The sequence below is a fragment of the Pocillopora verrucosa genome, chromosome 7 (genome assembly GCF_036669915.1).
Source record: "Pocillopora verrucosa isolate sample1 chromosome 7, ASM3666991v2, whole genome shotgun sequence".
Taxonomy (NCBI): domain Eukaryota; kingdom Metazoa; phylum Cnidaria; class Anthozoa; order Scleractinia; family Pocilloporidae; genus Pocillopora; species Pocillopora verrucosa.
Window position 1 is genome coordinate 15291641 of NC_089318.1, and position 142707 is coordinate 15434347.

At 37.9% G+C, this 142707-nt stretch overlaps 13 protein-coding genes, 2 long non-coding RNA genes and 4 pseudogenes across 15 annotated transcripts in view; 17 read left to right on the forward strand and 2 right to left on the reverse strand.

The window, feature by feature from the left end:
• Positions 1-4017: 4017 nt before the first annotated feature.
• LOC131774075 (uncharacterized skeletal organic matrix protein 5-like) lies at positions 4018-10348 on the forward strand. Its single transcript, XM_059090086.2, has 6 exons — positions 4018-4089; positions 6949-7205; positions 7527-7641; positions 8095-8122; positions 8797-8926; positions 9501-10348. Exons 2-6 carry the CDS (start codon positions 7188-7190, stop codon positions 10011-10013), a joined length of 804 nt encoding a protein of 267 aa, XP_058946069.2. The 5' UTR covers positions 4018-4089; positions 6949-7187; the 3' UTR covers positions 10014-10348.
• Positions 10349-12296: 1948 nt separating this feature from the next.
• On the forward strand, positions 12297-13506 carry LOC131774076 (melanocortin receptor 5-like). The gene has a single exon (XM_059090087.2). It carries the CDS (start codon positions 12330-12332, stop codon positions 13293-13295), a length of 966 nt encoding a protein of 321 aa, XP_058946070.1. The 5' UTR covers positions 12297-12329; the 3' UTR covers positions 13296-13506.
• A 3477-nt stretch (positions 13507-16983) lies between these two features.
• LOC131774072 (uncharacterized skeletal organic matrix protein 5-like) lies at positions 16984-18107 on the forward strand. Its single transcript, XM_066170211.1, has 2 exons — positions 16984-17010; positions 17619-18107. Exons 1-2 carry the CDS (start codon positions 16984-16986, stop codon positions 18105-18107), a joined length of 516 nt encoding a protein of 171 aa, XP_066026308.1.
• A 14438-nt stretch (positions 18108-32545) lies between these two features.
• LOC131778620 (uncharacterized skeletal organic matrix protein 5-like) lies at positions 32546-33786 on the forward strand. Its single transcript, XM_066169853.1, has 2 exons — positions 32546-32671; positions 33274-33786. Exons 1-2 carry the CDS (start codon positions 32606-32608, stop codon positions 33784-33786), a joined length of 579 nt encoding a protein of 192 aa, XP_066025950.1. The 5' UTR covers positions 32546-32605.
• A 7081-nt stretch (positions 33787-40867) lies between these two features.
• LOC131778619 (uncharacterized skeletal organic matrix protein 5-like) lies at positions 40868-42068 on the forward strand. The gene is made up of 2 exons (XM_059095039.2): positions 40868-40990; positions 41553-42068. Exons 1-2 carry the CDS (start codon positions 40925-40927, stop codon positions 42066-42068), a joined length of 582 nt encoding a protein of 193 aa, XP_058951022.2. The 5' UTR covers positions 40868-40924.
• Positions 42069-44237: 2169 nt separating this feature from the next.
• On the forward strand, positions 44238-45203 carry LOC131778621 (melanocortin receptor 5-like). The gene has a single exon (XM_066170212.1). It carries the CDS (start codon positions 44238-44240, stop codon positions 45201-45203), a length of 966 nt encoding a protein of 321 aa, XP_066026309.1.
• A 3432-nt stretch (positions 45204-48635) lies between these two features.
• LOC131778623 (uncharacterized) lies at positions 48636-53156 on the forward strand. Its single transcript, XM_059095041.2, has 6 exons — positions 48636-48712; positions 49631-49887; positions 50099-50217; positions 51159-51179; positions 51325-51454; positions 52062-53156. Exons 1-6 carry the CDS (start codon positions 48655-48657, stop codon positions 52572-52574), a joined length of 1098 nt encoding a protein of 365 aa, XP_058951024.2. The 5' UTR covers positions 48636-48654; the 3' UTR covers positions 52575-53156.
• Positions 53157-69042: 15886 nt separating this feature from the next.
• Positions 69043-72762, forward strand: LOC131774073 (protein lin-12-like). The gene is made up of 6 exons (XM_066170213.1): positions 69043-69070; positions 69796-70052; positions 70265-70389; positions 71108-71131; positions 71518-71647; positions 72250-72762. Exons 1-6 carry the CDS (start codon positions 69043-69045, stop codon positions 72760-72762), a joined length of 1077 nt encoding a protein of 358 aa, XP_066026310.1.
• Positions 72763-78319: 5557 nt separating this feature from the next.
• On the forward strand, positions 78320-93953 carry LOC131774070 (uncharacterized). Its single transcript, XM_059090081.2, has 7 exons — positions 78320-78577; positions 78864-78978; positions 80079-80201; positions 80355-80477; positions 81100-81142; positions 93126-93252; positions 93331-93953. Exons 1-7 carry the CDS (start codon positions 78347-78349, stop codon positions 93853-93855), a joined length of 1287 nt encoding a protein of 428 aa, XP_058946064.2. The 5' UTR covers positions 78320-78346; the 3' UTR covers positions 93856-93953.
• Positions 87301-88685, forward strand: LOC136282171 (uncharacterized skeletal organic matrix protein 5-like; annotated as a pseudogene).
• Positions 93954-99475: 5522 nt separating the features above from the next.
• LOC136282552 (uncharacterized) lies at positions 99476-102379 on the forward strand (annotated as a pseudogene).
• Positions 102380-102627: 248 nt separating this feature from the next.
• LOC136282333 (uncharacterized) lies at positions 102628-104724 on the reverse strand. The gene is made up of 3 exons (XR_010718214.1): positions 104453-104724; positions 104085-104245; positions 102628-103569 (listed from the first exon to the last, which is right to left on the reverse strand). It is a non-coding gene; the product is annotated as an uncharacterized lncRNA (long non-coding RNA).
• Positions 104725-104905: 181 nt separating this feature from the next.
• Positions 104906-106339, forward strand: LOC131788955 (uncharacterized skeletal organic matrix protein 5-like). The gene is made up of 4 exons (XM_059106046.2): positions 104906-105150; positions 105365-105398; positions 105554-105680; positions 105759-106339. The coding sequence occupies exons 1-4, from the start codon at positions 104922-104924 to the stop codon at positions 106281-106283; spliced, it is 915 nt and encodes a 304-aa protein (XP_058962029.2). The 5' UTR covers positions 104906-104921; the 3' UTR covers positions 106284-106339.
• Positions 106340-112657: 6318 nt separating this feature from the next.
• On the reverse strand, positions 112658-115419 carry LOC136282334 (uncharacterized). The gene is made up of 3 exons (XR_010718215.1): positions 115304-115419; positions 114328-114450; positions 112658-112748 (listed from the first exon to the last, which is right to left on the reverse strand). It is a non-coding gene; the product is annotated as an uncharacterized lncRNA (long non-coding RNA).
• Positions 113039-114014, forward strand: LOC131788956 (uncharacterized; annotated as a pseudogene).
• Positions 115420-117984: 2565 nt separating the features above from the next.
• On the forward strand, positions 117985-119214 carry LOC131788364 (uncharacterized skeletal organic matrix protein 5-like; annotated as a pseudogene).
• A 5105-nt stretch (positions 119215-124319) lies between these two features.
• LOC136282313 (uncharacterized skeletal organic matrix protein 5-like) lies at positions 124320-125846 on the forward strand. The gene is made up of 4 exons (XM_066169831.1): positions 124320-124584; positions 124809-124842; positions 124998-125124; positions 125203-125846. Exons 1-4 carry the CDS (start codon positions 124356-124358, stop codon positions 125725-125727), a joined length of 915 nt encoding a protein of 304 aa, XP_066025928.1. The 5' UTR covers positions 124320-124355; the 3' UTR covers positions 125728-125846.
• A 4695-nt stretch (positions 125847-130541) lies between these two features.
• Positions 130542-132095, forward strand: LOC136282314 (uncharacterized skeletal organic matrix protein 5-like). The gene is made up of 4 exons (XM_066169832.1): positions 130542-130806; positions 131029-131062; positions 131217-131343; positions 131422-132095. The coding sequence occupies exons 1-4, from the start codon at positions 130578-130580 to the stop codon at positions 131944-131946; spliced, it is 915 nt and encodes a 304-aa protein (XP_066025929.1). The 5' UTR covers positions 130542-130577; the 3' UTR covers positions 131947-132095.
• Positions 132096-138990: 6895 nt separating this feature from the next.
• Positions 138991-142707, forward strand: part of LOC131788362 (uncharacterized) — a 5900-nt gene continuing 2183 nt past the window's right edge. The window contains exons 1-6 of the mRNA XM_059105444.2: positions 138991-139238; positions 140544-140812; positions 140991-141105; positions 141387-141509; positions 141728-141853; positions 142188-142310. Of these exons, the coding sequence (XP_058961427.2) occupies positions 139166-139238; positions 140544-140812; positions 140991-141105; positions 141387-141509; positions 141728-141853; positions 142188-142310 (829 nt within the window). The 5' untranslated portion in view covers positions 138991-139165. The remainder of the gene's footprint in view (positions 139239-140543; positions 140813-140990; positions 141106-141386; positions 141510-141727; positions 141854-142187; positions 142311-142707) is intronic.

The window sequence follows — 142707 nt, forward strand, 5'->3', positions numbered from 1 at the left end:
TACCCCCTAAGGTATAACTTAAGAACGCAAAGAATAGCTTATGGCAATGAGTTACAATGAGTAATTAGCACTACTGCACTTCAAACAACAGCGTTCCTTCTGTTATAATTTCCATATTCGACGATTTTTGTACTTATTCATTTTATTTTTTGCGGTGTCTAGACAGTGAAACACTATCCAATACGAGTCGCACATCGATGAACTGTACAAAAACTACCTCATCACGTTTAGAATACTTTGAAAACGGTGATGTGAATCAAAAGCGTCAAAAATAAATTACCAAATGGAACATATCTCCCCACCCCACCCCCGCGATAAGTGGGTTTGTACTGATTGCGCTCGGCAACTTTTGAACAACTTGGGGTATTAGGAGCAACTTTTTGCTGCTCTAGCAACTTCGAGCAATTTTTGCTTATCAGAGCAGTCTTTTAACGAAATATTGGCTAAGAGCACAATCATATCAAGCGTAAAAAAGTCAACGATTTTATGAGAAACTATCACATAACCTGTCACTTGACATTGGCACGCCTATCGCGATCTTTATATCTAATATCATAACGGATAATTGGCTGAGATAACGTTTGGCAAGACTTCAAATAAACCATGTGTTTTTTTCCATCAGACTTGAGTATCCCTAAATTTCGCCCATATTTGCAAGTTACTGTTTAAAACTAAGTTCAAGCGATTTTTGTTTTCTTGACCGATATTGAAAATTATAGTCAAACGACGAAAAATAAAGCTTGTTTAACAAATAACCAACCAACAGCCAATTGTTACAATTTGGCATGTACACATTTCGAAATTTTGCGATATTTCATATTCTTCTAGACCGCATAACTAACTTTGTCCCTAATATCTCCAGAACCCACCAAATTCTCGCCAAAAGTAAAACGTCCATGATTGACATGCAAGGGAATGATTTTAAACAGCAACTAGAAATAACCGCTAAGCTCTTCTTTGTTCAAGTTGTTGAAATGGGCTAAAGGCACAATATTTCCTCTTCAGCTTGTCAATACTCACTCGGGGGCTAATTAACAATGCCAGAGCCGTATTGTAGAGACTTGGACCCTGTCGGTTGGGCGACATCTAAGTATTTTAATAAAACATTTCACGCGACAGGAACCATTTCTCTGTGTGACAGAGATTAGTTTTATCACGTTTAGTCTTTAAAAGTCTCAAAAAAAAACTAAGAGAATGAAATTCAGCTGTCTACTTCTGCGCTGCCTATTCTTTGTAGCCGTTCTCTTTTGGGGAGTGACTTTCACGCTCCAAGGTAAGAGACAAACTTGACTGCATTGTATTCGCTTGCATATTTTCAAACTTCTTCTTCCTATATTTTTATTCTATCTTTTATGTTTCGCTATTCACGAGATTCATCACAAAACGCCTCTTAGCTTATCAGGCGTTTAAATTTCCGTAGATATTACTTAAGTTTAATCCACGAGAACATCTAATAAATAGCGAATATATTTTGAACAACTTTCCACTGTCAAGATACACTTCTGATCTGACGAAAATATGTTTATGAGTAAGCTATTTTGGTCTTTGTTGAGATATGAAAAGTAAAATATAAGAAAGAAAATCATGAGAGTTGAAAGGACAGTTTACACTCTGGTAACTACTTTGTGAAAAGGTAAAGCCAAAAGATCCGCGCGCTTCTGTTCTTTCGAATGTGCGCTCCCCTGAACGTCGGTAAAATTTTCGTTTTCATATTACAATAAAACATAAAAACAGGAAGGAGAAACTTGTAGTTTTCGCTATTGTCAGATAGAGCCGACGATTTCCATATTTAGTAATGTTTCACAATCGTTTTTTTCAAATGTAAGAGGAGAGAGTTGTGTTATTTTCGTTCTTTTCCCTCTCTCTCTATCAGACACAAATTGCGATCTGTTCCCTAACCAACGTTTTTGGGCATTTTTGTCAATAAGGGAGGGGTCCCTCTCGAGCGAATTCAACTACTTACTTATTTTTCACGAGTCAAATATTGGCAAAATAATTTGCAAATTCTTATTTTTGGCGGCAGTCGCATTAAACTAGTATCCAGAACTTCATTGATTGACACATACGTCAATCAAAAACCCATCTCCCTTTATTAAAAGAAAAAGAAAAATTCTCGCTCTAACTGCTGGGCAAGAATGGATCCTCGTCGAATGATTATCTCTGCATTTTTCGGGTTTTTATGGAGTTTTGCATTTCTTTCTCAGCATTGTGCGCCTTTGTTCTTGTTATTATTTGGTAACGCAATACTATTTCTCGCAAATCCATGGAGCGGCAAAGGTCGTATTTTCATGGCAAAAAAAGGAGAAAAATTAATTTTCAACTTGAGCACAACTAAACCGCTAGTTTGGACAAGTATTGGTATCATGACAACGTTTTTGTCTGTAGAGCACAAACCAAAAACAAAATAGAAGAATTTTTAAGACGCGCAAACTGCATTACGATACAATCAAATCCACGCCTGAATACCAAATTCTGAATTCATATTCTTTGGACGGTTACCGGTCACCTCGCCACCAAGCAGACTCGCCACCAGCGAACTCGCCACTAAGGAACGATCTCGCATGAGAACACAAACTTGACTTGAAAGGACCCATTTTTAACGGACGCTCAATCATATGCGTGTATAAAAAATGATTCTTTGATATTTTCTTCTCACTGGAAGATGTAACAAGCACAGGAAATGATGCTGTCTCTCAGTAGCTTCTTATTTGAAAGTAAGGGCAAGGACCTCTAAAGAGTGTATTCCTTTTTTAAAATTTATTTGGTTAATTTATTAAGTCTGTTCCATCAGAAATCAATTTTATCGATCAACAGGAATACAATTACTTGGGGGGAGGGGGGGGGCAAAACAGCTCCAAAGCTGGGGTTTTGACAAGTATGTCTCCCTCACATGCAAACCCATACTGATGTGAACTTTCACCCCAAAGCATTTGCAAGAGTTGCCCATGTAAAAAATAATAATGGTCTATATTGTGCAAGGGGGGTAGGAATGGGGGCGTCCCTCGCCCTCTGTAACTTTCTGCTTCCCCTGTTGATAAAAAAAAATAATAATAAAAAAGTAGAAAGTTTGAATTTTACCTAATTGTACTCTGAATTCCAGCAGCTGAACCGCACCTACCTCTTTTAATGCACATTATATCACCTACTGCTTCATAGCTCACATTTTCTTCAATATCTTCGGGACATATCGAACAATTTCGTTCAAATTTTACGAGAATAATTTACTTAGGGCAATTAAACAGTTATTTTGAGTTCGTGATACTGAGTCAAAGTCCCCACAGAGAAATATGCTGAAGCAGAGCATAACATTCCCTCTCCTCGTACGTCATACGTCAGAAGGTTTGATGATAAAGCCAACTCATGCTGTGAAAGCATGGACGCCGTTGCTTATATACCCCCTGAGGAATAACTTAAGCACGCAAAGAATAGCTTATGGCAATGAGTTGCAATGAGTAATTAGCACTACTGCACTTCAAACAACACCGCTCCTTCTGTTATAATTTCCATATTCGACGATTTTTGTATTTATTCATTTTATTTTTTTGTGGTGTCTAGACAGTGAATCACTACCCAATACGAGTCGCACATCGATGAACTGTACAAAAACTACCTCATCAAGTTTTGCGATATTTCATATTCTGCTAGACCGCATAACTAACTTTGTCCCTAATATCTCCAGAACCCACCAAATTCTCGCCAAAAGTAAAACGTCCATGATTGACATGCAAGGGAATGATTTTAAACAGCAACTAGAAATAACCGCTAAGCTCTTCTTTGTTCAAGTTGTTGAAATGGGCTAAAGGCACAATATTTCCTCTTCAGCTTGTCAATACTCACTCGGGGGCTAATTAACAATGCCAGAGCCGTATTGTAGAGACTTGGACCCTGTCGGTTGGGCGACATCTAAGTATTTTAATAAAACATTTCACGCGACAGGAACCATTTCTCTGTGTGACAGAGATTAGTTTTATCACGTTTAGTCTTTAAAAGTCTCAAAAAAAACTAAGAGAATGAAATTCAGCTGTCTACTTCTGCGCTGCTTATTCTTTGTAGCCGTTCTCTTTTGGGGAGTGACTTTCACGCTCCAAGGTAAGAGACAAACTTGACTGCATTGTATTCGCTTGCATATTTTCAAACTTCTTCTTCCTATATTTTTATTCTATCTTTTATGTTTCGCTATTCACGAGATTCATCACAAAACGCCTCTTAGCTTATCAGGCGTTTAAATTTCCGTAGATATTGCTTAAGCTTAATCTATGAGAACATCTAATAAATAGCGAATATATTTTGAACAACTTTCCACTGTCAAGATACACTTCTGATCTGACGAAAATATGTTTATGAGTAAGCTATTTTGGTCTTTGTTGAGATACGAAAAATAAAATATAAGAAAGAAAATCATGAGAGTTGAAAGGACGGTTTACACCCTGGTAACTGCTTTGTGAAAAGGTAAAGCCAAAAGATCTGCGTGCTTCTGTTGTTTCGAATGTGCGCTCCCCTGAAAAACAGGAAGGAGAAACTTATTTTTTTTTCGCTATTGTCAGATAGAGCCAACGATTACCATATTTGGTAATGTTTCACAATCGTTTTTTTCAAATGTAAGAGGAGAGAGTTGTGTTATTTTCGTTCTTTTCCCTCTCTCTCTATCAGACACAAATTCCAATCTGTTCCCTTACTGACGTTTTTGGGCATTTTTGTCAATAAGGGAGGGGTCCCTCTAGAGCGAATTCAACTATTTACTTATTTTTCGCGAGCCAAATATTAGCAAAATGATTTGCAATTTCCTTTTTTTGGCGGCGTTCGCATTGAACTAGTATCCTCAAACCAAAACTTCATTGACACATACGTCAATCACAAACCCATCCCCCTCTATTTAAAGATAAAGAAAAATTCTTGCTCCAACTGCTGGGCAAGAATTGATCGTCGTCGAATGATTATCTCTGCATTTTTCGGGTTTTTGTGGAATTTTGCATTTCTTTCTCAGCAAAACAAGGAAGCGTTTTTTACATTGTTGGCACAATATCAGCAGGTTTTTAAGCGGCTAGTATCAGCTTTTAGACGTAGAAGACGAAGACGTCGCTTAAATAGAGCTCGCTTTCCAAACCTTCCCTGGTCGAGGTCTCCTCGTCCAGCATAGTCACGGTTTGAAATTGAGACCATATATCGTACTTCGCTTTCTTTTTTTCCTGCCGATCTTTTTGCACCAGCTGATTGTTCTACAAATTCCCGCCAATGACCGGGCCCAGGGTTCGCGTCGGGCATTCGTTCAAATTCCTCGTTCCGCTCAAACGAAAACTGAAGGTCAGATGGACAAGGAAAAAAATTGTATCCTTCCATCGCAGGCGGCAGATCACACTAGCGGACCACAGTGTATTTTTCCCGCTTAAATTTTACCTAGACATGTCTCGCGGACGATGACAGCTAAATGGTTTAAAAAAACAAGATTGTTTGGAGCTGATGTTCGTGGCAGGACATCAGCTCTTATGAATACTGGCGAAATCTTGGCGATCCGCAAATGTTTGACAAGTTTTTAAAATTGGAGGTCTCATTTATTTTACGCTACTTGGTTTTTTTTATTTTTTCTTTGCTGAAACAGACAAAACAAGCTCTGAGTGACCCAAGCCTAAGTACATAATTTGCAAAACTCCACATTATGTTAGTTCTTCTATATGTTTATATCCTGAGATTAGTTTTGAATTTTGAGACCATTTGTTTGCGAGGATCGAACTATTCTTGAACGAGAATCGATACCTCAGGTGCCATGCTGAACGGCCAGTATCCGGGTGAGTTTGGAACTATTTTATTTGGCGGGAATGATTTTCATTATCTTATGCGCATGGAAATAAAGCCTCTTGGACTCACAGTTGAAGAGCCACGTGTTCTTGTTATTATTTGGTAACACAATACTATTTCTCGCAAATCCATGGAGTGGCAAAGGTCGTAGCTTTTGCCACTATTTTCATGCCAAAAAAAAGGAAAAAATGAATTTTCAACTTGAGCACAACTAAACCGCTAGTTTGGACGATTATTGGCATTATGACAACGTTTTTGTCTGTAGAGCACAAACCAAAAACAAAAAAGGAGAAGAATTTTTAAGACGCGCAAACTGCATTACAATACAATAAAATCCACGCCTGAATACAAAATTCTGAATTCATATTCTTTGGACACAGAAGTGTACGGTAGCGAGAGGTTTAGCAGGGAGTCGACTTTTGATGTGCAAACGAATTACAAAGAGACAGGTATATTCCAATACTTGAATTTTCATTAGTTTCATTCACCAGGCGTAATGAGAAGCGCTACGCCCTATTACGCCTCCTAATAACAAATTTGTCACTCTCCACTTTGATAGAAACGTACAGAATTTTGAAATACGTCAATAAATAGCGTCTTTCCCCCTGAGAAGGACGATCACTTTTTGATGGCTTCATCATCGCGAACGTGCAATGAAGGCGAAAAAAAAAGCGGGAAACAGAGGCGCTAGACACTTGAATAAGCTAAATTAGCTTCTAAGAAGCCGCGTCTGTATCAATGTTGCAAAGACTGAGTTGAATTAAACAACAATTACAGTAGGCTTCTATTCGTTTCAGTAATACAGAAAATAATGAGAATGAACAACTCGCCCGCAATGTATTGTGGTTGAGCGTGGCCCGTTCAGTGAATATAAAAGAAAAGCAACTAGGCCTGAAATTTATTAGTTCAGAGATTCCTGGCAAGATTAAAATCCAAGATATTACAACAACTGACCTGATTTTTCAGCAAGGGGATATGGATTAAGTGTGAAAATTGGCAAGTAACCTGGGATACGCGAAAAAGCGAATGAGCTCGCCTCGTAAATAGCTGATAGTGTCAGTTTTAAAATTGGCGAGAATCACCTGAAGACAAACAAAGCAACGGCTGTTTAACCTGAGGGAAGGTAAAGATTACTTTTTACCTTTGTTTTCCCAGGTCAATGCCGAAGACTAAGGTTTGCCTCACCATTTCATAACAAAGCCCTTGTTGGTCATGTGATTAAGAACCTAACTTTAACCTTGGGACTGCGTAGTTCTTGTAGAGGGCAATGCACTCTGGAAGACAACTGTGTGTCTTATAACATTGGTCCTCCGATAAAAGACGAAGTTTCGTGTCAGCTGAGTGATTCTGATCACGTCCAGCATCCTGATGATCTTGTAACTCGAGAAGGGTTCATGTATCAGAGCAGTGAGGTGAGATACTTCAATCCATATTTGAGCAGTTCCCGCTGCACTTCCACTTAAAAAAAAAGAATTTCTTAGATCATTTATTGATTTTCACCATCCAGCACTTCCACAAAAATTTGTTTAAGAACTGGGAACTCTGATCTTTTACCAATTTTGTGGTTAGCTTGTTTTCTTCCTGTATTTGTTTCTAGTCTCGCATGGTTACCTTTTTTCAACTACCATAAGACCAACCCCTTTCAAACTTCACACTGAGCTGGTTGTTTAGCATATTTCAGTTTATTTTATAATTTTAATGGTATATTAGTAGCCTCTACGCTTACCCAACAGAACTTATGCTCAAGTAACCCTTGTCTTCACAATACGACTTGCTTAAACGGATATACGGAAAAAGGATACCTATGTCTGTGCCAGTTTGGTTATACTGGGAAGAAGTGTAAAATAGGTAAATATACCCGTAAACATGAACATGAATACTAAACCACTTGCTTTACCAACGGGAAATTCTGAAATCTGATTGGATTGCCGAATGGGTACGAGGGAATTATCAGTTGGTCAATTTTAAGTTACAATCTACTTATGCTTTCTGGATATTTGTCAACATAGACATCGGTAATGGCTTACATCCCAGACGTCAATTTAGGTGTTTTTTTTTTAGTTTCGTGAAATTATCAAATGGGTTTTTGTGGTCAGTCTAGAAATGCTTCACACAAGCACAGATATTTTTCACAATCCATGGGCAAGATGGCAAAATGCGGATGAGATGCTTAAACTGCTTGAAGAATTCTTAGGAAAAGTTTTCAATTCTTATCGGAATCGTAGGTGCTTAAAAAAATTCTTATTTGTGTAAGGCAATGTAGCATAGAATATTCTAAACAAGTTTTTCTCTTTTCCCCAGGAACTAGCTGTAGTGATCTGCTAGACTCGTAAGTCGCAAATCCGGCCGAGAGACTGAGTTTTCAAAAGAACCTATCCCAAAGCCTATCGCGGAGCTCAAGTTACATCTATTACCGATCTAGATATTCTCGCAATAACACTTCTTTTAGCAACTCGAACATTTCTTGAATATCTTTGTTTGGAGAAACTATTAAACGCCACAATAATCTATATCTCTTGACCCAATATTTACTGTATAGTGACCTAAGAAATAATTTCAAGAGACCATTTTTGAAATACGAGTTGTGCTTATACCATTCTCTTGAGATTATCTTCTCTTTTCTTGACCCTTAACCCTTTCTTGACCCTTGACCGAATGAAAGACATGCCTTATCAAGAGAACTTTTGGAATGGTCCAGCCAATATTGATGTGACGCGCTACGTCTTTGACAAATATTTGATGTTAATGGATGGTCCCCCTTAAGTAGTATCAAGGAAGTAGCTTCAACTGAACTCATGTACATTTAGCATATCTAATGAATTATCATACTGACAACCTGAAAATACAGCCCCCTCTGAAATTCCTGTCAATGACCAAATTGGGTCTTCACAATCCTGGTGTGAACAACGTTAGTCGCTTTTGCACAAAGAAGTTTCTCTTGGCAAGTTCTCTCAATTTGATCCAACCCACCACAATATCTAATATGCTGCTCTTGTTGTTCAGGTCCGAAGGTAACCGAGCCTATTCCTTGAAATTGGGACCAGCGTCACTTCCAGTGTATTGTCACATGAGCAGTCTTGGAGCATGCGGGGGTGGTGGATGGACGCTGGTTATGAAAATAGATGGCACCAAGGTACCGTAAATTGTCCAAAACGTTTTTAAAATGGCCGCCATACGGCGTATGTGTGGGTTTCGAGGAGTCCTTGTCGAAGGGAAGTTATATGTGAGATGTACTCTGTCTGATATAAAATTTTGTCAATGCCTTTCCAGTTTGCCTGACTTAACAATCTCAAACCCAGAGGTAACAACCACGAAGCAGAAACTGCTAAAACCATATTTTTCGCGAATATTTTAAGTAAAGAAACTTATTGGCTTAAAGTCCAAGGGATTTTTGTTGAAACATCTATAAGTCATGTAAAGGTTTTTTATCTGAAAGTTTGAAAAAAATCTTCTGTCTAGGTTACGCTTGACTTTGTGACATGCAACGAAAAAAGCAGTAAACACTTCCATTTTGCAGAGGAAAAGTGCGAAATTAATAGGTCAAATTCCTCTTCATGATAATTGAGAAAACTGGGGTCATTTAATTTGATATAAAAAAATGTTGAACTCAAAACATAGATATGTGGACTGTCATAAAGTCTCATCAAATTTAGAATGTTTTTATAGGAGAGGACTTGGTTTAAGTAACATTGAGGTTATCATTCCAGAGAACCTTCCATTATGATTCCGAGTATTGGAGCGACAAAAATTCCTTCAACTTACCAGGAGGAAAAACTGGGTTTGACTCGCAAGAGACCAAGTTACCGACATACTGGAATACACCTTTCTCCAAGATCTGTCTTGGTATGAAGGTTGACCACCAGCTCAACTTTATTGTCATTAACAGAGAGGCTGAATCTTTGTACTCACTGATTGCTGATGGAAACTACCGCAACACCTCATTGGCCCGTGACACCTGGAAGGCGCTGATTGGCTCCCAAGCTTCCTTGCAGTTTTGCTGTGACATAGAGGGCTTTAATTCTGACGGTGGTGATGCAAAAACAAGAATTGGTATCGTTTGTAATGAGTGTTGCAATGCAGACTGCGGCTTTCATGATTCAAGAATTGGGTTTGGAGCGGGTGGGATAGATGATTCCCACACGTGTGGAAACTTAGCTTATTGGACACCCGATAACGGTGACAAAAACATCACAGCCATGGGATACATTTTCATCCAGTAATCAAAAGCACGTTGATGGAAGGAAGCCCGCCTGAAAATAACCCATTTTTAGCACATATACTTCCTTTTCACTAGACCAGGCAACCAGGTAGAAAAAGGATGCCTTGATTTCATTCTCAGAGTAAATTTCCTACTAAAAAGTCAATAGAACTGGGTACGAATAGGATCTCTAAAGGTTTTATCCCCTTCCAACTTAGGTATTACAATTGCTTTGTTGTATTGCTTAGCCTATTTCATTTAAAAAAAAAACCGATTTTATCCGTCAACTGGAATATAATTGTTTGTGCAGTGAAACAGCACCCTTTTCAATCTAAAAATAAAGTACATAGGAACGACAAAGTTGGGGTTTTGACAAGGCTGTCGCTCTCGCACACAATTTCGTGCTGATTTAAACTTTCGCTTTGAAACTTATGCAAGAGTCACCATCGTGAATTTGTATCCGAGTTCTGGAGAAAAAGAAGGAAGGGAGGTGTCCCTCCACTTTCGCAATTTACAATAAAGCTTTGTATAGAGCGCTCTACCCGATGGCCTCGAGTATTTTATGACTTAGTTGCCAAACAAAGGACGACGATTTATTAACTAGACGCTTCTTTATACATCGAAATGACTGTTTTAGTAAACTAACTTCGCCGAATTCGTCCCTTTTTACTCTAATTGCGGTGGTTTTATTTTGATAAAAGAAGATCACCCACCACAGCATCTCATTTATACATGAAATGTCTAGCCATTATACGCGATGTAGTTTCCAACAAAGGACGATAATTCACCAACCTGACGCCTCTTCCATATATTCCCCCACCCACCCACCCCCCTCCTCCTCTTTTTCCCCTCTGGCCAAAGCATGTTTTAAGGCAGTTAGGAAACGCCTGATAACACGACAAAAATGTAATATTCTAGAAATACGAAACTATTAAGTAAAATATGCAAACATTGTATTCAGCATAATGATCTACATTGCATATCACTTTTTATGTTGTTTAAAACTTCAATTTAACTTGGCTTGTTAAAGTTCTGTAAGCTCTTGGAATTTTTACGTTTATTTGATCGGCAGGGCTGTTGTTGTTGACAGTTTACGGCAATTTGCGAAACCAAATGAAGCCAAACGGAATGACTCAACTCATCCTTCCGGCCGGCGATGTTTTCCGCACATAATTTCGTTTTGCAAATTGCACATTCCATTCTTAAAATTACAGATTTCCATTTTGCAAATTATAGATTTCCTTTTCGCAAATTGCAGATTTCTAATTTCGCAGGCCATAGACTTATAGATCTCCGTTCCGCAAATTACAGATTTTGAGTTCATTTGCTTAATTTGCTTGTTCATTTTGAGTTCATTTGCTTAATTACATCTAGTTCGCATACTACTGATTTCCATTTCGCACCTTACATATTTCCATTTCGAAAAACTACAGTTCTACAGATTTCCATGTTTTCCTTTTCCAAATTAAAGATTTTCACTTCATTTCACTAGTTACATGCAGTATTTTCATTTCGTTACGTGGACACCGTAGCTTGGGTTCCTGATGAGTTTTGATTTTGTTTTGCAGTCTGAGACATAAAGTGCTCACGATCGTAAAACATAACTTGTGTTCTTACATTACAGGAAATTATTTGCATTACAGATCTCCAAGGCAGTGTAGATGTTTTTTAATAAATCTTAATCCCCTTTGTACCTTTGATCTCTCTACCTAAATCATATATTTGCAGTCTAGAATAGGCCATCAAAAAATATATTTGGTAGAATGTGCAACAAACGAAGCCTTAAATGATAAGGTTAACATCTAACTATAACACAGGCATCTCGTGGTCCTTCCAAAGATTGCGAGGAAATAGACAATTATTATATGTTCTGAATGATTAAGCTCAGAAAATTTCTTAGCAAATCCCAAAAAAACCATCGGTGGAACTAAACTAACTGGCCGTAAATTTTAAAGACTGATTTCGCAATCTTGATTTTAACAATTTCTCTCTGATTTAAATCGAAGGGCGTTCTTAACTATGTTTTTAAGGCTTACTGCAATGGAGGTAAAAGGAAAGTTATTGAAATCGCAGGTGATCAAAATATAACTTTCACTGTAACACAACTCTTTCATTAAAAAACAAATAATTTTTCTGTGCAAAGAGTCTGTTAGATAATTGGAAACGAAATTTGACCTTTTTCTTGAGACGAAGAACAGCTGTTTAAACTGCAATATTGCATATCATCGAAAAAAAACCTTCGACGTGTAAATCTTGAAAACATACAAGCCAAGATCTCTGAAGATACTCACAACCTTTCTAGGAAGTTTATATAAACATACAAATTGTCTTAGAGTTCATGGTACGAACAAACCTAACTAAAGATGTCGGAGAAGATACCCAAACATTGGAAAACATAGTTTGTGTTGCCGGCTGGAAAGATGATATAAACAACCATTTGATGATCATCGGAACAACAAACATTTTTTTATCCTTTTTGGCTTTTCTCGGCAATACTCTGATTTTGGTCGCCCTTAGCAAGGAATCTTCTCTTCATCCGCCAGCCAAACTGTTGTATCGTTGTCTGGCAATAACTGATCTCTGCGTCGGTCTCATATCAGAGCCTTCGTCTGTTGTTTATTGGCTGTCCTTAGTTCGTGAGGATTGGAAACTTTGTCACCATGCTCTGAAGATGAGTTTTCTTAGCTACTATATTCTTTCTTTAGTTTCTCTCTTAACGATGACCGCAATAAGTGTGGACAGACTTCTCGCCTTGTTGCTGGGGCAGAGATTCGGGCACGCTGTAACTCTGAAACGAACTTGTGTAATTGTTGTCATCATTTGGGCTTTTTCGATAACCGCTGGGATATCGCACGTTATAAATTACCGCGTGGCCGGCTGGTGTAGCTATGGTGTTGTATCGCTTTGTATCATAACAGCAACGTTATCGTACATAAAAATTTTCTGTGCTCTCCGACAAAATCATGTACGAGGGCAAGTTTTTTTTCCACCACAGCCGGGCAAACCAGTTCCACTGAATATGATTCGATACAGAAAGGCTGTAAACAGTGCACTGTGGGTGCAGTTGGCACTGATCGTTTGCTATCTACCATATAGCATAGCGACAGGACTTTTTCAATCTCAAAATGAACTGTCCTCGTTGGAGTTTGTAGTCTTGGAAAGTACAGTAACTTTAGTTTACTTAAACTCATCGCTTAACCCGTTTCTTTATTGCTGGAAGATTGCTGAAGTAAGAAAAGCAGTGAAGGAGACAATCTCAAAAGCACTTTCCTCTTTGCTGGGTTATTCTATTCAGAACAATTAACAACTGATTAAAAAATCTCTCTAGCAAATTGGTTTTCGCATCAAATTCAATAGAATAGAATGAGAAAAAAGACTCAGTCCGCCGACGAGTTTTCCGGATCAAGATGGTGGACTAACGCAACTCGGAATAGGAGGAATAGTAGTAAAGGTCTACAGTATCTAATTGGTCCATGCTAGTAGCAAGATGAATAACTCTTCTCTTCAAAAGTAGTAGCTTGCTCCAACACACACAACCTTCATGTAATTTTACGAAACACGCAAAGGGAAGACTTTGATCGAAGAACTCTTTTGATGTATGCTTAGGTTACATGTATGCTAAAGATACGGAAAAAAATAATATTCTAATAAGGGTGTTTGCGCTCTCGCTAAGATTTCATTGGAAAGAAGGGGAAAAATTCAATCTTCTAGAGTCCAGCTTCACACATCTTTAACACGAATCCAAAACTGTATAATAAACATCCCCAATCTTTTGAGTCATCCTCTTAATTCTACATGAATCCCTAATATTTGATGTTATGTCTTACTATTATTAACTTTATTTCTAGCATCATTTCTTTATTTCTTAGATTTAATTTCTTTCAACAGTACCTAACTTAAACAAAAAATTCGTGACCAAAGTCACTCGGCGCTTATTGTTTATGTTAAAGTGAATTTACATTAACAATTCCAGTAAACAAGTTCTTCGGTTTGTTTCAGTTATAACTTTAACTATCCTTATAGAGCCTTTGGTGATGAGTACTTTTATTCATGAATATTGTTGAACTTTTGAATAATCAGGACATTATTATGAATGTTATTCAAACTTTTCTCAGCTGTTCCTTGCTTGACATGATTTCCAATTAGTTGAACTGAAAGATAAATATGACTTTCTTGACACTTGTGTCTTTTCCCATGCCTTAATGTGAAATTTTAGAACGCCGAATGTGTCTATCGTTGATTATTTCATAGTTACCCACAGCCAGTTAATTTTTTTGTTTTTTTTGTTTTTTTTGTTTTGTTTTGTTTTTTTCTGCCAAGAAGGAGAATTAAAACATTTGATATCTGAAGTGACCCCATAGGTTTTTTTTAAGGAGTCTCCATGGGGTTTTTTAAACGCGCGCCTGAAAAAGAGTTCAACCGAAAAGAAAACACCATGGGAAAGATTGCGAAAAGCGACAGATTCGAAAGTTTACACTTTCTCAGATATAGATCCTAGCAAAGTTCTGTTCTATTACGTAATGTCTTGTGATAAAGACAATAGGGATCTGTCGAGCAAGATTTAGTTTCTGTTGTGATGCGAATGGTAATTTCATTAAGACAGAACACCTTTACACTTAGTAACAAACCAACGGCCATGATTTTTTCCTTCCTTATTTGGTTTTTTTCTTTTCTTTCTAGCATTCTCGTGTAAATTTCAAGAAAAATTTTTTGAATTTCATCGAACAAATTAATCAGAGAAGCATTTGTACATCAACTGTTTGTTCCAAAGAAAGTCATCACCTATAGTCATTCGTCGCTTAAACCTTATTCCACCTGCAAACTGTTATTGCTGATACTGGCAGACATTGTCACTAACGATTGCCATTGTCATTAATGTTCGTTTTGGTTGGCTCATGTTGTAAAGGCCCGTAGGACTTCCGTGCGTGGGTTCTAGCCCCAGACTGGAAAAACACTTGGGGTCTATCATAATAATTGAGACAAATTTGCTTTGTAGTGACACTAAAATGCACCTGCATGGTATAGTTTTCACTACTAGTAGACACTGCTTATAACAATTGCTTTATATTCATTGACGTTACGTAATCGTTCTCTTATTTTTGAGAAACGAACTTAATTCTTTTATTACTTTTCTTTAAATTAATTTCATTGCGTAACATTTGTGAAAAAAGAAAATGCTGATTTTTGTATTTTTGCCTTCCTAGATCATTGCCGGCGGTTCTCGTTTGGCTCACCTTTTCATAACAAAGCACTTGTTAACCATGTGATCAAGAACATAACATTAGGATTTGGAATGCGAGGTTCCTGTAGAGGGCGATGCACTTTGGACGATAACTGTGTGTCATACAACGTAGGTCCTCCAATAAAAGACCAAGTTTTGTGTCAGCTGAGTGATTCTGATCACATCCAGCATCCTAAAGATCTTGAAACTCTAGAAGGGTTCGTGTATCAAAACAGTGAGGTGAGATATTTCGACTGCATACGATTCTATCTTAATATTTGGGTTTTCCTGATACTTCTTGTTTATCTATCCTTTCATGAAAATTTGTAATCTTTTCATCGGCTTTCAGACTAACCCCTTTGAACTTCAAACTGAAGCTTTAAGTTAGGATATATCACTTCTTCTTAGAGTTTTAATAATTTATGAATTGTGTCTGTGATTTATCGACAGAACTCATGCTTAAATAACCCATGTCCTCAGAATATGACCTGCTTAAATGGGTTTACGGAAAAGGGTTACCTCTGTGTATGTCAGTTTGGTTATACTGGGAAGAAATGCAAAATAGGTAAGTATACCTATAAAAATGAAGATGAATACTAAATTCTTAGCTCTACTGGTAACCACACTGAAGTGGAGCTCTAAATTCTGATTTGAATTCCCAAATATGCAGGAATTGCTCATAATTTGATCAACTTCCAGTCACAGTTAACTTGCACTTGTTGGAATTGTGTCAATTCTGATAAATTTGTTCAAAAATGAAAAGGGACCATTTTGATTATGTGAAACATGACAACTGGTCTCTAAAACAGTTTTTTTTCTAAATTCCCAGATATTTTATCAAACTACTCCATTCAGAACTAGATTTCTGAACAAGATGCAAATATACCAATTGCGTTACCAAGTTGCTGGAATGATTTTTAAGAAGTCCAAGTTCCCCTAAAAAATTTTTATGTGAGGAACTTTACATGGCATGGTTTATTCTCAACAATTTTTTATCAATCTCATCTTTTCCCTAGGAACTAGCTGCAGCGATCTGCTTGACTCACAAGTGACAATCCTCTAGTGAACTGATTTACCGCAACTGATAAATTAGGCTGATAGACTGAATTTAAAGACCAATTCCAAAGCTAATCGTTCAACTTACGTCATGTCAATTCAAATTTAAGTTTTTTCGAGAATTATTAGACAGGGTGGGTCTGACTGTTTAACACCACAATGATTAGTTTAGTATATGTCATGATCACGAACTGAACTCAAGAACCCAGCTTTGGAATACGAACTCTCCCTGATCCAGTCTTTCTTACTAATATCCTATCTAAAGCTTAAGTTGAGTTCCTGAGTTGAGTGCTAGATGTGCTATATTAAGAGGAATATCCACTGGTAAAACACATATTGATCTTACGTCAACAAGAATGATTCATGTTTAAAAAAGATTCGAATTTACTTATTTCAACTATTCTCTCATGTGATATCGAGCTCACTGACTTAATCATCCTATCTAAGTGAGTGTGAAGAACGATATGGGTAACATAGAGGAACGCAAACTTTTTCTTTGCTAGTTTGAAATGATTGCTATACAACCTGTGAGTATAGCCACATTGAAATTCCCATCAAGGCCCATATCGGTTTTTTTTGGATACTTTAAAATCAGCTGCTCCTGTTGTTCAGGTCCGAAGGCAACCGAGCCTATTCCTTGAATGTGGATTCATTGTCATTTCCTGTGTATTGTCACATAACTGGTCTTGGTGAGAGCGGAGGTGCCGGATGGACGATGGTTATGAAAATAGATGGGCGCAAGGTACATGAAAGTTTTCAAAACACTAATAACTTCCTATCTCTTTAGTTGAGTCTGTAAGTATATTTTTTCCTAGAGGGAACTCAGGCGAGTGTGGTGGAGTCATGTAGCAGATTTTTTTAAAAATTTTTAATAAATAAATATAGCTGGCTTTGAGCAACCATGCAGCATGAACTGAAAAACTGTTGATGATAAACCTTTTTCTAATTCTTATAATAAAACAACTTGTCGGCCTTAAGTCTGTTCAGAGGGTCGTGTAGACGACATTTACATGTCATATGAGGCCTCTTTTTCTAAAGTGTTTTTGATTTAAGGAAGTTTGAGACCCGTATAGTTTGAGTGACACTCCACGTTGAGACATGCAAAGTTTATAGGAGTAAACGCTGAGTGATTTTTCATTATCGGGGCTTGTTTTCATATCACGCGAAAACTAGAGTCAAATAGTTGAAAAATGAAATCAAAGAACTGATATCCAGGCTCTCATATTATGGGATCAGATTTAGAATGCTTTTGTGTGACTGATTAAGCATATTAAGAATGGCGAGAGAACGGAATTGAAGTAACCGAAATTGGTGTTAATGTTTCATAGAACTTTCCATTATGATTCCAAGTATTGGAGCGACAAAAATTCCTTCAACTTACCAAGAGGAAAAACTGGGTTTGACTCGCAAGAGACCAAGTTACCGACATACTGGAATACACCTTTCTCCAAGATATGTCTCGGTATGAAGGTTGACCAACAGCTCAACTTTATTGTCATTAACAGAGAGGCTGAATCTTTGTACTCACTGCTTGCTGATGGAAAATACCGCAACACCTCATTGGGTCGGGACACATGGAAGACGCCGATAGGCTCGCAGGCTTCCTTGCAGCTTCACTGCAACATGGAGGGCTTCAATTGTGATGGTGTAAAGACTAAAACAAAGATTGGGATCGTTTCTAACGAGTATTTGAATGCCTGCGATCAATGTGATTCAAGAATTGGTTTTGGTGGCGCAGGAGTATATGACGATAATAACTCATGTGGTAACGTTGCTGTTTGGAACCCTGACAATGGTGACAAATACATTAAAGCCATGGGATACATTTTTGTTCAGTAGAATAGCTTTTAAATTTTACCTGTGATATGTACAACAGACCTTTTAAGGAAGCGTCCACCCTGATGGCCTGATCCATTTGCCAGTCGTCAGCATCTAAAAAAATTTGTTTTTTTAAAAAGGCTACCTTTCCGTTAACGTTACATAAAACCATCGAGATTCTTGTAGAGGACTGTTGAAAATTGTAAAAGCCATCTCAAGGATTGTTAATGTGTCAAACCCAAAAATGGTCCCTTTGCTCCCCTCCAAAGCGGCTCTTCATTATATCATGGCCATTTTATTGCAGATGCTTTCCTTATAAACACGGTTGAGGTCTCAAATAAGGAAAAGACAAACATGTCATATTCCATCACGTTTCTGATCGCAGCGGAAGCACAGGGTTATATTTTCGTAAGAAATGCGGAAAATGGCGCAATTTCACAGAAGAGAGAAAATCGATGGCACTATGTTTATTTCTTTTCCTAATAGTTGAGTTGGTGCAGGTTGGATTTGTGTGGTTCAGACAATGGCAAGCCGAGTTATGGGTACTTTTGTTGCTATCAGTCGTCGCGAAGCTACATCGCGTCTTACACTTCGACACTTATTTAAGCGGATTAAACTCAGTGCAGTAACTTACTTGCTTTACTTTTACTGATATTTTTAGTTAATTATCCTTTATTTATGCATTCGGAATGCAAAGTTAAGACTGGAGGCCTTAAAGTGTCATCGATCCCCCTTCATAAAGCGATTTTTTGACTCCGGTAAATCGCAACCTTTTTATGTTCTCTTGGTACTGCTTACCTTTGAAATTTTCATTTTTGACCTAATACTGACAAAAATAAGCTGTCATGTAGGCTCTTTCAGTGGTTCTATGAAGTGTTTTGTGGTTTTCAAAATTGTTTCATCATAAATCACTATAATTTAGGGGCGTGATGTCGACTCGAACCCTACTTGCAATTCGCGGGAAAAAAAAGAACCTCTTTATCACGTTTCTCTTAAGGACAGACAAACTGTGAAGGGGGCCCTCCGCCATTCATATTTTAAAGCCATATTTTATCTTTTCACTTTAAGTGAATATTTGCCATGGTCATGCATTTTAACGTGTTTGTAGATTTGCTTGAGATATTTTCGTAAACTGATGTGATTTTAGATGAAGCCTCCAATGGTGACAGTTCACAGTCGTTTATATTTCAATCAAAAACGAATTTATGCACCACTGTGAGCAGTTGCTGCTGCACTAGCAGTTGAAAAACAAAGAAGCGTTTTTACATTGTTGGTACATTCTCAGCAGGCTTCTATGCGGCTAGTATCAGCTTTCCGACGTAGAAGACGAAGACTACGCTTACATAGAGCTCGCTTTCGAAACTGTCCTTGGTCGAGGTCCCCGCGTCCGGCGGAGTTATATATGGTTCGAGATTGGAACCATGTATTTTACTTCGCTTTCTTTTTATCCTGCCGATCTTTTGGTTGCAGCTTGCACCACTTGTGCTGGCTTCGATAATTCCAGTGGAAGGAGAGCTACTCGTTGAAGCCAATTGTTCTTCAAATTGCCGCCTGGGAGTGGGCTAGGGTACGAGTCAGACACTCGCTTAAATTCCTCGTTTCCCTCAAACGAAAACTGAGGGTCAGATGGACAAGGAAGAAAATTTGTGTCCTGCCATCGCGGGTGAAAGACTACACTAGCGGACAAAACTGTATTTTTTCCCTCTTAAATTTATCTAGACATGTCTTACGGACGATGACGGTTCAATGGTTTAAAAAACAAACTTGTTTGGTTTGCCAAAATTTGGAAGCCTCCGATGCAGGATATCGGCACCTTTGAAGATTGGCAAAATTTTGTTCACTCGAGCCTAAGTACGTAATTTACAAAACTCCACATTAGTTCTTCTATTTGTTGATATCCTGAGAATAGCTTTAAATGTTATGAACATTAGTTTGCGAGGATTGAACAATTATTGTACGAGAATCGACTTGGTGAATGGCCGGTATGCGGCTTAGTATAGAGCTATTGAATTATGACGGGCATGATCATCATTATTTTATGCGCATGTAACTAAGGCCTCTTGGACACACATTTAAGAACAAGTCTCTGTAAGAATCAAACATCTTGGGAAATGAAAATTTTCAACCATCCTTCAAATTTTGCATGCAGTTAGGCACTCAGGAGGTATACACAAAATTCCCTTTTTAAAGGTTGCAGCACTCTTGTGGCCATGGTTATAACGGCTGCTTGTTCGAGGCTGTTACCCTGTTGTCGGGTAAAACAGGGAAGACGTTTATCTGAATTTCTCCAAAAGTACACCGATTCTGGAACTACCCACCTAGCTGGTTATAATATTCTAGCTTTTAAATATGTAAAAATCTCTGCGGGCCTGCCACCAGCTAGGTGGGTAGTTTCACTCCCAGGGAAAATTGAATGTGTCAGTGTGAAGACGAATGATGTCACTATGTATGTTAGAAGTGCTAATTTGTAACGTTGTATTTAGCTTGAGATAGAGAAATAAACATTTCACTCTTTTTTTGCGACGTTTTTGTATGAAAGCAACCGTTGTTACCATGGCAACAAAAGTGCTGCAACCTCTAAGCTTTTACCTCTATTTTCTAAGCAAAAATAGAAAAAAAAAGGATTAACAACTGGAGCACAAATAAACCATTAGTTTGGAAGAGTATTGGTATTATGACAACGTTTTCTGTTTGTAGAGTACAAACCAAAAACAAAATAGAAGAATTTTTCAGACGTGCAAACCGCACCACGATACAACCAAATTCACGGCTGAAATACCAAACTCCGAATTCATATTCTTGGATACTAAAGTGTGCAATGGCGAGAGGTTTAACGAGGAGTCGACCTTTAATATGCAAACGAATTATAAAGTGACAGAAATATTCCAGTATCCAAAATTTCTTGACAGATCCCAATAAAACCATCGGTGGAACTAAACTAACTGACTGTAAATTTTAATGACTGATTTCGCAATCTTGATTTTAACAATTTCTTTCTGATTTAAATCGGAGGGCGTTCTTGACTATGTTTTTACGGCTTACTGCAATGGAGGTAAAAGGAAAGTGATTGAAAACAGCAGGTGATCAAAATACATTCCTTCATAAAAAGACAAACATTTTTTTTCTGTGTAAAGAGTCTGTTCGATAATTCGAAGCGAAATTTGACCGTCTTCTTGACACGAAGTAAAGCCGTTTAAACTGCAATATTGCATGTCATCGAAAAAAATCCTCGACATGTAAATCTTGAAAACATATAAGCCAAAATCTTTAAAGGTATTCACAACCTCTCTAGGAAGTTTATATAAATAGACAAATTGTCCTGGAATTTATGGTGCGAGCAAACCTATCTAAAGATGTCGGAGAAGATACCCAAACATTGGAAAACATAGTTTGTGTTGCCGGCTGGAAAGATGATATAAACAACCATTTGATGATCATCGCAAGAACTAACATTTTTTTTTCCTTTTGGGCTTTTTTGGCAATACTCTGATCTTAATCGCCCTTAGCAAGGAATCTTCTCTTCATCCGCCAGCCAAACTGTTGTATCGTTGTCTGGCAATAACTGATCTCTGCGTCGGTCTCATATCAGAGCCCTCGTCTGTTGTTTATTGGCTGTCCTTAGTTCGTGAGGATTGGAAACTTTGTCACCATGCTCTGAAGATGAGTTTTCTAAGCTACTATATTCTTTCTTTAGTTTCTCTCTTAACGATGAGCGCAATAAGTGTGGACAGACTTCTCGCCTTGTTGCTGAGGCAAAGATTCAGGCACGCTGTAACTCTGAAACAAAATTACGTAATTGTTGTCATCATTTGGGCTTTTTCGATAACCGCTGGGATATCGCATTTTCTAAATTACCGCGTATTAGGCTGGTGTAGCTATGACGTTGTACCGCGTTTTATCACATAAACTGCGGTGTTATACAGGGATTTCTGGCCCTTAGAGCCGTAACAACACACGAGAAAAAATATCTTATTCTTTTTTTAAGTGTGATGATATAGCCAATCAGCTGCTGACACATCACTCGCCTTTGGCGCCACTCGGTCAGGTTGGTGAATGAACGGCAAAGCCTTCACGATTCTAAATACAAGTTTTTTGTCGGAACTAAAACGCTAAAAATTTCGTATCGTTGACAGACAGTGAGGTTCAAACTTTCTTAGAAGGGGGAAGAAAACCATTATACTTAAAGAAAAACCGAAAGTTACGTATTCAGTGGCTTTGGTGTTAGCATTTCTTTCGGCTGAGAATGAAAATCGACTACTGGAAGATTTGCCACCAGCCGATTTTGGCCGAAAGACTTCTTCTGTCGGTAAGGACAAAGTCAATAAATGAGAATTTTGTGAATTGAAAATTTACGACAATTGTTGTTTTTATAATCATGATTCAACGCATCTTTCCATCTAAGAATTAGCGCCAACGCACTCCACGATTGTTATTCGGGGATTCTCGATTCATTTATTTTCATTCATTAACTTTACGGCATGACATCTCCTCCTCAATTTCATATCAATATTTAGTTTCTCCATTTATGAATGAGTTTCCTTAATTTATAATTTGTTCTTCTTCTTTCGATAAAACAGGTGATTAGTATCCGACAGTCTAATTCCTAAATCGGGGCGCCACTCAAAAATTGGTTCGTTGCAGTTACATTAAGTTGGCAAGGGCGATCTGGAACAAATGTTTTCAAAGAAAATCCGAGAATGAAATTCAGTTCTTCAACCATGAAATTATTGCTTTTTGTGCTCCCTCTCTTTTGGAGAACGACTTTTACGCTTAAAAGTAAGTAGAGTTCGTGAATGGTAATTTCATTTAGACAGAAGACCTTTACACTTAGTTACAAGCCAACGGCCATGAGATTTTCCTTCCTTTTTCGGTTTTTTTTCTTTCCTTTTTCGCATTCTCGTGTAAAATTCGAGTAAAAGTTTTTTGAATTTCATTGAACAAATTAACAACTGTTTGTTTGAAAGAAAGTCATCACTTAAAGTCAATCGTCGCCAAAAACCTTATTATACCTGCAAACTGTTATTGCTAATACTGGCAGACATTGTCGCTAACGATTGCCATTGTCATTAATGTTACTTAAGAGCAAGTCTCTGTAAGAATCAAACATCTTGGGAAATGAAAATCTTCAACCCCCCTTCAAATTTTGCATGCAGCTAAGGACTCAGGGGGGATGCACAGAAATGCTCATATTAAAAGTTACAGCACTCTTGTGGCCATGGTAACAACGGCTGCTTGTTCGAGGCCTGGGGCCTCGTATTCATTCAAAAACGTCACAAGAAAAGAGTGAAATGTTTATTTCTCTATCTCAAGCTAAATACAAAATTACAAATTGGCACTTCTACCATACATAGTGACATCATTCGCCTTCACTTTAATACATTTAATTTTCCCTGGGAGTGAATGTGAACACACCAATAGATTATTTATCTCGGTACAGTTTCGGTCATTTTTGTTGTCGGGTAAAACAGGGAAAACGTTTATCTGAATTTCTCCAAAAGTATACCGATTCTTGAACCGAAACTACCCACCTAGCTGGTTGAAATATTCTATTTTTTTAAATACGTAAAAATCTCTGCGAGCCTGCCTCTACTTTTGTATGTCATTTAAAACATGTTGAAGTCGGCTGATCTGCACAAAACTATCCTCACACCAGTCATTTGTCATAAACATGTAAGTTATCACGATGGCGTGACGCTGTCTTTCTCCTTGAAGTTTCCATCGGCCGCTCCAAAGAAGACGAGAAATGGATATTTTTCATACATGTCAGCACTTTTCCGCTTTCTGAAGTAAAAACAACCAAAAAAAAAGAGGAAAACCACGATCGAACGCTCGTAAACACTAAGAATCTGAGAGTATAAATCGTAACTTGTCAGTGGTAACTGCAACTGTATAGTATAGTTTTCGCTACTGGCAGACACTTCTTAATTCTTTTAACTTAGTACTTTTATTATTTTATTTTTTGAATTTACTATATTACGTAACCTTGGTACGAAAATCTGTCAATTAATACAGCAGTCTCACTAGCAGAAAAAAGATCTAAAGATCTTAAAGTGATGTAAACAACGGCCTACTTAATCCACCAACGATACCTTGTTTCCAATTAAATGTAATTCGTGTGAAGTGAGATATTAAGGCAAGATTGGAAAACACCGACAAGGGCCGAATAATCTTTAAGAACAAGTAATCTGTGCGAAAGAAGTGAAAAATAAAAACCGAAAGTTGCGTATTCAGTGGCCTTGGTGTTAGCATTTCTCTCGTCCGAGAATGAAAATCGACAATTGGAAGATTTGCCACTAGCCGAATTTGACCGTTTACCTGAAAGACTTCTACTGTCGGTAAGGACAAAGTCAATAAATGTGAATTTTGTGAATTGAAAATTACGACCATAGTTGTTTTTGTAATCACGATTCAACACATTTTGCCATCTTAAGAGTCAGCGCCAACACACTCTACGATTGTTATTCGAGGATTGTCGATTCATTTATTTTCATTCATTAATGAAGTCGGCTTTTTCTTCCCAGTAAAGCTACTGTTTTTATATGATAAACAAAATAATACATGGTTGCTTGTAGATATGGAATTTCTCTTCTCGTGTTCAACTAGACATCTCACTCCCTGCGCTCACTCGTGATTTATCGAGTAAAACGCTCGAAGAGAAATTCCATATCTACGCGCGCCCAAGTGTTATTCTTTATGTCTTTCAAACCTTCGTTTCATATATAACTATATATTGTGACGTTAGGTTTTCGTGCATTAAACTGGACTTCGCGAGAAACGTACAATAACGGGAGAAAATAACTCGGTAGAGACCACTCGGCTTGCGAGAACGGAAACTCGTCACGATTTCCTGGTACACGACGATCTACTTCAAATGAGCTTTTACAGAAGACAAGGATAGGACAGTAGACTTTATTCGTAGCGCACTCTAACATACATCATGTCAGACTTGTAGTCGGCTCCCAGTCGTCTATGTAATCGAGAAAGCTTTACAAAGTACTTGCTTCCATATGAACTGGTGTGAGGTTCCATTGTTCGCTAAATCTACCATATTTAAACAGTATAACAAAAGAAGCGGAAAAGGTCTCTTTGAAGGAAACGATTTCTACTTAAATATTCCATCTATAAGAATTAAGGAAGAGGATGCAATAAACTCTAGACCATTAAAAATAGGAAACTTAGGTGAGAATTCACAGCTGTGATATTGAAAATATACCTATCTTTGAGGGTGGAAGTTGAATGATGAATAACGAGGTTTAAGTTAAAAGTAAATAATGAATAATTGGGTTTCGAAACCTCGGGAATAGTGAAAAACGTAGTCAAGCCAATGGAATAATAAATACCACTTTCCTATTCGATTGCCTTGTTTATGTATTTTCTGATATATCTTCAGAAACTATTTTTTAAGTGAAATCAACAATGTGCAGAGTAAAACTACAAGAGACGCAAAAAGTCTCCCGGCGAAACTTCTAGCCGAAAGTGTTTCGAGTTGTAAGACAACTTCACAGCTTGGCAGCTTGACAGGTTTTCTGTCAAATGTCCTATTATGGCACCGTTTGACGTTTAATTCGCGAGTTTGTGTCTGGTCGGTTCTCGAAAGGGTAATAATGGGTAAAAGCAAGAAAGAGAAAAAAAGAAGTCGCGATCAATGGTAAGGCAATTTTATGTCTATATTGGTTTGTGCGCCGATTTCAAGTCTATTCGAATCTATCTTTTTAATGCTTTGGATATGATAAAAGTCTTCCCCTTGGCAAACGTTCATGCACCTGGTCACCTGAAAGGCGGTCAACTAGCAGGTCAGTACCAAACAGATTTTGCGATCGATTTGTGATACGATGATGACAACAATGAAAAGTGAATCAGAAACTTCGAATAAACTTCTTCATGACATCAGTACAAAACTTTTTTGACTATTCACCCTTTTTTCTTTCTCCCTATCCAGGTCGCAATCCCCAAAGAGACGCCGGAAGGATGAATCGAGGTACGGATTTCCATTCTGTGTGCGTATTTCGACGAAATAATCAGAGAATTCCAGTAAGAAATTTCCTCGCATCATGATCATAAAGTGGCGCGCATCGCCTTTGAGAAACGAGTACGTCCAGATCAAGTCAACAATTACAAACGCTGCGAAGCAATTCCCTTGTAGATCGATTATGATCGAGTAATAGTTAAAATAAATTTGGAGAAATTGATTTTGAAGAATGTAGTTTCCTAAATTAGCACCAAAAGTTTAGAGTAACTCATCTGGAGACAACTTTCCAAAATATCGTACATCCCCGCTGGGAATAGACAGCCAACCGACTTGACCTTTCGCCTGTGCTTTATTTTATCGATTCGATGTCCTGTTCTTAATGAAAATTAAATCTCCACTTGTTGAGTCAAAGTTTGGTACTGAGTTTCCAAGCTTCATGATTTCAACATGGTTTACAAAGATCGCTTTTTTTTCTCTGTCAATGTCGATCGCCGCCGGTGCGGCAGCATACATCATTTTTTCCAAATTTACCTCACGCTGTGGACGTCGCTTACTCTTTCTGTTTTCTCAGGATTGGTGTGTGAGCGAAAGGTGAGCCACCTGAAAGAGCGAAAAAAAGGCTCTTATGTTCGGTTCGTTGACGCTTTGGTAGAGCTGCGTGCGATAAAGATAGCATGCTCATTTTTACAAAAAATAATATCCGCGCAAAAATTGCAATCGTTATTTATTGCACTGAGATGATCAACCTCGGCAACGGTAATGAACCTGTCTTAAACTATGAACAGGCCAAATCAGCATGGAAAAACAAAGGCAAAATCAAGTTTTTGGATCTAAAGTAGGGTCCGCTTCAGTGAGGATTACGATAATATAACACAACTACTCCATTCTGAGAAACATTGTCTGTGTTCTTGTCTATAACGATTCTCGGCATCGATCAGGATAGCGATCTCCATTTTATGTCTCAGAAAAGGACTTGCTTTGATGATCAAGGTTTGAAATAATAAAAGGTACACAGCAGTTAAATATGTTCACCATGACTCCGGATCCACTCGTACGAGCATCTTGTGTTAGAGAACTTGAGTAGAAAATGTATCGAGATAATTTCCATTACTTCACCGGCCCTAAGATCTATTACCCGAACAAAGCCATGGATTCCTCTCCTCCTCTCAAGCCACCTGTAACTTTGATTGAAAAAGGAATAGCGAGAATGACCCTTAAGGAAACAAAAGACATGAGGGAATTTGCAACATCTCTAAGGAGAAGTGTCAGACAACATTCTGTCAGGGACAAGAGCGAAAAAAGACACTGCCCATCTTCCTTATGCCATATCGTTTTCGTTAAAAGAACGCGAGCCTTCTTCCAATGTTGAAACAACCGCTTTGATGGAGGGCCAAAATGACGCACAACAGCAAGACCGAGAGCTGCCGTTTTCATCCATTTCATCCATCCATTATTTCAAGTCAAAGCAAGTGATCGCTGTAAAGCTCAACTGCAGAAGAGAACATTGGCAGTTTTTCCTTGCCCTGCTTTTAAAGGATCTCCTCGTCAAGGAGAGAAAGGGAAAAGAACTATCGTTTATTGACAACGTAGTGTACATTTTGTGGCTCGACAACGTTTACATTGGTTACAAGCTCGTTTTCTCTGAGGCTTACCAAGACGATAGGAACTCACCGCACACCATTATAGACCGTGCGCGTATTGACGAGATCATTAATGATGCTTCCGGATTGAGATCTTACAAGGTAGCTCCCTCAAGAGAAAGCGGATAGAATGAACGACTGTTTAAAGGTGGCGATAACAGTGACATTGACTCAGAAGACTTGTCGAAAATGAAGGATCCGACGAAGGGTCCGAGGAGGATTCGTGTGTTTTTCAGCACTAGGTCGGGACGTTTAGCAACACGCTTACAGCTGTTTTGATTAATAACCAGACATGTTGAAGATACTTTTCCCTTGTTCAAAATGGGTAGACCGGATAAACGGGCTGGGCACGTATTTCTTATCAGTATTTATTAACTCTTAAAATGAAACTGGAAATATAGCAATCACATTGCCGAAATCACGAGAACTTAATGAACAAGGAGATTCTAAAGCTTTGTAATTTCCACGTTCGTACTAATTGATCTCAACGCGACCAACATTGGACTAGTGTTTGTTAAACTTATCTTCGACAACTTTTTGATTTTGTAACCTGCTCGTCATTGTTACATTACCTCGAATTGCGTGACTTAGCCCATCTTACCTGTCAAGATAGGTATCATAGTTATTTTTTTGTCGTCTTTTGACAAATTTTCCAATCTACGTGCTTGCAAGTTTGGGCTTGACCTCAAGTTTGCAAAAACAGCCACTGATATTACATTTGGAGCTATATAGTTCTATCAAAAATATCAGAAAGAATAAATTTATTTTATATCTTGTAATGAACAGTTTTCCTTTAACTTTAGCATCAGATTGAGGAAGTCGGAAAAGCTATAAACGAGTGAACACAAGTAACACAAGCACAAGCATTATGCTTGTTAATAGAGATAAGTCATTTTTACCTACAAAGTCCCACTTCATCACATAAAAGCTCCATACAGATGTTTTTCTCTTTTGCCTATTTTGTGGTTTTTCCAAACATCATTCAGGTTATGTTTGTAAAGATTTGTCATCAATAACTGGAGCAAGAAAGGCATGTGCGACGATGGAGTTGCTTGCGGAAGAGACTAGTTGCCGTTAAAGCGAAAATTACATTATAATAATGACCATAGCACCGAAAAATACAACATCAGCTCAATTTGACAAAAAGATCGCCGTGTGTAGCACGGTGTGGCAGTAGTGTGTAGTATGATGCGACAGTGCGATACCTATAATCAAATGTATAGTCATGAATTAAACCTGAAATCGAGTTTAACGAGGAAAAATCTGGCTCACGTTCAAGGGATAAAGAAGAATGAATACCAAACAAAATTTAAAAAAGAATTATGAATAATTCGAAAAAAAAAAAACGAAGAAGAATGAATAATCAAGGTCCCATTATTCAGCTTCCACCCCCGACTACCTTAATTAGAACAGAGCAGCTTAGGAAATAAAAGTGGAAAAGCAACTTCAAATTTCTGCTTATCTATGCAAGGTTGGTGTGGGAACCTATCGTATGAAAGGAAATTAAAATTATGAGCACAAACTCAGCTACCAACTATCATGAGAACCAATTTTTCCAGAAAGACCATTAACAATTATATTTATCTAAAACTTCACTAGTAATGGTGAACAAAGTACAGACATGCAGGTGTAAAATGAAAGCAAGAAACAAAGCAAAAAATCTTTTAGTTTACTATTCAAAAACTACTGTGGCTTTTTATAAATTTTTTTTGACTTACTAGAATGAAAGAACTTGACTGAAATCGAATGATTAAATATGGAAAGTTAATGAATACTTGTGTCTCAAACAAACACACGAAAGAATCAGTAAAATTTCCCATAACAATATTTTTAGTAATCTTTTCTTATTCGCATCTGATAATGATGACATGTCGTTGCCAAAAAGTCATGTCGTCGACTCGGCTAGAGAGACTGATTTGCATGAAAACAAAGGAATAGCCGTGTGACCCACCAGTAAAATACATTAAAGTTCACATGGCAATCAGGTGGATAATCAGACATGGTTTGGTGCTACTCTGGTTTAAAGATTTAATGAATGCAACCTATGAGGTTACAATTCACAGATCCAACCTTTCGACACTCCTGTCTAGTGCCTTCATCAGGTGGGGAGGAGCGTGGGCGGAGTCAATATGTTAGAGTTCCAAACAAAGGCGCTCGCCGATTACTGGTGATAGTTTTAGACTTATCCCACCCAATTGTATGGTTAGTCAAGCATGTGTGCTCCGATAAAACTGAATTTTCGTTTTTGCAAAACAAAATCGCGTTTTCAAACGTGTATTCGTTGTTACAGTCATTGCAAGGAATAGAATAAATGGTGTCGGTTTGCTGTTCTTTCGTAACAGGGTCCCTAGCTTTGGCAAAAATATGCCCTGAAGTCTGAAAAGGGGCCTTGAGCAATTTTAACGTTGTGGCTATTCAAAATTATCTTGATGGGTTCCGTAACAACCTGAATGTAAGGAATAACAGCAAAACCAGTCGCTGGTTCCTTTTCATCAGAAGTGCTATCAGTTGTAACTAGAGAATTTTGAATTGAATTTTAGAATAACCATACAATTGGGTGGGACAAGTTTAAAATTATTACTACAAATCGGCTTTACCACCAGCGCCTTTGTTTGGAGCCTGACATATTAACTCCGCCCACGCTCCTTTAAATCGTGATGATGGCGGCTTATCTCCTAACTCCTTTTTGCACCTCGTCAGAAAAAAAGCAGCAAGTTTGTGATCGTATTAAAGGACCTCTTGTTGCAGCGTTAAGATCACCCCTGATAAAGGCACTAGACAGGAGTGTCGAAACGTTCGGTCCATGAATTGTAACTTCTTCGGTTACATTCATTAAATCTTTAAACCAGAGTAGCATCAAACCATGTCTGAAGTCTACAGTAAATTTAAGTCGATGATATTAAAACAAAGTCAGGTAAAAAAAATACATATTTCTCAAGAGCCAATTGTGAAACAAGCAGATCACTGGAAACACGGGAAGACATGAAAGAGCACGACTTGTAAATACCTATTACCCTCATCGGTTTAAAAATTGGCTATAGTTTTCTGACCGAAAAAATGGCAACTGATAAAGCAAATAATATTTTTAGCCAAGAAAATGCTGACTTTTTATTTTTGTCTTCCCAGATCATTGCCGGCGGCTCTCGTTTGGCTCACCATTTCATAACAAAGCACTTGTTAAACATGTCATTAAGAACATAACCTTGGGATTGGGAATGCGTAGTTCCTGTAGAGGGCGATGCACTTTGAACGACAAATGTGTCATACAACATAGGTCCTCCAATAAAAGACCAAGTTTTGTGTCAGCTGAGTGATTCTGATCACATTCAGCACCCTGAAGATCTTGTAGCACGAGAAGGGTTTGTATATCAAAACAGTGAGGTGAGATATTTCGACTGCATACGGTTCTATGTTAATCTTTGGCTTTCCCTGTGTTACTTTTTGTTTATTTATCCTTTCATGAAAATTTGTAATCTTTTCGTCTGTTTCAGACTAACCCCTCTGAACTTCAAACTGAAGCTTAAGTTTACGATAACTTCAGTTCTTCTCAGAGTTTGAAAAAATTATGCGTTTTGTCTGTTATTTATCGACAGAACTCATGCTTAAGTAACCCATGTCCTCAGAATACGACCTGCTTAAATGGATTCACAGAAAAGGGTTACCTTTGTACACGTGTATGTCAGTTTGGTTATACTGGGAAGAAGTGCAAAATAGGTAAGTATACCTATAAAAATAAAGATGAATACTAAATCCCTAGCTCTACTGGTGAACACGCTCGAGTGGAGTTATAAATTCTGATTTGAATTCCCAAATGTGCAAATTGCTTATAATTTGGTCAACTTCCAGTCACAGTTAATTTACACTCGTTGGATTTGTGTCAATTCGGATAAATTCGTGCAAAAAATGATACAATATATTTTTTAAATTCCCAGATATTTTTTCAAACTACTCCATTCAGAACTAGATTTCTGAACAAGACTAAAATATGCTAATTGCGTTACTAAGTTGCTGGAGTGATTTTTATGAAGTCCAAGTTCCCCTAAAAAAATTTTTATGTCAGGAACTATATATGGCATGGTTTATTCTCGACAATTTTTTATCAATCTCATCTTTTCCTTAGGAACTAGCTGCAGCGATCTGCTTGACTCGTAAGTGACAATCTTCTGGTGAAATGATTTACAGCAACTGATGAATTAGGCTGAGGGACCGAATTTAAGGACCTCTTCCAAAGCTAATCGTTCAACTTACGTCATGTCAATTCAAGCTTAAGTTTTGTCGAGAATTATTAGATTGTGTCTGTTCCTCGAGCATTTCTTTAACAGACTTATGATAGGGTGGGTCGAACTATTAAACGCCACAATGATAAGTTGAGCATATGTCATGATCACGAACCAGGATTTCCAAATTAAATGTACTGACTTAAAAATTGAATTAAAAAAACCAGCTTTGGAATAAGAACTGTCCCTGATCCAGTCTTTCTAGCTAATATTCCATCTAAAGTTGAAGGTTCCTGAGTTGAGTGCTAAATATGCGTTATTGAGGGAAATTTCGACTGGTAAAACACATGTTGATCTTACGTTTAACAAGAATGATCAATGTTTAAAAAAGACTTGAATTTATTTATTTCAACTGTAGGGTTCCCTTATGTGATATCGAGCCCACTGACCTGATCATCCTATCTAGTGAGAGCGAAGAACGATATGGATAACATAGAGAAACGCAAACTTTCTCCTTGATAGTTCGAAACGATTGCTATACAACCTGTGAATATAGCTTCTCTAAAATTCCCATTAGGATCTATATCGGTTTTTTGGATAGTTTAAAATCAACTGCTCTTGTTGTTCAGGTCCGAAGCTAACCGCGCCTATTCCTTGAATGTGGATTCAGTTTCATTTCCAGTGTATTGTCATATGACTAGTCTTGGTACATGCGGAGGTGGTGGATGGACGCTGGTTATGAAAATAGATGGCCGCAAGGTACTTGAAAGTTTTCAAAACACTGATAACGTGTCATATCTTCAGTTGAGTTTGTAAGTACATTTTTCTCAAAGGGCACTCGGGCGAGTGTGGTGGAGTCATGCATTCGCAAGAGAAAAGTCATGTAGCAGATTTTTTGGATTTTCTAATAAATAAATATCGCTGGTTTTGAGCAACCATTCAGCATGAATTGAAAAACTGTTAATAATAAAACTTTTTCTTGTTCTTATAATAAAAGAACTTGTCGGCCTAAAGTATGTTAAGAGGGTCGTGTAGACGACATTTACATGTCATATACGTCCTTATTTTCAAAAGCGTTTTTGATTTATGGAAGTTTGAAACCCGTATAATTTGAGTGACGCTCCACATTGAGACATGCTATGTTTACAGGAGTAAACGGTGAGTGATTCTTCATCATCGGGGCTTATTTTCGTATCACGTAAAACTGGAGTCAAATAATTGAAAAGTGGTATCAAAGAACTGATATCCAGACTATCGTATTATGGGATCAGATTTAGAATGCTTTTGTGTGACAGACTAAGCATAATAAGAAAGGAAAGAGAACTGAATCGAAGTAACAAAAATCGGTGTTAATGTTTCAGAGGACCTTCCATTATAATTCCCAGTACTGGAGCGACAAAAACTCCTTCAACTTACCAGGAGGAAAAACTGGGTTTGACTTGCAAGAGACCAAGTTACCGACATACTGGAATACACCTTTCTCCAAGATCTGTCTCGGTATGAAGGTTGACCAACAGCTCAACTTTATTGTCATTAACAGAGAGGCTGAATCTTTGTACTCACTGCTTGCTGATGGAAAATACCGCAACACCTCATTGGGTCGGGACACGTGGAAGACACTGATAGGCTCGCAGGCTTCCTTGCAGCTGCACTGCAACATGGAGGGCTTCAATTGTGACGGTGTAGTGACTAAAACAAGGATTGGGATCGTTTCCAACGAATATTTGAATTTCTGCGATCTATGTGATTCAAGAATTGGTTTTGGTGGCGCAGGATCATATGACGATAATAACTCGTGCGGTAACGTTGCTATTATGTACCCTGACAATGGTGACAAATACATTAAAGCCATGGGATACATTTTCGTTCAGTAGAATAGCTTTAAAATTTTACCTGTGATATATACAATAGACCTCTTAAGGAAGCGTCCACCCCGATGGCCTGCTCCATTTGCCAGTCGTCAGCATCTAAAATTTTCTTTTTTTCAAAGAAGGCTACCTTCCTATAAAACGTGATATAAAAGTATCGAGATTCTTGAGGAGGAAGGTTGAAAATTTTAGAAGCCCTCTCAAGGATTGTAAAAGTGTGAACAAGACTTAAATCATCCCCCCTCCCCTCAGTGTTTCGCGGAAAAAAGGTTCCCTTTGCTCTCTGACTCCGCTGAAATTTTGTTGCTCCCCTCCAAAGCGGACAAAGAAAAGTCAAGACGCAGTGAAACATAGGCCATTCGCAATTATCTCACATTTTCTGTCATCTTGAGTGCTAAGTTGCGCTCTAAAAGTTTATTAGAGGAAATTTAAGAGCAATGAAGGTATTTTGCATGTAAGCTCTCTCCGCTGATATAAGCATTTTTCGCCAGAAGAAAATTTGTGAGTATAGTTTTGTTTGTTTTTTAAGAATCCCCTCTTCATGAAAAAGATATAGCCAGTAATCATAAATAAGTGTTGTACCTACGTGTTAAATATACAGATTAAAAAGAAAATTTAAGTATCATATTAAGCACATAGAGAATAGTACATAGGTGTGCGTAGATATGGAATTTCCCTTCGAGTGTTTACCTCGATAGCTCACGAGTGAGCGCAGCGAACGAGTGAGATGTCGAGATGTCGATTTTGTGACAGCTTGTATTGAGAATCGTAAAGGCTTCGCCGTTCATTCATCAACCTGATCGATTGGCGCCAAAGACGAGTGATGTGTAAGCAGCTGGTTGGCTATATCAATACACGTGAAAAAATACGATATTTTTTCACGTGTGTTGTTACGGCTTGTCTCAGGGCTGGAAAATCCTTATATAACACCGCAGTTTATGTGATAAAATTATATCCACTGTTTTTCACTCTCTATATTGTGTGTTATTGAAAAGATCAAATCAATAAAGCTTTTAATAGTTCTATACGCTTTTTATTATGCCATAGCCATTTGATTGCAGATGCTTTCGCTATAAACGCTTCGACGGATTCGAATAGAAAAAACGTCTTCGAGACGAAATCAGCTGAGGTCTCAAATAATAAAAGGACAAACATGTCATATTGTATCACGTTTTTGATCCATATTGCATGTTGGATTTTGTGTGGTTCAGACCATGACAAGCCGAGTTAAGGGTACTTTTGTTGCTACCAGTCGTCGCGAGGTTACATCGCGTCTTTTACTTCGACAGTTATTTTAGCGGATTAAACTCAATGTAGTAATTTACTTGCTTTACTTTTACTGAAATTTTTAGTTAATTATCCTTTATTTATGCATTCGGGATGCATACTTTAGACTAGAGGGCCTAAAGTGTCCGCCTTCATAAGGCAATTTTTTTAGTCTTTTGTAAACCCTAACTTTTTTATGTTTTCTTAGTATTGCTTACCTTTGAAATTTTAATTGGTGAACTAATACTGAAAAAATTAGCTGCCATGTAGGCTCTCTCGGTGGTTCTATGGAGTGTTTTGTGGTTTTCAAAATTGCTTCATCAAAATCACTATAATTTAGGGGCGTGATGTCGACTCGAACCCTCCATGCAATTCGTGGGAAAGAAAAATAACTTCTTCATCACGTTTCTCTTAAAGACAGACAAACTGTGAGAGGTACTTTCCGCCATTAATATTTTGAAGGTAGATTTTATCTTTTCACTTTCAGTGAATATTTGCTATGGTTATACATTTTAACGTGTTTGTAGAGCTCCTTGAGATATTTTCGTAGAATGGTGTGATTTTAGATGAAGCCTCCAATGTTGGCAGCGGTGATTAAAGTGAAGAGGAACAAAGTGACATTTTGCCATTTATAGGAAAATGTCATTAGAATAACTTTTATTTTGAGTCCGGATCATGGAACTCTTTAAACAGATAAAACTTCCCAGATTACCACATCGGTGTGCGTCTTTGCAATCAATTTCTAGTAGCTTCTTTTCTTTTTTCCACATTTTTAATGGGTTTCCTGAATGAAAGATCGGCATAAATTGTTTTGTCTTTGTTTCTCTTAAACAGGTGTCGAGCACCGGGTTGTTTGATAATAAAAAAAATAGATCGTAAATCGTTGAGCCCTTGAAAAATTTACCCGTCACGGCTACGACAATTTAACAACAGAAATCTGGATGGAGAGTTTTTAAAGAAACTCCTGGGATGAAATTCAGTTCTAGACCCCTACAATGGTTTTTGAACGTGTTAATTCTGTTTTGGAGAATCGGTTTTACCTTGCAGGATGAGAAAAGGCCAAAGTGCATAGCATTTTCTGACATCTTTTCAAGCCTTTTTTATTTTCAGTTCTCTATCTTTTCTTCCCTCACCATTCGGGCGTCTTGTCACAAACTCACTCAAGACAAGCTTATAATCTCCTGAAATTTGTTTTTTAAACGCCTTTATTTTTGGATTATGGTTATAGTGAGTTTTTTTTAAATTATTATGATTATTTACTTCAAAAGTTAGAAGAGATAAATTTGTTGTTTTTACTTCTCTCTATTGGATGGCAAATTGAGTGTGTTAACCGGGCAATGTTTTTGGGCCTATCCTTAGTCTTTAATTTGCAAAATACTCTACGCGTTCCTCCATTTACGGAGATATGGAAATGAATGTTGAGTACCAAGACAAATAGTTTGCGGGGATCGACGGATTCTTGGGCATGTGCGAGAATCGACAGGCCCTACTCACTTTCTGAGTAAGTATAGTGGCGGTTATGCTAATAAGCCATCTTTGCCCCGCATCTTAATGAAAGTTATATTGTTTCAAGCAGGTTATGAAGGCTTATTTTCATCAGCATGCTCAATATCGTTTCTGACTCGTTTAAGCATAAGAGCTGATTACACAAATATATCATACTAATCGCAATAATCAACATTTTCTATCCTTTGTGATGTTTTTATGGAATACTCTAAGCTTGATCGCCCTAAACAAGGGATCCTCTCTTCATCCGCCATCCAAAATCCTGCTTCGTTTCGTTGCAGCAACTGACCTGTGCGTCGATTTTGTATCAGAGACTTCGTGACGATCATTTGCCGACGAGCTGACCTTAATTGACAAAGATTGCCATCTTTGTCACTACACTCTTACCACGAGTTTTCTGTTAGGCGGACTATTTGAGCGCAATATTTCATCTTTTCATTTCTGTCTCATCGCAGGTACAACTAAATCTATGTTATTTCATAAAGATACAAATCATTAAATTGTATAAATCATAACACATAAAAAAACATCTTTGTTTCATTAGTTTAACGAACGTCAATGAGTTTAATCATAGAAGTGTGATCATAAATGATATAAGATATTCCACAGCAATTTGCAAGTCTCTCGGGAAGTCAGTCTCAGAATGCGTTCCCACACTGCGTCAGATTCGATTCCTATCTATCTTCTGTTACCGGTTTACCTTTTGATGTCTGATTCTGTCACGTCGCAAGGTCAGTTTCGTTCTTAATCATCTCTGACGTGAAGATACTGAGGGTAAATTAGTGTTTTTAAGTCCTGCTTGGGATTTAAGCCCTGTCGTTATTTTAAACCAGTAGTTTCACTCATCCTCATGATAAAAAGTTTCTGTATATTTCCTATCTAGTACATAATTTGTTATGTCAGTTATTTACCCGTGTTTCATGCCACTCAGTGAGTTGTTATAGAATCGATGAGTATGAGGCATCAGTTTAGGCAAATTAGCACTGAGCGGCGTTTATGTCAGTCATGTGCTTTGAAACGACTCCTTCATCATCGTATTCTTGCAGTAATGTACCCCGTTCTTTGAATTTTTTTTTTATATTTTTGGAATTTTATGATTGAAAAGTTGTTATTTATGAAAAGTGTCTTCTAAGGACGAGGGGGGGATTATCTGACGCAGACATGGAATTTCTCTTCGAGTGTTTAAATCGATAGCTCACGAGTGAGCGCAGTGAACGAGTGAGATGTCGAGTTGCACACAAGCAACCGTGTATTATTTTGTTTATCATATAAACACAATAGCTCTTTACTGACAAAAAAAGCCAATCTTATTAAGGAATGAAAATAAAGGAATCGACAATCCCCGAATAAAAATCGCACAGTGGGTTAGCGCCAAGGCTCGAGATGGTTAAATGCGTTGATCACTACAAAAACCAAATCGGCCTGTGGCAAATCTTCCAATGGTCAATTTTCGTTCTCAGCCACGAGAAATGCCATTAGCAAAGCCACTGAATACGTAACTTTCGGTTTTTCTTTTCGTATACTGGTTTTCTTTCCCTTCTAGGAAAGTTTGAACGTCTCTGTCTGTAAGTGATACGGATTCTTCAATGTTTTAGCCGCCATAACCTGAGAAAATTCCGACAAACGACCTTTGACTGAGAATGGTGAAGGCTTTGCTGTTCATTCATCATCCTGACCGAGTGGCACGTGAAAAATATCGTATTTTTTCACGTGCGTTGTTACGGCTTTTCTCGGGGCTGGAAATCCATGTGTAACACAGTAGTTTATGTAACAATTATTATTATCATTTTTATCAATTTTCTTATCATCATCGCTTTCATTTAGTTATTATTATCTATTCATTCTGACTGTCCAGACGCAGATCAATGCCGTACTTTAGAGTTCAGGCCTGGGATGGTATTTGCTGGCAAACGCCTTGTGAACCTTCAGGATCCGTACCATTGAAGTCATGGAAAAACGGTTTTGCAGTGCGTTGTGTTTCATGGAGCCCGACTGTGTCAGCATCAACCTTGATAAACGAGTTGATGGAAGTGGAAACTATAAATGCGAATTGAATAATGTTACTTACGAAGGACACGAACATGAGCTGAGGGAGGAAGAAAATTCGTTTTATCATGCAGCTAAGGTTGGTTTATTGTTACCTATACGAGAGAGAATATTTTCGCGAAAAAGGAACCAGGCTCATGATCAAGATCGTAAATGTTGAACTGATCGCTTCAATTTTTTTTTTTCGTCTTCCCGTCTTTTTGTTTTTTATATAATTCACCGGTTTTGCAAATGAGTTTTTATCGATTTTCTCTCGCTTTAAAATTAAAGGGATAAATTTCAGAATCGTTGATGATCCAAGCGACATCGTTTACATTTTAATGTATATGTTATGGTTGTAATTATAATCTCTCTTACGACCTCAGAGCGCTTGTGTTAAAAACTCTTGCAAGAACAACGCTACTTGTCAAAGCGGTTTTAACGACAAAGGATATCGCTGTTTGTGCACTACTGGATTCAAAGGTCGACACTGTGACCAAGGTTAAATCTAAAATGTGGTTTATAAATAATTACAAACCGGCGCGGCTCATGGAAGCTGATTTTATAGCCTACGCTAACTTATCATTTTGTTCAGAAAACTGCCGGCGGGCATATTTTTCTCCGAGCTTCAAATGTTACACAATATCCAAACAAACAATTACGCCATCATATTTTCAAGGAGCATGTGGGCTGTTGTCTTTGCTATTCTTCAAATATTCCTTACAAAAGCACGGAACAAAACTTTACAAATAACCTATCGCCAGAAACGGATGTCCACTCTACCATGTGTTTACAGAGTGACTTTGATATACGATCCAAACTGTTTCTTCTCATGCAACTTGACATTACACTTCAGACTTGAATTTCCTTCTAAAGGAGGACTGCATTGTTTATCATTGCAATGGACGCTGTTCAATGGTTCAATATATCAGTAGGATAAACGGCAGTACAGCTAAAGTTTTTGCGCATCTTTCAATGAGTTTTGAAAGTAGACATCCGGATTTGTTTTCTTTTTCCACTCGTTGTTGTGGTTTAAACAACTTGCTTCACTTTCTAGAACAAACACTTGCAAAATCCTATGACAAAAAGTTACTTATTATGCCTATATTCTTGTTCAGAGCTTGTTCTTAACTCACGATGCACGTCTCGGAGTGTTTTGAAAATAAATTTTGAGTACCGTCTTTCAAGTTGTGTGTGTTAAGCTCGTTACATTTTCTTCAAACGGGGAATGCATAATGCCGAATTGAAGAGGCTTTAAAGCAGAAAAATTTGAAACAAAAATAAACTAGTTCCTTTGAAAGAATTTGGCTCTTATCGAAGTCGTTTTACGTTCAAATTACATTGAAAATGGCTGAGGCAGGTCAAACCCGCTAAATACTTACCAAGGTGGCTAAACCTACAATTAACTATCTCACATCCCGCTATTCAGGTCGTTTAAGATTCGAACAATGCTGCAGTCCGTTAGGCATGAAATATAGATTATGTCAAGATCCACTGTTGTTTTCTGTTCTTTTTTTTTTTTTTTTTTTTTTTTTTCATAACAGAAAAATATTTAGCCTTTTTGATCGAATCGTGAGTAGGCATTGAACTAAAACAGGGGCAATTCTTTCCAGATGTCGATGAGTGTTCTAGCGGATTTCACAGCTGCAGTGCTGATGCCGTGTGCAACAATACCAAGGGATCATACTATTGTACATGTAAACCTGGGTATTCCGGAGATGGATGGTCTTGCAATGGTAAAATTAATTTGTCCACGATTGTTGTCTCTTAGTTTAAAGAAAGGAATTGAGCAAAAAAATCATTTTGTAATCCGTTGTATGATCAATTTGGTTAAAACAAAAGCAAGTATTTTGAAATACGAGTTGTGCTTATTCCAGTCTCTTGAGCTCATCTTCTCTTTTCTTGACCCTTGACCCTTTCTTGACCCTTGAACGAATGAAAGACATGCCTTATCAAGAGGACTTTTGGAATGGTGCAGCCAATATTGATCTGACGCGCTACATCTTTGACGAATATTTGATGTTAATGAATGGTCCCCCTTAAGTAGTATCAAGGAAGTAGCTTCAACTGAACTCATTTACATTTAGCATACCTAATGAATTATCATACTGACAACCTGCAAATACAGCCCTCTCTGAAACTCCTGTCGATGACCAAATTGGGTCTTCACGATCCTGGTGTGAACAACGTTAGTCGCTTTTGCAGAAAGAAGTTTCTCTTGGCAAGTTCTCCCAATTTGATCCAACCCACCACAATATCTAATATGCTGCTCTTGTTGTTCAGGTCCGAAGGTAACCGAGCCTATTCCTTGAAATTGGGACCAGCGTCACTTCCAGTGTATTGTCACATGAGCCGTCTTGGAGCATGCGGGGGTGGTGGATGGACGCTGGTTATGAAAATAGATGGCATCAAGGTACCGTAAATTGTTCAAAACCTTTTCAAAATGGCGTACATGTGGGTTTCAAGGAGTCCTTGTCGAAGGGAAGTTATATGTGAGATGTACTCTGTCTGATATAAAATTTTGTCAATGCCTTTCCAGTTTGCCTGACTTAACAATCTCAAACCCAGAGGTAACAACCACGAGGCAGAAACTGATAAAACCATATTTTTCGCGAATATTTTAAGTAAAGAAACTTGTTGGGTTAAAGTCCAAGGGATTTTTGTTGAAACATATGTAGGTCATATAAAGGTTTTTTATCTGAAAGTTTGAAAAAAATCTTCTGTCTAGGTTACGCTTGACTTTGTGACATGCAACGAAAAAAGCAGCAAACACTTCCATTTTACAGAGGAAAGGTGCGAAATTAATAGGTCAAATTCCTCTTCATGATAATTGAGAAAACTGGGGTCATTTAATTTGATATAAAAAATGTTGAACTCAAAACATAGATACGTGGACTGTCATAAAGTCTCATCAAATTTACAATGTTTTTATAGGAAAGGACTTGGTTTAAGTAACATTGTGGTTATCATTCCAGAGAACTTTCCATTATGATTCCAACTATTGGAACGACAAAAATTCCTTCAACTTACCAGGAAGAAAAACTGGGTTTGACTCGCAAGAGACCAAGTTACCGACATACTGGAATGCACCTTTCTCCAAGATCTGTCTTGGTATGAAGGTTGACCACCAGCTCAACTTTATTGTCATTAACAGAGAGGCTGAATCTTTGTACTCACTGACTGCTGATGGAAACTACCGCAACACCTCATTGGCCCGTGACACCTGGAAGGCGCTGATTGGCTCCCAAGCTTCCTTGCAGTTTTGCTGTGACATAGAGGGGTTTAATTTTGACGGTGGTGATGCGAAAACAAGAATTGGTATCGTTTGTAATGAGTGTTGCAATGCAGACTGCGGCTCTCGTGATTCAATAATTGGGTTTGGTGGAGCGGGCGGGATGGATGATCCCCACACGTGTGGAAACTTAGCTTATTGGACACCCGATAACGGTGACAAAAATATCAAAGCCATGGGATACATTTTCATCCAGTAATCAAAAGCACGTTGATGGAAGGAAGCCTGCCTGAAAATAACCCATTTTTAGCACATATACTTCCTTTTCACTAGACCAGGCAACCAGGTAGAAAAAGGATGCCTTGATTTCATTCTCAAAGTAAATTTGCTACTAAAAAGTCAATAGAACTGGGTACGGGTAGGATCTCTAAAGGTTTTATCCCGTTCTAACGTTAGTATTACAATTGCTTTGTTGTATTGCTTAGCCTATTTCATTAAAAAAAAAACCGAATTTATCCGTCAACTGGAATATAATTGTTTGTGCAGTGAAACAGCACCCTTTTCAATCTAAAAATTAAAGTACATAGGAACGACAAAGTTGGGGTTTTGACAAGGCTGTCGCTCTCGCACACAATTTCGTGCTGATTTAAACTTTCGCTTTGAAACTTATGCAAGAGTCACCAACGTGAATTTGTATCCGAGTTTTGGAGAAAAAGAAAGAAGGGGGGTGTTCCTCCACTTTGGCAATTTACAATAAAGCTTTGTATAGAGCGTTCTACCCGATGGCCTCGAGTATTTTATGACTTAGTTGCCAAACAAAGGACGACGATTTATTAACTAGACGCTTCTTTATACACCGAAATGACTGTTTTAGTAAACCAACTTCGCCGAATTCGTCCCTTTTTACTCTAATTGCGGTGGTTTTATTTTGATCAAAGTAGATCACCCACCATAGCATCTCTTTAATATGTGAAATGGCTGGCCATTATACGCGATGTAGTATCCAACAAAGGACGATAATTCACTAACCTGACGCTTCTTCCATATATTCCCCCACCCACCCACCCCCTTCCTCCTCTTTTTCCCCTCTGGCCAAAGCATGTTTTAAGGCAGTTAGGAAACGCCTGATAACGCGACAAAAATGTAATGTTCTAGAAATACGAAACCAAAAAGTAAAATATGCAAACATTGTATTCAGCATAATGATCTACACTGCACATCGCTTTTTATGTTGTTCAAAACTTCAATTTAACTTGGCCTGTTAAAGTTCTGTAAGCTCTTAGAATTTTTATGGTTATTTGATCGACAGGGCTGTTGTTGTTAACAGTTTACGGCAATTTGCGAAACCAAAGGAAACTAAACGGAATGACCACCTCATCCTTCTGGCCGGCGATGTTTTCCGCACATAATTTTGTTTTGCAAATTGTACATTTCCATTCTTGAAATTACAGATTTCCGTTTTGCAAATTATAGATTTCCTTTTCGCAAATTACAGATTTCTAATTTCGCAGGCCATAGACTTAAAGATTTCCGTTCCGCAAATTACAGATTTTGAGTTCATTTGCTTAATTAAATCTAGTTCGCATACTACTGATTTCCATTTAGCACCTTACATATTTCCATTTCGAAAAACTACAGTTCTACAAATTTCCATGTTTCCATTTTCCAAATTAAGGATTTTCATTTCATTTGGCTAGTTACATGCAGTATTTTCATTTCGTTACTTGAACACCGTAACTTGGGTTCCTAATGAGTTTTGATTTTGTTTTGCAGTCTGAGACTGAAAAGTGCTCACGATCGTAAAACATAACTTGTGTTCTTACATTACAGGAAATTATTTGCATTACAGAGCTCCAAGGCAGTGTAGATGTTTTTTTTTTAATAAATCTTAGTCCACTTTGTACCTTTGATCTCTCTACCTAAATCATATATTTGCAGTCTAGAATAGGCCATCAAAAAATATAATTGGTAGAATGAGCAACAAAGGAAGCCTTGTAAATGATAAGGTTAACATCTAACTATAACACAGAAATCTCGTGGTCCTTCGAAAGATTGCGAGGAAATAGACAATTATTATATGTTCTGAATGATTAAGCTCAGAAAATTTCTTGACAATTCCCAAAAAAACCATCGGTGGAACTAAACTAACTGACCGTAAATTTTAAAATCAAAATATAACTTTCACTGTAACACAACTCCTTCATAAAAAAACAAATATTTTTTTCTGTGCAAAAAGTCTGTTCGATAATTGGAAACGAAATTTGACCTTTTCCTTGACACGAAGAACAGCTGTTTAAACTGCAATATTGCATATCATCGGAAAAAACCCTCGACATGTAAATCTTGAAGAAATATAAGCCAAGATCTCTGAAGATACTCACAATCTTTCTAGGAAGTTTATATAAATATACAAATTGTCTTAGAGTTCATGGTACGAGCAAACCTATCTAAAGATGTCGGAGAAGATACCCAAACATTGGAAAACATAGTTTGTGTTACCGGCTGGAAAGATGATATAAACAACCATTTGATGATCATCGCAACAACGAACATTTTTTTATCCTTTTTGGCTTTTCTCGGCAATACTCTGATTTTGGTCGCCCTTAGCAAGGAATCTTCTCTTCATCCGCCAGCCAAACTTTTGTATCGTTGTCTGGCAATAACTGATCTCTGCGTCGGTCTCATATCAGAGCCCTCGTCTGTTGTTTATTGGCTGTCCTTAGTTCGTGAGGATTGGAAACTTTGTCACCATGCTCTGAAGATGAGTTTTCTAAGCTACTATATTCTTTCTTTAGTTTCTCTCTTAACGATGACCGCAATAAGTGTGGACAGACTTCTCGCCTTGTTGCTGGGGCAGAGATTCGGGCACGCTGTAACTCTGAAACGAACTTGTGTAATTGTTGTCATCATTTGGGCTTTTTCGATAACTGCTGGGATATCGCACTTTATAAATTACCGCGTAGCCGGCTGGTGTAGCTATGGTGTTGTATCGCTTTGTATCATAACAGCAACGTTATCGTACATAAAAATTTTCTGTGCTCTCCGACAAAATCATTTACGAGGGCAAGTTTTTTTTCTACCACAGCCGGGCAAACCAGTTCCACTGAATATGATTCGATACAGAAAGGCTGTAAACAGTGCACTGTGGGTGCAGTTGGCATTGATCGTTTGCTATCTACCATATAGCATAGCGACAGGACTTTTTCAATCTCAAAATGAACTGTCCTCGTTGGAGTTTGTAGTCTTGGAAAGTACAGTAACTTTAGTTTATTTAAACTCATCGCTTAACCCGTTTCTTTATTGCTGGAAGATTGCTGAAGTAAGAAAAGCAGTGAAGGAGACAATCTCAAAAGCACTTTCCTCTTTGCTGGGTTACTCTATTCAGAACAATTAACAACTGATTAAAAATCTCTCTAGCAAATTGGTTTTCGCATCAAATTCAATAGAATAGAATGAGAAAAAAGACTCAGTCCGCCGACGAGTTTTCCGGATCAAGATGGTGGACTAACGCAACTCGGAATAGGAGGAATAGTAGTGAAGGACTACAGTGTTTTCTTGGTCCATGCTAGTAGCAAGATGAATAACTCTTCTCTTCAAAAGTAATAGCTTGCTCCAACACATACAACCTTCACGTAAACACGCAGAGGGAAGACTTTGATCGAAGAGCTCTTTTGATGTATGCTTAGGTTACGTGTATGCTAAAGATACCGAAAAAAAAACATTCTAAGAAGGGTGTTTACGCTCTCGCTAAGATTTCATTGGAAAGAAGGGGGAAAAATTCAATCTCCTAGAGTCCAGCTTCACACATCTTTAACATGACTCCAAAACTGTATAATAAAGATCCCCAATCTTTTGAGTCATCCTCTTAATTCTACATGAATCCCTAATATTTGATGTTATGTCTTACTATTATTAGCATTATTTTTAGCATTATTTCTTTATTTCTTTGATTTAATTTCTTTTAACACTACCTAACCTAAGAAAAAAATTCGTGACCAAAGTCACTCGGCGCTAATTGTTTATGTTAAAGTGAATTTACATTAACAATTCCAGTAAACAAGTTCTTCTGTTTGTTTCAGTTATAACTTTTATTGTCCTTATAGAGCCTTTGGTGATGAGTACTTTTATTCATGAACATTGTTGAACTTTTGATTAAACAGGACATTATTATGAATGTTATTCAAACTTTTCTCAGCTGTTCCTTGCTTGATATGATTTCTAATTAGTTGAGCTGAAAGATAAATATGACTTTCTTGACACTTGGATCTTTTCCCATGCCCTAATGTAAAATTTTAGAACGCCGAACGTGTCTATCGTTGATTATTTCATAGTTACCCACAGCCAGTTAAGTTTTTTTTTTGTCTTTTGTTTTTTTTTTTTTATTCTGCCAAGAAGGAGAATTAAAAAATTTGATATCTGAAGTGACCCCATAAGTTTTTTTTTAAGGAGTCTCCATGGGGTTTTTTAAACTCGCGCCTGAAAAAGAGTTCAACCGAAAAGAAAACACCATGGGAAAGATTGCGAAAAGCGACAGATTCGAAAGTTTACACTTGCTCAGATATAGATCTTGGCAAAGTTCTGTTCTATTACGTAATGTCTTGTGATAAAGACAATAGGGATCTGTCGAGTAAGATTTATCGCGTTTCCTTCTGTGGAATTTCCTAAGATTTGCTGGAATGTTAAACATATTTGTGCCCTTCCTAGTGCCTGTTCATAAAAATAAAAAAAAAATGTTATAAGACCAAATTTGAGATAGACGAAGAAAGCACAAAATTCCTAATAGCGAGGAAATGCCTATGAAACCCCTATTTCTTTTTCGGCTTCGAAATGATCGGCAGGAAAAATTTCACAATTTGTGAAAATTTTGAGAGATTTCACCGAAGCAAATTGAAGAAAATCAGAGGTAAAGCCAAACTATCACTGGCGAGCGCCTCCCTTCGTGGAGCCTTAGCTCAATAACGAAAATAATTTTGATAATATTTTCTACAGAAAACGACAGTCCCAAACCTTGCTCATCGCCCTTTCGATGGCTTTTAGTGGCCTAAAAAAAGCGAAAACATAAAGATTTTCTAAAAAAAAAACAATACGCTGGCGCGTGCGCCAAGCTTTGGTAAAAACCCTATGGAGTCTCCGTAAGTCTATTTCACCAATGGGAAAAAATACATTACTTATGTTTAATTTTTCACTTCTCTTTTAACAACTCCAGGATTGGAGGACCATTTGGGGTTATAAATGAGATCTTCCCTATTTTTGTACACCAGAGAGTTTTTTAAAATAATGATGTAATTTTATGCTGTGGACACTAAGACGCCGTCGCTTACACGCCACCTGAATCTTTGCCAAAACGTTTTATTTAAAAATCATGCAAGAATAACGAGAATTAATTAAACATTGTGGCAATATTTACAAGGAATTATCGACACTACTGCTCTTCCGACCAAACCGTGAAACTCTGGAACGAACAAATGAGATGCAGGAGTCCTTTAACATAATTTTGAATCATTTTTCTTTCGCTCAATTATTTACAACATTCTATAAATTTTTTTTTTAGTTGAGTAAGCTAGCGTCTAGACAGTAAACACCTGCTTAATATCAGTCGCAGATCGATGAACTGTACAATAACTGCCTTATTACGTTGAAACTTGTTTGGAAACAGCTATAAAGTTAATTAAGAAAGAGATTCCATAAACTGGAATACAGTTTTGCGCTAGTAGATAGTTTGATGTTTCAAATCGCCATGCGAAAGTTAAATCTCACGATGAAATTCTGGATCGAATCTTTCAAAGGAAACTACAGTAATGAAATTCAGTTCTCCCCGCCTGCAAAGGTTGGTGCTTTCTTTTCCGCGACGAGATAAAAACATATTAAACTTCATTAGATTTCGCGGTTTATATTGGTTTTGCGCAATTTTCTCTTCTGTTCTGTCTTTTCGAGATATAAATATTGTTAAATACCTTAATATGCGAAGCACAGTGACAGGAATTTATTACTGTACCCTGCACATGATTGTTTATAGTCTCTTATACTTATGTAATTTTCATTATTTTCAGTATTTTGTAATTGTGCGTGCGCATCGTAAACTAGTATGCTGATTGCTCCTAGGCGTTGTGTGGATAAATAATCTATCTATCTATCTAATATTCACCCACTTTGTACGCCCTGACTATTTCAAAAGTGGGTGATGGCTGCCTTCAAACGAAAACCTAACGGCTGGTGTTTGCATTGTCAATTGCAGCCCTCCCGAAGCTAGCTCCTTTGGACGCTCAACCATCATTTGTTCTTCGCCCACTAATTAAAGAGAGCAGGGGAAAAAACCTGTCAGCCGGTCATACATAACAGTAAGTGGAAATATGATGATGATAAGCTCTTAAGATGACCTTGAGGGCATGATATCTCCTCCTCTTCTTATAAATACTCGCTCCAGGGTTCATTGACAAAGCCAGATTTATATTGTGCATCGTGGTTATGTAGACGCCGTTATTTGTGTTACACCTGAAAATCTGCATAAAATTCCACTCCTGCAGGACTTACGAATGAGGATGATCACTGAATTGTTTCCATGCGTTTAAAGAAAATGGTTCACAAGGCAGCTTTTTATCCAACGTAAGGTGTAAGAAATCAATTTCAAATCAATATTTAGTTTCTCCATTTTATAAATGGGTTTCCTTAATTTATAATTTGTTCTTCTTCTTTCCATAAAACAGGTGATTAGTATCTGACAGTCTAATTCCTACATCGAGGCGCCACTCAAAAATTGGTTCGTTGCTGTTGCATCAATTTGGCAAGGGCGATCTGGAACAAGTGTATTTAAAGAAAATCCGAGAATGAAATTCAGTTTTCCACCTATGAAATTCTTGCTTTTTGTGCCCATTCTCTTTTGGAGAACGACTTTTACGCTTAAAGGTAAGTAGAATTCAAGCTTTTCTTCCTTTATTGATTTCTGTTCCTTTACAATCTTTCCCTTTTTCTTTTTTTGCTGTTCACGAGTTACATCTAAAGCCTTTTGTTACATTTAAAGCCTTTTTATTTTTTTCGTCATAGACGCCATAAATCTTTAGTAAGGTTGATTTATAAGAACTATTTATGGATAGTGAATCTGTATTCAAGACTTTCTTCAATATTGAGGAATATAAGTTTGTGTTTTAATAGGAAATTTTGTTACCAAACTAGCTATTTTAGTTTCTGTTGTGATGCGAATGGTAATTTCATTTAGACAGAAGACCTTTACACTTAGTTACAAACCAACGGCCATGATTTTTTCCTTCCTTTTTCGGTTTTTTTTCTTTTCTTTCTCGCATTCTTGTGTAAAATTCGAGAAAACGTTTTTGAATTTCATCGAACAAATTAATCAGAGAAGCATTTGTACATCAACTGTTTGTTCCAAAGAAAGTCATCACTAATAGTCATTCGTCGCTTAAACCTTATTCCACCTGCAAACTGTTATTGCTGATACTGTCAGACATTGTCACTAACGATTGCCATTGTCATTAATGTTCGTTTCGGTTGGCTCATGTTGTAAAGGCCCGTAGGACTTCCGTGCGTGGGTTCTGGCCCCAGACTGGAAAAACACTTGGGGTCTATCATAATAATTGAGACAAATATGCTTTGTAGTGACACTAAACTGCACCTGCATAGTATAGTTTTCGCTACTGGCAGACACTGCTTATAACGATTGCCTTATATTCATTGACGTTACGTAATCGTTCTCTTAATTTTGAGAAACGAACTTAATTCTTTTATTATTATTTTTTTAAAATTAATTTCATTGCGTAACCTTAGTGAAAAAAGAAAATGCTGATTTTTGTATTTTTGCCTTCCTAGATCATTGCCGGCGGCTCTCGTTTGGCTCACCGTTTCATAACAAAGCACTTGTTAACCATGTGATCAAGAACATAACGTTAGGATTGGGAATGCGTAGTTCCTGTAGAGGGCGATGCATTTTGGACGACAACTGTGTGTCCTACAACATAGGTCCTCCAATAAAAGACCAAGTTTTGTGTCAGCTGAGTGATTCTGATCACATCCAGCATCCTAAAGATCTTGTTACTCAAGAAGGGTTCGTGTATCGAAACAGTGAGGTGAGATATTTCGACTTCATACGATTCTATCTTAATATTTGGGTTTTCCTGCTACTTCTTGTTTATCTATCCTTTCATGAAAATCTGTTATCTTTTCATCGACTTTCAGACTAACCCCTTTGAAATTCAAGCTGAAGCTTTAGGTTAGGATATATTCTCTTCTTCTCAGAGTTTCAATAATTTCTGAGTTGCGTCTGTGATTTATCGACAGAACTCATGCTTAAATAACCCATGTCCTCAGAATATGACCTGCTTAAATGGATTTACGGAAAAGGGTTACCTCTGTGTATGTCAGTTTGGTTATACTGGGAAGAAATGCAAAATAGGTAAGTATACCTATAAAAATGAAGATGAATACTAAATTCTTAGCTCTACGGGTGACCACACACAAGTGGAGTTCTAAATTCTGATTTGAATTCCCAAATATGCAGGAATTGCTCATAATTTGATCAACTTGTGTCAATTCTGATAAATTTGTTCAAAAATGAAAAGGGACCATTTTGATGATGTGAAGCATGACAACTGGTCTCTAAAATAGTTTTTTTTTTTAATTCCCAGATATTTTTTCAAACAACTCCATTCAGATCTAGATTTCTGAACAAGATGTAAATATGCTAATTGCATTACCAAGTCGCTAGAATGATTTTTAAGAAGTCCAAGTTCCCCTAAAATTTTTATGTGAGGAACTATACATGGCATGGTTTATTTTCAACAATTTTTTATCAATCTCATCTTTTCCCTAGGAACTAGCTGCAGCGATCTGCTTGACTCGTAAGTGACAATCCTCTAGTGAACTGATTTACCGCAACTGACGAATTAGGCTGATAGACTGAATTTAAAGACCAATTCCAAAGCTAATCGTTCAACTTACGTCATGTCAATTCAAATTTAAGTTTTGTCGAGAATTATTAAACTGTGTCTGTTCCTCGAGCATTTCTTTAACAGACTTATGACAGGGTGGGTCTGACTGTTTCACGCCACAATGATTAGTTTAGTATATGTCATGATCACGAACTGAATTCAAGAACCCAGCTTTGGAATACGAACTCTCCCTGATCCAGTCTTTCTTACTAATATCCTATCTAAAGCTTAAGTTGAGTTCCTGAGTTGAGTGCTAGATATGCTATATTAAGAGGAATTTCCACTGGTAAAACACAAATTGATCTTACGTCTAACAAGAATGATTCATGTTTAAAAAAGATTCGAATTTACCTATTTCAACTATTCTCTCATGTGATATCGAGCTCACTGACTTAATCATCTTATCTTAGTGAGTGTGAAGAACGATATGGGTAACATAGAGGAACGCAAACTTTTTCTTTGCTAGTTTGAAATGATTGCTATACAACCTGTGAGTATAGCCACATTGAAATTCCCATCAAGGCCCATATCGGTTTTTTTTTGGATACTTTAAAATCAGCTGCTCCTGTTGTTCAGGTCCGAAGGCAACCAAGCCTATTCCTTGAATGTGGATTCATTGTCATTTCCTGTGTATTGTCACATGACTGGTCTTGGTGCGTGCGGAGGTGCCGGATGGACGATGGTTATGAAAATAGATGGGCGCAAGGTACATGAAAGTTTTCAAAACACTAATAACTTCCTATCTCTTTAGTTGAGTCTGTAAGTATATTTTTTCCTAGAGGGAACTCAGGCGAGTGTGGTGGAGTCATGCATTTGCAGAAGAAGAGTCATGTAGCAGATTTTTTTTTTAATTTTTTATTAAATAAATATAGCTGGCTTTGAACAACCATGCAGGATGAACTGAAAAACTGTTGATGATAAACCTTTTTCTAATTCTTATAATAAAACAACTTGTCGGCCTTAAGTCTGTTCAGAGGGTCGTGTAGACGACATTTACATGTCATATGAGGCCTTTTTTCCCAAAGTGTTTTTGATTTAAGGAAATTTGAGACCCGTATAGTTTGAGTGACACTCCACATTGAGACATGCAAAGTTTACAGGAGTAAACGCCGAGTGATTTTTCATTATCGGGGCTTGTTTTCATATCACGCGAAAACTAGAGTCAAATAGTTGAAAAATGAAATCAAAGAACTGATGTCCAGGCTGTCATATTATGGGATCAGATTTAGAATGCTTTTGTGTGACTGATTAAGCATATTAAGAATGACGAGAGAACTAAATTGAAGTAACCGAAATTGGTGTTAATGTTTCAGAGAACTTTTCATTATGATTCCAAGTATTGGAGCGACAAAAATTCCTTCAACTTACCAGGAGGAAAAACTGGGTTTGACTCGCAAGAGACCAAGTTACCGACATACTGGAATACACCTTTCTCCAAGATCTGTCTTGGTATGAAGGTTGACCAACAGCTCAACTTTATTGTCATTAACAGAGAGGCTGAATCTTTGTACTCACTGCTTGCTGATGGAAAATACCGCAATACCTCATTGGGTCGGGACACATGGAAGACGCTGATAGGCTCGCAGGCTTCCTTGCAGCTTCACTGCAACATGGAGGGCTTCAATTGTGATGGTGTAAAGACTAAAACAAGGATTGGGATCGTTTCTAACGAGTATTTTAATGCCTGCGATCAATGTGATTCAAGAATTGGTTTTGGTGGCGCAGGATCATATGACGATAATAACTCGTGTGGTAACGTTGCTGTTTGGAACCCTGACAATGGTGACAAATACATTAAAGCCATGGGATACATTTTTGTTCAGTAGAATAGCTTTTAAATTTTACCTGTGATATGTACAACAGACCTTTTAAGGAAGCGTCCACCCTGATGGCCTGATCCATTTGCCAGTCGTCAGCATCTAAAAAAAATTTGCTTTTTTAAAAAGGCTACCTTTCCGTAAACGTTACATAAAACCATCGAGATTCTTGTAGAGGACTGTTGAAAATTGTAAAAGCCATCTTAAGGATTGTTAATGTGTCAACCCAAAAAATGATCCCTTTGCTCCCCTCCAAAGCGGCTCTTCATTATATCATGGCCATTTTATCGCAGATGCTTTCGTTATAAACACGGTTGAGGTCTCAAATAAGGAAAAGACAAACATGTCATATTCCATCACGTTTCTGATCGCAGCGGAAGCACAGGGTTACATTTTCGTAAGAAATGCGGAAAATAGCGCAATTTCACAGAAGAGAGAAAATCGATGGCACTACGTTTATTTCTTTTCCTAATCGTTGAGTTGGTGCAGGTTGATTTGTGTGGTTCAGACAATGGCAAGCCGAGTTATGGGTACTTTTGTTGCTATCAGTCGTCGCGAAGCTACATCGCGTCTTACACTTCGACACTTATTTTAGCGGATTAAACTCAGTGCAGTAATTTACTTGCTTTACTTTTACTGATATTTTTAGTTAATTATCCTTTATTTATGCATTCGGAATGCAAAGTTAAGACTAGAGGGCTTAAAGTGTCATCGATCCCCCTTCATAAAGCGATTTTTTGAGTCTGATAAATCGCAACCTTTTTATGTTCTCTTGGTACTGCTTACCTTTGAAATTTTCATTTGTGACCTAATGCTGACAAAAACAAGCTGTCATGTAGGCTCTCTCAGTGGTTCTATGAAGTGTTTTGTGGTTTTCAAAATTGTTTCATCATAAATAACTATAATTTAGGGACGTGATGTCGACTCGAACCCTACTTGCAATTCGCGGGTGAAAAAAAGAACCTCTTTATCACGTTTCTCTTAAGGACAGACAAACTGTGAAGGGGGCCCTCCGCCATTCATATTTTAAAGCCATATTTTATCTTTTCACTTTCATTGAATAATTGCCATGGTCATGCATTTTAACGTGTTTGTAGATTTGCTTGAGATATTTTCGTAAACTGATGTGATTTTAGATCAAGCCTCCAATGTTGGCTGCGGTGATTAAAGAAAGGGAGGACAGAGTGAAATTTTCCCGTTAATTGCAAAATGTCTCTAGAATAACTTTTATTTTGAGTCCAAATAATGGAACTCTTTAAACAGTTAAACCTTCCCAGATTGCCACATCAGCTATGATCGCCATGCGACCAAATTGCCGATCTACTGGAGTACATTATCATCAAGGTCTGTCACGGCATGTTGATTGACTAACAGCTCGGATTTACAATCATAATCAAGCCAGATGCCTCTTTGTACCCACACGGGCCACTTCACCGAGTCGTATTATTTGGATGACCATCCATAGTACACAATAATTCACAATGCCAGAGTTGTATTTTCGACACTTGGACGCCGTCTGCTGGGCAACACCTGAACGTTTACGTAAAACTCACTTTGAAACACAAATTTACAAAATTATGTACATGTGCAATAGGCAATTGTTCAAAAAAGTGCTCTCTATTTAAGGCAAAGCTTGAATATTATAAACGGACAACTGAGGATGCATGTCTTTGCAATCAATTTCGAGTAGCTTCTTTTTGTTTTTCTACATTTGTCAATGGGTTTCCTTAACTCTTTACGGTGGCCAATTTACGTTTCTAACCTAGTTGTTAACACTAAATCACCTGCTATACTCTCCCACCGACGCAGCACCACAGTTTCTTTAGAAACTTACCCCCTTTATTCCTGAAAGAAAGATTGGCATGAATTGTTTTGGCTTTGTTTCTTTCAAACAGGTGATGAGCACCGGGTTGTCTGATAATGAAATAATAATAGATCGTAAATCGTTGGGCCGTTGAAAAATTTACTCATCACGGCTAAGGCAATTTAACAACAAAAATCTGGATGGAAAGTTTTTAAAGAAACTCCTGGGATGAAATTTAGTTCTTGATCCCTACAATGGTTGGTGATCGTGTTAATTCCCCTTTGGAGAATCGGTTTTACCTTGCAGGATAAGGAAAGGCCAAAGTGCATAGCATTTTCTGACATGTTTTCAAGCCTTTTTTATTTTCCGCCCTCTATCTTTTCTCCCCTCACTATTCGGGCGTCTTGTCACAAACTCACTCTGAGGCTACAAACTGTAAATGAGTTGTAAATCTGTTGTCAAGGCTCTCGTTGAGAGGCGAAGGCAAGCTTGTGATCTCGTGAAATCTGTTTTTTAAACGCCCTTTTTTGGGTTAGAGGTTAGGGTTATAATGAGTTATTTTTTTTGTAATTTACTTCAAAAGTTAGAAGAGATAAATTTGTTGCTTTTGTTTCTCTCTATTGGATGGCCAATTGAATGTGTTAACCGGGCAATCTTTTTGGGTATATTCTTAGTCTGTAATTTACAAAATATTCAACAATTTCCTCCATTTACTGAGATCTGGGAATAAATGTTGAGTACCAAGACACTTAGTTTGCGAGGATCGAAGTATTCTAGTGCGGGAATCGGCACCTTAGGCGCCAGGCTCTACTCACTTTCTGAGTGAGTATGGTGCCACTTCATCATGGTGGGTATGCTAATAAGCCATCTTTGCGTCGCATCTTAGTGAATATTATATTGTTTTATTCAGATTATGAGGGCTTATTTTCACAAATATAGATGAATAGCAATTAAGCACGTCATTAATGAAAGAGGTTCCCAGTATAATTGAAATCGAAGGTATGACAACAGCTAATTGCATTTCCCTGAGAGCCGATAGGAACTACGAGTAAATAACACCAAGCTTCCTGAAAAGGGGAAACGGGAAGGAGAACGACTTTTGCCTCGCAATTGGTGTTATCAAGCTTAACTTGGCGAGAACCACATGAAAACTAGTAAAGCAACCGATGCCCAAGCGAAGAAAATGCTTCTTTGTACCTTCTCCCAAATCTTTACCGACTACTTAAGTTTGGCTCACCAGTTTATAACGTAGCCCATGTTGGTCATATGATTAAGAAAATTATTTTAAGATCGGAAATGCGTAGCTCTTGTAGAGGGCGATGTTCTTTGGACGACAACTGTGTGTCGTACAACGTAGGCCCTGCAATAAAAAACCAAGTTTCATTTCAACTGAGTGATTCTGATCACGTCCAGCATCCGGAGGATCTTGTTCCTAGAGAGTGGTTTATGTATCAGAGCAGTGGGATGAGAAAATTCACAGTCGTTTATATTTCAATCAAAAACGAATTCATGCACCGCTGTGAGCAGTTGCTGCTGCACAAGCAGTTGAAAAAAAAAGAAGCGTTTTTACATTGTTGGTACATTATCAGCAGGCTTCTATGCGGCTAGTATCAGCTTTCCGACGTAGAAGACGAAGACTACGCTTACATAGAGCTCGCTTTCGAAACTGTCCTTGATCGAGGTCCCCACGTCCGGCGGAGTTATGGTTCGGGATTGGAACCATGTATTTTACTTCGCTTTCTTTTTATCCTGCCGATCTTTTGGTTGCAGCTTGCACCACTTGTGCTGGCTTCGATAATTCCAGTGGAAGGAGAGCTACTCGTTGAAGCCAATTGTTCTTCAAATTGCCGCCAGTGAGTGGGCTAGGGTACGAGTCAGACACTCGCTTAAATTCCTCGTTTCCCTCAAACGAAAACTGAGGGTCAGATGGACAAGGAAGAAAATTTGTGTCCTGCCATCGCGGGTGAAAGACTACACTAGCGGACAAAACTGTATTTTTCCCTCTTGAATTTATCTAGACATGTTTTACGGACGATGACGGTTCAATGGTTTAAAAAACAAACTTGTTTGGTTTGCCAAAATTTGGAAGCCTCCGATGCAGGATATCGGCTCCTTTGAAGATTGGCAAAATTTTTTTCACTCGGGCCTAAGTACGTAATTTACAAAACTCCACATTAGTTCTTCTATTTGTTGATATTCTGACAATAGCTTTACATGTTATGAACATTAGTTTACGAGGTTCGAACATTTATTGTACGAGAATCGACACCTCAGGTGCCTTGGTGAATGGCCGGTATGCGGATTAGTATAGAGCTATTAAATTATGACGGGCATGATCATCATTATTTTATGCGCATGTAACCAAGGCCTCTAGGACACACATTTAAGAACAAGTCTCTGTAAGAGTCAAACATCTTGGGAAATGACAATTTTCAACCATCCTTCAAATTTTTCATGCAGTTAGGCACTCAGGGGGTATACACAAAAACGCCCTTTTTAAAGGCGATGTTTACATCTAATGTTCTCAACAACAAACGTTTCAGACAAATGAAACGTGCAAGGCTTTGAAAGAATGTTATCTTATGAGCAATATCCCGAAGAGAAATCTCGCCTCTGGTCGTCATCTTTTAAAAAAATTGATTAACCCTCATGGAGGACTACTCGACGTAACTACAAACATATACCTCAAATCGTGTGCATATCATCCAGATTCCGAGTGCTGCACCTTCTTTCACGAGAACTTGAGCGATCCGAAGTCCTCTGAAGATACACCGTTATACTTGCATGTCATTTAAAACATGTTGAATTCGGCTGATGTACACGAAACTATCCTCACACCGGTCATTTGTCATAAACATGTACGTTGTTACGATGGCGTGACGCTGTATTTCTCCGTGAAGTTTCCATCGGTTGCTCTCAAGAAGGCGAGAAATGGATATTTTTCATATATGTCAGAAGATTTCTGAAGCTAAATTTTTGGAGATTGACTTTCATGAAATCCCTGTTCCATTTGCTGTACTGCAGGGATACTAAGTTGTTCAAAGTCTCCACTTTATGATGATTTTCGCGCGAGTCGTACAAATTGCTATTGCGGCGACTGGGTTTACATGTAGTACTGCCGCTAACAAGTTACGATTTATACTCTCAGATTCTCAGTGTTTACGAGAGTCCAATCAAGGTTTCCTCTTTTTTTTTTTTTTTTTTGGTTGTTTTTACTTCAGAATGCGCGGAAATCTTCTGTCTGAAACGTTTGTTGTTGAGAACATTAGATGTAAACATCGCCAAATTATGCAATATCTGATTTTTGAGCTTCGTTCGCGAATTGCCCCTATGGAAAGTAGAGGTAGGCCCGCAGAGATTTTTACATATTTAAAAACTAGACTATTATAACCAGCTAGGTGGGTAGTTTCAGTTCCAGAATCGGTGTACTTTTGGAGAAATTCAGATAAACGTCTTCCCTGTTTTACCCGACAACAAAAATGACCAAAACTGTACCGAGATGAATAATCTATTGGTGTGTTCACATTCACTCCCAGGGAAAATTGAATGTGTCAGTGTGAAGACGAATGATGTCACTATGTATGTTAGAAGTGCCAATTTGTAATGTTGTATTTAGCCTGAGATAGAAAAATAAGCATTTCACTCTTTTTTTGCGACGTTTTTGTATGAAAATGAGGCCCCAGGCCTCGAACAAGCAACCGTTGTTACCATGGCTACAAAAGTGCTGCACCCTTTAAAAAGAGCATTTTTGTGTATACCCCCTGAGTGCCTAACTGCATGCAAAGTTTGAAGGGGGGTTGAAATTTTTCATCTCCCAAGATGTTTGACTCTTACAGAGACTTGTTCTTAAAGAGCTACGTTCAACCAGTGCGCTTTGCACTTTATTATCTGGTAATGCAATGCTGTTTCGCGAAAACCATGGAACGGCAGTGGCCGTAGCTTTTACCTCTATTTTCTTAACAAAAATAGAAAAAAAAAGTATTAACAACTGGAGCACAAATAAACCATTAGTTTGGAAGAGTATTGGTATTATGACAACGTTTTCTGTTTGTAGAGTACAAACCAAAAACAAAATAGAAGAATTTTTCAGACGTGCAAACCGCACCACGATACAACCAAATTCACGGCTGAAATACCAAACTCCGAATTCATATTCTTGGATACTAAAGTGTGCAATGGCGAGAGGTTTAACAAGGAGTCGACCTTTAATATGCAAACGAATTATAAAGTGACAGAGATATTCCAGTATCCAAATTTTCTTGACAAATCCCAAAAAAACCATCGGTGGAACTAAACTAACTGACTGTAAATTTTAATGACTGATTTCGCCATCTTGATTTTAACAATTTCTTTCTGATTTAAATCGGAGGGCGTTTTTGACTATGTTTTTACGGCTAACCGCAATGGAGGTAAAAGGAAAGTGATTGAAAATAGCAGGTGATCAAAATACATTCCCTCATAAAAAGACAAACATTTTTTTTCTGTGTAAAGAGTCTGTTCGATAATTCGAAGCGAAATTTGACCTTCTTCTTGACACGAAGTAAAGCCGTTTAAACTGCAATATTGCATGTCATCGAAAAAAAACCTCGACATGTAAATCTTGAAAACATACAAGCCAAAATCTTTAAAGATATTCACAACCTCTCTAGGAAGTTTATATAAATATACAAATTGTCTTTGAATTTATGGTGCGAGCAAACCTATCTAAAGATGTCGGAGAAGATACCCAAACATTGGAAAACATAGTTTGTGTTACCGGCTGGAAAGATGATATAAACAACCATTTGATGATCATCGCAAGAACTAACATTTTTTTTCCTTTTGGGCTTTTTTGGCAATACTCTGATCTTAATCGCCCTTAGCAAGGAATCTTCTCTTCATCCGCCTGCCAAACTGTTGTATCGTTGTCTGGCAATAACTGATCTCTGCGTCGGTCTCATATCAGAGCCCTCGTCTGTTGTTTATTGGCTGTCCTTAGTTCGTGAGGATTGGAAACTTTCTCACCATGCTCTGAAGATGAGTTTTTTAAGCTACTATATTCTTTCTTTAGTTTCTCTCTTAACGATGAGCGAAATAAGTGTGGACAGACTTCTCGCCTTGTTGCTGAGGCAAAGATTCAGGCACGCTGTAACTCTGAAACGAACTTGTGTAATTGTTGTCATCATTTGGGCTTTTTCGATAACCGCTGGGATATCGCATTTTCTAAATTACCGCGTAGCAGGCTGGTGTAGCTATGACGTTGTACCGCGTTTTATCACATAAACTGCGGTGTTATACAGGGATTTCTGGCCTTGAGAAAAGCCCGGTAACAACACACGAGAAAAAATATCTTATTTTTTTTTTAAGTGTGATGATATAGCCAATCAGCTGCTGACACATCACTCGCCTTTGGCGCCACTCGGTCAGGTTGGTGAATGAACGGCAAAGCCTTCACGATTCTAAATACAAGTTTTTTGTCGGAACTAAAACGCTAAAAATTCCGTATCGTTGACAGACAGTGAGGTTCAAACTTTCTTAGAAGGGGGAAGAAAACCATTATACTTAAAAAAAAACCGAAAGTTACGTATTCAGTGGCTTTGGTGTTAGCATTTCTTTCGGCTGAGGATGAAAATCGACTACTGGAAGATTTGCCACCAGCCGATTCTGGCCGTCTACCTGAAAGACTTTTTCTGTCGGTAAGGACAAAGTCAATAAATGAGAATTTTGTGAATTGAAAATTTACGACAATTGTTGTTTTTATAATCATGATTCATCGCATCTTTCCATCTAAGAATTAGCGCCAACGCCCTCCACGATTGTTATTCGGGGATTGTCGATTCATTTATTTTCATTCATTAACTTTACGGCATGACATCTCCTCCTCAATTTCATATCAATATTTAGTTTCTCCATTTATGAATGAGTTTCCTTAATTTATAATTTGTTCTTCTTCTTTCGATAAAACAGGTGATTAGTATCCGACAGTCTAATTCCTAAATCGGGGCGCCACTCAAAAATTGGTTCGTTGCAGTTACATTAAGTTGGCAAGGGCGATCTGGAACAAATGTTTTCAAAGAAAATCCGAGAATGAAATTCAGTTCGTCACCCATGAAATTCTTGCTTTTTGTGCCCGCTCTCTTTTGGAGAACGACTTTTACGCTTGAAGGTAGGTAGAGTTCAAGCTTTTCTTCCTTAATTGATTTCCGTTCTTTTACAATCTTCCCCTTTTTTTGCTGTTTTTTTTAGTGACAGACGCCATAAATCTTTAGTTAGGTTGATTTATAAGAACTGCTTATGGATAGTGAATCTGTATTCAAGACTTTCTTCAATTGGGGAATATATACTTGTGCTTTAATGGGAAAATTTTGACACCAAACGAGTCGTTTTAGTTTCTGTTGTGATGTGAATGGTAATTTCATTTAGACAGAAGACCTTTACATTTAGTTACACGCCAACGGCCATGAGTTTTTCCTTCCTTTTTTGGTTTTTTTCTTTTCTTTTTCGCATTCTCGTGTAAAATTCGAGTGAAAGTTTTCGAATTTCATTGAACAAATTAACAACTGTTTGTTTGAAAGAAAGTCATCACTTACAGTCATTCGTCGCCAAAAACCTTATTATACCTGCAAACTGTTATTGCCGATACTGGCAGACATTGTCGCTAACGATTGCCATTGTCATTAATGTTACTTAAGAGCAAGTCTCTGTAAGAATTAAACATCTCGGGAAATGAAAATTTCAACCCCCTTCAAATTTTGCATTCAGCTAGGCACTCAGGGGGGATGCACAGAAATGCCTATTTTAAGAGTTACAGCACTCTTTTGGCCATAGTAACAACGGCTGCTTGTTCGAGGCCTGAGGCCTCATTTTCATTCAAAAACGTCACAAGAAAAGAGTGAAATGTTTATTTCTCTATCTCAAGCTAAATACAAAATTACAAATTGGCACTTCTACCATACATAGTGACATCATTTGCCTTCACTTTAATACATTTAATTTTCCCTGGGAGTGAATGTGAACACACCAATAGATTATTTATCTCGGTACAGTTTCGGTCATTTTTGTTGTCGGGTAAAACAGGGAAAACGTTTATCTGAATTTCTCCAAAAGTATACCGATTCTTGAACTACCCACCTAGCTGGTTAAAATATTCTATTTTTTTAAATGTGTAAAAATCTCTGCGAGCCTGCCTCTACTTTTGTATGTCATTAAAAACATGTTGAAGTCGGCTGATCTGCACGAAACTATCCTCACACCGGTCATTTGTCATAAACATGTACGTTATCACGATGGCGTGACGCTGTATTTCTCCTTGAAGTTTCCATCGGCCGCTCCAAAGAAGACGAGAAATGGACATTTTTTATACATGTCAGCAGGTTTCCGCTTTCTGAAGTAAAAACAACCAAAAAAAAAAAAGAGGAAAACCACGATCAAACGCTCGTAAATACTGAGAATCTAAGAGTATAAATCGTAACTTGTCAGTGGTAACTGCAACTGTATAGTATAGTTTTCGCTACTGGCAGACATTGCTTAATTCTTTTAACTTAATACTTTTATTATTTTATTTTTTGAATTTACCACATTACGTAACCTTAGTACGAAAATCTGTCAATTAATACAGCAGTGTCACTAGCAGAAAAAAGATCTAAAGATCTTAAAGTGATGTAAACAAAGGCCTACTTAATCAACCAACGATACCTTGTTTCCAATTAAATGTAATTCGTGTGAAGCGAGATATTAAGGCAAGATTGGCAAACACCGACAAGGACCGAATAATCTTTAAGGACAAGTAATCTGTGCGAAAGAAGTGAAAAATAAAAACCGAAAGTTGCGTATTCAGTGGCCTTGGTGTTAGCATTTCTCTCGTCCGAGAATGAAAATCGACAACTGGAAGATTTTGGCCGTTTTATCTGAAAGACTTCTACTGTCGGTAAGGACAAAGTCAATAAATGTGAATTTTGTGAATTGAAAATTACGACCATAGTTGTTTTTGTAATCATGATTCAACACATTTTGCCATCTTAAGAGTCAGCGCCAACACACTCTACGATTGTTATTCGAGGATTGTCGATTCATTTATTTTCATTCATTAATGAAGTCGGCTTTTTCTTCCCAGTAAAGCTACTGTGTTTATATGATAAACAAAATAATACATGGTTGCTTGTAGATATGGAATTTCTCTTCTCGTGTTCAACTAGACATCTCACTCCCTGCGCTCACTCGTGATTTATCGAGTAAAACGCTCGAAGAGAAATTCCATATCTACGCGCGCCCAAGTGTTATTCTTTATGTCTTTCAAACCTTCGTTTCATATATAACTTATTGTTTTTTTAGAGGGCACGGTAACGAATCTTGCAATCTGATTGGTTCTTTACCCGGTCAGTATTTTCCTATCTCTGCCCACGGGCCACGGTAACGCATTCGTGAGTCGCCGAGTACATCCCAACTTTCGTTGTCATTTTTCATAAATATACCTCGTTTTCCGGCTGGGCAGTATTTTTAAGCAAACACGTCGGTCACTACCTCAAGCCGATAAATAACTTATGAATCCTCTCTTTCTCTCTATCAAATCACTTTGGTTGACAGAAAAATATTGGTTTCAGAATGAATTTGTATAAACAATAGTGTCATTACGTTGGTTGACAAGCGGCCTAAAAACCGTCTGCAATTAATTTTAATCGTTCACAAAAAGTACCCAGAAAGTTGAAACGTGAGGTATTTGGTTACAGTTAAACTGAACGATGGAACTTTCATTCATTTAATATCTGAATTTTCTCGAGCAATTTGTTCATAGTGAAAGAGCGAGCGAAGTTTTAATTTAAGTTCTACAACAAATATACGCTCCTGGTGAGTCTTTCCAATTCCGTTCAATTTGGACATTTGTACCTTAAATTGCACAACACAAATTGAAGGAATTTTTTGAGAAAAGGCCGCATTACATTCCCTTGTGTCTCGTTGGAGTGTGCCGTTCGAATTTAGTTTTTGTGAAGGAAAGATCAGAGTTAAACACGCCATTACAGCAAACAAACGAGCAAACTCTCACAACTTCAAAATAAAAAAAATGAATTTACTCACAATTACTTTCCTCGCTGTTTACTTAATGAACAGAGGTAAATCTTCGTACATGAATGAATCGTCGATGAGAGTGAATAATACTTTCCGTTAGATCATTAACTGATTTTGAAGAAAACATTGTCGTGACAGTCCCTGCCAAACTAGTTCTGTTTGTTTTCAAATGTTCCTACTCTTTTTCTTTTCTTGCGCGCTCTCTAATTGACAGGTGTCAGATTGTGACAGATACTTGTAAAAATAATGTTTCAAAGTTTGTTTGGAAGCCTTTTAAATCACCTTTATCGTTACGGAAATGAAAATGCTTCGCTGAGGCATCTCTCTTAAATTTGCATCACCTCTATTTTAACTACCATTTACCCACTCAAAAATTGTTCAGTTTATGGAAGATCTTGCCGTATTTACGTCCATAAATCATTCGGGTTCTTTCGGAAAGAATTTCGTCAAGTTTAAAAACAATAAATATGTTATTTACCGGCTAAGGGTCGGTCCGTATGGTGAAAACTGTGACCTCGGTCTTGAAAATGCTGCCCTCGGCCTACGGCCTCGGGCAGTATTTTCAAGACCTCGGTCACAGTTTTTCACCATACGGACCTCCCAGCCGGCAAATAACATATATATATATTGTGACGTTAGGTTTTCGTGCATTAAACTGGACTTCGCGAGAAACGTACAATAACGGGAGAAAAAAACTCGGTAGAGACCACTCGGCTTGCGAGAACGGAAACTCGTCACGATTTCCTGGTACACGACGATCTACTTCAAATGAGCTTTTACGGACGACAAGGATAGGACAGCGCTTTTGGTTCCACAGTAGACTTTTATTCGTAGCGCACTCTAACATACATCATGTCAGAGTCAGAAATAAACTTGTAGTCGGCACCCAGTCGTCTATGTAATCGAGAAAGCTTTACAAAGTACTTGCTTCAATATGAACTGGTGTGAGGTTCCATTGTTCGCTAAATCTACCATATTTGAACAGTATAACAAAAGAAGCGGAAAAGGTCTCTTTGAAGTAAACGATTTCTGCTTAAATATTCCATCTATAAGAATTAAGGAAGAGGATGAAATAAACTCTAGACCATTAAAAATAGGAAACTTAGGTGAGAATTCACAGCTGTGATATTGAAAATATACCTATCTTTGAGGGTGGAAGCTGAATAATGAATAACGAGGTTTAAGTTAAAAGTAAATAATGAATAATTGGGTTTGGAAACCTCGGGAATAATGAATAACGTAGTCAAGCCAATGGAATAATAAATACCACTTTCCTATTTGATTGCCTTGTTTATGTATTTTCTGATATATCTTCAGAAACTATTTTTTAAGTGAAATCAACAATGTGCAGAGTAAAACTACAAGCGACGCAAAAAGTCTCCCGGCGAAACTTCTAGCCGAAAGTGTTTCGAGTTGTAAGACGACTTCACAGCTTGGCAGCTTGACAGGTTTCCTGTCAAATGTGCTATTATGGCACCGTTTGACGTTTAATTCGCGAGTTTGTGTCTGGTCGGTTCTCGAAAGGGTAATAATGGGTAAAAGCAAGAAAGAGAAAAAAAGAAGTCGCGATCAATGGTAAGGCAATTTTATATCTATATTGGTTTGTGCGCCGATTTCAAGTCTATTCGAATCTATCTTTTTAATGCTTTGGATATGATAAAAGTCTTTCCCTCGGCAAACGTTCATGCACCTGGTCACCTGAAAGACGGCGCCGTCCAAGGCGGTCAACCAGCAGGTCAGTACCAAACAGATTTTGCGATCGATTTGTGATACGATGATGACAACAATGAAAAGTGAATCAGAAACTTCGAATAAACTTCTTCATGACATCAGTACAACACTTTTTTGACTATTCCCCCTTTTTTCTTTCTCCCTATCCAGGTTCCAATCCCCAAAGAGACGCCGGAAGGATGAATCGAGGTACGGATTTCCATTCTGCGTGCGTATTTCGACGAAATAATCAGAGAATTCCAGTAAGAAATTTCCTCGCATCATGATCATAAAGTGGCGCGCATCGCCTTTGAGAAACGACTACGTCCAGATCAAGTCAACAATTACAAATGCTGCGAAGCAATTCCCTTGTAGATCGATTATGATCGAGTAATAGTAAAATAAATTTGGAGAAATTGATTTTGAAGGATGTAGTTAGCACCAGAAGTTAGCACCAGAAGTTTAGAGTAACTCATCTGGAGACAACTTTCCAAAATATCGTACATCCCCGCTGGGAATAGACAGCCAACCGACTTGACCTTTCGCCTGTGCTTTATTTTATCGATTTGATGTCCTGTTCTTAATGAAAATTAAATCTCCACTTGTTGAGTCAAAGTTTGGTACTGAGTTTCCAAGCTTCATGATTTCAACATGGTTTACAAAGATTGTTTTTTTTTTCTCTGTCAATGGTAAGTCGATCGCCGCCGGTGCGGCAGCATACATCATTTTTTCCAAATTTACCTCACGCTGTGGACGTCACTTACTCTTTCTGTTTTCTCAGGATTGGTGTGCGAGCGAAAGGTGAGCCACCTGAAAGAGCGAAAAAAAGGCTCTTATGTTCGGTTCATTGACGCTTTGGCAGAGCTGCGTGCGATAAAGATAGCATGCTCATTTTTACAAAAAATAATGTCCGCGCAAAAATTGCAATCGTTATTTATTGCACTGAGATGATCAACCTCGGCAACGGTAATGAACATGTCTTAAACTATGAACAGGCCAAATCAGCATGGAAAAACAAAGGCAAAATCAAGTTTTTGGATCTAAAGTAGGGTCCGCTTCAGTGAGGATTACGATAATATAACACAACTACTCCATTCTGAGAACCACTGTCTGTGTTCTTGTCTATAACGATTCTCGGCATCGATCAGGATAGCGATCTCCATTTTATGTCTCAGAAAAGGGCTTGCTTTAATGATCAAGGTTTGAAATAATAAAAGGTACACAGCAGTTAAATATGTTCACGATGACTCTGGATCCACTCGTACGAGCATCTTGTGTTAGAGAACTTGAGTAGAAAATGTATCGAGGTCATTTCCATTACTTCACCGGCCCTAAGATCTATTACCCGAACAAAGCCATGGATTCCTCTCCTCCTCTCAAGCCACCTGTAACTTTGATTGAAAAAGGAATAGCGAGAATGACCCTTAAGGAAACAAAAGACATGAGGGAATTTGCAACATCTCTAAGGAGAAGTGTCAGACAACATTCTGTCAGGGACAAGAGCGAAAAAAGACACTGCCCATCTTCCTTATGCCATATCGTTTTCGTTAAAAGAACGCGAGCCTTCTTCCAATGTTGAAACAAACGCTTTGATGGAGGGCCAAAATGACGCACAACAGCAAGACCGAGAGCTGCCGTTTTCATCCATTTCATCCCTCTATTATTTCAAGTCAAAGCAAGTGATCGCTGTAAAGCTCAACCGCAGAAGAGAACATTGGCAGTTTTTCCTTGCCCTGCTTTTAAAGGATCTCCTCGTCAAGGAGAGAAAGGGAAAAGAACTATCGTTTATTGACAACTTCGTGTACATTTTGTGGCTCGACAACGTTTACATTGGTTACAAGCTCGTTTTTTCTGAGGCTTACCAAGACGATAGGAACTCACCGCACACCACTATAGACCGTGCGCGTATTGACGAGATCATTAATGATGCTTCCGGATTGAGATCTTACAAGGTAGCTCCCCAAGAGAAAGCGGATAGAATGAACGACTGTTTAAAGGTGGCGATAACAGTGACATTGACTCAGAAGACTCGTCGAAAATGAAGGATCCGACGAAGGGTCCGATGAGGATTCGTATGTTTTTCAGCACTAGGTCGGGACGTTCAGCAACACGCTTACAGCTGTTTTGATTGATAACCAGACATGTTGAAGATACTTTTTCCTTGTTCAAAATGGGTAGACCGGATAAACGGGCTGGGTCACGTATTTCTTATCAGTATTTATTAACTCTTAAAATGAAACTGGAAATGTAGCAATCACATTGCCGAAATCACGAGAACTTAATGAACAAGGAGATTCTAAAGCTTTGTAATTTTCACGTTCGTACTAATTGATCTCAACGTGACCAACATTGATCTAGTGTTTGTTAAGTTTATCTTCGACAACAGTCCGCTATGATCTCCTCCTGTTTTTAACACCTGTGTCTTTTTTCTTCGGTTTTTACTGACGTTCTTTTGACGTTTTGAGCTGTTGTTGAAATGTTTCAGTTGATTTTGAAACCTGCTAGTCATTGTTACATTACCTCGAATTGCGTGACTTAGCCCATCTTACCTGTCAAGATAGGTATCATAGTTATTTTTTTGTCGTCTTTTGACAGATTTTCCAATCTACGTGCTTGCAAGTTTGGGTTCGACCTCAAGTTTGCAAAAACAGCCACTGATATTACATTTGGAGCTATATAGTTCTATCAAGAATATCAGAAAGAATAAATTTATTTTATATCTTGTAATGAACAGTTTTTCTTTAACTTTAGTATCAGATTGAGGAAGTCGGAAAAGCTATAAACGAGTGAACACAAGTAACACAAGCACAAGCATTATGCTGGTTAATAGAGATAAGTCATTTTTACCTACAAAGTCCCACTTCATCACATAAAAGCTCCATACAGATGTTTTTTCTCTTTTGCTTATTTTGTGGTTTTTCCAAACATCATTCAGGTTATGTTTGTAAAGATTTGTCATCAATAACTGGAGCAAGAAAGGCATGTGCGACGATAGAGTTGCTTGCGGAAGAGACTAGTTGCCGTTAAAGCGAAAATTACATTGTGATAATAATGACCATAGCACCGAAAAATACAACATCAGCTTAGTTTGACAAAAAGATCGCCGTGTGTAGCACGGTGTGGCAGTAGTGTGCAGTATGATGCGACAGTGTGATACCTATGATCAAATGTATAATCATGAATAAAACCTGAAATCGAATTTAACGAGGAAAAATCTGGCTCACGTTCAAGGGGTAAAGAAGAATGAATACCAAACAAAATTTAAAAAAGAATAATGAATAATTCGAAAAAAAAACCAAGAAGAATGAATAATCAAGGTTCCATTATTCAGCTTCCACCCCCGACTACCGTAATTAGAACAGATCAGCTTAGGAAATAAAAGTGGAAAAGCAACTTCAAATTTCTGCTTATCTATGCAAGGTTGGTGTGGGAACCTATCGTATGAAAGGAAATTAAAATTATGAGCACAAACTCAGCTGCCAACTATCATGAGAACCAATTTTTCCAGAAAGACCATTAACAGTTATATTTATCTAAAACTTCACTGGTAATGGTGAACAAAGTACCGACATGCAGGTGTAAAATGAAAGCAAGAAACAAAGCAAAAAATCTTTTAGTTTACTATTCAAAAACTACTGTGGCTTTTTATACATTTTTTTGACTTACTAGAATGAAAGAACTTGACTGAAATCGAATGATTATATGTGGAAAGTTAATGAGTACTTGTGTCTCAAACAAACACACGGAAGAATCAGTAAATTTTCCTATAACAATATTTTTAGTAATCTTTTCTTATTATGATATCTGATAATGACATGTCGTTGCCAAAAAGTCATGTCGTCGACTCGGCTAGAGAGACTGATTTGCATGAAAACAAAGGAATAGCCATGTGACCCACCAGTAAAATACATTAAAGTTCACATGGCAATCGGGTGGATAATCAGACATGGTTTGGTGCTACTCTGGTTTAAAGATTTAATGAATGCAACCTACGAGGTTACAATTCACAGATCCAACCTTTCGACACTCACTGTCTAGTGCCTTCATCAGGTGGGGAGGAGCGTGGGCGGAGTCAATATGTTAGAGTTCCAAACAAAGGCGCTCGCCAATTACTGGTGATAGTTTTAGACTTATCCCACCCAATTGTATGGTTAGTCAGGCATGTGTGCTCCGATAAAACTGACTTTCCTTTTTTGCAAAACAAAATCGCGTTTTCAAACGTGTATTCGTTGTTACAGTCATTGCAAGGAATAGAATAAATTGTGTCAGTTTGTTGTTCTTTCGTAACAGGGTCCCTAGCTTTGGCAAAAATATGCCCTGAAGTCTGTAAAGGGTCTTGAGTAACTTTAACGATGTGGCTGTTCAAAATTATCTTGATGGGTTCCGTAACAACCTGAGTGTAAGGAATAAGAGCAAAACCAGTCGCTGGTTCCTTTTCATCAGAAGTGCTATTACTTGTAACTAGAGAATTTTAAATTGAATTTTAGAATAACCATACAATTGGGTGGGATAAGTTTAAAATTATCACTACAAATCGGCTTTACCACCAGCGCCTTTGTTTGGAAGCCTGACATATTAACTCCGCCCACGCTCCTTTAAATCGTGATGATGGCGGCTTATTTTATTTTTATTTTTAGCCAAGAAAATGCTGACTTTTTATTTTTGTCTTCCCAGATCATTGCCGGCGGCTCTCGTTTGGCTCACCATTTCATAACAAAGCACTTGTTAATCATGTCATTAAGAACATAACCTTGGGATTGGGAATGCGTAGTTCCTGTAGAGGGCGATGCACTTTGAACGACAAATGTGTGTCATACAACATAGGTCCTCCAATAAAAGACCAAGTTTTGTGTCAGCTGAGTGATTCTGATCACATTCAGCACCCTGAAGATCTTGTAACACGAGAAGGGTTTGTGTATCAAAACAGTGAGGTGAGATATTTCGACTGCATATGATTCTATGGTAATCTTTGGCTTTCCCTGTGTTACTTTTTGTTTATTTATCCTTTCATGAAAATTTGTAATCTTTTCGTCTGTTTCAGACTAACCCCTCTGAACTTCAAACTGAAGCTTAAGTTTACGATACCTTCAGTTCTTCTCAGAGTTTGAAAAAATTATGCGTTGTGTCTGTTATTTATCGACAGAACTCTTGCTTAAGTAACCCATGTCCTCAGAATACGACCTGCTTAAATGGATTCACGGAAAAGGGTTACCTTTGTACACGTGTATGTCAGTTTGGTTATACTGGGAAGAAGTGCAAAATAGGTAAGTATACCTATAAAAATGAAGATGAATACTAAATCCCTAGCTCTACTGGTGAACACGCTCGAGTGGAGTTATAAATTCTGATTTGAATTCCCAAATGTGCAAATTGCTTATAATTTGGTCAACTTCCAGTCACAGTTAACTTACACTCGTTGGATTTGTGTCAATTCGGATAAATTCGTGCAAAAATGATACAATATATTTTTTAAATTCCCAGATATTTTTTCAAACTACTCCATTCAGAACTAGATTTCTGAACAAGATTAAAATATGCTAATTGCGTTACTAAGTTGCTGGAGTGATTTTTATGAAGTCCAAGTTCCCCTAAAAAAATTTTTATGTCAGGAACTATATATGGCATGGTTTATTCTCGACAATTTTTTATCAATCTCATCTTTTCCTTAGGAACTAGCTGCAGCGATCTGCTTGACTCGTAAGTGACAATCTTCTGGTGAAATGATTTACTGCAACTGATGAATTAGGCTGAGGGACTGAATTTAAGGACCTCTTCCAAAGCTAATCGTTCAACTTACGTCATGTCAATTCAAGCTTAAGTTTTGTCGAGAATTATTAGATTGTGTCTGTTCCTCGAGCATTTCTTTAACAGACTTATGATAGGGTGGGTCGAACTATTGAAAGCCACAATGATAAGTTGAGCATATGTCATGATCACGAACCAGGATTTCCAAATTAAATGTACTGACTTAAAAATTGAATTCAAGAAACCAGCTTTGGAATACGGAACTGTCCCTGATCCAGTCTTTCTAACTAATATTCCATCTAAAGTTGAAGGTTCCTGAGTTGAGTGCTAAATATGCGTTATTGAGGGAAATTTCGACTGGTAAAACACATATTGATCTTACGTTTAACAAGAATGATTAATGTTTAAAAAAGACTTGAATTTATTTATTTCAACTGTAGGGTTCCCTTATATGATATCGAGCCCACTGACCTGATCATCCTATCTAGTGAGAGCGAAGAACGATATGGATAACATAGAGAAACGCAAACTTTCTCTTTGATAGTTCGAAACGATTGCTATACAACCTGTGAATATAGCTTCTCTAAAATTACCATTAGGATCTATATCGGTTTTTTGGATAGTTTAAAATCAACTGCTCTTGTTGTTCAGGTCCGAAGGTAACCGCGCCTATTCCTTGAATGTGGATTCAGTTTCATTTCCAGGGTATTGTCTTATGACTAGTCTTGGTACATGCGGAGGTGGTGGATGGACGCTGGTTATGAAAATAGATGGCCGCAAGGTACTTGAAAGTTTTCAAAACACTGATAACGTGTCATATCTTCAGTTGAGTTTGTAAGTACATTTTTCTCAAAGGGCACTCGGGCGAGTGTGGTGGAGTCATGCATTCGCAAGAGAAAAGTCATGTAGCAGATTTTTTGGATTTTCTAATAAATAAATATCGCTGGTTTTGAGCAACCATTCAGCATGAATTGAAAAACTTTTAATAATAAAACTTTTTCTTGTTCTTATAATAAAAGAACTTGTCGGCCTAAAGTATGTTAAGAGGGTCGTGTAGACGACATTTACATGTCATATACGTCCTTATTTTCAAAAGCGTTTTTGATTTATGGAAGTTTGAAACCTGTATAATTTGAGTGACGCTCCACATTGAGACATGCAATGTTTACAGGAGTAAACGGTGAGTGATTCTTCATCATCGGGGCTTATTTTCGTATCACGTAAAACTGGAGTCAAATAATTGAAAAATGGAATCAAAGAACTGATATCCAGACTGTCGTATTGTGGGATCAGATTTAGAATGCTTTTGTGTGACAGACTAAGCATAATAAGAAAGGAAAGAGAACTGAATCGAAGTAACAGAGATCGGTGTTAATGTTTCAGAGGACCTTCCATTATAATTCCCAGTACTGGAGCGACAAAAACTCCTTCAACTTACCAGGAGGAAAAACTGGGTTTGACATGCAAGAGACCAAGTTACCGACATACTGGAATACACCTTTCTCCAAGATCTGTCTCGGTATGAAGGTTGACCACCAGCTCAACTTTATTGTCATTAACAGAGAGGCTGAATCTTTGTACTCACTGCTTGCTGATGGAAAATACCGCAACACCTCATTGGGTCGGGACACGTGGAAGACACTGATAGGCTCGCAGGCTTCCTTGCAGCTGCACTGCAACATGGAGGGCTTCAATTGTGACGGTGTAGTGACTAAAACAAGGATTGGGATCGTTTCCAACGAGTATTTGAATTTCTGCGATCTATGTGATTCAAGAATTGGTTTTGGTGGCGCAGGATCATATGACGATAATAACTCGTGCGGTAACGTTGCTATTATGTACCCTGACAATGGTGACAAATACATTAAAGCCATGGGATACATTTTCGTTCAGTAGAATAGCTTTAAAATTTTACCTGTGATATATACAATAGACCTCTTAAGGAAGCGTCCACCCCGATGGCCTGCTCCATTGGCCAGTCGTCAGCATCTAAAATTTGCTTTTTTTCAAAGAAGGCTACCTTTCCGTAAAACGTGATATAAAAGTATCGAGATTCTTGAGGAGGAAGGTTGAAAAATTTAGAAGCCCCCTCAAGGATTGTAAATGTGTGAAACAAGACTTCAATCATCCCCCTTCCCCTCAGTGTTTCGCGAAAAAAAGGTTCCCTTTGCTCTGTGACTCCGCTCCCCTCCAAAGCGGACAAAGAAAAGTTAAGACGCAGTGAAACATAGGCCATTCGCAATTATCTCACATTTTCTGTCATCTTGAGTGCTAAGTTGCGCTCTAAAAGTTTATTAGAGGAAATTTAAGAGCAATGAAGGTATTTTGCATGTAAGCTCTCTCCGCTGATATAAGCATTTTTCGCCAGAAGAAAATTTGTGAGTATAGTTTTGTTTGTTTTTGAAGAATTCCCTCTTCATGAAAAAGATATAGCCAGTAATCATAAATAAGTGTTGTACCTAAGTGTTAAATATACAGATTAAAAAGAAAATTTAAGTATCATGTTTAGCACATAGAGAATAGTACATAGGTGTGCGTAGATATGGAATTTCCCTTCGAGTGTTTACCTCGATAGCTCACGAGTGAGCGCAGCGAACGAGTGAGATGTCGAGATGTCGATTTTGTGACAGCTTGTATTGAGAATCGTAAAGGCTTCGCCGTTCATTCATAAACCTGATCGGGTGGCGCCAAAGACGAGTGATGTGTAAGCAGCTGGTTGGCTATATCAATACACGTGAAAAAATACGATATTTTTTCACGTGTGTTGTTACGGCTTGTCTCAGGGCTGGAAAATCCTTATATAACACCGCAGTTTATGTGAAAATTATATCCACTGTTTTTCACTCTCTATATTGTGTGTTATTGTAAAGATCAAATCAATAAAGCTTTTAATAGTTCTATACGCTTTTCATTATGCCATAGCCATTTGATTGCAGATGCTTTCGTTATAAACGCTTCGACGGATTCGAATAGAAAAAACGTCTTTGAGACGAAATCAGCTGAGGTCTCAAATAATAAAAGGACAAACATGTCATATTGTATCACGTTTTTGATCCATATTGCATGTTGGATTTTGTGTGGTTCAGACCATGACAAGCCGAGTTAAGGGTACTTTTGTTGCTACCAGTCGTCGCGAGGTTACATCGCGTCTTTTATTTCGACAGTTATTTTAGCGGATTAAACTCAATGTAGTAATTTACTTGCTTTACTCTTACTGAAATTTTTAGTTAATTATCCTTTATTTATGCATTCGGGATGCATACTTTAGACTAGAGGGCTTAAAGTGTCCGCCTTCAGAAGGCGATTTTTTTAGTCTTTTGTAAACCCTAACTTTTTTATGTTCTCTTAGTATTGCTTACCTTTGAAATTTTAATTGGTGAACTAATACTGAAAAAATAAGCTGCCATGTAGGCTCTCTCGGTGGTTCTATGGAGTGTTTTGTGGTTTTCAAAATTGCTTCATCAAAATCACTATAATTTAGGGGCGTGATGTCGACTAATACCCTCCATGCAATTCGTGGGAAAGAAAAATAACTTCTTCATCACGTTTCTCCTAAAGACAGACAAACTGTGAGAGGTACTTTCCGCCATTAATATTTTGAAGCCAGGTTTTATCTTTTCACTTTCAGTGAATATTTGCTATGGTTATACATTTTAACGTGTTTGTAGAGCTCCTTGAGATATTTTCGTAGACTGGTGTGATTTTAGATGAAGCCTCCAATGTTGGCAGCGGTGATTAAAGTGAAGAGGAACAAAGTGACATTTTGCCATTAATAGGAAAATGTCATTAGAATAACTTTTATTTTGAGTCTGGATCATGGAACTCTTTAAACAGATAAAACTTCCCAGATTACCACATCGGTGTGCGTCTTTGCAATCAATTTCTAGTAGCTTCTTTTCGTTTTTCCACATTTTTAATGGGTTTCCTGAATGAAAGATCGGCATAAATTGTTTTGTCTTTGTTTCTCTTAAACAGGTGTCGAGCACCGGGTTGTTTGATAATAAAAAAAATAGATCGTAAATCGTTGAGCCCTTGAAAAATTTACCCGTCACGGCTACGACAATTTAACAACAGAAATCTGGATAGAGAGTTTTTAAAGAAACTCCTGGGATGAAATTCAGTTCTAGACCCCTACAATGGTTTTTGAACGTGTTAATTCTGTTTTGGAGAATCGGTTTTACCTTGCAGGATGAGAAAAGGCCAAAGTGCATAGCATTTTCTGACATCTTTTCAAGCCTTTTTTATTTTCAGTTCTCTATCTTTTCTTCCCTCACCATTCGGGCGTCTTGTCACAAACTCACTCAAGACAAGCTTGTAATCTCCTGAAATTTGTTTTTTAAACGCCTTTATTTTTGGATTATGGTTATAGTGAGTTTTTTTTTAATTATTATGATTATTTACTTCAAAAGTTAGAAGAGATAAATTTGTTGTTTTTACTTCTCTCTATTGGATGGCAAATTGAGTGTGTTAACCGGGCAATGTTTTTGGGCCTATCCTTAGTCTTTAATTTGCAAAATACTCTACGCGTTCCTCCATTTACGGAGATATGGAAATGAATGTTGAGTACCAAGACAAATAGTTTGCGGGGATCGACGGACTCTTGGGCATGTGCGAGAATCGACAGGCCCCACTCACTTTCTGAGTAAGTATAGTGGCGGTTATGCTAATAAGCCATCTTTGCCCCGCATCTTAATGAAAGTTATATTGTTTCAAGCAGGTTATGAAGGCTTATTTTCATCAACATGCTCAATATCGTTTCTGACTCGTTTAAGCATAAGAGCTGATTACACAAATATACCATACTAATCGCAATAATCAACATTTTCTATCCTTTGTGATATTTTTATGGAATACTCTAAGCTTGATCGCCCTAAACAAGGGATCCTCTCTTCATCCGCCATCCAAAATCCTGCTTCGTTTCGTTGCAACAACTGACCTGTGCGTCGATTTTGTATCAGAGACTTCGTGACGATCATTTGCCGACGAGCTGACCTTAATTGACAAAGATTGCCATCTTTGTCACTACACTCTTACCACGAGTTTTCTGTTAGGCGGACTATTTGAGCCCAATATTTCATCTCTTCATTTCTGTCTCATCGCAGGTACAACTAAATCTATGTTATTTCATAAAGATACAAATCATTAAACTGTATAAATCATAACACATAAAAGTTGGAGTGTACAGAACAAACCTGTACATAAGCGATAGTGATAAAGATCTTAATGAAAACAATTATAAAACCTAAAACGTACAAAATATTACTGATCTTGAAATGTGTGTTGATTGGAATAAAGCACATGGAAAAAGATGGAAAAAAATCACATGAAATTCTTCATTTTTTCTACAAATAAAAGCCAACTGCATCTACATAATATTATATTCCTGGTTAGTTTCACAGTAAATGGAGAGAAATCGATTTTGAGACTTTTACCGCTTCAAAGTACAAATAAGTAAAGTCCAAATAAAATAAACATTAGCAATTATTTACTAATTATCAACCACATTATTACAACTACACTATTATCATACACTACATAATCAATTATTAACTAACTTGACATGACGCCCAGTGAAATATTTGAATAAATTAGTAGTATCTATTGAATTATATGACAGTTGGCACAATGATGAAGGGGACCATGCTAAATGGAAATCAATGACATCTTTGTTTCATTAGTTTAACGAACGTCAATGAGTTTAATCATAGAAGTGTGATCATAAATAATAGAAGATATTCCACAGCAATTTGCAAGTCTCTCGGGAAGTCAGTCTCAGAATGCGTTCCCACACTGCGTCAGATTCGATTCCTATCTATCTTCTGTTACCGGTTTACCTTTTGATGTCTGATTCTGTCACGTCGCAAGGTCAGTTTCGTTCCTAATCATCCCTGACGTGAAGATACTGAGGGTAAATTAGTGTTTTTAAGTCCTGCTTGAGATTTAAGCCCTGTCATTATTTTAAACCAGTAGTTTCACTCATCCTCATGATAAAAAGTTTCTGTATATTTCCTATCTAGCGCATAATTTGTTATGTCAGTTATTTACCCGTGTTCCATGCCACTCAGTGAGTTGTTATAGAATCGATGAGTATGAGGCATCAGTTTAGGCAAATTAGCACTGAGCGGCGTTTATGTCAGTCATGTGCTTTTAAACGACTCCTTCATCATCGTATTCTTGCAGTGATGTACCCCGTTCTTTGAATTTTTTTTTATATTTTTGGAATTTTATGATTGAAAAGTTGTTATTTATGAAAAGTGTCTTCTAAGGACGAGGGGGGGATTATCTGTTTGCTGGGCAGCTCTTCTTGTTTGTGTTCACTGCATCGGTTTTCTTCGCTAACAGTGTCCGATATTCCCTCGGATGGAATAAACGTTTTCTCCGACATCCTGTTGATAAGCAACACGGCTGGAAACCACAAACAAATTGCCGACTTTTTTTGACACTTAAATCTTTTTAAAAGTGGGTAACACAAGTTTTCCCAACGACGGTAAATAATGGTGGTAATTTGGTATATTTTGACCTGAAAGTGAACTGAAATATGACGCGTGCTATCAGACAGTTAGCCACAATATCTGGTACAATTCAGTTATTTTCAAGCAAATACCAAATAGGAGCTTGGCCGACAAATAGATACAGGTATTCTTCCCTTTATCGTTATCGTTATCACTATCATTATCTTCATCTATTGAGACTTTTAATATTTCTAATATTACAAATAGAGAATAATACATAGGCGCGCGCAGACATGGAATTTCTCTTCGAGTGTTTAAATCGATACCTCACGAGTGAGCGCAGTGAACGAATGAGATGTCGAGTTGCACACAAGCAACCGTGTATTATTTTGTTTATCATATAAACACAATAGCTCTTTACTGACAAAAAAAGCCAACCTTATTAAGGAATGAAAATAAAGGAATCGACAGTCCCCGAATAAAAATCGCACAGTGGGTTGGCGCCAAGGCTCGAGATGGTTGAATGCGTTGATCACTACAAAAACCAAATCGGCCTGTGGCAAATCTTCCAATGGTCAATTTTCGTTCTCAGCCGCGAGAAATGCCATTAGCAAAGCCACTGAATACGTAACTTTCGGTTTTTCTTTTCGTATACTGGTTTTCTTTCCCTTCTAGGAAAGTTTGAACGTCTCTGTCTGTAAGTGATACGGATTCTTCAATGTTTTAGCCGCTATAACCCGAGAAAATTCCGACAAACGACCTTTGACTAAGAATGGTGAAGGCTTTGCTGTTCATTCATCATCCTGACCGAGTGGCACGTGAAAAATATCGTATTTGTTCACGTGTGTTGTTACGGCTTTTCTCGGGGCTAAAAATCCATGTGTAACACAGTAGTTTATGTAACAATTATTATTATTATCATTTTTATCAATTTTCTTATCATCATCGCTTTCATTTAGTTATTATTATCTATTCATTCTGACTGTCCAGACGCAGACCAATGCCGTACTTTAGAGTTCAGGCCTGGGATGGTATTTGCTGGCAAACGCCTTGTGAACCACAGGATCCGTATCATTGAAGTCATGGAAAAACGGTTTTGCAGAGCGCTGTGTTTCATGGAGCCCGACTGTGTCAGCATCAACCTTGATAAACGAGTTGATGGAAGTGGAAACTATAAATGCGAATTGAATAATGTTACTCACGAAGGACACGAACATGAGCTGAGGGAGGAAGAAAATTCGTTTTATCATGCAGCAAAGGTTGGTTTATCGTTACCTATACGAAAGAAAACATTTTCGCGAAAAAAGGAACCAGGCTCATGATCAAGATCGTAAATGTTGAACTGATCGCTTCAATTTTTTTTTTCGTCTTCCCGTCTTTTTGTTTTTTATATAATTCCCCGGTTTTGCAAATGAGTTTTTATCGATTCTCTCTCGCTTTAAAATTAAAGGGATAAATTTCAGAATCGTTGATGACCCAAGCGACATCGTTTACATTTTAATGTATATGTTATGGTTGTAATTATAATCTCTCTTACGACCTCAGAGCGCTTGTGTTAAAAACTTTTGCAAGAACAACGCTACTTGTCAAAGCGGTTTTAACGACAAAGGATATCGCTGTTTGTGCACTGCTGGATTCAAAGGTCGACACTGTGACCAAGGTAAAATCTAAAATGTGGTTTATAAATAGTTACAAACCGGCGCGGCTCATGGAAGCTGATTTTATAGCCTACGCTAACTTATCATTTTGTTCAGAAAACTGCCGGCGGGCATATTTTTCTCCGAGCTTCAAATGTTACACAATATCCAAACAAACAATTACGCCATCATATTTTCAAGGAGCATGTGGGCTGTTGTCTTTGCTATTCTTCAAATATTCCTTACAAAAGCACGGAACAAAACTTTACAAATAACCTATCGCCAGAAACGGATGTCCACTCTACCATGTGTTTACAGAGTGACTTTGATATACGATCCAAACTGTTTCTTCTTATGCAACCTGACATTACACTTCAGACTTGAATTTCCTTCTAAAGGAGGACTGCATTGTTTATCATTGCAATGGACGCTGTTCAATGGTTCAATATGTCAGTAGGATAAACGGCAGTACAGCTAAAGTTTTTGCGCATATTTCAATGAGTTTTGAAAGTAGACATCCGGATTTGTTTTCTTTTTCCACTCGTTGTTGTGGTTTAAACAACTTGCTTCACTTTCTAGAACAAACACTTGCAAAATCCTATGACAAAAAGTTACTTATTATGCCTATATTCTTGTTCAGAGCTTGTTCTTAACTCACGATGCACGTCTCGGAGTGTTTTGAAAATAAATTTTGAGTACCGTCTTTCAAGTTGTGTGTGTTAAACTCGTTACATTTTCTTCAAACGGGGAATGCATAATGCCGAATTGAAGTGGCTTTAAAGCAGAAAAATTTGAAACAAAAATAAACTAGTTCCTTTGAAAGAATTTGGCACTTATCGAAATCGTTTCACGTTCAAATTACATTGAAAATGGCTGAGGCAGGTCAAACCCGCTAAATACTTACCAAGGTGGCTAAACCTACAACTAACTATCTCGCATCCCGCTATTCAGGTGGTTTAAGATTCGAACAATGCTACAGTCCGTTAGGCATGAAATATAGATTATGTCAAGATCCACTGTTGTTTTCTGTTCTTTTTTTTTTTTTTCATAACAGAAAAATATTTAGCCTTTTTGATCCAATCGTGAGTAGGCATTGAACTAAAACAGGGGCAATTCTTTCCAGATGTCGATGAGTGTTCTAGCGGATTTCACAGCTGCAGTGCTGATGCCGTGTGCAACAATACCAAGGGATCATACTATTGTACATGTAAACCTGGGTATTCCGGAGATGGATGGTCTTGCAATGGTAAAATTAATTTGTCCACGATTATTTTCTCTTAGTTTAAAGAAAGGAATTGAGCAAAAAAATCATTTTGTAATCCGTTGTATGATCAATTTGGTTAAAACAGAAGCAAGTATTTGACTTTCCATGCGAAAACACCGGTTGCGAATCTTGCAGATATAAACGAGTGTATTGAGGGAATATCCAACTGCAGTATCGATGCTGTGTGCAACAATACCAAAGGATCCTACAACTGTACTTGTAGACCAGGATATTCTGGAAATGGACAAACGTGCAAAGGTAAAATTTTTGCTCCCTTCCGAAGCATCCAAATAAAAATTAACAGTAGATGGTTTAAAAGCGTTGAAAGGTCTTCCACACAAAAAATATACCATTCAACCGTAGGAGAGTCGCATTCTGTAAAAATCATTTTCAACTTTTGACAGTAAAGACGAGTTTAAGGAGTTTTATAAACATCTTTGTTCACACAATCATAAATGAGCCTGTGGTTCCGTTAAAAATTCGTTTGGCGTATCCTATTGTAAATTCGTAATTTTCCTTTTGTCGCATTTACATTCAATCCATTTTTTCTGTGCGCATTACTTTCAACAATACTCTGATGATTAGTGTACTGTGGGATACGGATGGCTACTTCAGCAATCAGCGAAACTTGAAAATGCCAATAAAGACAATGGAGACTTAGTACGCAGTTTAGCGCCGTTTTACTAATAACAGTGATTGATATACTACACATCAACATTCAAATTAGTTGTCAGCTTTCAACTACTCGCACATACTTAGTGCAGAATGTGTATAAAGTCATTTACGCCATCAGATTGGTGTTAATATCTTTACAGATTTACCTTAACAATACGCAAACAAGGTGTGTCATTAATTATTTTTACACTTGATCTTGATATAGGTCCATCCTTTTACACATGTAAAGAAATTTTCAAAAGTCAAAGGTAATATGTTGTTGATAGCTATTCTAACTAAGGATCAAGAGAGAGAAAAAAATTGTCGCTTTGCTTTCGTAGTCAACATTCAATACAAAAGAAAGTAGTCATCTCGACCGTCTTATAGACGGAAGACTGCGAAATTAAAGAAATTAATTTGTCCTCTTATCAGTTCAAATGAAAACAGAGCTTATACACTCCAAGTGGATAATGAAGAGGTTCATGTTTACTGTCATATGACTAATGACCTAATGGGCTGCGGGGGCGATGGATGGACACTGGTCATGAAAATGAACGGCACAAAGGTATCGTGTCTTCTGTCATACAAAGGTGAAAAATAAACTCTCATTAGTTCATTGAAAGGGTCTATCAGACTAAGATCTGAGGTGGATCATAAAAGGAATTTCAAAGCTTAAGCCCGCGTAAGGTAAGTAATCACTGCAAAGCGATTCACTTTATCTCTCTTAGTTTAAAGCTGGTTTCCACAGACGCCTTTTGTTTTTTCCACGCGCGTGAACGTGCACTGAAAAAATATTACGTTCTTTAAAATGAAAATTTACCTGCGTTCAAGCATCCGTTGACTAAAAGTCGTCATCTTTCTACATGCATTTTTTTTTCGGCTAGGGTCAGGGTTGTTTAGTTAGGTTAGGCAAGTTGCAATCGCGAGAGTGCAGAGAAAGTTAAACACGCTTCAACCTTAACGCACGGGCCTGCGTTAATCGCACGTAAAAAAATCGTGTGATAGCGTTTTTTACGCGGCGGTGGAAATTACTTTCGTAAGTTTTCTTTGCGCACCTTTTAGGTACGGAGCAACGTAAGCCACACTGGAAATCTACTTTGAACCTTAATTGGCTTAGATTTTCCCAATATTTGGCATATTAATTTTCTCTCTCCTTCTTAGCAAACCTTCCGCTTTGAATCTGACCTCTGGAGCGACAAAAACGCTTTTAACCGAGTTGGAGGCGTAACTGGGTTTGACCAGCAAGAAACCAAGTTACCGACCTACTGGAGCACTCCCTTTTCCAAGATCTGTCTCGGTATGAGGATTGGTAGTCAGATCAACTTCATTGTGATCAATCAGCGAGCAAACTCATTGCACTCACTGATTGCTGACGGGCAGTACCGCAGCACGTCAGCAGGTCGAAACAATTGGAAGTCGCTGATTGGTTCCCAGGCCTCCCTACAGCATAACTGCAACAAAGAAGGGTTCAATGCTGTATGTAGTGTCCAGGGTTTCTCAAAGGCAAGAATCGGTTTCATTGCCAATAATGAGAACAAGTGCTCTTCTTGTGATTCTAGAATTGGCTTTGGTACTGGAGGGAATCCTGACAACTCCAACACGTGTGGTAACCTAGCAAAATACTCACCTGATAACGGAGAACAACACATCAAGGGAATGGGGTACATCTTGGTGCAGTGACAAGGAAAACATGACAGTCACTGTCAAATATATGGCGCAAATGAACGCCAAAATAACGTCTTAGCATGAGGAGATACAAAGAAATAAGACGATCGTTCAAAATAGCTCGGTTTCTCAAACCATTTTTTCCCTCTTTTTTACTTAAAATCCCATCCAAATCAACGTCAAAAGCTCCCTGGTTAGTTCAATAGAAATGAGGATCGACGTTACCACCCTCCACTGCTTAGAATCGTTATTTCACTTATAAAACTCACAATCTGTAAGCTGTCTTCTGGCATCGCAGGTCAATGGAAAAGAAACGTTTGACGACATAACCTACTCATTATTGTAATGATTGTTTTAGTTAATATCATTATTACTATTCCACTCCATTGTTTGTTCATGTTTTTTCTCTCTTCTCAAAAATAATGTCCTAATTCAAAAGAACCAGCCGAGCTGACCATAAATGAATAAAATAGATAATAATAATTGATCCCCATAGATGATCCAGATGAGGGAACATATCGTCAGATCAACAGTGCCTCATTTTCCGTGTTGATCATCCGCTGTATAGACTTCGATTGATGATGGTGCGTCGAATGTGTCTCATTCTCCATCAGTAAATAACAGGGTTCAAAGAGGAATTCAAGAACATTGTTTGAGAACAAAATTAAAATAATTCAAATGGCGAGTCGTTAATATTCATATTAAATATTACCTTGCAAACATGAAAACAATATTTCGGCAGATAACAAACACAAAAGACAAAATACACATAAAATATGTTGAATACACTTTTTTAAAATCTTGAACCATCTTTTAATTCACCATCTTGCACTGTTTGTTGTACTTGTAAAGCATGAATTTGGTTTCTGTTGCGTCTTACAGCAAAGTAAAGCCGAAAACATGAAATTGTCATTCAAATAAAACAAACACTTCAAATGCTGACTAAAAGTTCCGCTGGAATCAAGCAAAGAAAGGAAACTGCTGGAAGAAAACAACTCAAAACCCAAAGTAAATTGACTGTTCTGACAACACGTCTCTGAGTCACAAGTTCCTGATATCTGAGACGAAGATAAATGGCCAAGAGTCTGTCCACATTCAAAGCTGACTCCAAAAAACGAAACGCGTGCAAGAGCAGTTTGAAAGACCAAAGAAATGAAGTACACAGATGTAAAACTTTGTCTTAAAATGCGTGCTATGAATAACGGCTGAGATACTAAACCAACAGAGAGATCAGACATTGCAAGACTCAAGAGCAATGTTTTCGTAGGCTTTGTTAGAGATGAAGTCCTTATCAAGGCATGGATTGCCAAGCTATTCAATACGATAGCTGTACAAGGCGAGAAAGCTTTCAAGGCAATATTGACGATTCCCGTATTCGTTATCGATGATGTTTCGTTGATTTCTGTCATTCTGTACCAAGCTGCGAGGGACACCATGCGTATTTAAGAGAGAACACGGTAAACTAACCTCTCGGCAGGAAATTTAATGGCTTAATTCGACGTTACTCAATATTTTGGACCCTTTACTAGAAGATTGCGTCAATTTCTGAAATAAAGGGGAGAAGAAAAAAACATAGTAGGAAGCACTAAAGTAAATAGCAGTTACTTTACTCAATAAAAATGTTATTTTTACTTATTTGCAGAGCGGTGAAAGGTAAATCAAACTCTGGTCATAAACAGGCTCTTGGTAGAATGAAAAAGAAGATGATCCATATAAACAACGACGGAAATTTAATTGAAGATTGTTTGGACTACTTTTTCTGATGAAGTGTGTCTGATGAAAAAGCACTCAAACATTGAAATTTGCTTTCGCAGTTGTCATAAAAACCAAAATGGAGCCTTCATTATAGACATTTCTGAATTTGTGAGGACTACTTTACTTGTTAGAAAATTTTCTTTCCAAAAACGCTCTTGTCATTTGCTGTTGAAAACAAATAGCAGAATCGATAACACTTTAACCAGCAGTTAATAACTCAAGGTTACCTGCGTAGCTGATTATCACACTCAAAACAAAACAAAAAGGAAATGTTGCGTTTAAATGATTATTCTCACGGGGGCATTTAAGCACAATGTTTTTGAGGTGTTGAGCCGACCAGAAGGAGAATTTGACTGGTTCTAGCCGTGCGTGCCTTGACATCTAACGATTAAGTAGGAAGCCTTTCAATCAGCGTTTAAAGTACACATGGCTACGAATTTAGGCCATGAAAAAAGGCGATGCAGGGAAAGTACAGTTAACATCTGACGGTCTTCGTTCGACTTGAAACGTCTGTCCTCAAGCAAATGACTTCTCAAGGGTTCCATATCCGGTGAATCGTTTGTAAAACATACTAGTGATGATCCAAATTAAAAGAAAACATTTTCCAGATGGACTGTAGACATATACTTCCCTAAGTCTAACAATTTTAAGTTTCGATGGGAGTAAGTAAACACGGAGATTCGTGCGTGTTTCAGAAAAATATCCTAACGGAACCCATAAAGACGGGCACTTATGTTTGCATAACCTGATCTTAAAATTGGAAAGGGTTGAAAAACACTTTTCGATTGATAATTTATAAAATCCATGAGAGTCCTTACAGTTTATAGCACAGATAATTCGAATGCTTCTGACCCCATCATCTTGAGCCAGAACAGAGAGAAAAGACTATGAAATTAAGACTATAAGAGTAATCAATTTATTCATATTTTTCAGAGTTCATTTATCTGTATTTCGGCGCCACGAAACGTTCATCATGCGTTTTTTTTCTCCACGTAGTTCATGAATTCCTTTACATTCACGCTCACTGTTTTTCTATAGGACCCTCTGCGAATTGGCAAGGCTTCGAAGTGACGATGAAAAAAAAATAAACATAAGCTTTCAGTCTGCATTAGAAATTAAATAGAGGTTTCCTTTGCGTGTTCAGCCTTTAAATGCTTTGATATCGATTTGATATAACGATCAAAACTGATATTGCAACTGGAATAAATTTTTTCAGGGGTAACGGGTTGTCAGTTCGCTCAACCTTGCACTGGCTTACTAGTACACTATTTAATTTATCCAGCCGGGGAATGGCCAAGCCACGCAAGCCACGTACTCATAACAGACAAAAGATTCACACTGTCCTCTTATTCTCATAATGCTACGACAACTCGTCAAAATGAGCGGGTTGTTCCAAGTTTGTATCACCGCTGTGTTCCTTTTGCTGACCATAAATGGAGGCAAATCCTCTTCCCCAGTTTTCGCCAAGCCCTACGACCAAATGATGGCGTGTAATCTTATCTGTGACATGATTTAAGACTCGGACGCCAACGATGCCATGAAAATGTTACAAACCAAACTCGAAGGTCTTATTGCAGCGATGAAGAATCATTCTCCTCCAAGATATGCCTCGGTATGAAGATCAACCAACAGTTCAAGTTCATTGTCATCAAGAAGCAGGTAAGCTCTCTCTCTCCTCTCTGATCACTTATGGAAAATACCGCGCAACCTCATTGGGTCGCAACGCGTGGAGGAATTTCATCGGTTCACAATCCTCCTTACAGGCCAATTGTAACAAGGAAGGCTTCAATGCTGCGGGCAGAACCACTAGTGCTGGGAAGTGCCAAAGGCTATTCTAGAGCAAGAATCGGTATTCTTGGAAATAATGAAAAAGACTGCGCAACCGCTGATTTCAGAGTCTTGGAACAAGAGGATATGTTGACGGCTCTAATACATGTGGTAATGATGCTATAGAAGGTGACTCATCGGACAATGGAGAGAAGCATATCAAAGCTATTCGATATATCTTGGTGCAGCAACATGGGAATCATTGAACTCTCCGTGACATGGCTTTCGAACAATGCCCAAATTAAACTCAAATATGTGGATGTAGCTCAAGGGATAAATGCCAATGAAAAACAAGTCGTTCAAAACTAATCACATTTATCTTGTTTGGACTTTCGTTAGTTTACCGTTGTTATCCAGTTTCTGATCAAAATTATTTCCTGACAATTTTCGACGGTCATGATTTATACAGCTACGTTACTGGAAGTTGGGATTTGGCATGAATAAAAAAATTGGCGCGGAAAAATATTCATTATAAATGACCTATGCACATTCGTGATATGATCTAGTGAACAATTCATGACAAAGCCTATTTTCAGCTTAAACTACGATTTGAGGTGATGTTTGGCGAGTATGTGTCAGAATGCATCGAGTCTTCTATTATTAATCTGTTGAAAAATTGTCACGAGAGCATCTCTAACAGAGCACAGTAATAGACGTTTATGATCGAAAAGTGATTATTCCTTCACTAAAATTGCGCGTAATAATACTGCGATTCATTAGCGATAAAATCTCAACAAGGAAGACGGTGCTAATCTAATGTCTAAATTCTAGTTCTCCTTCATGACTGTATTTTCATTCAGAGAGTTGCTCTTTTTAAGTTGCTATACAAAGACAGCATTTCTTGTTCCCATTGCCAGTCGGTCACTTTCGCGGTTGTTGTTCGATTCGGTATTATCATAAAAAAGTGTCCGCCTCGCCAACAACCTTCAAACCTCTACTCATCCAAATAAATGAACCGGTATCTTGTTCTCTGTATAGATCTGAATAAATGTATGTTATTCACCAGCTGAGAGGTCCATATTGGGAAAAACTGTGCCCGAGGTCTTGAGAACCGCCCGAGGCCGTAGTAAACATTTGCTGAGAAGCATACACATAAACGACGTTACAAGCTAGCTACTCATAACAGACAAAAGATTCACAGAGTCCTCTTATTCTCATCAAGCTACGACAAATCGTTAAAATGAGCGGGCTCCTCCAAGTTTGTATCACCCCTGTGTTCCTTTTGTTGACCGCAAATGGAGAAAAATCCTCTTTCCCAGCCTGCGCTAAGCCATACGACCAAATGATGGCGTGCAATCTTATCTGTAACATGATTCAAGACTCGGACGCCAACGATGCCATGAAAATGTTACAAACCAAACTCAAGGGTCTTATTGCAGCAATGAAGAATTGTTCTCCTTTACTTCCAGGTAGTCCAACCAGACTGAAGTATTTTACGTGTCTCGCGTAGCAACTCGCCATTGATTTGAGGGTTTAAACAACGCGCGCGATTGTTTCAAAAGCCACACAAACGGTGCTCGTTTTTGTTTTAAAACCCTTCTTTCTATTCTTCGTAAGTCGGATTAAGCGTTTTAGAATGATAAAAGCTAATTTTTAAAATAATAACCTGCACTGTTCTTTTCATTTCACCAGCCTCTTCTTGCAAGGAACACTACGAAAAATAAAAGTAAATGAATAGTGATACAATCATCACAAAATCAATGCAAATGTATCCTGTACTGTTACATTTAAGATAAGTAGACCTTTTTTAGACGCTTCCTCTTGGTTTTTACAAGGGCGGTAGTGACTTTCGTGGACACAAGTATTTCTGTTGTCCACAGGTCGGCAAGAGTCAAGTTTACTCCCTAATGTTTGGTTCACAAAATGTTCCTGTTTACTGTCACTTTGGAAACTTTGGTATGCGGAGATGGAGGATGGACTTTGGCCATGAGGATTGACGGCAAGAAGGTTTGCAGCTTTATTATCATGGAATACCTCTCTTGTGAACTAAGTACTACTATAACTCTTTCCTTTTCTCAACATTTCAGAAAACCTACAATTATGATTTCAAGCTTGGGAGCGACAAATATGTCTACAACCTTCCCGGAGAAAAAACTGACTTTGACTCAAAAGAGACCAAATTACCAACCTACTGGAACACACCCTTCTCTAAGATCTGCCTCGGTATAAAAATCAACCAACAGCTCAGGTTTATTATCATCAACAAGCAGGCAAGCTCTCTCCACAAGCTCTCTCCACTCAATGATCGCTGATGGAAAATACCGCAATACTGCACTGAGTCGCAACACGTGGAAGAAGTTGATCGGCTTACAGTCCTCCTCACAGACCAACTGTAACAAAGAAGGCCTCAACACTGCGGGCAGTTCCAAAGGCTATTCTAAAGCAAGAATTGGCATTCTCGGAAATAATCAAAAGGACTGCACAACCACTGATTCTTTAATCGGCTTTGGAATGGGAGGATATCAGGATGACGCCATCTCTTGTGGAAATTATGCAATAAAAGGATACACATCGGACAGTGGAGAGAAGCACATCAAAGTTATGGGATACAATAGAGAACAGTAAGAAAAGTTTATGATCGAAAACTGATTATCCCTTCACTAAAATTGCGCACAATAATACTCCTATTGATATTTCATTAGCGATAAAATCTCAACACGGAAGACATTGCTACTCTTAGGTCTAAATTCTAATTCTCCTTCATGACAACACTTTTATTCTGAGTGTCACTCGTTATAAGTTGGTACACAAAGACAGCGTTTTTGTACTCATCTCCAGTTGGTCACTTTCGCGGTTGTTGAACAATTTGCTACTACTAGGAATGATTCAAATCCTGAAAAAAATTTTCCAGATGTAGAGACATAGTTGTTAGTGTATTCAAGAGGAAGAACTGACCCTTTAGAGCCTCTTTTACCATTTATCGAAAGAGTGTAAGATGTTTCTCCAAACCTCCCTGTCGTTTCCCCTTATTAAGAAACCCCTGATTGAAGCAAATGCATTGCGATCTTTGATTACCAAGAAATTTTATCTTGACCAATTTTGCAACCATGAGGAGTGGTTCAACGAAATCCTGCAATGTTTGTGGATTGCAAGAGCGTGCGGAACGCTGTCATAAATTTTGTAGCCTGCTAACACAAACGTGACCGTCACGTTGATTTTTGTTTTGTTTTGTTTTGTTTTTTTGCCAATGAAATACCAGAAATATCCTAAAATCTTCTGCCTTTTAATCTTAATGCGAAAACCGAAATCTTACATGCGCTCTCATTGGTCAGTAGAATTGTTCAGATGAGAGTACATAAACACGGCTGTGACTTCGACGTTTTAGATTCGCGGGTGTCTTGAGAAATATCTTAACAGAAGCAATAAAGATGAGTTACGAGTTTTTCTTCGCTGACACTCAAAGTGCTAACAGAATTTTCAATAGAAACTCCTTTAAATCCATGGCTGCCCCTTTCTTTTTTTTATGTGGGGATGTTTCGCGTTCTCTCGACGCACTCGTCTTGAGAAATGGAAAGGAAATTGGAAGTGAATCAAAGGGCGTTTTATATTTGGAATTGTTCATTTGTTTGTATTTCGGCACCGTGAAAACATATCTTGTTTCTCTTACCGTATGGTTAATGAGTTTCTTTCAGCCTTGCTTACTCCTTTTCTGTTCTTTCTGTCTGTCTGTTCTGAAAAGGAATGAGAAAGTTTGTTGATCGGTAAATCAAATTTATTTCGCAATGCATGTCTTAGCGACTAGTCTTTCAACTTACTCATGGCTAGAATGCTCTAAAATGTTCCGTAGACGCCACTGACAACCGTGATAGAATGATGCATTTTATATTTACACAAGTAAGTTTACAAACTAATTAACAGCTTCGATAAGCAGATGTATTATTGGCCTGAAAAACTTTGTTTCAACCGAAAAAAAGACATTCCTCGCCTGATTTCGCACTTGCTGTATTCTGGTTTTCCCCGACACTGAGCCCATTTTAAAGCGTCATCGGCCAAGTGAGCAGTAAATTTGCAAATCAATTATTTAAGTTTACTTAAGTTGTAAATAGTAACGAACTATTTTACGAAAACCGCAAAATAAATGATTAATGTAATTATTTTATGGAAATAACACATAGACCAGAGAAAAGTTTCGACGAACTGGCTCTCTGCTTGACCATCTCGTATACGAGTCCTAGGCTTAAACTAAAGGACAAAATCGCCTCAGCTTAAAATAGACGGCAGAAATGCAATTATTGTATTTTTTTGTTGTTGCATTTTCAGTGTGCACAATGAGCTGAGAAAAAGGCTTCCTTAGCTTATTCAGTCGTTGAAAACTTTAAAATTGACAGGGATCAAGGAAAATTTGATTTTAGGATCAAAACTGAAAGAGGCGAACGAAATTGCTTTTGGCATTTTTTTTTTCGCAGGAGTAAGACGCTTTGTGTTTGCTCAACCCTAAGACTGGATCACCAATAAATTATTCTCTAATTGACACAACTAGGGATAAGCAACCGATGAAAATATATTCTTGGTCTTTGAAACTTAAAGAAAAATTGAGCGAAAGAAATAACCTCTTCAAACTTATAGAAGCTAAGATCTTACCAGCTCATTTACTGAGAGACAATACACAGGAACACGGTTATACGCTTGCTACTCATAAGAGGGCTAGACAGAACATTCACAAAGTCTTCCTTTTCGCATAACACTATGACAACTCGTCAAAATGAGTGTATTCCGTCAAGTTTGTATCACCGCTACATTCCTTTTGCTGACTGCTAATGGCGACAAATCCTCTTCCCCAGCTTTCACCAAACTATACGACCAAATGATGGCCTGTAATCCTATTTGTAACATGATTCAAGACTCGGACTTACAGGAGAATAAATTACCTAATGGAACGCATCCTTCCCCAAGATATGCCTCGGCATGAAGATCAGCCCAGAACAAGAGTTAGTATTCTCGGAAATAATGGAAAAGACTGCACAAGCACTGATTCTAGAATCTACTTTGGAGCGGGAGGATACCACGATGACAACAGATCATGGGAAGGTGTTGTTGAGTTCCAAATAGAGATGATTTTGTCGGTGGTTTTGATCTTAGACTACGCAAAATTTGGTTGTTAAACGTAACGGTCTAGCAGATTACAACTCAGAAATGAACAAACCTAGAACAAAGCTATTGATTGTTCTGATCATCGTTATGATATCTCTTCCTTCACCACGTTCTTGTCCCGACTCTTGTACTGTCCCTAATATTCATTTTAGAGCATTGACGGATTAATTAACCCTTTAACTCCCAAGAGAGAATTTCTCCTTACAATATCAGGCATAGAAGTGATGGGAATAAGGAAAAATATCAATTCGGGGTTATTGGTTAAACACGGCTGTGACGTTTAAGATTAGTGCGTGTCTCAGAAAAATATCTTAACAGAAGCAGTAAGCACAGGCATTTGTGTTTACATAACCTAATAAAAAACTAGAAAAGGTTTAAAAAACACTTTTCGATAGAAAATCCATAAAATCCATGACATTCCTTTCAGTTTGTAATACAGATGTTACGAATTCTCCCTACTCAATCATCTTGAGCCAGAAAGGAAAAAAGACTATAAATTTAAGACTATAAAAGTATTCAATTTATTCATATTTGTCAGAGTTCGTTTGTTTGTATTATGGCGCTGTAACACCTTCATCTTGTATTTTTTTGTCTCCACGTAGTTATTAAGTTTGATCATGACTATTCCAGAGTCCAATGCCAAAGATATTTTTCGATGACTTTCCTCCCTAACTAGTCATTTCGCATGCTAATAGGCATCCCTCAGAACTAAGTTTAGAAATAACGAAACACAATCGGCGAGGCTGAGAAGTGACGATGAAAATACAATAAACATTAGCTTTCAATCCGCATCAGGAATTAAAAAAGGCTTCCTTTGCGTGCTCAGCCCTTAAAAGCTCTGATATCGATTTGATACGAAAACTGATGTCAAAAACTGAACCGAGCATACGAAATTGCAACTGGAATTAACCTTTTTTAGGAGAAACGGGTTGTCTGATTTCTTTGCTCTGGCTTACTAGTACACTATTTAATTTACCCAGCCGAGGAAGAAGCAAGCCATGTAAATAAATTTTGGTACTTGATGAAATAAAATAGAAAAAAAACTAAAGCGAACGAAAGAAATAACTTCATCAAAGTTATGAAAACTAAATATTGACTATTGTGTTAAAACTCGGAACAGGGTCATTGGATTGCCGCCAACAGCAAGAATATTTTCGAGTCAGGTAAACATTTGCTGATACACATACATAAGGTTACAAGCTAGCTACTCATAACAGACAAAAGATTCACAGAGTCCTCTTATTCTCATAAAGCTACGACAACTCGTCAAAATGAGTGGGCTGTTCCAAGTTTGTATCACCGCTGTCTTCCTTTTGCTGACCGTAAATGGAGACAAATCCTCCTCTCCAGCTTGCGCCAAACCATACGATCAAATGATGGCCTGTAACCTTATCTGTAACATGATTCAAGACTCGGACGCCAATGATGCCATGAAAATGTTACAAACCAGACTCGAAAGTCTTACTGCAGCAATGAAGAATCGTTCTCCTCCACTTCCAGGTAGTCCAACCAGACTGGAGGAATTTAAGCGTCTTGCATAGCAACTCGCGCTATTGATTTGAGGGTTAAAAGAACATGTGCGATTGTTTCAAAAGCCACACAAACGGTGCTCGCTTTTGTTTTCAAACCCTGCTTTCCATTCTTCGTAATTAGTATTAAGCGTTTAAGAATGATAAAGGCTAATTTTTTAAATATTAACCTGCACTGTTCTTTTCATTTCACCAGCGTCGTCATGCAAGGAACACTACGAAAAATACAAGTAAATGAATAGTGATACAATCATAACAAAATTAATGCAAATATATCCTGTGCTGTTATATTTAAGATAAGTTGATCTTTTTTAGGCGCTTCCTTTTGGTTTTTTACAATGGCGATAATGAATTTTGTGAACACTAGTATTTCTGTTGTCCACAGGTCGACAAAGAGTCAAGTTTACCCCCTGATGTTTGGTTCACAAAACGTTCCTGTTTACTGTCACATGGGAAGCTTTGGATGCGGAGATGGAGGATGGACTTTGGCCATGAAGATTGACGGCAAGAAGGTATGCTACTTTACTATCAAGGAATACCACTGTTGTAAACTATACACCACCATAACTTTCCTTTTCTCAACATTTCAGAAAACCTTTCATTATGATTCCAAGTTTTGGAGCGACAAAAATGTCTTCAACCTTCCCGGAGGAAAGACTGGCTTTGACTCAGAGGAGACCAAATTACCGACCTACTGGAACACACCCTTCTCCAAGATATGCCTCGGTATGAAAATCAACCAACAGCTCAGGTTTATTGTCATCAACAAGCAGGCAAGCTCTCTCCACTCACTGATCGCTGATGGAAAATACCGCAACACTGCACTGGGTCGCAAAACGTGGAAGAAGTTGATCGGCTCGCAATCCTCCTTACAGGCCAACTGTAACAAGGAAGGCTTCAATGCTGCGGGCAGTTCCAAAGGCTCTTCCAAAGCAAGAATTGGTATTCTTGGAAATAATGAAAAACACTGCGCGACCACTGATTCCAGAATCGGCTTTGGAACAGGAGGATATCAGGATGACACCATCACTTGTGGAAATGATGCAATAAAAGGTCACACATCAGACAATGGAGAGAAACACATCAAAGCTATGGGATATATCTTGGTGCAGTGACAAGGGAATCGTTGAACCATCCGTGACATGTCTTTCGAGCAATTCCCAGAGTGAACTCAAATATATGTAGATGTAGATATAGGGGTTAAAGCTATTAAAAAAAAAAGTCGTTCAAAACTGATACCGTTTTACTGGTTTGGACTTTCGATAGTTTACCGTTGTAATCCAGCTTCTGATCAAATTCTTTTCCAACAATTTTTGACGGTCATGACTATATAGCTGTGTTACTGGAGGTTGGGATTTGACATGAATTTAAAAAATTGGCGCAAAAAGAATATTCCTTGTCAATGACGTAAACACCTTTGTGATACGATCCAGTGAATAATTCGCAACATAGCCTAATGTCATCCTAAACTACGATTTGAGATGATGTTGATGGAAGAGGAAGAACTGACCCTTTTAAGCCCCTTTTGCAATTTATCAAAAGAGTACAAGATGTTTCTCCAAAACTCCCCAACGTTTCCTTCTATTAAGAATCCCCTTGATTGAAGCAAATGCATTGTGATCTTTGATCACCAAAGAAACGTATCCGGACCAATTTTGCAACCATGAGGAGCGGTTCAACAAAATCCAGCAGTGTTTGTGGGTTCCAAGAGCGTATGGAACGCCGTCATAATTTTTATGGCCTGCTAACACAAACGTGTCCGTTTTGCTGATTTTTATTTGTTTTTTTGCCAGTTAATTAACAGAAATATCCTAAAATATTCTGCCTTTCAATCTTAATGCAATAACCGAAATCTTACACGGGCTATCATAAGTCAGTAAAAGTGTTCAGACGACAGTAAGCGGCTGTGACGTTTAAGATTCGCGGGTGTCTTGAGAAATATCCGAACAGAGCAGTAAAGATGAGTCATGAGTTATTCTGCGCTGACACTTACAGCGTTGACAAAATTTCCAATAGTAACTCCGTTAAATCCATGGCTGCCCCTATTTTTTCTGCAGCCATTTTTCGCGTTCTCCCGATGCACTTGCGTGTCTTGAGAAATGGAAAGGAAATTGTAAGTAAATCAAAGGGCATTTTATATTTGGAATTGTTCATTTGTTTGTATTTCGGCGCTATCAAAACATATCTTGTTTCTCTTAATGCATGGTTAATGAGTTTCTTTCAACCTTGCTTACTCCTCTTCTGTTTTTCTTTCTGCGAGACACCTTTGTGAATTTATTCGGTTATCGTAGAAAAGTCTGGTTTCAGGTCACTTGCTGCGTCCAACTGAAAGTGGAAAAATCTCCAGAATTTAGCGCATGAAAAGGAATGAGAAAGTTTCTTGATCAGTAAATCAAATTTGTTTCTAAATACATGTCTTAGTAACTAGTCTTTCAACTTACTCGTATTGTGTATATTTTAAATGCTCTAAAATGTGTCATAGGCGCCACTGACAACCGTGATAGAATGACACATTCCTATTTACATCAGTAAGTTTACAAACTGGTTCACGGCTGCGACAAACAGATGAGTTACTGGCCGATAAACTTTGTTTGGAAAAAAACATTCCTCGCCTGATGTTGCATATTAAAGACCATGAGGGCACTTGCTGTATGCTGGTTTTCCCCAACCTGAGTTCACCGAGAGATAATATGCATGCGCATCATAGCCGTTCGCTGTAGATTTTGTAAGGGAATTTGAAGTTTCATCGGCTAAGCGAGCAGTCAATTTGCAAATCAATGATTTAAGTTTACTTTAGTAGTAAATAGTAACGAACTATTTTACGAAAACTGCAAAATAAATCATACATGTATATATTTTTTAGAAATAATACATAGACCAGATAAAAGTTTCGACGAACTGGCTCTCTGCCTGATCATCTCGTATACGAGTAACCAATCGTAAGACCTAAGCTTAACTAAAAGGACAAAATCTCCTGAGCTAAAAGTAGACGGCAGAAATGCAATTATTATATTTTTTCGCTGTTGCATTTTCAGTGTGCACAAAGAGCAGATAACAGGCTTCCTTAGCTTATTCAGTCGTTGAAAACTTTAAAATCGACGGGGATTAAGAAAAATTTGATTTACGATCAAAACTGAGCGAGGCGAGCGAAACTGCTTTCGGCACATTTTTTTCCGCAGGAGTAAGACGTTGTGTGTTTGCTCAACCCTAAGACTGAATTACTAGTAAAGTATTCTCTAATTTACTCAGCCACGGATAAGCAACCGATAAAATATATTCTTGCTATATCAGAAACTTGAAGAAAAATTGAGCGAAAGAAATAACCTCTTCAAAATTATAGAAGCCAAGATCTCGCCAGCGGCTTAAATTTAGAACAAAGGTTATTGGATTGCTACCGACAGTAGGAATATTTTGGAGTCCGGTAAATATTTACTGAGACACAATACACAGGGACACGGTTACACGCTTGCTACCCATAAGAGGGCTGGACAGAACATTCACAAAGTCTTCCTATTTGCATAAAACTATGACAACTGTATTCCGTCAAGTTTGTATCACTGCTACATTCATTTTGCTGACCGTGAATAGCGACAAATCCCCTTCCCCTTGCTTTCACCAAACTATACGACCAAATGATGGCCTGTAATCCTATTTGTAACATGATTCAAGACTCGGACTACCTAATGGAACACACCCTTCCCCAACATATGCCTCGGCATGAAGATCAGCCTAGAGCAAGAGTTGGTATTCTCGGAAATAATGGAAAAGACTGCACAAGCACTGATTCTAGAATCGGCTTTGGAGCGAGAGGAAACCATGATGACAATAGAACATGCGAAGGTGTTGTTTAGTTCAAAGTAGAGATGGAAATCATTTTTGTCGGTGGTTTCGATCTTAGACTAGGCAAAATTTGATTATTAAACGTAGTGGTCTGGCAGATTACAACTCAGAAATGTTCAAAGCTATAAAACCGACACACAGAGCTGTTGATTGTCCTAATCATCATATCTTTTGCTTCACCACCTTCTTGTCCCGACTCTCGTACTGTCCCCAATATTCATTTTAGAGCATTGACGGATTAATTAACCCTTTAACTCCCAAGAGAGAATTTCTCCTTACAATATCAATACAATATCAAGCATAGAAGTGATGAGAATAAAGAAAAATATCAATTGGGGATTATTAGTTAAACACCGTTGTGACTTTTAAGATTCGTGCGTGTCTCAAAAAAATATCTTAACAGAAGCAGGAAATACGGGCATTTGTGAAACTGTTCTAATGAGTAAAATCTAAAATCCAAGCTTTCGCCGATCAACGGCATCATCAGGGATGTAATCATTAGAACAGTTTTTTTTTTAATATGCTGCTGAAGGACAACATGAACAGATTACGGGCATTTGTGTTTACATAACCTAATCTAAAAACTAGAGAAGGTTTAAAAAAAAAACACTTTTCGATAGAAAATCCATAAAATCCATGACAGTCCTTTCAGTTTATAATACAGATGTTTCGAATTCTCCCTACCGAACGGAAAAAAGACTATAAATTTAAGACTATAAAAGTATTCAATTTATTCATATTTGGCAGAGTTCATTTGTTTGTATTTTGGCGCTGTAACACCTTCATCTTGCGTTTTTAAGTTTTTTAATAAGTTTCTTTTATTCATGCTCACCACTTTTCTATTAGAATCTCTGCCAATTCCCGCCTGTGATTTTTTTTCGGTTACCGTAAAGAAGTCTGATCACAAGAATCTCGCTGCTTGCGTCTTACTGAAAGTGTTTTCATGATGAAACTGCAAACTTAGAACAAGAAAAACATGGAGAACTTGGCTGATAACCCAATCAGCAAGTACATGAAAGTTTTTTATTCAATGCATATTGTAGTGACTACTCTATAATGTTCTGAAATACTTTAAGACGCTACTAACAGCTGATAGCATTAATGTCACAGTTGTATGTACACAAATAAGTTTACAGACCAATTCACGTCGGCGACGAACAGATGTGTTATTTACTGTCCAAGTTTTGTTTGAATTAAGAAAAATGTGCCCTATGTTTGAAATATCACCTGATGTCGCATGCCCAAGACCATGAGGCTACTTTACCCTTATGCAGAGCCCAAGAACCCACATATGATATGTATGGATACGCTTCTTAGCCGTGTACTGTACATTTCATCGACTTGTCATCGACTCAGCGGGCGCTAAGTCGATGAATAAATTTGCAAATCAATGGATTAACTTTACTTAAATTGTAAATAGTAAGAACCTATTTTATGAATACCGTGCAAGAAATAGTCTTGACGATTCAAGGATAATGTTCCAGAGTCCAATGCCAAAGATATTTTTCGATGACTTTCCTCCCTAACTAGTCATTTCGCATGCTAATAGGCATCCCTCAGAACAAAGTTTAGAAATAACGAAACACAATCGGCGAGGCTGAGAAGTGACGATGAAAATACAATAAACATTTGCTTCCAATCTGCATCAGGGATTGAAAAATGCTTCCTTTGCGTACTCAGCCCTTAAAAGCTTTGATATCGATTTGATATGAAGATCATAACTGAACCGAGCATACGTAATTGCAACTGGAATTAACCTTTTTTGGGAGAAACGGGTTTTGTTTTGATGATATTAAGAGATCCTCGCAGCTAAGAACACTACTGAAACGAGTAGTTGATGATAGGACCTGAAAAAATTCAGGCCCGTACGGGATTTGAACCCATGACCTCTACGATACCAGTGCAGCGCTCTACCAACCGAGCTGACAAGCCAACTGGGAGCTGGTTAATGTGTTGGGTCCAAATAAACCATCCAAGTAATGAATGATGATTTTAGATATACGAAATTCATATATTTGCACTGCGGTGAAGAGATGATATTAAGAGATCCTCGCAGCTAAGAACACTACTTAAACGAGTAGTTGTTGGGTTTTGTTTTCTTTGCACCGGCTTACTCGTACACTATTTAATTTACCCAGCCGAGGAAGACGCAAGCCATGTAAATAAATTTTGGTACCTGATGAAATAAAATAGAAAAAAAGACTAAATCCGAACAAAAGAAACAACTTCATCAAAGTTATAAAAGCCAAACATTGACTATTGGCTTAAAACTCGGAACAGGGTCATTGGAATGCCGCCAACAGCAGCAGAGGGGCATTTTGCTGCGCAAGCGCCAGTAGAATTTATGTTTAGAGTAACCGCTGGCATGCGCCTGCGCCGCGCGTACGTATTTGTTTCCCGCCAGTTTTTTAATACATCCGGTAGTAGTGGAGCACGAAATACAATGGCTCGTCTATTTGTTTTTATTGTCATTCTTGTGATTTTTCTCAATGTTACTTAGCTGGAAGCGCGAAAAAGTAAAAAAATTGTTGCGTGGTATGCGGGAGAAAGTCCCAGCCGCGTTACTTTCAAAAGGCGAAAAGTTATGAAAAAGAATTCAAGTGTTGTTTTGGGATGGTAGGGAGAGCGATCGATGCGGAGGACGTTATTTGTGAAGGATGTAGGAGGATTGTAGAAGAACACAGGCGAACTGGAAATTCGTTTCAGCATGTTAGTGCTATCTCAAGCTATCACTGAACACTTGAAGTACCCACTTATGCAAAAATTAAAATTTAACCAAAGTTTTTTTTTGTTCAAAAGTTTGTTGGCATGAATCACAACCAAAGGGGACGAATACCTAAACACAAAAGATCAATTTTGAGTAAAGAAAAGTCAGATGGCAATAGTGCTAGATAGATGGTAGTTGTATCCAGGGAGAGGTTATTAGAAATGGAGGAAAAATTACGGATTTTATCAGCAAGTAAGTAACCTTTTTTCAATCATTTGTCTCGGAAATTTCAGATTTGGAAGCTGAAATTTGCAATAGTAGACACTTATAAATTTAAAATTGAATACTTTATTTGGACCAAACTACCCCTGAACCAAAACATATGGGAATTGCACCATTTGTGGAGGAACGGGTGCAAAGGCATTCTCAGCTTCTGAATGGAATGTCTGAAAGAATAAGAATATGCAAATTAAAACCAATCAAACTTTTGGGCTTCCTGTTGAAATGTAAATTACTGAATAAAGATTGCTGGCCAATTCCACCTCTAACCCCCACTGGTTAATGAATCAATACCTCCAAATAAAAACTTTATTGATGTGTATCAAAGACAGATATGTACTTGGCAACTTTACTCTTCGACTTTTTAAATAACAGGCATTTTGTAACAACCTGATGGTCTAACGAGACTCTTATTACAGGCAATAAAAACAAACTTATACAACTGATAGTATCATTGAGAATGAAAGTCAAACTTGTTTCCATAGCCTGCATCCCCAAGGAACAAGACTGAACAAAACTAGATGACTTAATCAAAACAATGATAAGAGTTTTCTTAACCTTGCTATGATAATTATCATACATTGTGGCAGAAGTAGTCATGAAACTTGTTTTTGAGAACTACCACAAGGCTTTTACATAATGAGCCTCTTATTATTTTGACTTGCAACAATATGAAATTGAGATTTCACTTGAATGCAAATTTTATTTCCCACCCAATGTAGGATGTGATATGACAGAAGAAATAGCATTGGTCAAGAAAAAGATTTATGATGACATAGTATTTAACAAGGCAGAAACAGTGTATGATCCAGACAGTTTTAGAGAGTTTTGCATATCAGCAGGTGCAACAAAGTTATTCAACACTATTCTGGATTCAGTCACTGGTTCTCAGCATTCAACAGACCGCATACATCTAAACAAAAAAGGGTTGTCTCATTCATTTACAATTTGTGCTACTGCCTCAGCCAAACATGCAATCCTCTTCAAATGGACCATGCTCTTTATCTCAAGAGTAATCTCATAAATCAAGAGGGCATTGAAACAGAACATATCATGGGCATACATGTTCCAGAAGAACTTTAAACAATGTTATGCACAAAATGTCAGTCTCATTTCAAATCTTTTGAAGATTTTATAACCACAGCTACAGATCACAAATGGCTAACAGTGCTAATAACTGATGATTTCACAGCCATTCACACCAAAAGAAGGCCACAAGAGGAAAAATTGTCAGAGGCAAAGACAATGTGTACCATAGTTGTTAAAGCTTTTAAAGATATTCCAGCTGTACCTGTAATGCATGCCCTTTGTACTCATGACCAAAATGGTATGGATATTGAAGCATGCATACAACTAATTACTGCTGCATTGTCCATGCACAACATCCGTGAGAGTTATGCTTCTGTGATGCCTGACTAACTCACAAGGGCATTTTTTAATCCTTAATTTGAGAGACATGGAATCAACATTCATCAATACTGTGCCAGTGACAATGTGCAAACAATGCGCAAAATGGATGATTTGCACCTATTAGATTTTGTAGAACTGAGACTGAAGTCAAAGGGGGACTTTAATACGGCATATGATATGGCAATGCACACTGGCTTGGCTGCCTATTTAAAGAAATTTATTGTTTTTCAGCCAGAGGATTGGCCATGCCAATTGTATTGTAGACAAATCATATATGAATCACTTGAGAAGTTTGTCAGCTCTCATCCAGGATTTTCAGACACTCCTCTGCAACAGGACAATATTTTACCTGATCATTCCTCATATTCTTTTTCAATGACATCTGGTACTACTGCAAATTTCTTGAACAACAGCTTGCCACAAGCAACATCATTCTGTCATTAGTGCCAACTATTGGGCCACTTCACATTTCCTTAAACAGCAGAGAACACTTTGTTCATTCCTATCATCCGTTTTTCAAAACAGTATATGAAACAATTTTCTCAAGAAGCAAATTGGCAGATAATCCCAAACCCTGGAGGATTAGCCTGATTCTTTAGATTGTGTATGGTGGTTGGACACTTATACGCCTCACTGTGATGGCAAAGTTCTCCCAGTTCAAAGATGCAGAGTATGGGACCCTATTCACTTTACTAGACAGCTATATACCCTTGGTATTGTGGATACATAGCATTTCTTTCAAACTTAACAATTTCTCTGAATATTTTAGAGCAATGATCAGGATTTGGATCATGTTTAGTTGCCTCCCACACCAGAACTATAACAAAGCACCACTTATTTAGATCAACATGTACTCCCACTGGGGAAAACATGCTCCACAACTGTATAATATACTAAGGAATTACATTGCCATTTTTGATGAATATCCCGTGGAAAACACTCATAGCATACTCCGTTCACAGACAAAAGGTTCTGATTCTGCTGATGAACTTAGAAAGAGAGCAAAGTCCATTTTCCAGTCAAAGGGTAAACAATCAGACAGGTCATTTTTCACCACACCTAGGCAGTTTTCTTTCTCACACAACCAACTTCGCTTACTAAAAGTGAGATGCGCTCAAGCACTGTCCTCCATGTTTATAAAAATCTCTCAGAGTCCAAGGCAGAGTCAATTCTCCTCAAACAACAGCTGCAACACAAGTGTTCCAACTCATGTCATACTGCCAACAATGTCCCCCAACAAAAATATGAAGATGACTGTTTTACCTTTAGGGTATCGCTGTGATATCAAGCCGGATCAAACAAAAAAATGTGATTTACCTCTGAGTAACACTTCCAGCCAAGATGAGAATTGGACTCTCCTGCATGGTTGTTTTCATTCATTCATTCCATGGTGTTTGTCTTGATGGATCAACTTTGTAACTTCACACTGTGTAAGGAGTTTCTAAAAAAAATGAAAGAGCTTGGTGAGACAGCTAATAAAGCAATTTTACATCTGGCATCTAACATGCATCAAACTGAATCCCAAACTAATCACAGTAATGAAACATCAGCAGTGCCAACATATTTATAAACTGAAATCCCTAGGGGAGAAGAAATTGAGAGAGAAGAGTTTGATAGGGTTGTCAAACAGTTAAACGATGAAATTTCCAACCTATATCCAGCAACTCAACCACCCACATCTTTCAACCTTAGCCAGAGTCACACTTACAACCAAACCACACCTTCAACCAACAAGGCACCTCCTCACTGTAGACAATGTCACCATCCTTTTCATGGACACAAGAGGCTTAACAATGCACAGGTCAAATGTTATTTCTGTGAAAATGGTACCTGCACAGTTAGTGATGACATCAGTAGCTCAAATTGCCCTTGTTCATGGCACACAGCAAACCAGCATAAGAGTTATCAGAGTACTTGCAACAACCAGTCAGCTTCATTACCAGCACCAGATTCTCAAACCACTCTTTGCAGAAATGTCACAATTGCACAACATCTTGACGTAACTGAGTGGCTACTGCCCTCATACATTTGCCAGTCCTCCATTGGTGGAAGACCTAGTGGTAGTAATACCTGCACTGTAATTGCAGTACTTGCTGCACTTGATTTTCTGGAAGGAACCCTTCAAATTCCTACACAGTTACAAGACCTCCACATTACTATACCTATGTATACTAATGTCATGATAAAAGGAAATCATTTATATGACTCTTTCAACCTGCCAGTTCAGCAACCAAATTTGGAAGTCAGACAAGTCCTTCAGCATGGAAAAAATGATAAACATTTGAAGAAACTTGAAATCACTTCAGACCTGGGTTTCTTTACTGTGAGAGACCTTGGAGACTACTTCATGTAACACCATCATATGCATCCATCATTTGCAGCTGTATTGATTGTGCCACCAGACAAGTCAATGGTACTTTGTTTTAATCAAACAAGTATTTGTCTTCTTCAAAGTCACACACATGGTCTCCAGGGGGGCATTATTGTGACCAGTTCCTCTGAAAATGTCAGCCACTATGTCAAATATCTAGAAAGGATGGTTATGCAAGACTGGAAGAATAGATTACATGGCTCAAACATAGCAGTTTGAAAGCTGAAATAAATTTTGAAAAAGGTTTAATTAGACATTAGAAACAGAACAAGCAGGATTGTAATAATTGAGTACTTGTCCATTTGTTGTAACACAGCAAGTTCGATTAAGTTAGTCTGTAAGCTTAGTCTAAAACTTTGAATTAAAACTAATTTTTGCAAGGCAGAAGCATTTTTGTGAAATAAGCATGACAGAATAAAGCTGACGTCATTCGTATCGTAAAACAAACATGGAGAAAGCGTCACCTGTTTAAACTCGTGAGGAAGAGTCCACGCATTTTTTTAGGGGTAATTGGACTAGTTTGACCGAAAGCCAAATAAATAAAAATTAACTGAAAGCGGTGAGGGCTTTGGGGCGAGTGAGAAAAATAAGTTCTATCGAAGTTTTTCCTCCATTTAGCCCCTGAAGCCCAAAAAGGCAATTGAAAAAATTCCCACTAAAACTCAGGAAAAAATAAGCTTAAGCCCGAGTTGATGAAAACCAAACTATAACCGGTGCTAAGACACATGCCTACCTACCATGTTCAACAGACTTGGAGAGCAAAAGGACCAAAGACAGTGGTGAGCCATGACTTGGAAAATCCACCTCAACCTCCCAAAATCGAATTCGCCGAAGGTTGTTGTAAGAGCAACTCAATCCTGAAGCTGGAACATTTTTTAGAGCCTTGTGTCTAATGTGACTACAAAGAGAAAGAAAAGATGATGTTATCTGAAGTGATTTGAAGCTTGGGGGCCACCTCAAACTTAACGCAATTTTATTTCAAAGTTGAAGTAAATTAAGATCACGTTCTTGATTAACTTCTTTCATCGAATCAAATATCTTACGATCGTCTTCACATACAACTTTGTGATTTTTACAAGTAAAACATCAACATCTTAAGACTAACCTTCAAGGTTTCCCGTCTCATCTGCACATCTTGATTTCCAGTAAATCAAATCTCAAACTTCAAGTTTTCGGGCTTTTTTCGTGTTTTGTTCGTACTTTGATCATTAAAATATCCTCATCAGAGGAGCCAGCAAACACCACGAGTATCCACAGAGTTAGAAATATTGGTATACTTGTCATTTTCTTTCATCCCTCTCCAAAAAGTACTTTTAAAAAGTGTCGATCGCCCAGTTGAAAGCCCGCAGAAGCGCGCTGAAAATTTCACAATGGCGCCGAACGCGCCGATCAAAATTCCCCTGGCGCATGCGCAGCAAAATGCCTCCTCTGCTGCCAACAGCACGAATATTTTCGAGTCAGGTAAGCATTTGCTGAGACACATACACATAAACAAGGTTACAAGCTAGCTACTCATAACAGACAAAAGGTCACAGAGTCCTCTTATTCTCATAAAGCTACGACAACTCGTCAAAATGAGTGGGCTGTTCCAAGTTTGTATCACCGCTGTCTTCCTTTTGTTGACCGTAAATGGAGACAAATCCTCCTCTCCAGCTTGCGCCAAACCATACGACCAAATGATGGCCTGTAACCTTATCTGTAACATGATTCAAGACTCGGACGCCAATGATGCCATGAAAGTGTTACAAACCAGACTCGAAAGTCTTACTGCAGCAATGAAGAATCGTTCTCCTCCACTTCCAGGTAGTCCACCCAGACTGGAGGAATTTAAGTGTCTCGCGTGGCAACTCGCGCTATTGATTTGAGGGTTAAAACAACATGTGCGATTTTTTCAAAGCCACACAAACGGCTCTCGTTTTTGTTTTCAAACCCTGCTTTCCATCATTATTAAGCGTTTAAGAATGATAAAACCTAATTTTTAAAATAATAACCTGCACTGTTCTTTTCATTTCACCAGCGTCGTCATGCAAGGAACACTACGAAAAATACAAGTAAATGAATAGTGATACAATCATAAAAAAATTAATGCAAATATATCCTGTGCTGTTATATTTAAGATAAGTTGATCTTTTTTAGGCGCTTCCTCTTGGTTTTTTACAATGGCGATAATGAATTTTGTGAACACTGGTATTTCTGTTGTCCACAGGTCGACAAAGAGTCAAGTTTACCCCCTAATATTTGGTTCACAAAACGTTCCTGTTTACTGTCACATGGGAAGCTTTGGATGCGGAGATGGAGGATGGACTTTGGCCATGAAGATTGACGGCAAGAAGGTATACTACTTTACTATCAAGGAATACCCCTGTTGTAAACTATACACCACTATAACTTTCCTTTTCTCAACATTTCAGAAAACCTTCCATTATGATTCCAAGTTTTGGATCGACAAAAATATCTACAACCTTCCCGGAGGAAAGACTGGCTTTGACTCAGAGGAGACCAAATTACCGACCTACTGGAACACACCCTTCTCCAAGATATGCCTCGGTATGAAAATCAACCAACAGCTCAGGTTTATTGTCATCAACAAGCAGGCAAGCTCTCTCCACTCACTGATCGCTGATGGAAAATACCGCAACACTGCACTGAGTCGCAACACGTGGAAGAAGTTGATCGGCTCACAATCCTCCTTACAGGCCAACTGTAACAAGGAAGGCTTCAATGCTGCGGGCAGTTCCAAAGGCTATTCTAAAGCAAGAATCGGTATTCTCGGAAATGATCAAAAAGACTGCGCGACCACTGATTCCAGAATCGGCTTTGGAACGGGAGGATATCAGGATGACACCATCACTTGTGGAAATTATGCAATAAAAGGATACACATCGGACAATGGAGAGAAGCACATCAAAGCTATGGGATATATCTTAGTGCAGTGACAAGGGAATCGTTCAACTCTCTGTGACATGGCCTTCGAGCAATGCTCAAATTAAACTCAAATATGTAGATGTAGCTCAAGGGTTAAAATCCAATAAAAAAACGTCGTTCAAAACTGATACCGTTTAACTAGTTTGGACCTTCGTTAGTTTACCGTAGATATCCAGTTCATGATCAAAATTATTTCCTAACAATTTTCGATGGTCATGACTGAATACAGCTATGTCACTGGAAGTTGGGATTTCACATGAATAAAAAAATTGGCGCAAAAAAAATATTCCTTGTCAATGACGTATGCATATTTGTGATATGATCCAGTGAATAATTCACAACAAAGCTTAGTTTCAACTTAAACTAAGATTTAAGAAGATGTTTAACGAGTATGTGTCAGAATGCATCGAGTCCTTCCATCATTAATCTGTTATAAAATGGTCACGAATAATTCCTTAATAGAGAACAGTGAGAAAAGTTTATGATTGAAAACTGATTATCCCTTCACTAAAATTGCGCACAATAATACTCCTATTGATATATTATTACCGATAAAATCTCAACACGGAAGACGTTCATACTCTAAGGTCTAAATTCTACTTCTCCTTCATGACAACACTTTTATTCTGAGTGTCACTCAGTTGGTACACAAAGACAGCATTTTTTGTACTCATCTCTAGTTGGTCACTTTCGCGGTTGTTGAACGATTCGCTACTACTAGGAATGATCCAAATCCGGATAAAAAAAATTTCCAGATGTAGAGACATAGTTGTCCAGCGAATTGAAGAGGAAGATCTTACCCTTTAAAGCCCCTTTTGCAATTTATCGATAGAGAGTAAGATGTTTCTCCGAGCCTCCCTGACGCTTCCCCTTATCAAGAACCCCCCCCCCCCCGACTGAAGCAAATGCATTGCGATCTTTGATCACCAAGAAATTTAATCTTGACCAATTTTGCAACCATGAGGAGTGGTTCAAAATCCTGCAACGTTTGTGGATTCCAGAGCGTGTGGAACGTTGTCATAAATTTTGTAGTCTGCTAACACAAACGTGACCGTCACGTTGATTTTTGTTTTGTTTTGTTTTGTTTTTTTGCCAATGAAATACCAGAAATATCCTAAAATCTTCTGCCTTTTAATCTTAATGCGAAAACCGAAATCTTACATGCACTCTCATTGGTCAGTAGAATTTTTAAGATGAGAGTACATAAACACGGCTGTGACTTCGACGTTTTAGATTCGCGGGTGTCTTGAGAAATATCTTAACAGAAGCAATAAAGATGAGTTACGAGTTTTTCTTCGCTGACACTTAAAGTGCTAACAGAATTTTCAATAGAAACTCCTTTAAATCCATGGCTGCCCCTTTCTTTTTTTTTATGTGGGGATGTTTCGCGTTCTCTCGATGCACTCGTCTTGAGAAATGGAAAGGAAATTGGAAGGGAATCAAAGGGCGTTTTATATTTGGAATTGTTCATTTGTTTGTATTTCGGCACCGTGAAAACATATCTTGTTTCTCTTACCGCATGGTTAATGAGTTTCTTTCAGCCTTGCTTACTCCTTTTCTGTTCTTTCTGTCTGTCTGTTCTGAAAAGAAATGAGAAAGTTTGTTGATTGGTAAATCAAATTTTTTTCGCAGTGCATGTCTTAGTGACTAGTCTTTCAACTTACTCGTGGCGTATGTCATTTAGAATGCTCTAAAATGTTCCGTAGACGCCACTGACAACCGTGATAGAATGATGCATTTTATATTTACACAAGTAAGTTTACAAACTAATTAACAGCTTCGATAAGCAGATGTGTTATTGGCCTGAAAAACTTTGTTTCAACCAAAAAAAAGACATTCCTCGCCTGATTTCGTACTTGCTGTATTCTGGTTTTCCCCGACACTGAGCCCATTTTGATGTGTCATCGGCCAAGTGAGCAGTAAATTTGCAAATCAATTATTTAAGTTTACTTAAGTTGTAAATAGTAACGAACTATTTTACGAAAACCGCAAAATAAATGATTAATGTAATTATTTTATGGAAATAACACATAGACCAGAGAAAAGTTTCGACGAACTGGCTCTCTGCTTGACCATCTCGTATACGAGTCCTAGGCTTAAACTAAAGGACAAAATCGCCTCAGCTTAAAATAGAAATGCAATTATTGTATTTTTTCAGTGTGCACAAAGAGCTGAGAAAAAGGCTTCCTTAGCTTATTCAGTCGTTGAAAACTTTAAAATCGACAGGGATCAAGGAAAATTTGATTTTAGGATCAAAACTAAACGAGGCGAGCGAAATTTCTTTTGGCATTTTTTTTTTCGCAGAAGTAAGACGCTTTGTGTTTGCTCAACCCAAAGACTGGATCACCAATAAATTACTCTCTAATTGACACAGCTAGGGATAAGCAACCGATGAAAATATATTCTTGGTCTTTGAAACTTAAAGAAAAATTGAGCGAAAGAAATAACCTCTTCAAACTTGTAGAAGCTAAGATCTTACCAGCTCATTTACTGAGACACAATACACAGAGGCACGGTTACACGCTTGCTACTCATAAGAGGGCTGGACATAACATTCACAAAGTCTTCTTAATCGCATAAAACTATGACAACTCGTCAAAATGAGTGTATTCCGTCAAGTTTGTATCACCGCTACATTCCTTTTGCTGACTGTGAATGGCGACAAATCCTCTTCCCCAGCTTTCACCAAACTATACGATCAAATGATGGCCTGTAATCCTATTTGTAACATGATTCAAGACTCGGACTTACAGGAGAATAAATTACCTAATGGAACACACCCTTCCCAAACATATGCCTCGGCATGAAGATCAGTCCAGGGCAAGAGTTGGTATTCTCGGAAATAATGAAAAAGACTGCACAAGCACTGATTCTAGAATCTACTTTGGAGCGGGAGGATACCATGATGACAATAGAACATACGAAGGTGTTGTTGAGTTCCAAATAGAGATGGAAACAATTTTCGTTGGTGGTTTTGATCTTAGACTACGCAAAATTTGGTTATTAAACGTAGCGGTTTAGAAGATTACAACTCAGAAATGAAAAAAGCAAGAACAAAGCTGTTGATTGTTCGGACCATCATTATGATATCTCTTGCTTCACTACGTTCTTGTCCCGACTCTTGTACTGTCCCTAATAATCATTTTAAAGCATTGACGGATTAATTAACCCTTTACCTCTCAAGAGAGAATTTCTCCTTACAATATCAAGCATAGCAGTGATGGGAATAAAGAAAAATATCAATTCGGGATTATTAGTTAAACAAGGCTGTGACGTTAAAGATTCGTGCGTGTCTCAGAAAAATATCCTAACAGAAGCAGCAAGGACGGGCATTTGTGTTTACATAACCTAATAAAAACTAGAAAAGGTTTAAAAAACACTTTTCGATAGAAAATCCATAAAATCCATGACAGTCCTTTCAGTTTATAATGCAGATGTTATGAATTCTCCCTACTCCATCATCTTGAGCCAGAGCGTAAAAAAGGCTATAAATTTAAGACTATAAAAGTATTCCATTTATTCATATTTGTCAGAGTTCATTTGTTTGTATTTTGGCGCTGGAAAACCTTCATCTTGAGTTTTTTGTCTCCACGTAGTTAATTAGTTTCTTTTATTTATGCTCACTACTTTTCTAGTAGACTTTCTGCCAATTCCCGTCTGTGATTTTTTACGGTTACCGTAGAGAAGTCTGATGACAAGTATCTCGCTGCGTGCGTCTTACTGAAAGTGTTTGATTATGAAACTGCAAACTTAGAACAAGAAAAACATGGAGAACTTGGCTGATAACCCCATCAGCAAGTACATGAAAGTCTTTTATTCAATACATATTGTAGTGACTACTCTATAATTTTCTGAAATATTTTAAGATGCTACTAACAGCTGATAGCATTAATATCACAGTTGTGTACACAAATAATTTTACAGACCAATTCACGTCGGCGACGAACAGACGTGTTATTTACTAGCCAAGCTTTGTTTGAATTAAGAATAATGTGCCTTGTGTTTGAAATATCGCCTGATGTCGCATACCCAAGACCATGAGGCTACTTTACCCTTATGCAGAGCCCAAGAACCCACATATGATATATATATGGATACGCTTCTTAGCCGTGTACTGTACATTTCTTATAGATAGATGGTTTATTATCAAGAACCTTGCAGCCACAGGCTGAATTACGTTTGATTTACAATAAAATATATACTACAAAAAATACATGGCTAAGAAAAACTAATTAAAAAGACAAAAGTATATAATTAAGAGAAAAACAATATTACATCATTGCTTTATGGACATAGTGATGGATAAAACTATTTCGAGTACGAATGGTGTGGAGGCGCCGTGTAGTAAAAGAGTGCTGACTCCTTAAATTGACTTCGCACTCATTCTTGGGAGGTAGTAAGCTATAGAGCTTGTGCGAGGGATTAGACAGGATGGAATTAAAAAGCTTATCACATAAGAACTCGCGGCGGTTGTGTAAGGGAACTAGACCAGTCAAAAGAAGCGCCTCATTGTGCGAACAATCTGGATAGATAATACGTAAAGCTCGCCTTTGACATCTCTCAAGATCTACTGAAAGGTATTGCGGGAGGCTATGATGATAAACAGGGCATGCATATTCAGTGACAGGCCTAATACAAGTCAAATAGAAGAGCAAAAGTTCCTCCGACTTGACTTGTGCACGCTTAAGCTGACGCAAAAAATACAGGCGCTTGTTTACTTTCTTTACAACTTCAAATCAATGGTAAGTTTACTTAAATTGTAAATAGTAACAACCTATTTTATGAATACCGTGCAAGAAATAGTCTTGACGATTCAAGGATAATGTTCCAGAGTCCAATGCCAAAGATATTTTTCGATGACTTTGCTCCCTAACAAGTCATTTCGCATGCTAATAGGCATCCCTCAGAACTAAGGTTAGAAATAACGAAACAAAATCGGCGAGGCTGAGAAGTGACGATGAAAATACAATAAACATTTACTTTCAATCCGCATTAGAAAATAAAAAAGGCTTCATTTGCGTACTCAGCCCTTATATGCTTGATGTCGATTTGATATGAAGATCAAAACTGAACCGAGTATACGAAATTGCAACTGGACTTAACCTTTTTTGGGAGAAACGGGTTTTGTTTTGATGATAAAAGAGATCCTCGCAGCTAAGAACACTACTGAAACGAGTAGTTGATGATAGGACCTGAAAAAAATTCAGTCTCGTACGGGATTTGAACCCATGACCTCTACGATACCGGTGCAGCGCTCTACCAACTGAGCTAACAAGCCAACTGGGAGCTCGTAAATGTGTTGGATCCAAATAAACCATCCAAGTAATGAATGATGATTTTAGATATCTGAAATTCATATATTTGCACTGCGGTGAAGAGATGATATTAAGAGATCCTCGCAGCTAAGAACACTACTGAAACGAGTAGTTGTTGGGTTTTGTTTTCTTTGCACTGGCTTACTAGTACACTATTTAATTTACCCAGCCGAGGAAGACGCAAGGCATGTAAATAAATTTTGGTACCTGATGAAATAAAATAGAAAAGACTAAATCGAACGAAAGAAACAACTTCATCAAAGTTATAAAAGCTAAACATTGACTATTGGCTTAAAACTCGGAACAGGGTCATTGGATTGCCGCCAACAGCAGGAGAGGGGCATTTTGCTGCGCAAGCGCCAGTAGAATTTCTGTATGTCGAGAGTAACCGCTGGCATGCGCCTGCGCCGCGCGTACGTATTTGTTTCCCGCCAGTTTTTGAATACATGCGATAGTAGTGGAGCACGAAATACAATGGCTCGGCAATTTGTGTTTATTGTCATTCTTGTGATTTTTTCTCAATGTTACTTAGCTGGAAGCGCGACAAAATCAAAAAATGGTTGCGTGGTATGCGGGAGAAAGTCCCAGCCGCGTTACTTTCAAAAGGCGAAAAGTAATGAGAGCGATCGATGCGGAGGACGTTATTTGTGAAGGATGTAGGAGGGCTGTAGAAGAACACAGGCGAACTGGAAATTCGTTTCAGCATGTTAGTGCTATCTCAAGTTATTATTGAACACTTGAAGTACCCACTTAAGCATAAATTAAAATTTAACCAAAGTTTTTTTTTGTTCAAAAGTTTGTTGACATGAATCACAACCAAAGGGGACGAATACCCAAACACAAAAGATCAATGTTGAGTAAAGAAAAGTCAGATGGCAGTAGTACAAGAGAGATGGTAGTTGTATCCAGGGAGAGATTATTAGAAATGGAGGAAAAATTACGGATTTTATCAGCGAGTAAGTAACCTTTTTTCAATCATTTTTCTCGGAAATTTCAGATTTTCATTCATTTTGGAAGCTGAAATTTGCAATAGTAGACACCTATAAATTTAAAATTGAATACTTTATTTGGACCAAACTACCCCTGAACCAAAACATATGGGAATTGCACCATTTGTGGAGGAACGGGTGCAAAGGCATCCTCAGCTTCTGAATGGAATATCTGAAAGAATAAGAATATGCAAATTAAAACCAATCAAACTTTTGGGCTTCCTGTTGAAATGTAAATTACTGAATAAAGATTGCTTCATTCCACCTCTAACCCCCGCTGGTTAATGAATCAATACCTCCAAATAAAAACTTTATTGATGTGTATCAAAGACAGATATGTACTTGGCAACTTTACTCTTCGACTTTTTAAATAACAGGCATTTTGTAACAACCTGATGGTCTGACGAGACTCTTATTACAGGCAATAAAAACAAACTTATACAACTGATAGTATCATTGAGAATGAAAGTCAAACTTGTTTCCATAGCCTGTATCCCCAAGGAACAAGACTGAACAAAACTAGATGACTTAATCAAAATAATGAGAAGAGTTTTGTTAACCTTGCTATGATAATTATCATACATTGTGGCACAAGTAGTTATGAAACTTGTTTTTGAGAACTACAATGAGGCTTTTACATAATGAGCCTCTTATTATTATGACTTGCAACAATATGAAATTGAGATTTCACTTGAATGCAAATTTTATTTCCCACCCAATGTAGGGTGTGATATGACAGAGGAAATAGCACTGGTCAAGAAAAAGATTTATGATGACAAGGCAGAAACAGTGTATGATCCAGACAGTTTTAGAGAGTTTTGCATATCAGCAGGTGCAACAAAGTTATTCGACACTATTCTGGATTCAGTCACTGGTTCTCAGCATTCAACAGACCGCATACATCTTAAAAAAAAAAGGGGTTGTCTCATTCATTTACAATTTGTGCTACTGTCTCAGCCAAACATGCAATCCTCTTCAAATGGACAATGCTCTTTATCTCAAGGGTAATCTCATAAATCAAGAGGGCATTGAAACAGAACATATCATGGGCATACATGTTCCAGAAGAACTTTAAACAATGTTATGCACAAAATGTCAGTCTCATTTCAAATCTTTTGAAGATTTTATAACCACAGCTACAGATCGCAAATGGCTAACAGTGCTAATAACTGATGATTTCACAGCCATTCACACCAAAAGAAGGCCACAAGAGGAAAAATTGTCAGAGGCAAAGACAATGTGTACCATAGTTGTTAAAGCTTTTAAAGATATTCCAGCTGTACCTGTAATGCATGCCCTTTGTACTCATGACCAAAATGGTATGGATATTGAAGCATGCATACAACTAATTACTGCTGCATCATCCATGCACAACATCAGTGAGAGTTATGCTTCTGTGATGCCTGACTGACTCACAAGGGCATTTTTTAATCCTTAATTTGAGAGACATAGACTCAACATTCATCAATACTGTGCCAGTGACAATGTGCAAAAAATGCTCAAAATGGATGATTTGCACCTATTAGATTTTGTAGAACTGAGACTGAAGTCAAAGGGGGACTTTAATACGGCATATGATGTGGCAATGCACACTGGCTTGGCTGCCTATTTAAAGAAATTTATTGTTTTTCAGCCAGAGGATTGGCCATGCCAATTTTATTGTAGACAAATCATATATGAATCACTTAAGAAGTTTGTCAGCTCTCATCCAGGATTTTCAGACACTCCTCTGCAACAGGACAATATTTTACCTGATCATTCCTCATATTCTTTTCCAATGACATCTGGTACTACTGCAAATTTCTTGAACAACAGCTTGCCACAAGCAACATCATTCTGTCATTAGTACCAACTATTGGGCCACTTCACATTTCCTTAAACAGCAGAGAACACTTTGTTCATTCCTATCATCCGTTTTTCAAAACAGTATATGAAACAATTTTCTCAAGAAGCAAATTGGCAGATAATCCCAAACCCTGGAGGATTAGCCTGATTCTTGAGATTGTGAATGGTGGTTGAACACTTATACGCCACACTGTGATGGCAAAGTTCTCCCGGTTCAAAGATGCAGAGTATGGGACCCTATTCACTTTACTAGACAGCTATATACCCTTGGTATTGTCAATACATAGCATTTCTTTCAAACTTAACAATTTCTCTGAATATTTTAGAGCAGTGATCAGGATTTGGATCATGTTTAGTTGCCTCCCACACCAGAACTATAACAAAGCACCACTTATTTAGATCAACATGTGCTCCCACTGGGGAAAACATGCTCCACAACTGTATAATAATATTACACTAAGGAATTACATTGCCATTTTTGGATGAATATCCTGTGGAAAACACTCATAGCATACTCTGTTCACAGACAAAAGGTTCTGATTCTGCTGATGAACTTAGAAAGAGAGCAAAGTCCATTTTCCAGTCAAAGGGTAAACAATCAGACAGGTCATTTTTCACCACACCTAGGCAGTTTTCTTTCTCACACAACCAACTTCGCTTACTAAAAGTGAGATGTGCTCAAGCGCTGTCCTCCATGTTTACAAAAATCCCTCAGAGTCCAAGGCAGAGTCAATTCTCCTTAAACAACAGCTGCAACACAAGTGTTCCAACTCATGTCATACTGCCAACAATGTCCCCCAACAAAAATATGAAGATGACTGTTTTACCTTTAGGGTATCGCTGTGATATCAAGCCGGATCAAACAAAAAAAATATGATTTACCTCTAAGTAACATTTCCAGCCAAGATGAGAATTGGACCCTCCTGCATGGTTGTTTTCATTCATTCCATGATGTTTGTCTTAATGGATCAACTTCATAACTTTGCACTGTAAGGAATTTCTAAAAAAAAAAAATGAAAGAGCTTGGTGAGACAGCTAAAAAAGCCATTCTACATCTGGCATGAAACTGAATCCCAAAATAATCACAGTAATGAAACATCAGCAGTGCCAACATATTTATTAACTGAAATCCAGGGAGGAGAAGAAATTGAGAGGGAATAGTTTGATAGGGTTGGCAATCAGTTAAACGATGAAATTTCCAACCTAAATCCAGCAACTCAACCACTCACATCTTCCAACCTTAGCCAGAGTCACACTTACAACCAAACCACACCTTCAACCAACAAGGCACCTCCTCACTGTAGACAATGTCACCATCCTGTTCATGGACACAAGAGGCTTAACAATGCACAGGTCAAATGTTATTTCTGTGAAAATGGTACCTGCACAGTTAGTGATGACATCAGTAGCTCAAATTGCCCTTGTTCATGGCACACAGCAAACCAGCATAAGAGTTATCAGAGTACTTGCAACAACCAGTCAGCTCATTACCAACACCAGATTCTCAAACCACTCTTTGCAGCAATGTCACAATTGCACAACATCTTGACGTAACTGAGTGGCTACTGCCCTCATACATTTGCCAGTCCTCCATTGGTGGAAGACCTAGTGGTAGTAATACCTCAGCTGCACTGTAATTGCAGTACTTGCTGCACTTGATTTTCTGGAAGGAAACCCTTCAAATTCCCACGTAGTTACAAGACCTCCACATTACTATACCTATGTATACTAATGTCATGATAAAAGGAAATCATTTATATGACTCTTTCAACCTGCCAGTTCAGCAACCAAATTTGGAAGTCAGACAAGTCCTTCAGTATGGAAAAAATGATAAACATTTGAAGAAACTTGAAATCACTTCAGACCTGGGTTTCTTTACTGTGAGAGACCTTGGAGACCACCTCATGCAACACCATCATAATCATTATGCATCCATCGTTTGCAACTGTATTGATTGTGCCACCAGACAAGTCAATGGTACTTTGTTTTAATCAAACAAGTATTTGTCTTTTTGAAAGTCACACACATGGTCTCCAGGGGGGCATTATGGTGACCAGTTCATCTGAAAATGTCAGCCACTTTGTCAAATATCTAGAAAGGATGGTTATGCAAGACTGAAAGAATGGATTACATGGCTCAAACATAGTAGTTTTAAAGCTGAAATAAATTTTGAAAAAGGTTTAATTAGACATTAGAAACAGAATAAGCAGGATTGTAATAATTGAGTACTTATCCATTTGTTGAAACACAGCAAGTTCGATTAAGTTAGTCTGTAAGCTTAGTCTAAAACTTTGAATTAAAATTAATTTTTGCAAGGCAGAAGCATTTATGTGAAATAAGCATGACAGAATAAAGCTGACGTCATTCGTATCGTAAAACAAACATGGAGAAAGCGTCACCTGTTTAAACTCGTGAGGAAGAGTCCACGCATTTTTTAGGGGTAATTGGACTAGTTTGACCGAAAGCCAAATAAATAAAAAATTAACTGACAGTGGTGAGGGCTTTGGGGGCGAGTGAGAAAAATAAGTTCTATCGAAGTTTTTCTTCCATTTAGCACCTGAAGCCCAAAAAGGCAATTGAAAAAATTCCCACTAAAACTCAGGAAAAAATAAGCTTAAGCCCGAGTTGATGAAAACCAAACTATAACCGGTGCTAAGACACATGCCTACCTACCATGTTCAACAGACTTGGAGAGCAAAAGGGCCAAAGACAGTTGTGAGCCATGACTTGGAAAATCTACCTCAACCTCCCAAAATCGAATTCGCCGAAGGTTGTTGTAAGAGCAACTCAATCCTGAAGCTGGAACATTTTTTAGAGCCTTGTGTCCAATGTGACTACAAAGAGAAAGAAAAGATGATGTTATCTGAAGTGATTTGAAGCTTGGGGGCCACCTCGAACTTAACGCAATTTTATTTCAAAGTTGAAGTAAATTAAGATCACGTTCTAGATTAACTTCTTTCATCGGATCAAATATCTTACGATCGTCTTCACATACAACTTTGTGATATTTACAAGTAAAACATCAACATCTTAAGACTAACCTTCAAGGTTCCCGTCTCATCTGCACATCTTGATTTCCAGTAAATCAAATCTCAAACTGCAAGTTTTCGGGCTTTTTTCGTTTTCTGTTCGTACTTTGATCATTAAAATATCCTCATCAGAGGGGCCAGCAAACACCACGAGTATCCACAGAGTTAGAAATATTGGTATACTTGTCATTTTCTTTCATCCCTCTCCAAAAAGTACTTTAAAAAAGTGTCGATCGCCCAGTTGAAAGCCCGCAGAAGCGCGCTGAAAATTTCACAATGGCGCATCGAGTCAGGTAAGCATTTGCTGAGACACATACACATAAACAAGGTTACAAGCTAGCTACTCATAACAAACAAAAGGTCACAGAGTCCTCTTATTCTCATAAAGCTACGACAACTCGTCAAAATGAGTGGGCTGTTCCAAGTTTGTATCACCGCTGTCTTCCTTTTGTTGACCGTAAATGGAGACAAATCCTCCTCTCCAGCTTGCACCAAACCATACGACCAAATGATGGCCTGTAACCTTATCTGTAACATGATTCAAGACTCGGACGCCAATGATGCCATGAAAATGTTACAAACCAGACTCGAAAGTCTTACTGCAGCAATGAAGAATCGTTGTCCTCCACTTCCAGGTAGTCCACCCAGACTGGAGGAATTTAAGTGTCTCGCGTAGCAACTCGCGCTATTGATTTGAGGGTTAAAACAACATGTGCGATTTTTTCAAAGCCACACAAACGGCTCTCGTTTTTGTTTTCAAACCCTGCTTTCCATCATTATTAAGCGTTTAAGTATGATAAAACCTAATTTTTAAAATAATAACCTGCACTGTTCTTTTCATTTCACCAGCGTCGTCATGCAAGGAACACTACGAAAAATACAAGTAAATGAAGAGTGATACAATCATAACAAAATTAATGCAAATATATCCTGTGCTGTTATATTTAAGATAAGTTGATCTTTTTTAGGCGCTTCCTCTTGGTTTTTTACGATGGCGATAATGAATTTTGTGAACACTGGTATTTCTGTTGTCCACAGGTCGACAAAGAGTCAAGTTTACCCCCTGATATTTGGTTCACAAAACGTTTCTGTTTACTGTCACATGGGAAGCTTTGGATGCGGAGATGGAGGATGGACTTTGGCCATGAAGATTGACGGCAAGAAGGTATACTACTTTACTATCAAGGAATACCACTTTTGTCAACTATACACCACTACAACTTTCCTTTTCTCATCATTTCAGAAAACCTTCCATTATGATTCTAAGTTTTGGATCGACAAAAATATCTACAACCCGGAGGAAAGACTGGCTTTGACTCAGAGGAGACCAAATTACCGACCTACTGGAACACACCCTTCTCCAAGATCTGTCTCGGTATGAAAATCAACCAACAGCTCAGGTTTATTGTCATCAACAAGCAGGCAAGCTCTCTCCACTCACTGATCGCTGATGGAAAATACCGCAACACTGCACTGAGACGCAACACGTGGAAGAAGTTGCTTGGCTCACAATCCTCCTTACAGGCCAACTGTAACAAGGAAGGCTTCAATGCTGCGGGCAGTGACAAAGGCTCTTCCAGAGCAAGAATCGGTATTCTTGGAAATAATGAAAAAGACTGTGCAACCACTGATTCCAGAATCGGCTTTGGAACTGGAGGATATCAGGATGACACCATCACTTGTGGAAATTATGCAATAAAAGGTCACACATCGGACAATGGAGAGAAGCACATCAAAGCTATGGGATATATCCTGGTGCAGTGACAAGGGAATCGTTGAACTCTTCATGACATGGCTTTCGAGCAATGCCCAAAGTAAACTCAAACATTTAGATGTAGCTCAAGGGGTAAAATCCAATAAAATGTCGTTCAAAAATGAAACCGTTTAACTAGTTTGGACTTTCGTTGGTTTACCGTTGATATCCAGGTTATGATCAAAATTATTTCCAGACAATTTTCGACGGTCATGATTATATAACTATGTTACTGGAAGTAGGGATTTGACAAATAAAAAATCGGCACAAAAAAATATTCCTTGTCAATGACGTATGCACATTTGTCATATGATTCAGTGAATAATTCACAACAAAGCCTAGTTTCAACTTAAACTAAGATTTGGGACGACGTTTGACAAGTATGTGTCAGAATGCATCGAGTCTTTCCATCATCAATCTGTTATAATATGATCACGAAAAAATCCCTAACAGAGCACAGTAAGAAAAGTTTATGATCGAAAACTGATTATCCCTTCACTAAAAATGCGCACATTGACACTCCTGAATGAAAGTGATCTTCGCAGTAATGAACAATACTTGAACAGTAGTGAAAATAAGGCCTGAAAAAAAAATTCAGGCGTGTACGGGATTTGAACCATGACCTCTGGGATACCGGTGCAGCGCTCCACCAACTGAGCTAACAAGCCAACTGGGAACTGTTTATTGTGTTGGTTCCAAATAATCCCGTGAAGTGATGAATAAACCGTTTATTCATTTAGTCGGCGACTAAGAATACATGAAAGTCATATATTTGAACTGCGGATAAAGAAGACGTGACTGAAAGTGATCCTCGCAGTAATGAACACTACTTGAATGAGGATCACTGCGAGGATCACTTTCACTCACGTCTCTATCCGCAGTTCAAATATATGACTTCCATATATTCTTTTAATCTCTTGTCTCAGAACACGTTTTAGATAAACATGAATAGGCGGAGATTTTTTAAATTTACGATAGCATTTTTGGTTTACAGCTAGGATTTCTTTTAGAAAATTGTGCTCTGACTTGAAAGAGTGGGATAATCGGACAATAAATGAATAAAATGAAGAACAGATTACCACAACAGAAAATTTCCATACAGCTGCGGTGTAATAACTGAGAAAGCTACATAAGCTTTAATTCGGAAACTAATGCACTGATCCACAATGCGTCATTTTCTATGTCAGTCGTCAGCACTTTGGACTTAGAGATATGTTTCGTCCCATGTCCATGATGATGCGTCGAATGTGTCTCATTCTCCAACAGTAAATAACAGGATTCAAAGAGATATTCAAGAACATTATTGGTTGCGAATATACGAAAAATACCCAAATTCCGAGTCGTCAACATTCATATTAGAGATCACCTTGGAAAAAAGACAACAATATATCGGCAAATAACAAATATAGAAGACAAAAAACACATAAAATATGCTGAAAGCAGATTTTTTAACCTCGAGGCATTTTCCAATTCACCATTTTGCACTGTCTGTTGTACTTGTGAAGCTTGAATTTGATTTCTATGGCGTCTTACAACAAAGTAAAGCCGAAAACATGAAATCGTCTTACAAATAAAACAAACACTCTAAACGCTGACTAATAGTTCCGCTGGAATCAAGCAAAGAAATGAGTTTCTTTCAGCCTTGCTTACTCCTTTTCTGTTCTTTCTGTCCTTTGTAAATTTATTCGATTATCTCAGAAAAGTCCAGTTACAGGTCACGTGCTGAGTCCAACTGAAAGTGGAAAAATCTCCAGATCTTAGCGCATGAAAAGGAATGCGAAAGTTTGCTGATCAGTAAATCAAATTTTTTTCGCAATGCATTTCTTAGTGACTATTCTTCAACTTACTCGTGGCGTATATTATTTAGAATGCTCTAAAATGTTTCGTAGACGCCTCTGACAACCGGGATGGAATGACACATTTTATATTTACACAAGTAAGTTTACAAACTAATTAACAGCTTCGATAAGCAGATGTGTTATTGGCCTGAAAAACTTTGTTTCGACAAAAAAAAAAGACATTCCTCGCCTGATTTCGCATAGTCAAGACCATGAGGACACTTGCTGTATTCTGGTTTTCCCCACACTGAGCCCATTTTGAAGTGTCATCGGCTAAGCGAGCAGTAAATTTGCAAATCAATGATTTAAGTTTACTTAAGTTGTAAATAGTAACGAACTATTTTACGAAAAAGCAAAATAAATGATGAATGTAATTATTTTATAGAAATAACACATAGACCAGAGAAAAATTTCGACGAACTGGCTCTCTACTTGACCATCTCGTATACGAGTCCTAAACTTAAACTAAAAGGACAAAATCGCCTGAGCTTAAAATAGATGGCAGAAATGCAATTATTGTATATTTTTGTTGTTGCATTTTCAGTGTGCACAAAGAGCTGAGAAAAAAGGCTTCCTTAGCTTATTCAGTCGTTGAAAATTTTAAAATCGACAGGGATTAAGGAGAATTTGATTTCAGGATCATAACAGAGCGAGGCGAACGAAATTACTTTTGGCATTTTTTTTTCGCAGGAGTAAGACGCTGTGTACTCAACCCTAAGACTGGATTACTAATAAATTATTCTCTAGTTTAGGCAGCTAGGGATAAGCAACCGATGAAAATATATTCTTGGTTTATGAAACTTAAAGAAATAACCTCTTCAAAATTATAGAAGCTAAGATCTCACCGGTTCATTTACTGAGACACAATACACAGGGACACGGTTGCACGCTTGCTATATAATGCAATATATATTTGCATTAATTTTGTGATGATTGTATCACTATTCATAAGAGGGCTGGACAAAGTCTTCTTATTCGCATAACATTATGACAACTCGTCAAAATGAGTGTACTCCGTCAAGTTTGTATCACCGCTACATTCCTTTTGCTGACTGTAAATGGCGACAAATCCTCTTCCCCAGCTTTCACCAAACTATACGACCAAATGATGGCCTGTAATGCTATTTGTAATATGATTCAAGACTCGGACTTACAGGAGAATAAATTACCTAATTGAACACACCCTTCCCCAAGATATGCCTCGGCATGAAGATCAGCCCAGAGCAAGAGTTGGTATTCTCGGAAATAATGAAAAAGACTGCACAAATACTGATTCTAGAATCCGCTTTGGAGTGGGAGGATGCCATGATGATAACAGAACATGCGAAGGTGTTGTTGAGTTCCAAGTAGAGATGGAAACAATTTTTGTCCATGGTTTTGATCTTAGACTACGCAAAATTTGGTTATTAAACGTAGCGGTCTAGCAGATTACAACTCAGAAATGAACAAAGCTAGAACAAAGCTGTTGATTGTTCTGATCATTATTATGACATCTCTTGCTTCACTAAGTTCTTGTCCCGACTCTTGTACTGTCCCTAATATTCATTTTAGAGCATTGACGGATTAATTAACCCTTTACCTCTCAAGAGAGAATTTCTCCTTACAATATCAAGCATAGCAGTGATGGGAATAAAGAAAAATATCAATTCGGGATTATTGGTTAAACACGGCTGTGACTTTTAAGATTCGTGCGTGTCTCAGAAAAATATCTTAACAAAAGCAGCAAGGACGGGCATTTGTGTTCACATAACCTAATAAAAACTAGAAAAGGTTTAAAAACACTTTTCGATAGAAAATCCATAAAATCCATGACAGTCCTTTCAGTTTATAATGCAGATGTTATGGATTCTCCCTACTCCATCATCTTGAGCCAGAGCGGAAAAAAGGCTATAAATTTAAGACTTTTAAAGTATTCCATTTATTCATATTTGTCAGAGTTCATTTGTTTGTATTTTGGCGCTGGAAAACCTTCATCTTGAGTTTTTTGTCTCCACGTACGTAGTTAATTAGTTTCTTTTATTTATGCTCAGTACTTTTCTATTAGACTTTCTACCAATTCCCGTCTGTGATTTTTTACGGTTACCGTAGAGAAGTCTGATTACAAGTATCTCGCTGCGTGCGTCTTACTGAAAGTATTTGATTATGAAACTGCAAACTTAGAACAAGGAAAGCATGGAGAACTTGGCTGATAACCCAATCAGCAAGTACATGAAAGTTATTATTCAATACATATTGTAGTGACTGCTCTATAATGTTCTGAAATATTTTAAGACGCTACTAACAGCTGATAGCATTAATGTCACAGTTGTGTATACAAATAAGTTTACAGACCAATTCACGTCGGCGAGGAACAGATGTGTTATTTACTGGCCAAACTTTGTTTGAATTAAGAAAAATGTGCCCTGTGTTTGAAATATCGCCTGATGTCGCATGCCAAAGACCATGAGGCCACTTTACCCTTATGCAGAGCCCAAGAACCCACATATGATATACATGGATATGCTTCTTAGCCGCGTACTGTACATTTCTTATAGAAATTTACTTGTCATCGACTCAGAGGGCGCTAAGTCGATGAATACATTTGCAAATCAATGGTTAAGTTTACTTAAATTGTAAATAGTAAGAACCTATTTTATGAATACCATGCAAGAAATAGTCTTGACGATTCAAGGATTATATTCCAGAGTCCAATGCCAAAGATATTTTTCGATGACTTTGCTCCCTAACAAGTCATTTCGCATGCTAATAGGCATCCCTCAGAACTAAGGTTAGAAATAACGAAACAAAATCGGCGAGGCTGAGAAGAGACGATGAAAATAAAATAAACATTAGCTTTCAATCCGCATCAGGAATTAAAAAAGGCTTCCTTTGCGTACTCAGCCCTTAAAAGCTCTGATACCGATTTGATATGAAGATCGAAACTGAACCGAGCGTACGAAATTGCAACTGGAATAAACTTTTTCAGAAGGAACGGGTTTTCTTTGCACTGGCTTACTAGTACACTATTTAATTTACCCAGTCGGGCAATAAGCATGCCATGTTAATAAACTTTGGTACATTATGAAATAAGATGGAAAAAAAACTAAATCGAACTAAAAAAAACTTCGCCAAAGTTATGAAAGCTAAACATTGACCATGGGCTTAAAACTCGGAACAGGGTTATTGGATTGCCGCCAACAGCAAGAATATTTTCGAGTCAGGTAAACATTTGCTGAGACACGTACTCATAAACAAGGTTACAAGCTAGCTACTCATAACAGACAAAAGATTCACAGAGTTCTCTTAATTTCATCAAGCTACGACAACTCCTCAAAATGAGTGAGCTCCTCCAAGTTTTTATCACCACTGCGTTCCTTTTGCTGACCGTAAATGGAGACAAATCCTCTTCCCCAGCTTGCGCCAAGCCATACGACCAAATGATGGCATGTAATCTTATCTGTAACATGATTCAAGACTCGGACGCCAACGATGCAATGAAAATGTTACAAACCAAACTCGAAGGTCTTATTGCAGCGATGAAGAATCGTTCTCCTCCACTGCCAGGTAGTCCAACCAAACTGAAATATTTTAGGTATCTCGCTTAGCAACTCGCTCTATTGATTTGATGGTTGAAACAACGTGTGCGATTGTTTCAAAAGCCACACAAACGGTGCTCGTTTTTGTTTTAAAACCCTGCTTTCTATTCTTCGTAAGTCGGATTAAGCGTTTTAGAATAATAAAAGCTATTTTAAAAATATTAACCTGCGCTGTTCTTTTCATCTCACCAGCCTCTTCTTGCAAGGAACACTACGAAAAATACAAGTAAATGAATAGTGATACAATCATAACAAAATTAATGCAAATATATCCTGTATTGTTATATTTAAGAAAAGTTGATCTTTTTTAGGAGCTTCGTCTTCGTTTTTTACAATGGCCATAATGAATTTTGTGAACACTTTTATTTTGGTTGTCCACAGGTGGACAAAGAGTCAAGTTTACCCTCTAATATTTGGTTCACAAAACGTTCCTGTTTACTGTCACATGGGAAACTTTGGATGTGGAGATGGAGGATGGACTTTGGCCGTGAAGATTGACGGAAAGAAGGTATGCTACTTTTCTATCAAGGAATACCATTGTTGTAAATTATTCACCACTATAACTTTCCTTTTCTCAACATTTCAGAAAACCTTTCATTATGATTCCAAGTTTTGGAACGACAAAAATGTCTTCAACATTCCCGGAGGAAAGACTGGCTTTGACTCAGAAGAGACCAAATTACCGACCTACTGGAACACACCCTTCTCCAAGATATGCCTCGGTATGAAAATCAACCAACAGCTCAGGTTTATTGTCATCAACAAGCAGGCAAGCTCTCTCCACTCACTGATCGCTGATGGAAAATACCGCAACACTGCACTGGGTCGCAACACGTGGAAGAAGTTGATCGGCTCACAATCCTCCTTACAGGCCAACTGTAACAAGGAAGGCTTCAATGCTGCGGGCAGTTCCAAAGGCTATTCTAAAGCAAGAATTGGTATTCTTGGAAATAATGAAAAAGACTGCACAAGCACTGATTCCAGAATCGGCTTTGGAACAGGAGGATATAAGGATGACACCATCACTTGTGGAAATTATGCAATAAAAGGTCACACATCAGACAATGGAGAGAAACACATCAAAGCTATGGGATATATCTTGGTGCAGTGACAAGGGAATCGTTGAACCCTCCGTGACATGTCTTTCGAGCAATTCCCAGAGTGAACTCAAATATGTAGATGTAGATATAGGGGTTAAAGCTATTAAAAACAAAAGTCGTTCAAAACTGATACCGTTTTACTGGTTTGGACTTTCGGTAGTTTACCGTTGTAATCCGGCTTCTGATCAAATTCTTTTCCAACAATTTTTGACGGTCATGGCTATATAGCTGTGTTACTGGAGGTTGGGATTTGACATGAATTAAAAAAATTGGCGCAAAAAGAATATTCCTTGTCAATGACGTAAACACTTTTGTGATATGATCCAGTGAATAATTCACAAAAAAGCCTAATGTCATCCTAAACTACGATTTGAGATGATGTTGACGGAAGAGGAAGAACTGACCCTTTTAAGCTCCTTTTGCAATTTATCAAAAAAGTATAAGATGTTTCTCCAAAACTCCCCAACGTTTCCTTCTATTAATAATCCCCTTGATTGAAGCAAATGCATTGTGATCTTTGATTACCAAAGAAACGTATCCGGACCAATTTTGCAACCATGAGGAGCGGTTCAACAAAATCCAGCAGTGTTTGTGGGTTCCAAGAGCGTGTGGAACGCCGTCATAATTTTTATGGCCTGCTAACACAAACGTGTCCGTTTTGCTGATTTTTATTTGTTTTTTTGCCAGTTAATTAACAGAAATATCCTAAAATATTCTGCCTTTCAATCTTAATGCAACAACCGAAATCTTACACGGGCTATCATAAGTCAGTAAAAGTGTTCAGACGAGAGTAAGCGGCTGTGACGTTTTAGATTCGCGGGTGTCTTGAGAAATATCCGAACAGAGTAGTAAAGATGAGTCATGAGTTATTCTGCGCTGACACTTACAGCGTTAACAGAATTTCCAATAGTAACTCCGTTAAATCCATGGCTGCCCCTATTTTTTCTGCAGCCATGTTTCGCGTTCTCCCGATGCACTTGCGCGTCTTGAGAAATGGAAAGGAAATTGTAAGTAAATCAAAGGGCATTTTATATTTGGAATTGTTCATTTGTTTGTATTTCGGCGCTGTCAAAACATATCTTGTTTCTCTTACTGCATGCTTAATGAGTTTCTTTCAGCCTTGCTTACTCCTCTTCTGTTTTTCTTTCTGCGAGACATAGAAAAGTCTGGTTACAGGTCACTTGCTGCGTCCAACTGAAAGTGGAAAAAGCTCCAGAATTTAGCGCATGAAAAGGAATGAGAAAGTTTCTTGATCAGTAAATCAAATTTGGTTTCTAAATACATGTCTTAGTAACTAGTCTTTCAACTTACTCGTATTGTGTATATTTAAAATGCTCTAAAATGTGTCATAGGCGCCACTGACAACCGTGATAGAATGACACATTCCTATTTACATCAGTAAGTTTACAAACTGGTTCACGGCTGCGACAAACAGATGAGTTACTGGCCGATAAACTTTGTTTGGAAAAAGCCTTCCTCGCCTGATGTTACATATTAAAGACCATGAGGGCACTTGCTGTATTCTGGTTTTCCCCAACCTGAGTTCACCGAGAGATAATATGCATGCGCATCATAGCCGTTCGCTGTAGATTTTGTAAGGGAATTTGAAGTTTCATCGGCTAAGCGAGCAGTCAATTTGCAAATCAATGATTTAAGTTTACTTTAGTAGTAAATAGTAACGAACTATTTTACGAAAACTGCAAAGTAAATCATACATGTATATATTTTTTAGAAATAATACATAGACCAGATAAAAGTTTCGACGAACTGGCTCTATGCTTGATCATCTCGTATACGAGTAACCAATCCTAAGACCTAAGCTTAAACTAAAAGGACAAAATCTCCTGAGCTAAAAGTAGACGGCAGAAATGCAATTATTATATTTTTTCGCTGTTGCATTTTCAGTGTGCACAAAGAGCAGATAACAGGCTTCCTTAGGCTTCCTTCAGTCGTTGAAAACTTTAAAATGGACGGGGATTAAGAAAAATTTGATTTACGATCAAAACTGAGCGAGGCGAGCGAAATTGCTTTTGGCACATTTCTTTCCGCAGGAGTAAGACGTTGTGTGTTTGCTCAACCCTAAGACTGAATTACTAGTAAAGTATTCTCTAATTTACTCAGCCACGATAAGCAACCGATAAAATATATTCTTGCTATATGAAACTTGAAGAAAAATTGAGCGAAAGAAATAACCTCTTCAAAATTATAGAAGCCAAGATCTCGCCAGCGGCTTAAATTTAGAACAAAGGTTATTGGATTGCTACCGACAGTAGGAATATTTTCGAGTCTGGTAAATATTTACTGAGACACAATACACAGGGACACGGTTACACGCTTGCTACTCATAAGAGGGCTGGACAGAACATTCACAAAGTCTTCCTATTTGCATAAAACTATGACAACTGTATTCCGTCAAGTTTGTATCACTGCTACATTCATTTTGCTGACCGTGAATAGCGACAAATCCCCTTCCCTAGCTGTCACCAAACTATACGACCAAATGATGGCCTGTAACATAATTCAAGACTCGGACTGACAGGAGAATAAATTACCTAATGGAACACACCCTTCCCCAACATATGCCTTGGCATGAAGATCAGCCCAGAGCAAGAGTTGGTATTCTCGGAAATAATGGAAAAGACTGCACAAGCACTGATTCTAGAATCGGCTTTGGAGCGAGAGGAAACCATGATGACAATAGAACATGCGAAGGTGTTGTTTAGTTCAAAGTAGAGATGGAAATCATATTTGTCGGTGGTTTCGATCTTAGACTAGGCAAAATTTGATTATTAAACGTAGTGGTCTGGCAGATTACAACTCAGAAATGTTCAAAGCTATAAAACCGACACACAGAGCTGTTGATTGTCCTAATCATTATATCTTTTGCTTCACCACCTTCTTGTCCCGACTCTCGTACTGTCCACAATATTCATTTTAGAGCATTGACGGATTAATTAACCCTTTAACTCCCAAGAGAGAATTTCTCCTTACAATATCAATACAATTTCAAGCATAGAAGTGATGAGAATAAAGAAAAATATCAATTGGGGATTATTAGTTAAACACCGTTGTGACTTTTAAGATTCGTGCGTGTCTCAGAAAAATATCTTAACAGAAGCAGGAAATACGGGCATTTGTAAAACTGTTCTAATGAGTAAAATCTAAAATCCAAGCTTTCGCTGATCAACGGCATCATCAGTGATGCAATCATTAGAACAGTTTTGTTTTAATTATGCTGCTGAAGGACAACATGAACAGATTACGGGCATTTGTGTTTACATAACCTAATCTAAAAACTAGAAAAGGTTTAAAAAAAAAACACTTTTCGATAGAAAATCCATAAAGTCCATGACAGTCCTTTCAGTTTATAATACAGATGTTTCGAATTCTCCCTACCCAATCATCTTGAGCCAGAACGGAAAAAAGACTATAAATTTAAGACTATAAAAGTATTCAATTTATTTACATTTGCCAGAGTTCATTTGTTTGTATTTTGGCGCTGTAACACCTTCATCTTGTGTTTTTTGTCTCCACGTAGTTAATAAGTTTCTTTCATTCTTGCTCACCACTTTTCTATTAGAATTTCTGCCAATTCCCGCCTGTGATTTTTTTCGGTTACCGTAAAGAAGTCTGATTACAAGAATCTCGCTGCTTGCGTCTTACTGAAAGCGTTTTCATGATGAAACTGCAAACTTAGAACAAGAAAAACATGGAGAACTTGGCTGATAACCCAATCAGCAAGTACATGAAAGTTTTTTATTCAATGCATATTGTAGTGACTACTCTATAATGTTCTGAACTACTTTAAGACGCTACTAACAGCTGATAGCATTAATGTCACAGTTGTATGTACACAAGTAAGTTTACAGACCAATTCACGTCGGCGAGGAACAGATGTGTTATTTACTGTCCAAGTTTTGTTTGAATTAAGAAAAATGTGCCCTATGTTTGAAATTTGGCCTGATGTCGCATGCCCAAGACCATGAGGCTACTTTACCCTTATGCAGAGCCCAAGAACCCACATATGATATACATGGATATGCTTCTTAGCCGCGTAATGTACATTTCTTATAGAAATTTACTTGTCATCGACTTAGCGGGCGCTAAGTCGATGAATAAATTTGCAAATCAATGGATTAAGTTTACTTAAATTGTAAATAGTAACAACCTACTTTATGAATACCGTGCAAGAAATAATCTTGACGATTCAAGGAGAATGTTCCAGAGTCCAATGCCAAAGATATTTTTCGATGACTTTCCTCCATAACTAGTCATTTCGCATGCTAATAGGCATCCCTCAGAACTAAGGTTAGAAATAACGAAACAAAATCGGCGAGGCTGAGAAGTGACGATGAAAATACAATAAACATTTGCTTTCAATCCGCATCAGGAATTAAAAAAGACTTCCTTTGCGTACTCAGCCCTTAAAAGCTCTGATATCGATTTGATTTGAAGATCAAAACTGAACCGAGCATACGAAATTGCAACTGGAATAGACTTTTTCAGAAGGAACGGGTTTTCTGTTTTCTTTGCACTGGCTTACTTGTACACTATTTAATTTACCCAGTCGGCAATAAGCATGCCATGTTAATAGACTTTGGTACATTATGAAATAAGATGGAAAAAAAACTAAATCGAACTAAAAAAAACTTCGCCAAAGTTATGAAAGCTAAACATTGACCATGGGCTTAAAACTCGGAACAGGGTTATTGGATTGCCGCCAACAGCAAGAATATTTTCGAGTCAGGTAAACATTTGCTGGGACACGTACACATAAACAAGGTTACAAGCTAGATACTCATAACAGACAAAAGATTCACAGAGTTCTCTTAATTTCATCAAGCTACGACAACTCCTCAAAATGAGTGAGCTCCTCCAAGTTTTTATCACCACTGCGTTCCTTTTGCTGACCGTAAATGGAGACAAATCCTCTTCCCCAGCTTGCGCCAAGCCATACGACCAAATGATGGCATGTAATCTTATCTGTAACATGATTCAAGACTCGGACGCCAACGATGCAATGAAAATGTTACAAACCAAACTCGAAGGTCTTATTGCAGCAATGAAGAATCGTTCTCCTTTACTTCCAGGTAGTCCAACCAGACTAAAGTATTTTACGTGTCTCGCGTAGCAACTCGCCATTGATTTGGGGGTTTAAACAACGCGCGCGATTGTTTCAAAAGCCACACAAACGGTGCTCGTTTTTGTTTTAAAACCCTTCTTTCTATTCTTCGTAAGTCGGATTAAGCGTTTTAGAATGATAAAAGCTATTTTTGAAATATTAACCTGCACTGTTCTTTTCATTTCACCAGCCTCTTCTTGCAAGGAACACTACGAGAAATACAAGTAAATAAATAGTGATACAATCATAACAAAATTAATGCAATATATCCTGTATTGTTATATTTAAGAGAAGTTGATCTTTTTTAGGAGCTTCCTCTTCGTTTTTTACAATGGCCATAATGAATTTTGTGAACACTTGTATTTCTGTTGTCCACAGGTCGACAAAGAGTCAAGTTTACCCTCTAATATTTGGTTCACAAAACGTTCCTGTTTACTGTCACATGGGAAACTTTGGATGCGGAGATGGAGGATGGACTTTGGCCATGAAGATTGACGGAAAGAAGGTATGCTACTTTACTATTAAGGAATACCACTGTTGTAAACTATACACCACTATAACTTTCCTTTTCTCAACATTTCAGAAAACTTTCCATTATGATTCCAAGTTTTGGAGCGACAAAAATATCTACAACCTTCCCGGAGGAAAGACTGGCTTTGACTCAGAGGAGACCAAATTACCGACCTACTGGAACACACCCTTCTCCAAGATATGCCTCGGTATGAAAATCAACCAACAGCTCAGGTTTATTGTCATCAACAAGCAGGCAAGCTCTCTCCACTCACTGATCGCTGATGGAAAATACCGCAACACTGCACTGGGTCGCAACACGTGGAAGAAGTTGATCGGCTCACAATTCTCCTTACAGGCCAACTGTAACAAGGAAGGCTTCAATGCTGCGGGCAGTTCCAAAGGCTCTTCCAGAGCAAGAATTGGTATTCTTGGAAATAATGAAAAAGACTGCGGAACCACTGATTCTAGAATCGGCTTTGGAACGGGAGGATATCACGATGACACCATCACTTGTGGAAATTACGCAATAAAAGGATACACATCGGACAATGGAGAGAAGCACATCAAAGCTATGGGATATATCTTGGTGCAGTGACAAGGGAATCGTGGAACTCTCTGTGACATGGCCTTCGAGCAATGCCCATAGTAAACCGAAATACGTATTTGTAGCACAAGGGGTAAAAGCCAATAAAAAAAAAGTCGTTCAAAACTGATACTGTTTAACTAGTTTGGACTTTCGTTAGTTTACCGTAGATATCCAGTTTATGATCAAAATTATTTCCTGACAATTTTCGATGGTCATGATAATATAGCTATGTTACTGGAAGTTGGGATTTCACATGAATAAAAAATTGGCGCCAAAAAAATATAAATTCTTGTCAATGACGTGTGCACATTTGTGATATGATTCAGTGAATAATTCACAACAAAATGTAGTTTCAACTTAAACTAAGATTTGAGATGATGTTTCACGAGTATGTATCAAAATGCATCGAGTCTTTACATCATTAATTTGTTATAAAAGGGTTACAAAAAAAACCCTAATAGAGCACACTAAGAAAAGTTTATGATCGAAAACTGATTATCCCTTCACTAAAAATTCGCCCAATAATAATATCCTCCTATTTATTAGCCATAAAATCTCCACAAGGAAGACGGTGCTACCCCAAGGGCTAAATTCTACTTCTCCTTCATGAATGCATTTTTATTTTGAGTGCAACTCTTTATAAGTCGGTACACAAAGACAGCATTTTTTGTTCTCATTTCCCGTTGGTCACTTTTCGCGGTTGTTTTTCGATTCGGTATTATCACAAAAAAGTGTCGCCCCGTCCTCCCCCCCCCCCCTCCCCAACAGCTTGCAAACCTGTTACTCATCCGACTCCCCAAACCGGTAACTTGGTCTCTTTGTAGATATTGATAAAACTAAATATAAGAATAAAATGAGAAAGAATACAAAATAAAAAATAGGGGGCTTTGTCTGTCGGAGTGTCTGAGGTAAGAGTGCCATGACTTCTCAGAGTGAGTTTGTGCGTTTATGAAAATAAACAACTGATTCAGCAATTGACAGAAAATGCGGAGGATCCCTTGGGTAAGTGGATAAGTATCAGGACCTTTTCATCTTCCCCTGCTTAGTTTCATTATACTAAAGAAATTAGCAAGTTGTAGGCTATCCGATGGCATCGCTAGAAAATGTGTGAAAACCGTGAGATATTCTTAAAAAATAATTTTCTGGCGTGACTAAGGCGACATAAGCTTTTTTCATTTAATTAGCAAGAACTATTGAGCTGGTTACTAGAGATCACCTTGGAAACAAGATAACAATATCTCGGCAAATAACAAACACAGAAGACAAAATACATATAAAATATGCTGAATGCAGATTTTTTTTAAGCTCGAGATAAAGATTAACATCCAAGAGTTTGTCCACACTCGAGGCTATGACTCCAAAAAACGAGACGTGTGCAAGAGCAGTTTGAATGATAAAAGAAATTAAATACACAGATGTAAAACTGTGTCTTGGAATGCACGCAATGCCGGAATAACGGCTGAGAAACCAAACCAACAGAGAGATCAGACACTGCAAGACTCAAGAGCAATGTTTTCACAGGCTTTGGTATAGACGAAGTCCTTGTCAAGGCATGGATTGCCAAGATATTCAATACGATAACTGTACAGGCCGAGAAGGCGTTCAAAGCAATATTGACTATTCGTTATCGATGATGTTTCGTTGAATTCTGTCATTCTGTACCAAGTTGCGAGGGAAACCAGGCGTATTCAAGAGAGTACACGACAAACTAATCTCCCTCTCTCTCTCTCTCTCTCAAGTGATACAATTAAAGTCGAACCTGTACTAAGCGGTACCGTATTAGGTCACCCTGTATTAAGGGGTCGGTTTTCTAAGTCAATAAACTTTTCATCTGATTTTCCACCTGAATTGAAAGGTCACTTAGAGTGGAACCACTCAGTTGAAGCTATGAACAATTTTTAAACTAAAATTTGAGCCATGTTTATTTCCAGAAATCAAAGTTAGCAGAATTTTTGAGTGAGTTTTTTATAAATAAAGAAGTCAATTACGAATAAAAGCATGAAATAGGGTTGTTTTCGTTTTTTTCTCTTACGACAACCCTATTCTATGGAAGCCGTATTTAACAGTCGTTCCGTGAGTGACTGCTTCATACAGGTTCGACTGTAGTTATTTTCCTGTTTTCCTAAGTCAATATGGCATGATGTTTTAGCCCCTTCACCGAAAATTAAACAATTCCTGAAATTAAGGGGGAAAAAGCTTTTATTTAGCTTAGTGAAAGTTTTATTTGACTTATTTACATACCGGTAAAGATTACATCAAACTTGAGTCATACACAGGTCTTGGCGAAACCGAAAGAAGACTATCTATCCATTTTAACAATGTGGAGAATTGAAGATTGTACGCAGTACTTGTTGTGACGTAGTGAATCTGATGAACATGTGCTAAACAATTAAATTTTACACCTTTATCAATCAAAATGAGGCTCTCATTAGATTTGAGAGGATTGCCTTACTTGCGCGAAAAATTACTTTAATAGCTGTAAAAAAACAAACAACACAATCGTCACTACTTTCACCACCAGTCGGTGATTCAAAGACACCTAGGTATTTGATTAACAAAATAAAGAAACGTCGCGTTTACATCATCATTATTACCAGGGCACTTAAAACCGAGGTCTTTAAGGTTTTGAGCCGAACAGAAGGAGAATGTGGCTGCTTCCGTCCACGACCGCTTTAACATCAACCAATCAGTTGGAAGGCCTCTATTTCAGCGTTAAAGTGCATGCTACGAGTTAACGGCGATCTTTCGGAAACAGCTAGAGAAAAGCACACTTAATATCTGATGACCTTCTGCATCTAGAAAAGATCTTTCCTGAAGCGATCAACTTCCAAAGTGGTAAATGTCTGGTGCCCTGTTTCTCAAACATACTAGGAATGATCCTAATCTAGAGAAAAAAAATTCCAGATGGACGTAGTTGTCCAGTCTAGTGAAGAGAAAGAACTGTCCCTTAAAAGCTCTTTTTAAATTTTATCAAAAGAGTGTAAGATGTTTCTCCAAAACTCCCCAACGTTTCCTTTTATTAAGAATCCCCTTGATTGAAGCAAATGCTTTGCGATCTTTGATGACCAATAGATTTTATTTTGACCAATTTTGCAACCATGAGGAGCGGTTCAACAAAATCCTGCAATGTTTGTGGGGTCCCAAGGGCACGTGGAACGCTTTCATAATTTTATGGCCTGCTATACGTGACCGTTTTGTTGATCTTTTTCTTTTTTTTTTGCCAATGATTTACCAGAAATATCCTAAAATCTTCTGCCTTTTAATCTTAATGCAATAACCGAAATCTTACATGCGCTCTCATTGGGAATTAGGAGTGTTCAGATGAGAGTATGTAAACACGGCTGTGACGTTTTAGATTCGCGGTGTCTTAAGAAATATCCTAAGAGAAGCTTTTTCTTTTCTGAAAAGTTTTTCTGCGCTGACACTTACAGCGTTGACATAATTTTCAATAGAAACTCCGTGAAATCCATGGCAGCCCCTTTTTTTTTCTTTACGGATGTTTTGCGTTCTCCCGATGCACCCGTCTTGAGAAATGGAAAAGAAATGTAGGTGAATCAAAGGGCCTTTTATATTTGGAAGAGTTTACTTTCGGCGCCTTGAAACATATCTTGCGTCTCTTTCCGCATAGTTAATGACAGAGTTTCTTTCAGCGGTGCTAACTGCTTCTCTGTTTGTCTTTCTGCGAAACATCCTTTGTTATTCTTTCGTTACCGTAGAAAAGTCTGGTTACAGGTCACTTGCTGCGTCTAACTGAAAGTGGAAAAATCTACAGAACTTAGCGCATGAAAAGGAATGAGAAAGTTTGTTGATCAGTAAATCAAATTTGTTTCTCAATACATGTTTTAGTGACTAGTCTTTCAACCTACTAATAGCGTATATTTTTTAGAATGCGCTAAAATGTTTCGTAGACGCCACTGACAACCGTGACAGAGTGACACATTTCTATTTACACAGGTAAGTTTACAAACTAATTCACGGCTTCGATAAACAGATGTGTTACTGGCCTGAAAAACCTTGTTTGACCTATAAAAAGTCATTCCTCGCCTGATTTCGCATAGTCAAGACCATGAGGGCACTTGCTGTATTCTGGTTTTCCCCAACACTGAGCCCACCAAGAGATAATATGCATGCGCATCTTCGCCGCCGCTGTAGAAATTTATAAGAGAATTTGAAGTGTCATCGGCTTAGCGAGAAGTAAATTTGCAAATCAATGGTCTAAGTTTACTTTAGTTGTAAATAGTAATGAACTATTTTACGAACATCGCGAAAGAAATCATATACGTGATTATTCTATAGAAAGAATACATAGACCAGATAACAGTTTCGACGAACTGGCTCTCTGCTTGATCATCTCGTATACGAGTAACCAATCCTAAGACCTAAACTTAAACTAAAAGGACAAAATCGCCTGGGACTTAGACTAGACCGCAGAGATGCAATTTTTATATTTTGTTGTTGTTGCATTTTCTGTGTGTATAAAGAGCTGAGGAAAAATGGCTTCCTTAACTTATGCATTCGTTGAAAACTTTAATTTCGTCAGGGATTAAGGAAAATTTGATTTTTTCGAACTGGGCGAAACAAGCGAAATTGCTACTGGCATTTTTTTTCTCCTCCTCAGGAGGAAGGTGTTGTCTATTTGTTCAACCCTGAGACTGGATTACTAATACACTATTCTCTAATTTAATCACCCTCGGATAAGCAACCGATGAAAATACATTCTTAGTATATGGAACTTAAAGAAAAATTGAACGTCAGAAACAACCTTTCCAAAATTATAGAAGCTGAGATTTCACCAGCGGCTTAAATTTAAAACAAGGTTATTGGATTGCCACCGAAAGTATGAATATTTTCGAGTTGGGTAAACATTTACTGAGAAACTATACACAGAGACACGGTTACACGCTTGCTTCTCATAAGAGGGCTGGACAGAACATTCCCAAAGTCTTCTTATTCGCATAAAACTATGACAACTCGTCAAAATGAGTGTATTCCGTCAAGTTTGTATCACCGCTATAATCCTTTTCCCGATCGTAAAGGGCGACAAATCCTCTCATCCAGCTTTCACTAAACCATAGGACCAAATAGTGGGTAATCCTATTTGTAACATGATTCAAGACTCGGACTCTCAGGAGACTAAATTACCAACCTACTGGAACACACCCTTCCCCAAGATATGCCACTGCTTGAAGATCAGCCCAGAGCAAGAATTGGCATTCTCGGAAATAATGAAAAAGACTGCACAAGCGCATATGATAGAATCGACTTTGGAACGGGAGGGTACCAAGATGACAACAGAACATGCGAAGGTGTTGTTAAGTTCCAAGTAGAGATGGAAATAATTTTTGTCGGTCGTTTCGATCTTAGACTACACAAAATTTGGTTATTTAACGGTCTATCATATTGCAACTCAGAAATGTACAAAGTTTTAAAACAGACGCACAGAGTTGTTGATTGTTCGGGTCATCATATCTTTTGCTTCACCACATTCTTGTCCCGGCTCTTGTACTGTCCCTAATATTCATTTTAGAGCATTGACGGATTAATTAACCCTTTACCTTCCAAGAGAGAACTTCTCCTTACAATATCAAATATAGAAGTGATCAGAATAAAGTAAAATATAAATTCGGGGATTATTGTTTGATCCAATACCAAATTCTCCAAATTGACGTCATAAGAATTGTATGACAGACAGTAAGGAGAATTACCAATGAAATCTCAAGAGTTTAAAAGTTAAGAGGACAATTCAACAATCATTTTTCCCTCCGTAGATATGTTATGATAAGGTATATATCGTTTGTGCCTCGATTACTAATTCACCTTCCATGTGAATCGTGATGCTCTGATGTCATATCTCCGGTCTTCTTCATCCAACGAGGTCGACTGGTCAGGTGTCACCTTATGAAGCAATATACTTCACTGTGATATTTTGTTTTAGACAGCTGGGATTAGTTATAGCGCACCGTGATGATTTGTGCCAATAGTACTTTCTTTTTACTGAAGCATAAGTTATGAATTTAAGAATTATCAGACTGCTGTTCAAATTAAATAATATATCTAAAAGGTGAATACATATGTGGTTACACGAACCTGCACGACTAAGAGGTTCAAGATACAAGCCCATTTCGTCACGAGGAAACAGTTGCTAATGTTCTTCCTTTGTTACAACAACATTAAATGAGGAAGCATGGTCGTTGGAGAATGTTTTATTCCACAACTGTGAGCTGAGTTAAGCGGAGGTTTGCAAAATATTCTTAAACACTAGGAGAAAATAATACAACTTTCTTTTGCAAAAGCGTAACTATTTCACTATATAGGCGTCAAGATAAGTCATAATCAGTTTTGAAGACCCTGGATTTCCATCACCGAAGCCATGGTAATAAAAAGTAGTTCATTAATAAATAGAAAGCAGATGTTTTGACGAGATTAGTGGGTCTTCTGAAAAAAAAAACAATATACTTAATACCCGACTATTCTCCTTCCAAAGAAAATTCCATTAACCACAATTGAGGAATAAAAACCTTTTATAGGCCATATTTCAGAAAAAGTTTCTATAGTAGTAATGCAATAACATCTTCAGTTAATCCTAATTTGCAAGTCATTTGCAAGAACGACAGTTTTTAGCATGGCACGTCATCCGAGTAATTGTGTCGTAAGACAGCATGGACAGAAAGAACCATTTGACAATTTATAAAATTCTAGTCCTCCATTTCTTCTTCACTATGAGTAAAGTCAAGTAAGATTATGCAGGGAAAAGAAGGCCCTTCGTGTCATTTACAGATGGGACTTTTCATCTTTGCCTTCTTGATCTTTGTCTTAAATGGAACGTTAATGTTTGTCAGTCTGGTGAACGCAAACAAAGCGGCATTTCCCGATGATGTAACGTAGTACGTTTAACGAAGAAGATAATACATCAACTGTAAGGCCTTTTGTTAATAGATCTGTGTTTTTACCGGATATACTTCGTTTTACAAAGTGTGCAACGACAGAAATGTCAAGTTAGACAAACAAATTTACCCGCATCTAGAGGCTCCCAAATGGATGGTAGCTCAAAAATGGCCTAAACAAGCCTCAGCTGATTTTAATGAACTAAAAAGGAAAAAAAAATACGTTCTTTTTATCAATATCGAAGAACCTTCAGTTAAGTTTAGGATTCTATCAACGGGTTGGCGGAGTTCAGTGACGCTTGTGGAAAACGTGTAACTGGTCCACAGTCAACTGATATTTAGCCATGTTTTCAGCTTATTTCTGTTTTCTTTTATTGGAGATCTGTTCCATTACGCCCTGGCGAGTCACTTCAAAAGGTCAGTCTTCGTACAATTCATCGTAAACGAAGTTTCTATTGTTTAAGGAACTTTTAGTTGTCATTCTGTGCCGAACTGAAGTTATTACATGTTTCTCAAATGTTACTTCATAAAGGAGGGTAATACGCTGTTGTGAATCTGGAAAGCTGACGTTTTGAACAAAAGCCTTTTTTCGAAGTAAATTTAAAAACTGTTAGCAGATTTCTTCTTTCCTTTTTTTTTTCTTTCATGATAACTTGGTGTTAACATTTTGACGTTTTCACGTATAATTTAGGAGGACTTAATTTAACAAACATCAGTGAATGAAGTGGGTTAAAATAACAAATACGAAATAGATAAATGTCTTTCTCACGGAAACATTTACAGCTAGCGAATTTTTTGTTACTTACAATAGAATCCTTTTTTTTTTTTACTAAAATTGCGAGAAGGGAATAAATCGCGAAGACGGTAAAAAACGAAGATACATCTAAGTTTCAATCGCCAATATTTGTTGCATGAATAATGAAAGTAAGAAAGCCAACATTTATCTCCAGTTTGGATCACACATCATCAGGCGGTTTGTACTTGATCAATACCTTCGCTTGGCAATCGCCTTTCATCTTAAGGACGGTTTCCTCTCTCAAACTCGAAAAATGCAGACCTCAAACACCGCGTAGACTACTAGAATCGTATTGGACGCCAAGCATGTCCTAATGCATCAATTTACAGCAATATTTTTAAGCATTCATTACTTCCTTCCCCTTCTAGAAAAATTTCATGCACTTTAAACAGTAATTTAAGACCAGCATAAGTGTCAGTTATCATTTGAAATCCTATGTCTTGATTTATCTACGTCGCTGTTTGGACAATAAATCCAAACTACATGTCGCGGTTGCCAATGTTGTTTTGGTACCTTTAAAATGCAAGGCCATCTAGCTCAATATGATATCAGAAGGTTAAAGACGTCTTGTTCGTCTGTAACCATGGTGACCGTTAAATTGGTGGTTAAAACTTCGTCATCTTGCAAACAGCCCTCCCTTATGCTGTATTTAAATTTGTCGCGAATTTATCGAGTTTATGCATGCAGTGCAAGAGAACAAAGCTATTGACGCAATGGTAACCGAACGCATGCGCACAACAGAGGACGTCATCGATGATAGGCTATAAGAACGTAGGTGCAGACAATGAATATTTAAAAATTCATGCTTAATGTAATTTGACCTTTAATCGTCAAGGTCAGAATACGAACGTGCAAATTTTGCCAGCGTTCAAAATTACAAATAGATCCTAAAACCAAGCTCAAAAATTTGATGTTCTCGTCAACAGAAATTGACATTTTGGACGACAACGACATAAACTTCAGACAACGTTTGTTCGCAGTACACGAGTTTCATTACCTGAACGTGCTTCCAGTCGGAGTACGTATGGTGTATGACGACTTAGACTGTACCTTCAAATGCCTTTACCATCCTACATGTATTTCTGTGAATCTGGTCGCTGAAGGAGGACTGTGGTGTGAGCTACTGTCGTCTGATAAGTACAGCAATCCCAAGGAGTTCAAACAAAACAAGAGCTCGCATCATTATCAAATTATCGTAAGGACTACTTGTACAGAAAATGTATCTTTTCTTTTATGTTGCGTGGTAGAACCCTAAGAAATCAATGTTTTGCTTACAACAAATAACAGTTATCACCATTATCTGTTTGTTGTGGTTGTGTTAACCAGCCTAGGCATCGTGAGTTTAATCATGTCCCAATTCATTGCTCTTTTAGTCGCCTTGTTCCAACAATCCATGCGACAATGGTGGGACTTGCGTGGCCTACCACGAGGATGAGACGTTTAAATGCGTATGCAAAAGTGGTTTCATCGGAGAACAATGTGAGAAAGGTATTGGGAGGACGTGGTGGGGACAGGAGGTTTAATCTTAACAGCCAAGTGTACAAAAACTTCCTTCTCTTAACGCAGATTTCTGTAGTATGAAGCGATACGGAGTATTGTAATACGTAGTCATGTTCTTGGCAAGGTTCCACGCGCTTTCATTGACAAAACAGGTTCAACAATTTCCGAAAGGAGGCTGTACGCGGTAGCGTGAGTGGGGCAGGAAAAGCCCCCAATCAAGGGAAACCTTGTTGATGTTGCTAAATTAACACGAATAATCTTTCCTTAAGACATAGATGAGTGTTCTACAGGAAATGACAACTGCAGTGCTAACTCTGAGTGCAGCAATACCAAGGGTTCGTACAGTTGTACTTGTAAACCGGGATATTCTGGAGATGGACGAACTTGTAAAGGTAAATTAACTATCGTTGTATATGACAACTGAATGAGTATTTGTTGTTGCTCCGTGACCCGCTGATATTGTAAGGTTAGGAAAAGTTCCATGCTGATCATTCCTGGAAATTCAGGGTTTAATCGTGTATAGATATGTAAGTCCTTGTTCTCGGAGGATACTCTCGATACTCGAAGCTAGCAGTTCAATGTAACTGAACGTCTTTGTTTGAAATTTCAGATTTCGACGAATGTTCAACTGCAGAAACCCACAACTGCAACGCTGATGCAGTATGCAACAACACCATGGGATCGTACACCTGTTCATGCAAAACTGGATACTTTGGAGATGGATGGACTTGCAAAGGTAAATGCCCTCTCTTCGCTTGCGTCCCAGGTAAACCGAGTGAGAGTTGAAAAGCTTGGAAATCAAAAGTTTTTCTCCTCGTCACTTACAAGGGTTTCAAGTGTTCTAACAATATCTCAAATAGATTGTTACGATGCGATCCTCTGCTTTTAAAGAAAAACGATGAGTTTCTCGGTACAATAAAACGAGAGGGTTTTAACCAATCAGAGTTTACGTAGACTCTCAGCTATAAGTTGATGATTCTGATGATGACTGTCATTTTCAATTTCGCTTGCCAGTGAGGTTTGAGATCAGTTTTACAATGTTAAGTTTACAATAACTGATTTTCTTACAGATATTGATGAATGTGCTACAGGAAAACAGAAGTGCAGTGCTGATGCAGAGTGCAATAATACCAAGGGATCGTATAACTGTACATGTAAACCTGGATATTCTGGAGATGGACGGACTTGCAATGGTAAATTTTCGCCGTCTTCATGGCGTAAAAAATGCAGTAGTCATTTACAAAGTAACTGCCATAAAAATTGTTACCAAATATTAGGAAATACACCTTAGAAACCCAATTGGCTATTTACAGAATAAACCAAGTAGTTAAACTCGGGAGACCAAAAGTAAATCCAGCGAGTAGCAGGACAAAGGGCTTGAACAAAGGACCTCTCTTACGACTCGGTCACGCTACCACAAGAGTAGCATACATCCATCCATTTCAGTCTCCTAAATATTCAATCAATCAAAAGGCAATCTACCAATCAATCACTCTAACTCTGGTTGTTGAGGCTGCTGACCCCTCAGCCTAGTGCTGCTATAGTACATTAAATAGTTTAGGATATATATGTGTCATTTGTACATTCAGC

Bases quoted from the DNA above. Each gene is read 5' to 3' on its own strand.
- LOC131778623 (XM_059095041.2), top strand. From the start codon at position 48,655: ATGAAATTCTTGCTTTTTGTGCCCATTCTCTTTTGGAGAACGACTTTT. The intron at 50,218-51,158 runs GTATACCTATAA...ATCTTATCTTAG, and splicing joins AAGAAATGCAAAATAGGTAA to TGAGTGTGAAGAACGATATG. The intron at 51,455-52,061 runs GTACATGAAAGT...TTAATGTTTCAG, and splicing joins TGAAAATAGATGGGCGCAAG to AGAACTTTTCATTATGATTC.
- LOC131774073 (XM_066170213.1), top strand. From the start codon at position 69,043: ATGGCAATCGGGTGGATAATCAGACATG. The intron at 69,071-69,795 runs GTTTGGTGCTAC...TTGTCTTCCCAG, and splicing joins CGGGTGGATAATCAGACATG to ATCATTGCCGGCGGCTCTCG. The intron at 70,390-71,107 runs GTATACCTATAA...ATTGAATTCAAG, and splicing joins AAGAAGTGCAAAATAGGTAA to AAACCAGCTTTGGAATACGG.
- LOC131774072 (XM_066170211.1), top strand. From the start codon at position 16,984: ATGGTTATGAAAATAGATGGGCGCAAG. The intron at 17,011-17,618 runs GTACATGAAAGT...TATGATTCCAAG, and splicing joins TGAAAATAGATGGGCGCAAG to TATTGGAGCGACAAAAATTC.
- LOC131788955 (XM_059106046.2), top strand. From the start codon at position 104,922: ATGAGTGGGCTGTTCCAAGTTTGTATCACCGCTGTCTTCCTTTTGTTG. The intron at 105,151-105,364 runs GTAGTCCACCCA...TCATTTCACCAG, and splicing joins TCGTTCTCCTCCACTTCCAG to CGTCGTCATGCAAGGAACAC. The intron at 105,681-105,758 runs GTATACTACTTT...TCAACATTTCAG, and splicing joins TGAAGATTGACGGCAAGAAG to AAAACCTTCCATTATGATTC.
- LOC131774070 (XM_059090081.2), top strand. From the start codon at position 78,347: ATGGTATTTGCTGGCAAACGCCTTGTGAACCACAGGATCCGTATCATT. The intron at 78,578-78,863 runs GTTGGTTTATCG...TTACGACCTCAG, and splicing joins CGTTTTATCATGCAGCAAAG to AGCGCTTGTGTTAAAAACTT. The intron at 80,202-80,354 runs GTAAAATTAATT...CGAATCTTGCAG, and splicing joins AGATGGATGGTCTTGCAATG to ATATAAACGAGTGTATTGAG.
- LOC131778620 (XM_066169853.1), top strand. From the start codon at position 32,606: ATGACTAGTCTTGGTACATGCGGAGGTGGTGGATGGACGCTGGTTATG. The intron at 32,672-33,273 runs GTACTTGAAAGT...TTAATGTTTCAG, and splicing joins TGAAAATAGATGGCCGCAAG to AGGACCTTCCATTATAATTC.
- LOC136282314 (XM_066169832.1), top strand. From the start codon at position 130,578: ATGAGTGAGCTCCTCCAAGTTTTTATCACCACTGCGTTCCTTTTGCTG. The intron at 131,063-131,216 runs GTAAATAAATAG...TGTTGTCCACAG, and splicing joins GAACACTACGAGAAATACAA to GTCGACAAAGAGTCAAGTTT. The intron at 131,344-131,421 runs GTATGCTACTTT...TCAACATTTCAG, and splicing joins TGAAGATTGACGGAAAGAAG to AAAACTTTCCATTATGATTC.
- LOC136282313 (XM_066169831.1), top strand. From the start codon at position 124,356: ATGAGTGAGCTCCTCCAAGTTTTTATCACCACTGCGTTCCTTTTGCTG. The intron at 124,585-124,808 runs GTAGTCCAACCA...TCATCTCACCAG, and splicing joins TCGTTCTCCTCCACTGCCAG to CCTCTTCTTGCAAGGAACAC. The intron at 124,843-124,997 runs GTAAATGAATAG...GGTTGTCCACAG, and splicing joins GAACACTACGAAAAATACAA to GTGGACAAAGAGTCAAGTTT.
- LOC131774075 (XM_059090086.2), top strand. The intron at 7,642-8,094 runs GTAAATATACCC...TCTTTTCCCCAG, and splicing joins TGGGAAGAAGTGTAAAATAG to GAACTAGCTGTAGTGATCTG. The intron at 8,123-8,796 runs GTAAGTCGCAAA...CTTGTTGTTCAG, and splicing joins TGTAGTGATCTGCTAGACTC to GTCCGAAGGTAACCGAGCCT.
- LOC131778619 (XM_059095039.2), top strand. From the start codon at position 40,925: ATGAGCCGTCTTGGAGCATGCGGGGGTGGTGGATGGACGCTGGTTATG. The intron at 40,991-41,552 runs GTACCGTAAATT...TTATCATTCCAG, and splicing joins TGAAAATAGATGGCATCAAG to AGAACTTTCCATTATGATTC.
- LOC131778621 (XM_066170212.1), top strand. From the start codon at position 44,238: ATGGTACGAGCAAACCTATCTAAAGATGTCGGAGAAGATACCCAAACA.
- LOC131774076 (XM_059090087.2), top strand. From the start codon at position 12,330: ATGGTACGAACAAACCTAACTAAAGATGTCGGAGAAGATACCCAAACA.